Genomic DNA, 121,896 nt, shown 5'->3' with positions numbered 1-121,896 from the left:
ATCGTGATAAAAGTGAATTTTACGATACAACTTCACAAAAGCGATACGTCAAAATAAACAATAATGCGTTTTATTTTAAAGTTGAGGCGGATTTTTATCGAAAAATTTCTTCTCATTTTTCCTTAACAATTTCCTTATTTCTCCTTATTTTTGTGCTAAAACCTCCTTAATTCCTTAATAAGGAGTCCAAATTTAGAGTGAGAGGTCTGGTTACTCGATTATATACAAATTTATTAGATTGCTGAGTTACTTCCAACAGCTTCCGAGCTTCAGGTAATCCGAGTTTCAGGTAGTCCGAGCTTCAGGTTATCCTAGCTTCAGGTAATCAGAGTATCAGGTAGTCCTAGCTTCAGGTAATCCTAGATTCAGGTAATCCTAGATTCAGGTAATCTAAGCTTCAGGTAATACGATCTTCAGATTTCTGGTCGACGTGACCTTTTCCGATACTTCCGCTAAATAACGGGATAAATAAAACACGTTTGCATTGTATTCGTATGTACCAATTTGTGTAATTTGATAGTTTTTAATCTCAATTTAACTTCAATAATATTTTTATATAGATCAACATATAATCCCTCTTACGTAAATATTCATAAATATATTTTTTAAACGAAAACAAGACTAGAGACTGACAATTAATTTCAATTTTTCTATACCATAGTTGAAAGGTGCACACTGCATTATATAGTATACAGTTCTATAATGCACACGCACAGATCCGTAAAATTTTGTTCCATAGATTCCTTCTCTTCTCCTCCATCTCTGACTGCATGTTTCTCTGCATTCCCTTTTTATAAATCTGCAAAATTTTGGTTGTCTAAAATGTTTTTTTTTCTTCTTCTTCTTTCGTTAAGGCATCGTTATTCCAAGTATTAAATTAAAAACATAAAACCTAATCGCATTACGCTGTGTGATGGATTACGTAATTGAATCTTTACAAAAACGAAAAGAAATCAATATGTGGAGCAGGTCAGTTACAAGCTATTATCATAATAACTGCCATATTCTCGGTGACTTGAATGAAGTCATAGAAATAGCTGCCAGCTATTAGCAGTAATCCCTCTTAACGTTTCCATTGATAGAATTCAAAAATTTAATCGAAAATTTCGCTATTTGTGTGTGTGTTGTGTGTGTGTTTTGAATAAGTATGTATAGCAGTGTTGGTACATTACTCTCTATATCGAAGCAACTGACCTCAATATTCTAAAAAGTTTTTAATTCGTTTTTGCTATGTTCCCATTATAATTTGGACTTAGAAATTCCATTTTTTTGTTTCTGTTTCTAAATTATCTTTATCGATACCCTTTTTCTACACTCTACCGACTCTACCCTACAATCCACTTCAAACACTGTTCCTATCTTCATCCAATAAAATGGTCGTATCGTTCCAATTTTTCTGTCCACTCGATTCATAGTCCGGTTCTGAATCGGTTTCAGTGTCGTCGTCGTCGTCATCGTCATCATCATCGTCTTGATTCGGCAGAAAGTCAATGGTAGTCGATGCGGCCGGTGTACTGTAGCCGGCATCCATTGATTCCGCGGAAGTGGACACTGTGGTTGGAAGTTGGTAAGTTGCCTTCGTTAGCCGTGGATTCAGTGCATTGATCAGGACATGCTTAGCCGATTTCGGTTTGGTTTTCATTTCTTTAATTTCAATCATGGGATCGTCGAGTTTTTGTGTTTGGTACAATTTTAGGAAATTTTTGAAGAAATTTTCGGCCGTCACTTCGGTGGAATTGGCCAAACGAACGGCCATACTTTCGGGAATCACAATTTTGTTGTCTGGAAATAGAGAAAACATTCGATTAGTGTCTCGCAAAAACGTAAGTTGAGTGCTCAGAGTGCTCTGTCCACAACTGCTGGAAATAGCCTCCCACATTCCAAAAGATGAAACGCTGGAAGCTGGAATATTCAGCCAAAAAAAATGTATGACTCAAAGCAATTGAGTGTTTCTTTTGTGCTTGAGTCTGCGCTTCGAGCATTTTCGACAATTTCTAATCACTTTCACCGCAATGGCGCTATCTCTGATGATTTTAAATTTTTATCACATCGATCTTGAATTTTATTCGAACATGCCTTAGGTGCCTCCTCTTGAACCCTTGTGAATGTTGCGATTTTGCTATAACCTGTTCGCCTATTTGACACATTCCTGTTCTCTAAAAGTCAAGATTCGGAATTATTATAGCGAATCCACGGAGTGAGCAGATCATCTATATATTACGTCAATTAACAACTTCACTAACACACTCCTAAATCACGACATTTATGCTCACGATTTGAAAAGTATACCTTTTCAGATACACATTGACGCTTAGGCAAAAAGGCTAAAGTTTCATTTGGAAGTTAGTCAAAGGTATAGGTATAGCGGCAGTTCAGGCGCTAACAGTTACGTTTACGAGAGTCGACTTAAACATCAACTAGAATTTTAAAGAGTCCTGACTGTTTGGAGGATTACCTATGACTGACTATTTAAGAGGAATGGACCCTTTGTAAATTTGTAGCCTACATTAAGGCGGAAAAATATTCGTTTTTGATGATTTCTTTGAACCAATTTTTTTTTTTCGAAAATGTAAAGCCATTAAAGCACGCAAAAATGTGTTACGTTTTAAGGAAAAATTGGTTTGTGGGTGATAGCTTGACCCACTTGGAGAAACCTGTGCAGATTACATAAATTTACACAATCTGCAAAGGTTTCTCCAAGTAGGATAAGTTATCACCCACAAACCAAATTTTACTTTATAGGTAACACATTTTTGGGTGCTTCTATGGTTTTACATTTTCGAAAAAAGATTTTGGTTCAGAGAAATCATCAAGAAACGAATAATATTTTCCCGCCTAAATGTAGTCTACAAATTTGCAAAGTGATTTGCAAAGGGTGAGAGCTCTTAATATATTAATAAAAAGCAGAACTAACCGCAATTACTGGATGATCTTGATGGCACTGTTTTGGTTGTTGGGTCCCATATAAATACATAGTAGAACGACAGAGTTATAGCTGCCATAGAAACCTTAATTCGTTGTGAAAATAAATCCAATTAATTCACACAATTCAAGCGATGGAATTGAAATTAATTTTGTTTTTTCATTACAAATAAAATATAGGCAGCGACTGTTATGACTTTGAGAGCTTTCTGATTATGATTTCTTTCATACAATGCCGATGTGCTTGCCACTTGCTGTATTCTTGCCAACTGTATCGTCTCTTCGATGCTGGCCATTCGAGTCGGTTTCGGTTTATGAATTTTCAATTCGATTTTTTCCATTTTTCTCTATTATACTAACAATTGACATGAAAACCGATTTAGGAAAAGGATCACAAAATTCTTGTTTATTCGCGAAATGTAATATTGTTTGGCTTTAAGTATATAAAAAAAGAAAAACAATAATCGGGGAAAAATCAACAATTCAACCAATTTTGAAATTATGGAATTTTCGAACCAAATTAATCTCGAACAAAGCCAATGTGACGCTATACCACAATATATACTCGGTTACGATATCGATTTTTCTAGGTAAACAACCCAAAAAGAGGCCAAACTAACATTGTGTTTGTTTCGATGAGAAAAACTGAATCGGAATCGAAAATCTTTGCAGTTTTCAATGCTTTTTCGTTCGTCGAAACAACTACAGCATTTTTCTCTGTTTATTTTAACTAGTCCGTCCAATATTATAGTAAATTAAACATACTGATCAATTGAACTTCAAGAGAGATGTGTTGTGATTGGTAGTGTAAACAAATTCGAAAGAATAAACGAATTAAGCGAACCGATTTCCGAAACTTTCCCGTCTTTTATTTTCAGTTTTAGTGGCGAGAAGGAGGCTCAAATGTTTTCCAAATTATCGTGAACTTCGTTTTGTCAAGTTATTTCTTCTTGGATTGGCATTATATTGGGCAAAGCGATGAAATTTAATTGATTATTCTACACGATAAAATGTGATTACAATATTGTTGTTTGTAATTGGAAACCGAAAATCTTTATTAAAGCCAAACTACCATTTCGGATTCAAAGAAAAATAATTCGATTTTCCGCACACGTTTTTTACCCAAACAATTTACACGAGAGTACGAAAAACCGAAACGAAAGAAATTGGTTGTTGGTGTAGGTTTTTCTTTCACTTCATGTGAACATGGGAATTATTTCGACTAAAACACATCTAAATCCACTTCACATTTCAAAAATAAATTGAGAAAATAAACACATTTTCCAGCAATAAATAACAGCGAAGAAAATTAAAAAACAACACGGCTCTGAACTAAGTAGAAATTGCACAAAATATCACAAAACAGATTGACTTAAATTTTCCTGTTGTTTATTTTTATTGTATTTTTTAAACGTGAACAAATAAAAAAATTTCGTATTGCATGAAATGAATGATTTGAAGAGACTGGGCGAATTCGGCGCACAGTGAATGAAAGAGTTCATGATGGGGAAAATTCGGAGAGGTTTTTTTAAGTGTTTTTCTTCGTTTTCTTCATGTTTTTTTTCTCAATTGGAGCATGTGTTGGTATTGTGTCTTTTGTTTGATATCAGAGTTGAATGTGGTATTAATTGTACCGGAAAGTGTGAAAATACACAAAAATATGTATGCTTTTTGGCGGGATTGTTCATAAATGACGGGCAGACTGGTTGGGAAATTTATTTGTGTCCATGGTAATATTTGGACTTTCACAAACAATTTAACTTTAAGTTGAACGATTGAAAAAATTTGTTTTATCACTCAACAAAATTTAGAAACATATTCGTTTATCAAAACAGCAATAGTTGTATGTTAAGCATATGTAGCAATAATTCTTTTTCAATATGTCAACAGTGATAAAACATTACATTTTCACAATACGGGCGAGAAAATAGTTATTTTTTCCCCTTCACTGAAACTTCAGACCCTAGCCTTTGCTAACTAGGGAAAAAATTTGGAAATTACGTTTTCTCGGGTGAATGCATATCTATTTCTCCACTTGGTGATAGGGACTTGAGGTGTTTTACTTAGTTGTCGGAAAACGCATTCTCACATTTTAACAGAAAGCATTTTTGGTGATTTATACTTTTCCATATAACGGTGTCCTACGAAATGGTACGCCGCTTATAGCGAATCATGCCCGCACGTCAGTAAGCGGGCGTGACGCAAGTCCACTAACAAAAATATTTTTTTACAATTTTTTTTTGGGGACGGCGGAGCATATTTACAGCAACTTTTTTGACTTCTCCCCCTTAACTCCAACGACCCCAAGCTAGGATATCTGGAATCTAGGAATCCATACGAGTTCAACGAGCTGTTACACGTTACTGCAGCTTCAAAATTGGCCGAGATATTGAACTTCGAAATATTGATGTTTGTATGAAAATAAGCAAAATTTCGTTTTTTCAGATAACTGAAATCGCCTACGTTAGTTAGTTAGTTCCTATGGAAAAGGGGATCCAGCAACTCCTAAACGTTTCTATAGATTTTCCTGAAATTTTGGTTGTAGGCTAATAATGGCAAAAAAATAAGAATGGAATTTTCAAAAGTTGGAAAAAACCCATATCTTGGGAGCTGGAGCTCCCCAAAGTCTCCATACAAATTCCATATAAAAGCCAATTTGTATGTGTGTGTGTGAGCTGTATATTTTGTTGCATGATATGGATGGTAATGTGGTGAATGGTGGGTTTAGGATGTATTTCTTGTTGGGAATTGTTGGGATCATTAAGTATTAACTTCCACTAGGTCGGTTCCTAAATTTTGGGATGAGAGATGATTCCTGTGGCACTTCCTAACTTCCATCGGATTTTTCAATGGATTTGAGTTATTTTCGACATGAGTGAGATGTTCGAAGGTTGGTTCCTAAATTTTGGGATTACCAATGATTCCTCTGGCACTTCCTAACTTCCATCAGATTTTTCAGTGGATTTGGGTTATTTTCGACATTAGTGAGGTGTTCCAAAGTTGGTTCCTAAATTTTGGGATGACAGATGATTCCTCTGGCACTTCCTAACTTCCATCGGATTTTTCGATGGATTTCAGTTATTTTCGATATAAGTGAGGTGTTCCAAGGTTGGTTCCTAAATTTTGGGATGACAGATGATTCCTCTGGCACTTCCTAACTTCCGTCGGATTTTTCGATGGATTTGGATTATTTTCGACATGAGTGAGATGTTCCAAGGTTGGTTCCTAAATTTAGGGATGACAGATGATTCCTCTGGCACTTCCTAACTTCCATCGGATTTTTCGATGGATTTGGGTTATTTTCGATATAAGTGAGGTGTTCCAAGGTTGGTTCCTAAATTTTGGGATTCAGACTGATTTCTCTAGAATTTTTTAATTTCCATAAGGTTTTTTTATGTTGTCGAAACGACATACTTACAAAAGTGGTGATATCAGTCAAAAAACCCTTAAAGGGTAAATGTGACGCAAGTCCTTTATCTTACTTACAAAATAACTGATATCGCTGAGGGTGACGCATTGTGCGTCGTACGCGAAAGTTTTATCAACAAAAAATTGAGTCAAAAAATTTGTGAAAGAAAATTTTACAACAAGAAATTTGCGTCACAAGTGGCAGATGTTGTGGAACGTATTGTTAGGAAAATGGTTGAAAAATGTACTGAAAGAATTTAAACGAAAGAAAACCGAATCATCTGCCACTTGTGACGCAAATTTCTTGTGGTAAAATTTTCTTTAACAAATTTTTTTTTGTTGATAAAACTTTTGCGTACGACGCACAATGCGTCACCCTCAGCGATATCAGTTATTTTGCAAGTAAGATAAAGGATTTGCGTCACATCGTATTTGGGTTACATCATTCGAGTGTGTATGTACATTGTTGCAGCCACCATACACACTGCAACTACCCAAATTATGAAGCTTGAATGAACTTTGGGACGTTATCAATGCCATTCGATAGATAAATACCACGTGGAATTGTCTGACACGGGAATCGAACTATCATTGTGGTGGTAGGATAGTACGTAACCAGAAACCATCTCTTTGGTTTCTCTGATTTCTCCGATTTAGAACTTTTGCCAAAAGTGAGAGAAATCAGATACGAAAACAGTAGAAGCAGTAGAAGTGTGGTTTTTAAAATTTAGAATGTTTAACTAGGCACCTACGCAGTTGTTGTGCTTACTCTGAATAAGCCCTTGTTGAATTTAGGAGTTCATATTCCAATGTTGTTCATATGGACTGGACATATCGGTCTAGTCATATTGTTGTACATAGTCGTAATCATATGGGTCAATAAACACGGCAGAGTAAAATAAACCATGCACGAGCGGTTCATTTTCGAAACGTCAAATAAGGGACCAAATACACTGTATGAAAATGAACTCGAATGAACACTGAATTGACAAATTTCATTCGCAAAAAATATAGGGCTACTAGATTATTCAGGTCCCTAGTCAAATCAGCGCTGCTGCCTGGTTAACTTTACTCTGTCGTGGTCAATAAACCTTCTTCTTGTTTGTGATCTCACCAGAGTCGGTCGTCTTTTATTTGTCCGCTGTGTAGAAACTCATATTCTCAACAGGTTATGGAGCCCAGGAACGCGAAATTTTTTTTTTCTGGTTTTCTGTTTGTTCGTTTTGATTTATGATAGACGCTAGTCGGTTGCACCGACAAACAATATAGAAAGTTTCGCATTTATAAGAATCCACATTCTATTATACACACAATGTATGATAGCATGGATAGATAATTGATTAAAAATATTATCTACCCTTTACCTGAGTTACTCTACCTGAGTTATTAATCCCAGAGGTAGAGATCACATTTTAATTGAAAGAATTAAAGAATACAAACAACTCTACCATGTAACATCGAACAGAAATTGAAGGTTATGACATTATGTTATTCCTTCCCTCCCTTGACTATTTTGTCACGGTAATAGAAATTATTTCTATCGACACAGTAACGCTACATCTGACGAATGTCCTTGTTCTTCATTTTGACCGTTGACTTAGCCACATGCAGTGTTTGTCTGAACTCACTTGCATTGAGTTGTTGAATATGCTTTGAGGCACTTAAAACATTGATGGGCACTGAGAGGCGATCAAGTGATTAATTTTCCATAATACAAAATTATTAATTTTCATTATTCTTATATCAGTAACGCGGTCTCTTTCAATCAGGGACTATTTTTGGGAAAATTTTTTCCCATATTTTCTTGAATTTTCCCATATTTTCCTTAATTTTGATAATTTTGATAAAAACATTTTTTTTAGAAAATTTCGAGAAAATGTGGGCGAATTTAGGAAAATGTTGGAAAAACTTTTTCCAAAAATAGTCACTGCTTTCAATCTCAGTTTAAGCAGATGTGTGTCTACTTACCGCAAGATATATTTGTTCTACGAGAGTTTAATAACTTTTCAATAAAATGTCTGGTTTCCAGTCATTCGTAAACCGTAAATGCAAAATTGCAAATCTTGCGAATGAATCATGAGTCTCTTTTCTAATAATAAATTCTTTTGTGGCTAGTATCCTACTCGAAGTTTTCCGTTCCGTTTCCTTTCATTACCCGAACTCTCGAGAGAGAACACACAAGAGAATGCGTTTGAATTAAAACATTTTGTTGGAGAAATATCATTAAAATGGACATAAATTTTCATGTGAATAAAATGTTTGTTCCGGTCTTGTTATTTCGGCTGAAATTCAAAACCGCAAATTATCTTGACCCAGAAAACCGTATATATCTACCCGTAAAAAAATGTGATATTTGCGTAAACAGCTCACCCCCTCACGTACATTGAATAAGAGAAAAAATGATGTGTTAAAATACGATATTGTAAACAAATTAGGAAAGCTTCGTTTTTCGTTTGATATATATTTTTGTGTAATCAGGAAATTTGATATTGGGGATTTTTCTGTTCGATAACGAGCGGACCGAGTAAAATATTAAAGGTTTCCCTTACTTGGATTTGTGTGAACATTTTTCTTTGATTTTTCTCATGTCAAAAGAGTTTGACGAAAAGAGAAAAGCTTTCCCAGTTTAATATACAAATTTCCAAATTTATGCAGGTTATGACCCGAAATATCTCAAGGAAGATTATCTAGTTGTAGATAATTAATTCTGTCGGGAAGCCTTTACCCTGCAAAGGATTGTATGCGGAAACGTATACTTGAAAAACAGGTGGTTTCCACTCAGACCGCAAGACACTCATCAACTTTCGTTGCCTTTATTGAGAAAAACGTTGGATAAAACTCGCTCTTGAAGCTTTTTTTAAGCACAAGATGTGTTTTGTCAGCCTTGGTCTCCAGTGATAGTTGATGCATATAGTGCTTAAGAGGCATCGATGCTTTGCTGAGAAGCATACATTTGGGCGTTCTTTAAATACTGTATTTTCGTTTACTTTTGATGATGTCTTTCGATATACGACCGCAATAGCGACCACGAGTGTGTTCACTTTAAATAAGTTTTGTTTGAAGTCGTTTGACCAGCTCTGAGACAACTGTTCATGAACTGAACTGAACGAACTTTATTATTCTACAAAATACAAATAAGTCTATAATAATAACATTTCGACTATAGCAAGAGTTTAGCCTAAGAACGGCTTTTCAACTTAATTTAGTGTTAGCGTGTTAGTTATTTACATGGCGATGGGCGAGCGAGAAGGCGAAAGGAAAACTTAACAAAAACCTTTACTGATACTTGACTTAACTTAAAACTAAGACTATAACTGAAAAACTTAATTAAAACAACAGGAGGACTAACTGAGGGAAGGACGGGGGAGGAGGGTTTCATGGCAACATGAAATGAGCGACTAGCACGTTTACAACGAGATACAATAATAACAGACTAGAGACACTAGACTTAACTAAACAAGCTGGAGACCATTGGATTTTCAGAAAAGACAACTGTTCATTCAGTTTATGAAAATTTCGTTAAACTGTTAATTTTTCTCAGAGCTGGTCAAAGGACTTCAACCAAAACTAATTTTTATTTAAAGCTAACACATTCATAGTCAAACTTATTCCTTAAAAATGTTACATTTGTAGTCGTTTTTGCGGTCGTACATTAAAAACAAGGCATCAGAACAGTCGGAGCATTTGCTGCGACTTAGCCCCGTACAACCCGTAATCCTATTTCGTCCGCAACCATAATACGTCCGTAGCCCTAATAAGCCCGGAACCCTAATACGTCTACAACCATCTAATGCGTCTGTCACCAAAATGCAAGTCAAGTTGGGCATGGTCAAATTTACTGAAAGTGTTCATTTTTAAAATTGCGCATAGCGCAATTACGAAAGCCCGTACGAAGTACCTCTCAAATAAAACCAACAATTTACGACATTATTTTAGAAACCCAAAATTTTTTGACAACTTTCCATTGGGTATTCAATTACCTCCCAAATGAAACAAAAACTAGCAAAATCGGTTGAGATTTACTCGATTTATGTGCAAAAAGCACTTAGGGCCGAGTAGCGGCCTTAGTCCAAGGGCCCAAATTTGAAACTTTTTTCGACACGTTCTTTTCGGTATTCAATTACCTTCCATAAAAAACTAAAACTAGCAAAATCGGATGAGATTTACTCGATTTATGTGCAAAAAACACTTAGGGCCGAGTAACGACCTTTGAGCCCTTCCAACAAGCCCACGTTGCATCTTACCCAAAAACAATGTTCAGCAGCTTTGTTCTACTCGTCAATACCTTTCATTTGATATATCACAAGCAACTATTGCGTGCGTATTTCCGTAGATATCGTCGAAAGACTGAAAAACACCTATAAGGCCCTAGCTCTGGAGGGGCCGACCCTACCATGCCCATTTTCGAACTTGACCTTACTTTTGTCGATACCAATCGGGGAAAAAAAGAATTTTGAAAAAAGGTTGTGATTTACTCAAGCTAGAGGGGTCACGGACGGACGGACGGACGGACGGACGGACGGACGGACGGACGGACGGACATTTTTTTTATTGCGGATTCGTCATCTATGAACATAACCAAATGCTTTGCCCTTACTGTCTGCTTCCAATTCGACGTGTTACAAACGGCATATTAATCTTATAAGCCCCCAGTACTTCGTACGGGGCTAAAAAAGGATTTTTTGATGAAAAGATATAATCAAAAATGAAATACGCGGCACACAAATGTAGCCTACAATTTTAGCTAAGCATCAATGTTTCTTAAAAAACTTTTCCATTCCGTTGATAAATTAAGAGCTTTTCTTGTTCCTGATGTCACATCCGATTTCTTTTTAGCCCCGTACGAAGTACTGGGGGCTTATAAGATTAATATGCCGTTTGTAACACGTCGTATTGGAAGCAGACAGTAAGGGCAAAGCATTTGGTTATGTTCATAGATGACGAATCCGCAATACAAAAAATGTCCGTCCGTCCGTCCGTCCGTGATCCCTCTAGCTTGAGTAAATCACAACCTTTTTTCAAAATTCTTTTTTTCCCCGATTGGTATCGACAAAAGTAAGGTCAAGTTCGAAAATGGGCATGGTAGGGTCGGCCCTTCCAGAGCTAGGGCCCTATAGGTGTTTTTCAGTCTTTCGACGATATCTACCGAAATACGCACGCAATAGTTGCTTGTGATATATCAAATGAAAGGTATTGACAAGTAGAACAAAGTTGCTGAACATTGTTTTTGGGTAAGATGCAACGTGGGCTTGTTGGGAGGGCTCAAAGGTCGTTACTCGGCCCTAAGTGTTTTTTGCACATAAATCGAGTAAATCTCATCCGATTTTGCTAGATTTTGTTTCATTTGAGAGATAATTGAATGCCGAATAGAATGATGACAAAAAAAGTTTCAAATTTGGGCCCTTGGACTAAGGCCGCTACTCGGCCCTAAGTGCTTTTTGCACATAAATCGAGTAAATCTCAACCGATTTTGCTAGTTTTTGTTTCATTTGAGAGGTAATTGAATACCCAATGGAAAGTTGGCAAAAAATTTTGGGTTTCTAAAATATTGTCGTAAATTGTTGGTTTTATTTGAGAGGTACTTCGTACGGGCTTTCGTAATTGCGCTATGCGCAATTTTAAAAATGAACACTTTCATTAAATTTGACCATGCTCAACTTGACTTGCATTTTGGTAACAGACGCATTAGAGGGTTGTAGACGTATTAGGGTTCCGGGCTTATTAGGGCTACGGACGTATTATGGTTGCGGACGAAATAGGATTACGGGTTGTACGGGGCTAAGTCGCAGCAAACGCTCCGACTGTTCTGATGCCTTGTTTCGTAAGCTTTTAACATTTAAGAAATTCTATTGAATCTAAAATTTTATGCCTAAACTTTAGGCATACGAACTGAGACTATTTTTATAAGGAACCGAACGGCTACCTTTTATCCGTTTAAATTCGTTGCGTTGTCTCTGCGTCAATTCGGTATATCCTGCGAAACCTTTGAAACCCTCGACTTTTTCAACTAAATCACACCGAACAGAAAATTTTAATATTTCAGCATCATAAGTATTAATAGAAATGTTATTGCTAATTGGATAATAATACGACCTATATAACTCGCAATAATAATAATTAGTTTACGAAATTATTGAAATGGATGGAATACATTATTCATTCATACAAAATGTATTCGTTTTGATTAAACTTCTTTGTCCCGGCGGAGCTGCAATTTAAGAGATTACACTATTGTAATGACGAAGAAACTTGAATGGGAGTTTGATTAAATATTTACCATTATGGCAAATGCTAATATTTACGCACATATTCGCCAAAACCCTTTACAATGCGAAATTAAAAAAAAAAACTTTTAGGAGATGTTTCAGAAGATTGAGCGAATTTTTCTCAAATACTAGGGACTAGCCTTTAGTAATCCCAAAAACTAAAATATATTCTGAATCGGTTCAGTACTAACAAGGTACAAGTGTTAAATTTGAGCCGTATCTATCAATAACTCGATGTGACATAGACAAGACGAGCTACAAGCGAGAAACTTTTTTTTTTTTGTTTTTTGATGTTGCAAACATTACCGGACTGGCTCGAAAAGACCCTTCACGGGCTATATGCAACTCATTTGTAAAAGGCTCAAAATTTAAAATTTTCATACAAACATCCAAAGGACACTTCGAGAGTCGCCCGAAATCATAATATGGTCAGTCCGGGACCGAATCGTAAGACTTAGTGACTTCTTTTCGGTCAAAACATTTTTTGAAGTGGTTTTTCGCTGTGTAGCCACGATGGCACATTTTTGGCCAAATGAAGAAAAGTAGACAAAAATGGGTCACAGTGAAAAACCATTCGAAAGAATTTATTGGCCAAAAATAAGTCGCCGAGTCTTACGATTCGATAAATTCCAATAAAATTACTTGTTTTAAAATGATTAGCGCTGCAGCATTGTCACTGAGTCGAGCAAAATTTAATTCAATTTGTGCATTCTTCGCATCTAACATTTATTACAAAATGGGGTTCGTCCCTTTTTCGTAAACCATATTCATAAATTGTAAAGTGTAGAAGCTTTATACCGTATGATCTGAAAGCCCAGGGGGGAACAATTTGTGAAAATTGTGGGACAAGCTTCAGTTAATATTAAATTGATTTTACATGACAAGAGATGAACAGTTAAAAGTCTATTTTCCCCTCGATTTTCCCGTGAAGTTTGTTAATCAGAGGCGAAGCCGAGTTTTGGAATAAAGTTTTCACCACCCAGGTACAATAGGACAATAGTCATTTTCTCCCCTCCACTGAAACTTCGAAAACTTTGTTGTTAAAAATGTTGTGTTTACCTCGGGAAAAAAGTTGGAAATTGTATTTTCTTGGGTGACATGTGACCCTCGCTGCGCAGCAAACATCACAGCCGAAATGTAATTTCCAACTATTCTTCTCTCGTTGAACAAATGACTATTACATGGTTTTGAAGTTTAAACCATTCTCTTGTATTACCCTAGGTGTGTAATAAGCCACATTCGAGACGAAAGTTTCGACTCTTGGTACAACGAAAGCCTGTAAAAGTCTATAATGTATCATTGGTCTATCGTCTACAATGGGTGAATTACGAGAGAAATTCATGTTATATGGGACACGATTTTGTGGATCTGGACCAGATGACATTAAGCCGAGTGTAGTCAAATCATGTGCGACAGCAATGGCTTGGCCCATTTGGTTGCTATACCAAAAGACATTCGACGATGGTAAAATACCGGCAGCATCGAAGGCTTCTCGTATTGCTGCAATTTACAAACGGAAAGGAGACAGATCAGATGTGAAAAATTACAGGGTCGTAGCCATTCAAACGATTTTATTGAAAATACACGACATCGCAGTTAAACGAAAGATCAGTGAAAGAATCCAGCCTCAACTGACCAATGCTCAACATGGGTTCAGAGATAAAAGATCAGTCGTAACCAATCTGCTCTGCTTGTCAACTTTGGCTCACGCTGCTTTTGAACGATCGTGTCAGCTCGATTCTTTTTATGGCGACTATAAGACAGCATTCGACAAAGTAGTGATTCGATCAATGGTTGTCAAATTCGCAAGATTTGGAATTGGAAGGAAAACGGCGAAGTGGTTGTGGCAATTCTTAGTTGGAAGGACAAATTACGTTCAAGTTGGCAGTGACAAATCCAGGACGTTCGAATCAACCTCAGGAGTGCCTCCTGGAAGTTCACTTGGACCAGTGATGTTCACCGTATTTATCGACGACGTGGTTGAAGCCGTAACATTCGCTTGTGTTTTGCTATTTGCCGACGATATCAAACTTGCTGCCATCATCAATGATCATATGGATATACGAAGATTACAGAATGACATCGATAACGTTAACAGTTGGAACACGGCAAACTGTCTTCAATTCAACATTGAAAAATGTCACGTCTTCAGTATTTATCGACTTGATTCAGCATTCATCAAAGCCGATTACACTTTGGGTGGTCAAATTATCGAAAGAGTCGAGGAAATCAGCGATTTGGGTGTTTTGGTCGACAGATGGTTCCACTTTGGTCACCACATCGAAACAATGGCAATGAAATGTCGACAGACGATCGGCTGCATAAAACACTTTTCGAACGGTAATTTTACGAAAGAGACGCAGCGAATATTGTATGTGGCGTACGTTAGATCAAGACTAGAATTCGCATCGACCATTTGGAATCCGGCGGCACAAATTTACAAGGACGACATCGAATCTATTCAAAAGCAATTTGTCATTTACTTGCTTGAGAGCCGAAGAAATGCGTCATCATATCGGCTAGCACCATACGTCGATCGGTGTAAACAGTTGAATCTGCAAAGTTTGGAAACGAGACGTACGATCGCGGACGCTGTTCTTGCCTTCGACATATACAAAGGGAATATTGTGGACGATATGATATCACCGAAGTTTGTACGCAACACGAGCGCATACGGCCTGAGGGATTCTACGATGCAGTTGCTTATTGAACCGCGAATGTCCAGAGCGTATCTTTCGAACCAGCCAGTAGTCCGGTTAATCAGAACTGTAAATGAATATAAATCGCTAGTGAGACGGACTAATAGCAGAACGGTTTTCAAGAGTCTTTTGTTTGATGTTTTTAACCTTTGACGCGCGTATCCGTTAACATTGTACATTGTCAAATTCATTGTATTTTTTGTATTATATTTATATTCAGCCAGTTTTTGGCGGTGCAATAAAGTTGATTGATTGATTCCAACTATTCTTCTCTCGTTGAACAAATGACTATTACATGGTTTTGAAGTTTAAACCATTCTCTTGTATTACCCTAGGTGTGTAATAAGCCACATTCGAGACGAAAGTTTCGACTCTTGGTACAACGAAAGCCTGTAAAAGTCTATAATGTATCATTGGTCTATCGTCTACAATGGGTGAATTACGAGAGAAATTCATGTTATATGGGACACGATTTTATCTAAGTTGTTTCCCCTCCTCGACCTATACAGTGAAATTAAGATCCATTTGAAGTGACTATAAAAATGAAGGCATTCGGACAGGTGATAAAATATTTGGCATAAGGAAATTTACCTTTCAATGGTGCTTATTCAATATATCCGTTGACAGTACGTCAGCCTTCCATAGAAACAAATAATATGCCGACAATAGAATGGCAGCAAATGATACAGTAAACAGGTAAGCACACACGGTTAGAACTCGAATTATCTTCGGTGTTTGATTATCCTCAACCGCTTGCACCGCTTTCAGAGCTTCCTCATTGCACACATCGTTATTGGACGAGTCGGACATTTTATTTACACACAAAATCAAAAAAAAAAAATTAAATCGAAAAAAAATTATTTCATCAAAGTGGTTACACGTTATTGACGGTGATTTTTTACGATTTTTATTTTTGTTTATTTTTGTACAGGAACATCAAGTCAAAGAAATAAATGAAAAGCATCCGACTTGCTTGACGGTTGAATGAAAACTGTCGAGTGCTTTCATATTTTCTTCATTTCTATGTTTGCCTGGCCTGTTTTATTCGTTAATTTTTTTCTCTATTTCTTCTTTTTTTTCATATTAAAATAAACTTTTCTGGTTGATCGATTATTGAATTGGAATAACAGAAAATATGTGTGAAATGTTGATAAATATGTCAGTGGTTGGTTATCGTCACATGTTTTATTATTCACTAAAAAATTGAAAGTTTATAATTCATCAAAATGCCTCTAAATATTCGCAAATGTTCATTAAATCAAAAAGAAAAGAAAAGATTTTTCTCAAAACTATTTTTATTGGAAACGGAACTAGCTGTTAGACGAGAAAAATTTCTTTGAGTTTGTTTGATTTGAACGAGAAATCTATTAACAGAACTCTCGTGTTGGATGGATCTTAAAAGACTTCGGTCACTGCAGTCTTCTTGCATTATGTCCTCTCATTACATTGCACTAAGCGGAAAGATTATCGACGTAGATGTGAAACATAGGAAGCAGGATTGCAGTTTGAATTTTTGGAACACAAATTGAGTGCAGAGTAGTCATGAGGTAAATTCTAACATAGCAACCACTAAATGTTTCATTCTAATTGCCAAACCGCACCTGCACCTCTGCATGAGTAGTAGTAGATTACGTAACTGGTTTTGTGATTTTTATTTTGATATTTTGATATTGTGGCATTTGTCGCCTCGAGTCGAAGGCGAGAATGTAATCGCAAAAGTCAAAATAACCGTCTTCAAGCCAATACGTAGTATATTTAACTTGAGAAGAGCCACAGATTTTTAACGATACTGACACTCACGTAAAATGAGTTTCCGTGGATGCTGCGAGTATTTGTCCTACATGCTAAATCGTGTATAAATGTCTAATACCTTCCATAAGTTTGATTTTTTTTTTCATTTTTCGCAACGCATGGAGAAAATGACTATTTTCTTTCCTTGATTAAACTTTGGAAGCCTTTGTTGTGAAAAACGTTGTGTTTATCTCGGGTTAAAAGTTGGAAATTGCACCAACACCTTCGAAATGCAATTTTTAAATTTTCTTCCCTTGTTGAACATTTCTGTCTTCATAAAAACTCAACAGATGCGAAGGTTGTCATATTTTCATATAAATTCAGATTCTGACATATCCCTCAATATTAGTTAAAATAACTGGTCCGAATTATCTTCCATCTTTCATCATAAAAATCTACACCAGCCGACTTTGAAGCTCAACATTTTGTCGTTCTAATTCGTTCGCTCACATATTCGTATTTACGTGTTATCGATAACGACGACAATAGCATTTTACACTAGCACTGATTCCCGGCCTTCGGCCGGGCTGTACTGATGGTATTAATTTTAATTTTATTTAATAACGGACACAACTAACTTACACCTAACGGCACCTTGCAAGTTCAAACTTATATAAAAATTTCAGAGGCCTTAGATGAAAAATCTATCAAAATCTATCGATTTAAAAAATATTCTCAATCTAAATAAGGACTTTTGATATGTATTTTGTAGCTCTTACCAAAGAGATGATTTTATATAAGTTTGAACTCGCAAGGTGACGTTAGGTGTAAGATGTCTCGATATTGCATCCCTCTGATTGAAGAGGTATGAGTGACTTTAACTGTACAATTCAATTGATACAATATCAGAAAATCGCCTGGAATATCTGTTACTCCACTGTGAAATTTCAAATACGTAAGTTAAGCTTTGTTCTACTTAGATGAAGCAAGACTTATGAGTAAACAATTTTTTGTCTTTGGAGGGGACGGCTCCTTGCTGTTTGACGGCTGTCTCGTTTTTGAAAGACATCCTCGGAGGTATGGCCCTCTGACCAATCGGAGGCCGAGGTACCACTGTGTAAAGAGGTCTGCCACACCGTATCTTGGGGCGCATTCAAAGAACTTTTTCGCTGACCTGTCGTTTTAGAAAGACACCCTAGCGAGTTTGGTCCAATGACTCATCGGGTAGCCCATGGTGCACCGAGGTGAACTGTGGTGCACCGAGGTGAAGCGTGGTGCACCGAGGTGAACCGTGGTGCACCGAGGTGAAGCGTGGTGCACCGAGGTGAAGCGTGGTGCACCGAGGTGAGATGAGGTGCACCGTCTTTGTGTTTTATATTATAGATGACTAGGGACTAGGGATAAAAAGATGAAAAGTAGAGATTTCGTGTGAATTTTGTTGATCCGAGGCGTAGCCGAGGTCAATAAACACAGTAAAACGAGACTTTTCATTTTTATCCCGAGTTATGTAATGGATTTTACATGTTGAGGGCGTCGAAAGAAGTGCTTGAAACATGAAAAGTACGATTTTCGACGCATGTAGCATGTAAAAATAATGACAAACTCTGGGCAATATGGTCATTTATATAGTAAAATGAATGTTAAAAAAATTGAAGTACAAGATTTGAAATCAACCGATTAAAAATACTTTGATCGATGGAAGTAATAGACCCGATAATAATACTGGTCATATGCTTGACGTTTGTAATAGGTTAATAGGTGCATTATCTGCAACTCCACAATTGTGTCCAGTAATTCAATTATGCCAGAAGAACAGAAATTTAAATGAGCCAGCCCCAATAACATGTATAATTTCTTATATTTCTACAATTTGGTAGATCAATTAAAAAGGAGACCCAATCTCCGCTAGACGTTATTTTTTGAGATTTTCGAACTCCTTCTTGCAACACATCAGAGAAAAATATGGGTTTACTTTGCCGTGCTTGTAACAAAGTGATATGGATATAAGAATCTTCAAACTAAAATATAAATTGATTGTGAACGATAACCGCAAACGTACATAGTACGAGTAGCAGAACCCCAACTTTTCCAAATTATTCGACAAATTTCTTGTGATGAGTAAAGATATCATCGTCTAAAGAATTCTGTAATTTTGAAATTATTTCTTCGTCTCGACGACTATGCGCATTCAATGGCTACAAGACTCTGCTTTATCAAATCACCGGCTATCATAGTTCAGATTAGATTTACTAGACTACACCAATTCAGATAGCCGTTGCTACTTCATATAAAATGTATCTGACCTGGAAAGACCCACATTAGATTTGTCGATGGGATTTACTGCACGCTTTTGAACCAACAGTTAAACACCATTCAGGGAGTAATGTTACGTCTGACCATTTTATTTGCGACTGTAATTGGGCCGGCCATTTTGATGGCTTCGGCGGAAAAAATACCGATCGGCAAATTCAAGACACTTCTCTATCGCGAACCACCGATTTCATCAGAGGCCATCAGCCCACAAGCTCCCGTACTGGAATACATTGAACAGAATGTGGACAATTTCAATCCGAATAATGACGACACATATCAAATGGTTTGTGGAAATGTTGAGCCAATCCAAATTTGTCTAAAAAGTCCTTGTAATCCGCACATTTTGACTGATTGACAATGGGCAATGGGTCGTGTACTGCATGTAATATTTTAATTCCCAGAGATACTACCGGAATGACGAGTTTTTTGTCAGAGGAGGTCCGATATTCATATACGTCGGCGGTGAATGGTCAATATCGCCTGGAAGCCTTCTCGGTGGACACATGTTCGATATGGCACGAGAATTAGGTGCTCAAATGTTTTACACGGAACACAGATACTATGGACAGAGTTTTCCGACGCCGTACGCCTAACTGTTTTTTTTGGTAAAGTGCTTCCCTTGACCAAATCCATTTTCTTTCTTGCAGAGATGCTTCCATGGAAAATTTAGAGTTCTTGAATATTGAACAGGCGTTAGCCGATTTGGCTCACTTCATTGTCTATATCCGTGAAAGACATACTGAATTTGCTGACTCTGAAGTGATTTTGATTGGAGGATCATATTCGGCTACGATGGTTGCATGGTTCAGACAGAAATACCCACATTTGGCTGTCGGAGCATGTAAAATTTGCGCCGTTAGTTGTTGTGGAGAGAAGTGCGATAATTATCTTTCATTTTCAAGGGGCTTCATCTGCACCTGTACTCGCACAAGTTGATTTTGTTGAATATAAAGAAGTGGTTGGCGCATCGATACGTAGTGTCGGTGGCGAGGAATGCTATAGGCGACTAGAAAGAGCCATTGGGCAAGCAGAACGATTGATAGCGGATAGAAATTTTGCAGAGTTTTCCAATCGTTTCCGGACTTGTGAAGAAATTACGGATTATTCGTATGATGTTTGGTCGATGTTCGGTTTGTTTTCCAATTTGCTGGCAGGAGTTGTTCAATATCACAGGTGAGGCATGTGGAGAGATTGTGACTTTGACCCAAGCCGACTTTCTTAAGGAACTTCATACATCATCTTCATATCTATCTATCTATCTTCATACAAAATATGCGGAGAGTGAATCAGCTAAGGCTCGGAACGGGTCGGGTTCGGTCAGACCGGAACCCGAACTTGATTTAACCCGAACCTGAAAAATTATTTCGGGTTCAACCCGAACTTGACCCGAACTTGAATTTTCGATTTCGGGTTTAACCCGAACCTGATCTGAACCTGAAATTGTTCAACCCGAATTTGACCTGAACCTGAATTTTCAATTTCGAGTTCGACCCGAACCTGAACTGAACCCGAAATTTTAAATTTAATCAGGTCGGGTTCGGGTAACCCGAAATTTTTGACTTTTTTTAGTGTAATAAACGCTCAAAATTTCGCTTAAATTTAAAATTTCGGGTTCAGTTCAGGTTCGGGTCGAACTCGAAATTGAAAATTCAGGTTCAGGTCAAATTCGGGTTGAACCATTTCGGGTTCAGGTCAGGTTCGGGTTAAACCCGAAATCGAAAATTCAAGTTCGAGTCAAGTTCGGGTTGAACCCAAAATAATTTTTCAGGTTCGGGTCGTGAATCCGGTTCAGGTCAACCTGAACTAAAACAGGTCAACCCGAACCCGTTCCGAGCCTGATTCAGGGCCAGACTGCCTAAAAATAAATTAAAATAAAAGGCTCCAAAAGGCATTTGCCGGGTTGCCTTCTTATATGGCTATCCGGGCCTGGAGTCAACCGACTGATGTAGCGGTAACTGTAATTGTTTTTTTACAGACCAGGAGACATTGAAGGTGTTTGTGAAGAACTTCTCGATCCAAGCAATGCCACGGAGACCGACATTGATGCCTTCGGTCGTTGGTACACTCAGGTTATATTCGGAAACAATCCCGATGACGACGATTGTATTGACGCCACTTTCGCAAGTGATGTGGAGTTTTATCAGAACACTGGCTGGGATCACTACGCAACGTTGTCAGCCGGGCGACAATGGTTTTATCAGACTTGTGCCGAATATGGATGGTATCAGACAAGCGGTTCAAGATTTCAGCCGTTCGGTTCAAGCTTTCCGGTGGAATTGTACGTCAGGTGGTGCAGTGATGTCTACAGTTCCGTGTAAGAAAATCGGTTTTTTGTGGTGATTTTATTGAGTGTCTCTTCCATTGCATTCATTCGTCCATTCATCAGATTCAATCGAACTACAATGGAAGCGGCTGTTGCGCGCAAAAATGTGAAATATGGCGGTATGAATCCACAAGTTACCAATGTTTACTTCACTCAAGGTTCGATCGATCCGTGGCGCACGATGGGCATTCAGACTGACTTAAACGATCGGTCCCCGGCTGATGTTATTCCCGGTAAATGAATGATGCTATTAAAACAAGACCGATCAGACAATATGCTTCTCACATTTTTAGGTGCTTCGCATTGCGCAGATTTGTCTTCAAATTCACCGAACGATACTCCTAGAATGCGAGAAGTGCGTGCCAGAATTTTGAGTTTAATAAGATTATGGACTGGAATCGACGATTGAAGAAAACAGAATGTTGAATAAATTTGAATTGCTTTAGTCTCTCCATTTTTGGTGTTATTGGAAAGTTTAGGCTATGTAACAAACAGAACAGAACTTAAAGCCGAGCTATTAAAACTTTTCCATCAAATAGTTTTCTTAAGAAAAACTTCCTTTTAGCGTTCATCTTATGTGAGAAAGTCTGGCTGTGTGCGTGCACACATAAACAATTTCATCTCGACATATTTAACATGAGAATAAGAGAGAACAGCAGGTAAAATTTCGTACCGGTATAAATACCAGTCCATGTATAAATTAATGAAGGAGTACGAAATTGACAAAAAACAAAATTTACGTGAAACCATCCGAATATACCATCAACTCCTTTTATACCATAAACGCATGCTCAATTGTTTGAATTTCATTCCGACCGGTACATAATTGATGAGAAACAACAATTTTTGGTATAAAGTGTGTTATACAGCAACGAAATGAATACAATAAAGCTTTCCAAGCACTCATATTGTGGTGGGTAAAAATGTTATGGACAAAAATGAATATTTTGCCAGCTTATTTTTCTGCAGAAGAATATGTTTCCAGTTGAAAGCTGTGCGTTGAATGGGTCGGACGTGTGTCGTTAAAATTTATAATTTTCGCTACGGATAGTAATTTCATTTGTTGTGTTTTAAAATAGTTTGTCGTTCAATATTTAGTTTTGTTTATTGTTTGGGAACCAGAATTATTTTTCATTTTAAAGCTGATTTGTCTGGCTGGATTGTGTGTCAATTAATTAATTAGATTTTAAAACAAAAGGTTGTGATTTCGGCAATTCGTTTTATTGTTTTCTTGTCGCAATTGTGTTTTATGTACTAGAAAAAATCTTTTGAGATTTTTTGCTCACTTTATTTTGGATACTTGAATATTTGACATTATTAGGTAAGGAAAATTCATCAAATTGCTACCTTTGAAAATAAATTAATATTTTTATGTCCTAAATCAATTCGCTAACAATCGAGAGATTTATCCCGAAAATGTCCTCGAAACAAAAAACCATATCCACAATGCAATGACTGAATATCGTAGATATATTTTGGAGGGATCGAATATATAAAAAAATAATAATTCCGCATTGCAGTAGTAACCATATGTTGAATGTCTATTTTGTGGCGCGCCATCAAACTAGAGATGTGCGGGCCGACCTATTTTCAAAACCCGACCCAGCCCGGCCCAGACTAATTTTTAATGCCCGAGTCCGACCCGATCCGAGAATTTTGTAGTAAAACCCGGCCCGGCCCGACTCGGCCCGTATATTTTTTATTGAGCGAAAAAACCTAAAATTGGCTCGGCTAACAAGTGGAAATCGTTCGGTTACCTATCGTTATAATAATGTAGTCTCACAAATCTATCGAACACTTGAAAGGAAGCTTACTCTCGGACTGTATTGCAATTTTTCTTTAAATTTTTCTTTAAGTTTTCACATTTTTTTAAAAGATGAACAAAGTCGGGCCAGCCCGAATCTTTGTTTTTGAAACCCGAGCCCGCCCGAGCCCGACTAATTTTTGAAACCCGGACCCAAGCCCGGTCGGGCCGGGCTGGGCCGGGTCGGGTAGATGAATTTCGGGCGGCCCGCACATCTCTACATCAAACCGCCCGCGCTGCCAAAAAAAAGTTACATTTTCTCCTCCTACATACTCTCTTCGTACATTCTCTTTCACGTTGAGCATCCCTTAATGGAAGCAAATTTTAACATATATTCCCATTCTCGTTTATTGCCTACATAGCGCCGTCGTCGTACATGCCATGTTTGGGAAATATATTTTGTGTGAAAATTTCAATTTGATAGAGAAATGTCTGGATTCATAATACCATGCAGTCGAGGACTGTTGTAAGAATTTATATTTGAGGGAAGTGATTCGTGAGTTAGTGAAAATCTCACAGGAACAGTCAGAAATCTGCATGCAATAGGATAATGTAGGGTATGATGGATATAGTACATCGTATCGGAATTTAAAACGTAATCGCTTTCATAGACCTAATTTCGTAGACGTGAAAAACTGATCAGGAACGTCCAGAGATGTTTAATTTTGTGGATAAAATTAAAAGAAAACGAAAGGAGTTCGAGAACAAAAAAGACCGAACCGAACGGATCCCATTAATCCTTTTTCGATGGCACAATTCTTTTCGTTTTTTATTCAATGGGACCCTCAATTGCTAATTTAAAACCTAAACAAAAAGAGATCAATTTAATTATCTTCGCGTTCTATGTCCAAAGTTGTTAACATTATTTTCCATACATACTCGAACTTAATCCTCCAGCCACGAGCAAAACAAAAAATATTCAAAAAAAAAGGACTAAATCAAAATCCCGATCCGCCACTGACGAGACACTATAGAAACCCTTTTGAACTGTGTGCTAACTTTTTTGTGAATGGCAAACCAACTCATGAACGAAGTAATAGTAAAAGTTAAAATTGAAGAATGTGTTTTGGCAAAGTAAACAAGTAGATTTGCGCAACACCTTGTTTCGATCGACGATATTACAGTAGAATATATTGGTCACATATAATGTAATATAAATATGTATTTCTCTCCGGCATATTAGCCATATCAGGAAGGTATGCAATGAAACGCTGTTTTTTTTCTCTTTATTTCTTCTCTAACGATGTTGGTAAATTAATTAAATATTTAATGGAAAATGATGTATGATAACATAGAAGTGCAGTAGTCCGCATCGCAGAATTTGTGTAATAAAAAAACGTTTCTGTAATATTGAAATACAAATGCGAACCTAATGTTTCAGATGAAGAAAAAAAAATGTGTTTCAAGTCTAGCAATAATGGACAGGCAATACAAGAAATCAGTCGACGTAATAAAAGATGAAGTAAATCAAGTCTTCAAGAAGAATCGATATCGATTAAATTGTAGCTCTTAGTACGTACGGTGGCAATGCAAAAAAATTATGGCGAATAATTATCAAGTATCGGCCAGGCCAGATAACATCCTAAATTGGAATTACAACCAAGATAAAAAGAACCCACATGACGTGGCGCCATTTCGTCTCATGTAATTTTTCTTTCAATCGACACATTTTTTTCGCTCTGAATCGACCTTTAAACTCAATCTGAACCCATAACGCCTAACTATTCTTTTCCTTCGATGAATTCCGCACCGGAATTTTTCTTTCGTTCAGTTTCATTGTTACTCACTGCATTCGTCAAAAAGACGGTTTTTTTTTGCATTTCAACTAAAGAAAGAAGACGAAGACAATGAAGACGAAGGGAAATCTGAACCTTGAACCATGTCTTTTCTTTAATCTTTCAGAAACGGCAAGCATGTCGCTACTTAATCATAAATTCAATTCAGTTGTTTCTATTGTTTATAGTATCGTTTAACGGTTTAACATTTAAGAAAAAAATCTTCTACTTCATTAGTTAAACCGTGCGTTCTACATAAAAGAGAACACTTAACTGAGCTCATCGTTTAATTTTGGTGTCGTTGTCGAGAACCGATGAATAGTCGTTTTTGAAAGCATTCAAATCCGTCTGCTTTTAGGACTATAAACAACAACAACAAAAAAATTGCACGAGACGCGATATATGGCCATGAGATCTGCGATCAAATAGGACTGTTGTTTGTTGTGCGAATTTCGACCAGATCCTCAATTTATGCGAAAATATATTTTATTGTGTTATGAAGCTGAATGATTTATTGATCATTCAACGGTCACAAAATTCACTCACTGATTATACTGATGCCGATATAATATTGGTACCGGATTGATATAATTTTATTGCTCATCTTTTCAAAATTATTCGATTTTAAGCAGACAAAAAAGATGAATGGATTTGAATGGATTTTTATATGCTGTAAACTGAAACCTTTAGAGTCTGCCTAGTTTTACTTGTTTCGATTTATTATCAGAAATCAAAACGTGATAGCAGAGTCTATTTTCGTCATTTTTTTTTAATAAAGAAATTCACAAACATATCATAAAGATCTCCAATTTTTGCAGAATTTTTAATTTTTTTGGGTTTTTTGGAAACAAATACATCAATAAACAATTCAACGCTTAGGACATTGAGGACCGATATGTCTTACCTAAAAATTTAAATTCAAACTTTTTGTGTAAATTCTCTCTCGCCTTAGTACACTTTTGTGCGCTGAAAATATGATATGGAAAAGTCCACTGATCGGCTACAGATTAAGCTGCCATGAGTATCCTTAGTCTTGCTGCATCTAATGACAATAGTTCCCATTCTTAAAAAAAAAAGACTTGCGTCGAGTCTTTGTACTACAGTGCGACCATTATGAAATTCACGCTATGTAAAATTATGTAGCCAAGAACACAGGCCTAAGAACCATATAAACTAGAAATTTGCATAGACGGCTGTATTGTATACCATCAAAAAAAAAGACGTTCAAGCTTAATAAAGAAACGTGTTTCATAAAACGAATAGCAATAAAATATGAATAGATAAACGACCGAAACCGGATGGTGAGCTATCGTCAACAGAGAAATTCATTGACAATTTTGTAAAAGGAAATACAATGCTGCCTGTTCATGGACCAAAAGATATTATTATAATCATCCAAACGACCACGTTCTGGTTTGTTTGTCAACACTTTAGGGATGTACGTCATACGTGCCGAATTTTTGTTTATTTCTTCCAGAGAAATGTTAACAGATGGCACAAGGTTTCATTTTTTTTAAATGTTGTAATGTTGTCGTACGTATTCTATCTGGTGATGCGGCAACAACGACATCTGTTATCATTCCTTCGATTTCTTCAGATGTTACCATTTTTTGGAAGATTACACCAACAAATTTGTAAGTGGTGAAAACGTCCTGATTTAAATTTGTTAGTTGTGGTTTAGCTAATTTGGTAAAAAAGAAAAGAAAAGAAAAATGAATCATTTTTCACTCAAAATTTGACGAATTTTGCACAATACTTGATGGTTGGCCACAGTTTCGGGTTTGGGCTCTTACAGCATTGGGCTTTTTTAGGGCGATCATTTTAAATATTGATCGCAATTGAATGTCATGGACAAAACATAGTTCGGCCAGGGACTTTGGGCAAAGAAATCTAGTTATACTCATCTCTAGATTGGGCATACAATTTTTAGCGTAGATTAAAAGAAACGTTGGTTGCCTGTATAAGCATAAAGCTAACAAACCATTTTGTCAATTATTATTTTTTCCCATGTGTATGAACTTCAAATGTTATGAGCAAAACGAAGATCATAATAATTAACAATTCAAATCGTAAAGTAATATTTGAACATTAAATTACGAATCCATTTAAAGCCATCACCTTTTATCAATATTTTAATCAGTCATAATCAGTCATGGATAGTACAAGTGTAGTGATAATTCAAACAAAGATCATATTTTAGTAGTTTTTGTTTTATTTATGTTCAAATCAAAAATTCTTTACGAATTTATTAAAAAAAAAATATTTAAAAAAAATTAGGAAAACCAGTTCCAAGAATAAAGAGCATGATCTAAGGAATAAATTATAACTTGTTTAGACCACCGATCATCGTTATGGTGGCGGTAGTTTTATTATACCAATAATCCTAAATTTTTGATATTTCCTCAATGAAGTCAATGATGGCATATCCGGATAAGTATGATAATTCAGTACTTTAAACTACATTTCTGTTTTACGAGAATTTTATACAAATTCTGAATCAGCACTGACCTTAACTTAAGAAAATATAAAAATTAAGAAAACGATTGTCTTGAAAGAAGCCGTATTTCCTTTATTTACAGTCCCAGTTATATTATAAAGTGTAGCCATGACTGATTTTTCAGTATAAAATGAGAATAGGAAATGAACGTAAAAATATTGAAAAAAAAAATCAAATTCATTTCCTTTCCCATCACACAATTCTGCTATTCTGCGTTGGTAATAAATTATTTCTTTTGCATTTAATTTAACAATTTTTACATTGAAACACACTCGTTGCCAATAAAGTTAATTATGTTTGTTTTCGATTGTAATATATACACGAAATTCACCTGCATTCGTACCGTAATTAATGGCAATATAGTTTAGATAATTAAGAGTATCGAGACTGTTTATAGTCCAGAAGTTATAAAGCTTTGCAGAAAAGATTTCATTTTAATTTCAATCATTAAATATGCAATACGCATGACAACACACCACAATTTTTAATAAATTTTTTTTTCTACTCAAATTGGAATGTTATTGAAAGAGATTTTAGAGATCATTTTCTGAAAAAAGTTCACGTCTCTGATACATTCATTATACATATCCATTATTGCAACATCTACATACAGATCATACAGTTACCACTTACCGTCAGCAAGGGCAAATAATATTTTTTTTTATGTCTTTCTTAGCGTATGTGCTGATGAAGTGGTGATTGAAGGTCACTTCATTTGTGTAATTTCATTACGATGTACCTACATTTCCATGCAATTTCGATCAGTCCATTTTAAATATGTTCTTTCAGGATATATTAGACAGAGTCGGTTGAACTTTCTCGGAAAATTGTGATGTATCTACTAGTTATGTTGTGAATCGGAACTAAAAAAGAACGATAGATCTGCTGTGGCGATATAATTAAAAAGACGCTACAAACGCATATTTAGGGGCGTTATCTGTAATAGTTGTCGTATATAGTTCAGCAATTTGCTTACTTAATATTGACATAACTCAATTTCAATTATAAAATACTTAACGCAAAAGAAATGATATCGGCGGAAGTGTTTGTTCGAGTTAAATATAACTTTGCTTAATTGCAGTTGCTGATGCTATTTCTCGGTTCTCCTCTGTTTGGATTGAATTACGTCAGATTGTTGGCAGTTGTGATGAAAGATTTTAAAACTAACAAACCCAAAACTGATTGCGGTAGTAATTAGATGAACAACTCTAGTCTGGATGAACTTTTTTTTTAAATCATCAAGAACAACACGGTTCAGTATGTGCTACGTCCATATAGTCTTTATCTACATTTTCATTGATTACGCATCGGCATTGACATGGGCCATACCGAACACCTGTATTAAGTATCAGTAATTTAACAGGTTATGGACCGAAGAACAAGTAAAATTCTGAGGAAAGTCTATTCATTGTGTAATAATTGGAATGCGTGGTTTTAGATTTTTATTTTATTTATTTTTCCGAGCTTTCGACTACAATTTTTTTTTTGAAGAAAACATATTTATTTAAAATGCGACAAAAAAGACTGCTCACAATTATGGCGCAGCCGGTAAAACATCGATCTTTTCTCAAAAATTAAAAACTACAGTAAATAAATATCATCGATCTTCTTCTTCCCTAATGTTCCCAAAATACAAGCAGCGTTACCACGTTGAATTGCGATGGAAATTCTTTGCAGAAGGTATTCTTTTGATTTTACCTCACCCGTTGCCTTTTTCATTAAAGAGCCCAATTTATCAATAAATTTCTTCGTTTCCGGACCCATGCAACCTAAAGTCTCGAAAGCAAGTGGGGTTAGCAAATAGTTTTGTTTCAAAGAAACGTAATGGTTATGCTTATGTCTCTCTGCTTTTTCAGCAATGGACCGTGCTTTCTTTGATGAATCATTAATATATGATGCAGCCATGGTATCCCGGACGGTAACATCCCACAAGAGTGATCTCCCATGACTCCATGGTATCAAAGTCATACCGTCAGGTCTTTTACCATCATCTCTTGAAATACCTCGACTACAATCAGTAGACTTCGTCAGGGAACTAAAATATTGTATTTGGTTACTTAGTTTGTTAATGTGGCTGATTTATTGTACTCGTAACGTCGGACATTGCCTTTGTGATCTTCTATACTGTCTTATACTCTTTTTGATTCGCCGATGTATATTTCGTCACATGAATTGCAAGGAACATTATAAATTCCCGCAGGTTCTTTGTTTTCTTTATCTTTCACTCCATTCAACATATTTTGAACTTTTACGCCTGGTGCTCCTTAGGAAACCTCCTACGTTGTTAGAAATGTTTCCTATGGTAAAGGGACCCAAAAAACTTCTTGTTCTTCTGTTTTGGACTGATACATGATTGGTTGGTTTATGGTTTGATTCTGGTTGAATAAATTCAAATTGCTGTGAAGGTTATGTGATTGTGAGTTTGATGATTCTTGATTTGCGAATTTTGATCTCATTCTTGAAATCCTTTTGTTTATAAAGTCTATTGGATAGTTGTTCTACAAACAAAAGCTGCAAGAAATGTGTATAGTATCTCTAACGTTAATGTAACAAATGAACAACTTATGCGCCGAAAGCAAAGTCTATTAACCCACAATAGTCAAAACAGCAAGGACCAAACAATTGCATAGCTTATTTTTCTCACAAACACTGCGAATTGAAAATTATCGCAAGCCAATCAAGTAATGAATCATTTCCATGGTGTGCTGCGAGTAAAGTCCTTTGCACAGCTCCTGAATAAAAAGAAAGTCACGCTTTCGACTCAGATAAATAAAATTCACATGAAAACTGAGTGCAGGAGTGGATGAACCAATCCATTGAAAAATAAATGAAAATATCGAAAATGGGTGGGATTAGTGTCTGTTTAAGGATCATACATAAATTGGATATGGAGATGCAGGACGTGGTTGAAAACGTGATCGAAAGAAATAGTCCTCACGCATGACATACTTTATGAATGAGGTCTTACCCCTAGTCACTTCTCATTTTGAATGTTCAACAAACAAACGGAGTCATTTCTTTATCACCTTAATCGCCACAAACCTGACGAAATAGTCATGGTCGTTGGTCGTACAACACGACGGCACAAACTACCTATATTTTAACCTTGTTCGACCATTTATCAGCATAATGCTCCGAAATTAATGTCAATGATGCTTTTAATCGAAAAATTTGCAACTATGTGACATCGGTTTCGTCTTGAAATAACATTTTCTTTGGCCGCCTTGCGCGTATAAATATTTAATAAAGCAATTTGATCCATTCATTGTCGGTGGTTAAATGAATTCGTATAGAATGATATATTTAAGTCATATTTGCTTTGTGCGATGGGTGGCATTGCATTTAATATTTACAGAATATTATTGTTATTGCAAGACATGAATGATCATTTAAAGTCATCATCATCATGAGGTGTACTTAAAGAAAAAAAAAACAAGAAAAGAAGAAGAAGCCCGCTGCGGCAGATACACAAGTCTGATGTGATTGAGTGTGAGAATGATATTTCGTTACTCATCGTAATTAATGTGTGCCATTTTGCTACATTGCAACTAGGTTTACTCTATCATCATTTTTGTTATTATTGTGTGCTATGCGAATGACAAAAAAAAATATTTCAAATTGTGTCAATGGTAAACATTTATTTGCAAAACAAATTTGGTTCAATTCCGCGATTAAATATTTTGTTATGAAATATGCATAACTTTGCGTTACCTTTTAAATGCATGTATATATGTAACGTAAACATGATTTTGCTTTCGTTCCGAAATCTTGAACCGAATCAAATATTTTATGTTCGAATTTTATAATATTTTTCTGTCTTTTAAACATATTTAAGAGACAGAGACACACACAAAAAGTCTGCATAGTACTCTCGGCTCCCAAAGAAAAATATTGTTAGATGCCTTCTATGTCTACGTATATAGTAAATATATTGTACACAGTGTTCTGCTCTGTTTAGATAAGCCATGCAAGTTGAATTTTTTACTTTCCTCTTCAACGAAATATCGTTTACATTCAAAGTAATAGTTTAACAGAATTTTATGTTATGCATTTTTGTGACCGGTTAACTAACCGTTTTTTTCTCTTTTTTTTAATTGGCATAACAGTTGACTTATGCTTTAACCGATTAGGCACAATTCAATTAGCATTTTATGTTAAATCAGCAATTTTTCGGTTTTATGTTAGCCAGATTCCCGTCAATGTTGACAGACGATACATTTTTCTATTCGACAATAACTTGCAGATAAACTAGCCACGAATTGTCGTTACGCGGCTACAGTAAGTTGATCAAGATATAGGTCCAAATTAGGACGGTAGCCAGAGACTATTTTGCAAAGTCCATTTATCAAATTTCTGAAAGTTTTTTTAAATTCTCAAGAAATCCCTGATCACCGGACAATTTAATCTCCTTAAACGCAGAATGGTAGTAAGTCGTGTTAAGTCGCTAGGTCTGTGACTCTTATTCCCTGGCCAGTGTAGAAAACTGGATGAGAGCACAAGCATAAACCTAAATGGTTGCGAATTTATACCTCATTGAATCAGGGCTTACTTTAGAGAATTAAAATTCTGAAAATTCCGAAAATTCTGAAAAAGTTCCCAAAAATTCTGAAAAAATTCCTAACAATTCCGAAATATTTTTTAGGAATTTTTTCAGAATTTTTCGGAACTTTTTCAGAATTTTCGCAATTTTCAGAATTTTAATTCTCTAAAGTAAGCCCTGCATTGAATACAGCTACTTTTCTCGAAAAAGTTACTGAACCAAGTCACTCGAAAGCACACGAATTACTGAATTAACGAACTACTGTCGCAGGTCGCTCACTCTGGTTTTCACGTAAAATTCGCCGAAATATTCGTTGGCAATAAAATTTCGGAATTTTTCTCCTAATTTAGTTCCTTTGCATGACAAGTTGTGAACGTATCATGCCCGCACGTTCGTAAGGAAACTAACATTAGGAAAATGGTTAAAATAGGGAAAAATACGTCCTGAAAGAATGGAAGTAAAACGGTAGAAAGCCGAATCATCTGCCACTTAGTGACGCAATTTTTTTTTTGTAAAATTTTCTTTCTAAAATTTTTTGAGTCAAATTTTTGTTGAGACAACTTTTGCGTACAGGCGCATAAAGCGTCACCCTCGGCGATATCAGTTATTTTGTAAGTAGACACAAGGACTTGCGTCACATTTCCCCTTTAAGGGTTTTTTGGCTGATTTGTTGTAGACGGTAGATCTTAGAAACTTTCGCTTGTCGCCCTCACTTCGTTCTAGCTACAGCTCGTGAAATTTATTTTTTAGTTATTCGCGCCTCTTTCGATAAATCCTGTGCCTCTTGCCTTTTAGCGTCCTATGCACTTTTTGCTGACCAGGCCGGCCGTGCAGACAACGACGTGCTCATCTGCTATTGTATCACGCTTGCAAACCTAATTCGCTTCAGAATACAATGCACTGCCTAGATGTCGTTACGCTTCAATACTCAATAAAACAAAGTCATATCGATGGCAAGGGTACAAACCTTAATTGATTGCTAATAATGAAATCGTTTAAGATTTCATTATTCTGCCAATAATTATAATTGAGATGCCAGTCTTCTTTGGTCTTAAGTGCTAATTGAACAGTTCAAAAGAAATGTATTTACAATCTCCTCTTAAAAAAAAAACTTTTAACGAGAACCAATTAAAAAAAAAATTGAACTGAGCTTTCTACCTGCAATGAAATTAATAATCAATTTACGTCGACATTTTATTAATTCATTTCGTTCGCGAGTAATGAAATAACGTCTAAGAATTTATTGGCAATCAAGCAGATATTTAAATCTTTCCTTTGACGTCATTCCATTCAAAACCCATTGTGTTCGGTCAGCAAGAGTGGCATCGTGTTCATAAATTCAATATTTTAGTAGCATCATCATTATGTGAAGGGGACAGTTTTGTTAACTACAAAATATGTATGCAACACCACCGTAAAATGTAATACTTATTATGCCCGAAATATTGGAATGTATACCGTTGTTGATGTTACATTCATGGTCAGCTTTCGCTAATCGAACATTTATCGAAAATTACGGCCTAAATGTAAGGAGCTTACATTTCATTCGATGCGAAGCTTAAGTAACTTTGGTTTTCGTTTCGTTTTTTTTTCTTAATTGGAAATTCCGCAAAAATTAAATTTTGTAACAATTCAACGAGCCAACGTTATTCTTAATCACCACCCGAAATATGACGATAATTCACTGAACGAATGAGACTTGTGTGTCTCTTCTTATGGTAATTTTCTTCAAGGTAACGCAAATAAATAATCAAATTAATGCTGCGAAGAATCGGTTTAAAATGTTTCCTGCAAGAGCAATGTAAGACGAAAACGAGTCTCTTAGATAATTTTACAATAAAAAAGTTAATTAAATTATGAATATGAGCAAATAAGCCCAAAATTATTTTTTTCTCTTTCGAATTGTTTAGCTGATGCGTATCTTAATTACTTTCCGAATGCTCGAAAATACACAACACACATTTTAGTGAAACATTTATCGGATTGTGTAATCTTAATATATCTGTTTTCCCATCATAGTTTCCATGTTTAGATATTATGTACGCCTCGGTCTTCGTATATTAAACAAATGCGCGTTTACAGCGATTTTTTATACGAAAATTATTCTAAAATTTGGATTTGCGTTTTGTTTTGAAAAGTTTAACTTTGAGTAAGTTAATGTCTAGTGTCTACAGACCAATAATGTTCGTTTTGAAGTTCCAAGACTTTGTGCAGAAAATCCCCTTTTAAAGACCATACACTGAGAGATGTTGTATGTACATTTTCCACATTTTTTAAAATTTCCCAGAAATTTTTCCAGTTTTTCAATGTTTCAGAATTTTGTTTTGAAAAATATGGAAAGTTTTGAGGAAAAAGTAGAATTTTTTTTTGAAAAATGGCAAAAAATTGTGAAATAGGTGTCGCAAAATTAGGCCCTGCGTTTTTCCGAAGAAATCACATTTTACTACTCTTTAGAAAGAATTTTGCTAATTAACCCATTGAAGGATTTTGCGTACTATCACAACCATTTTAAAAAGTCAATTCATTGTAGCAAATTCTTTCTAACACTGGCTGTTACGTTGTTAGTATATAAAATATGTTAATACCCCCACAACCGAACACAGACAATAGTTATTTACGTGTCTGTTGTCGACGGTAGTATACAGTTTCTTACAAAGATTATTCTGACAAATGCCAATACTTAACTGGATCACAACTGACGAAAGTGAAAGAAAATCACCCGTGTGCGAAGTTTTATGTCCACTTTTAAGTGAGAAATCTCCTTAATCTCTTGTTAAAATTGCCTTCTTGACAAGAGTTGTAACAGTAATCCTCCAGTAGTTGTAATTTTACAAATCTACTTTTCAACTTACTTTACAGTTAAAGCCAACCTTTATTTACATCGAAATTTACTTTAACTGTTTTACCAACCGGTTCAAATTTCACTAGTATCACTGGTATAAACAAATATATGCGGTGTATGGACCAGCTTGGTAAAACAGTTGAAGCAAACTTCTATGTAAATTTGATTGACTTAACTGTTTACAAAGATAGAAGTGGGGATAACGAAAGCGAAAACAGTGATAGCGCACGGGGAACCGAGTAGGTGAAAGAATTAGTGAAATATGTGGAATGTGGATCACTTTATTTATTTTGAATTTTAATTTCGGCTGGGCACCACTTAATTCAAGTTAAATTAAGAAAGGCTTATTGAAATTGAAATTGCGAATATTGGCGAAGGAAAACCATCGCATCGAGATGGTATGGTGTATGGTATAGCATAATTAATTTAATTTAAACGCTACACCATACGGTGCTGATATGTGAAATCAACTTGATAAGAAAAACAAAATTCACTCAAAATGGTGCATCGGTATACACCATTTCGATTTTAGAGTGTTATTACCGTTACCACGTTACATTTTGTCGATTGGTATATAGAATTCGCCATCAAATGTGAAAACGTTTTGCCCTATTTTCGATTGATGAACTACTTTTCTCAGTGCGTGCGTGTATTCATTTCATTTTATTCATTTTCAGTCGTCTTAATACAAGCGGACTATTAGAGTGTAAAATATAAAATTGTAAAAAGTGTAACGTATCAAACATAGTTAGAGCGTTTAGAGTCAGGGTTAAGTTTAAGGAATCACAAATGATCGTCGATAGAGCACGTTTAGTTAACAAATAAATTAATTAAATTAATAGAATAGAGCAGAATAGAGTCGAATATCACAGATCGTCACATAAAAGTAATTACAAGTGTCAGTCAGCATATCACATTCGTAAGAAATTAGTCAGGTTGGAGTCTGGTAGTCGATACAAGGCATTGCGGAAGAGGTTGTGTGGCAATGTGGGATCGATAATGTTCGAAACGGCATTGAACATACGACAGGCGTTGTTGAATGGGGAGTTGAACGATCGACTCGTCCTACACGCTCGAATGAATATCATACCATTGTGTCTCGTTGATCTTGAGTTCAGTGTAATACGTGAACGAAGTGTCGGTGAGTTAATCTTTCCGGTGATCAGAGAATGGATGAAGAGTATGCACACATTCGTTCTGCGCCGGATCAACGTTTGTAGATCTAATCCAGCACATCTTTCAACATATGGACTCAGTACGTAGTCATTGTCAGATCTGTTAAGATGATCACCATTCAGGAACATAACGAATTGTTTCTGTGTGCTCTCTATCGTTCTCCGATGCGTTGCAAAGTGTGGTGACCAGATACAGGCAGCGAATTCTAAATTCGATCGTACTAAGGCTTTGTAAACTATTTTGGTGGCATCGTCGTCGAGAAATTGTCGTTGTCGTTTCACGAAGTTCAGCACAGATTTGGATTTATTGCTCACATATTCGTGATGGGAGTTGAAGTTCATTCTAGTGTTCGTCAAGACGCCAAGATCGAAAATGCTGTTCGTTCGTTGAATAATTTGACCATTCAACGTGTAGTCAAAAATTATCGGCTTGGTCTTCAATGTGTATGTGATAATTTTGGACTTGATTCGGTTGATTTCCATGCCATTGTCGCTGCACCATTTGAAAAACAAATTGATGGCAGCTTGGAGGTTGAGTGCATCCTTCTCCGACTTGATAATTGAAGCAATTTTCTTGTCATCGGCGAAATTGAGGCAGAAAATACCAGTCATACGCACGTCTGAGTCATTGAAGAACATCAGGAACAAGAAAACTCCCAAAATAGATCCTTGGCCAACGCCAGAGAGGACGATGAATGTTTTTGATCTGTCTTTCCCAATAAGCACATATTGAACTCTGGAGGTCAGGTACGAAATGAACCACAGCAAAAGCGAATTCGATATCGGAAACATAGCCATTTTGCGGATAAGCTTCATCGCAGCGACCTTGTCGAAAGCTTTGCTAATGTCGACGTTGAATGTATCGAGCTGTGCGTTTTGATCGAAGGCATCGTGGGCAACGACACTAAGTTCCATTAAATTTGATTCAATGTTTCGACCAGGAATGAATGCGTGTTGAGATAATTCGATGTCATGAGGAATTACTAGTTTCATCTGCATGAAAACTACTCGTTCGAACACTTTGGCAAGATTCGGCATCACGTTCACTCCTCTGTAGTTTGTAACGTCAGTTTTTCGACCTGATTTGTAGACGGGAGTCAGTTGACCAATTTTGAATGCGTCGGGGTAACGCTTTTCGGTTAATGATTGATTGAAGATAATGTTTAACGGACCAGCCAGATTGATTGCACATTTACGTAGGAAGAGCGATGAAACTCCATCGTGTCCGCTGCCTTTGTTCACATCCAGTCCACTAAGTACAAATTTCACAAGTTCTTGCGTTGACGCGATGTCGTGACAGTTGTTGTCATTTCGTGCATTGATGAAATCAAGTATCGATGGATCATTCGGGTGCTCAACGTAAACACTCTGGAAGTATTCGGCGAATATATGTGATTTTTCGGCATTCGTAGTTGCTTTTTTACCGTTCAGTTCAACGATAGCTGGTAGACTGTTCGATTTACGTTTGGAATTGATATGACGCCAGAACGATTTTGGGTCTGTTTTAATGCAGTGGGATTTTTCACGTATGAAATTACTGTGCAGTTCTGTTCTGAGCGCTTCGTAGTCATCCTTCGCTTGTAGGAATTCACGATCGTCTAGGACTGTTGAGATGCCACTCGATAGCTGATGTTTACGTTCTGCACTTAGTTTCTTGAATTGTTTATTACGAACATTTTTCAGATGTAGCAGCTGCTTGGTGTACCATTTCGGATTGCTGGATGAGCGGATCGTGGCACGGGGAACAAACTTATCGAAGGTGTCATAGATGTTCGCATACAAAGTGGTTACCGACTCGTTTACGTTCGGAGCACAGTCTTGGAGTATAACAGCATCTGATAAATGTGCGTTTATTGCATCATAGTCCGCTTTCTTGAAACAGAACACCGAATCTGACTCATCGGAGGCAGTTGGATCAACAATGGGACAGCATTCAATCATACACGAGAGGGGAATGTGATCAACGTCGCTCATCGAGGCAGGAAGCATTCTGAATTCGGCTTGGTTGATCACACACAATTCGGGAGCGTCGGTGTATATGAGGTCAAGAATGTTGCCGCTGACATTAGCGAATGATGACATTTGAAATAGTCCTTGGTCGGACATCGTTGACGAAACTTCTCGAGCGATAATTGATCTGGCACACATAGATTCACCAACGACTGGAATGTAGTCGAATCCATCGTCGTTTTCATGCCATTCAACATTATACAGATTGAAGTCACCCAAAACTTGGAACGTATCTGAGCTTGTTATGTGTCGCCTTACTGCATTTATGGCAGCAACATGCGATCTATAAATAGAGATGTCAGCAGTCGGTTGAATGTATAATGCGTATAGGAACAAGCTGCCTGTAGCCAAAGAGATTCGTACGCAAATCGCTTCCAAATCATTCATTTCCGGACATGAAACTTCCTCACATTGAATATTATTCCGAACAGCAATCAGTACTCCGCCACCTTGGATCGCATCAATGGTCGATGATGATCGATCTTTACGGAATACAATGTAACGGTAACTCATGTATTCCAGATCGTTGATGTAATATTTGAGCCATGTCTCTATGAAAACAATAATGTCGTAATCAGCTGTTGTTGAAGAAGCTATCAGGTGTGGGCATTTCCGGTCGGATATTCCATCAATGTTTTCGTAAAAGATTGATAGAAATCGGTTACCAAAAGGCGATCGAACAGGTTGATTGCTGATTGTTATATTGGCGTTTGATTGACTCCCTGGTGCAGGAGAAAATTTGGGTGTATGCGACTGCCGTGAGATAAGTCGATGACTGATTTGTGGATAAATGGCTTTATGATGCAGTTGTTCGGCCAAGTATGCATTCAGGAATTTATGCTTACAGCCTTTTTGAGCGCGTAAAATGTTCGCTGCAAGACATGTTTATGGTGTTGTCTTTTCGATGTTAATTTGTTAAAAACACATATGGCAATCAGCATCGAATACTATATTTATGTTATATTTCGGACCGTTTCATGAAAACGCAATCAAAACGGAAAAGAAAATGAATTCAATTTCACAAAACTAGATAGAACATAGAAAACTGGTTATAACATACACGTTCAACGAAATTACCTTCTCTGTGATTGTGTATATTATGCATACTACTATATTGGCTATCCGATGCATACAACATATCTACACTTGCTAACTAAACAATTTATTGAAGAAATGCAATTATCCGTATGCGACTTGTTATATGCGAAGCCATCCAGCATGGTTATTTAACTTTCTTCTATGATGGTTAAATTGTTACGAATAAACTTGGAATTCAATTTTATCTGATGTAATTCTCTCGTGGTGTAGATATGTTATACGAATGATGGTCTTTCATTACCTGTATAGTGTATAGTGTACACACATGGTTTAAGAGCAAATATTGGCAGATTAAAGGTATGAAACCGAGGCATAAACATAATTTACGTATATTTTTGCTGCGTTTATTTTGAATGAGTGCAAAGTACAGACATTTTGCTGTTGGTGTAAATTATTATTAATTAAATTATGCGTTATGTGCTGCATAATGCAACATTATATTGTCGCATCGAGTGATTTTTCTTTATTATCGAGTCAATTTAATTATTTTTTTTTTTGCTGGTAATCCATTCGTCTTGTTACTTCCAATATCATCTTATCACGTAACAAACCGGCGTATTTCCTAGAGTAAATTGACACATTAAACTGCTGATCAAATAAAACTCCAGCTACACATGGCAATGCGAAGGAGACCTAATTCCAATTTTGCTTTTGTTCTACCCGACAAATTCGACAGTATAACAAAAGAAAAGAAAAATTTTGAATTAGACCTCTTTCGCGTTGTGTACGCACAGTAAATTGTTGGTATTTCTCATTCTTTATCGTGATTTCTTCACATGATTTGTTACTTTTCAAACCCAATATCGTCGGCTTACATCATCTAAATTGCAATATATACGAATACCAATCAAATCGATCATGGTCCATCGAATGGATATATATATGTGGACTGACACGACGATTATGGTATAATTATCGAGTATGTCTTCCATTTCTATTTGATGGTCTAAAGATCTGTGAGTGGGAAACTGGACCGATGTAAGTAAGACAAATCGGCTATGAATGCATGAATGTGCTGAAATGGCCATAAGTATACTTCGAAAAGAAAGAAACGGTTTACGAGTGGTGAAAATACTGAAATTCAAACTACTTGGAAAACGTGTCTTTATATGATGAGCCAACCATTTTTTTTTCAATTGTAGTCAAATGTTTTAGTTTCGACAAACACGTTGACAAAAGTATTTTTACGAAAACCGTATAATCGGTTCGGTCTGTGATAAGTATTTCTTAGGCGCGATCACATGTTGATATTGAAAATGAATTTTCGCCGTAACTACGCCAAAAATTTAGACATATTGAAGTCATATCCGAACCTTACGCCTGTGTAGCTAAGCATTGTTGAAATCTAGTGTTTTTTAGAGGTTACTTGCATACCCAGTACGACACAACGTCTTGTTTTGTTTTGATATTGATATTACAGAGGTATGTCAAATGTCAACAAGGTATATGTCATGTCACTCATAATTCTTTGCATGGCTTAGTGAAGTGAATAGCTTACAGCTGAAGTTGCTCCATTACGATCGAACTGGACTTCCGAGAAGTCGGTGTTCGGTTTAGGAAAGGAGATTCTTGAGACCGTATTTGTAAAATTGCAAAATGTGAATTTAGTTAAAGCTTAAAGCTCGTTCGCAGAAAGCTCTGTAAATAGATGGCACAATGTTATAGTTTGGCTGAAATTGGCAGTTAGCCCTGAATGTCAATCATTGCCTTTTTTGGTCGTGGCACCCAACATAATATCCGGGCTTCCTTCCTGGGTAACCAAAAACTTATAACAGACTTTTCAATCAGGAAATAGATGCCTCGTGCTTTGTTTAACAATTTTTTTGTCCGAAAATATTTCCCGGTAACTAGGTTATTAGAATCACTCCATTGCCCGATAATATCACATAATTTTCGAATTGGTTTCCCTTCTTCTTTTATCAATTTTTTGATTTGAGTAGACATGTGCGCCGACGATCGACAATTTTCAGTGAACTTGACCTGAATCGTTTCCGGCTCAGTTTGGGAGAAACCAGACCTATCCCGAAAAAAAGCATTCGACGGCTAGTGACGATATTGGCTTTCATTAGAAGCAGTGTTTGGCTGAAAGACGACAGAGTAAAGTTAACCAGGCAGGAGCGCTGATTTGACTAGAGACCTGATATATCCAGTAGCATTATATTTTGCGAATAAAATTAATTCAATTTATGTCGGCGCGAGTGTCAGCGTTCATTTGAGTTCATTTCCATACAGTGTATTAGGTCCCTTATTTGACGTTTCGAAAATGAACCGCTCCTGCCTGGTTTATTTTACTTTGCCGTGGCTGAAATGATGTTTTCAGTCGACCCAACGCTTAAAACCTTGGGCCGCTCGTGTCTACATTGGGTCGACAATAGACAACTTAGTTCGTATGGTCTCTGTCGACTGTTTTTGATTTATATTGTGCAGCATGTCAAAGCGAATATAAATATTGTTCACAAATTTTCAGTGTACAACGAAAGTTTTCCAATTTATGGAATCTATGAACCATTCAGTTGTCTATTTCTATCTTTAATAATAAGAAATTTTTGTTTCGAGTAACACACAAAAATGTTTTTAAACAGTCTTTGCGGTGCGAAACAAAGATAAACACAGACAAGCATTTATATGGCGTATATGGGTAACTCCAGGTTTTGCGTTACAACTCCAGGATTTGCGTTACAAATCTCGTCATTTATGAGGCATAAAGTGAGCTGTGTTGGCTATGTTTTGCGGTAACAAATCAGTCTATAAATTTTCTAACACTCAGGAGACCCAGTGCTTTCATGCCAACAAGAATTGGAATTTTTAGCCTGCGAAGTGTGACTTAGGTGATCGAAGAAGTCAGCGGTTAGTTGCGTAACACGTTTGTGACTTTTCGAAATGTTTTCACTGATTTCTGTAAACTTTTTTTCCCTGAAAGCTTTGGCCAAGACGCACATTTTAAGCCCAATATGAGGGTGGTGAGCATTAAATTTGTGGGAGATATGTCTAAAAAAGTGATATTTTTCGGTGGTCATTAACAGCCAGAATTTTTTTTTCGACATTGGTGGTTGTTGCCCCACAGAAAAAAGTTGCTTTGGCTCAAAACCGTTTAAAGAAACAGTTACACAATTTTTCGAGATAACCTCGACGAGTCAAAATTCGAGGATGACACTTATCACCACTGGGAAGCTGATTTCACCTACTTCACTCACCGAACTAACCTGATCGAGCTAAAGTTATTTTTCTCGTGAAGTCATTTGCTGTAGCTTTCGAATGACACCGATCTTCAGTTTTTATATGAAAAAATGTAATTTCGGCAACGTTTGGGTCGAGGTGATTTCACCTTACTTAAGCAGAATGAACCAAAAATCTTCTAAAAATTTAATTTCGTGTCATTTGCTGCTATCTTGGAAAGTCGAATGCAAACAAACACTTTTCGGTCATATCTCCCCGAGACGTTATGCCAATGACCTCATATTGGTGTCAAACTACGCGTCTTTTCAATAGCTTTCAGCAAAAAAAGTTTAGTGAAATCGGTTCAGGTTTCGTGAAATAAACTAGAATTTTCAGAAATTTGCTAAAAACAACCATACAATTTTATGGTGGTATCTCCCCGAGATTTTCGGCCACTAATATGGGGCTTAAACTACGCGTCTGGTCAAGAGCTTTCAAGGAAAAAAAAGTTTGCCGAAATCGCATTTCAATTGGTTAAAATATTTCGAACAGTCTCAAATTAGCTGGAGTTACCCATATATACGTTCGTATTATATGCAACATAAAAGACAATGCCTAAACTTACTAAATCTACTGCCAGGGAAAACAAACGAATAATGAAAGCAATTTTCATCTCTAAATTTATGATAGTTTTGCAGTGCTAAAAACATTTATAAAACTCATTCAGTGAATATAATGTTTCTTCTTTATTTCAAACTGTTTTTTTTTTCTTCTCTTCTTTATTATTATTATCATTATTACATTTCATAAGTTTGATGCTTTAATTAGACTCTTGGGTTATGGGGCATTATGCAAGAAGATTTAATAACTCATTGAAAGAAATTGAAGCAATAGAGGCATAGGCTTGATGGTTTTGCGTATTTTGAAAATAAATAATAAAAAAAAACTATATTTTTGCGAACACACATATACAATACACCAACAATGTAACAACTCACAATATATGGCTTATATACGAGGGGAAATATCATAATATTTTCATTATGATTGCAACTATGCAACTTTTTGCATTAAATTGATGATTTTACGAAATTGTCTTAGTTTTTATTTAACGTAATAAATATTTGCATCCAATAAATAAAAAATAACAAATTTGCCGCATATTATAAAAGTAATGTCGACGGTACATAGTACCAGATACGTGTTCAAGGATGAATGCGAACAAAACAAAAAGTGATGCTAAGTGTTGAATGACTCACAAAACACTTTTCACAATGTGTGTTTTATGAATGGCAGTGTGTTAGCAGTGGAAGGTAGTTCATATAATTCATTGTGTATACGCACAAAGCACCTAGCATTATAATAGAATTTCAAAGGTGTCAAATGGTATTGTAAATAGGGCGAACATTAATATCAACAAATTACACAGATTTGTCAGTCACCGAGTCTCGTTAGAGGTTAGTGGGCATACCAAATAAAATGTCCAGCGTATTCCCAACGCTTCATTTCTTTTTAGAATTAAATGGGAACTACTGAGCTACTGTTAAAATTCAATGTAATCTCTAGTTAGTTGAAGTGTGCAGATGCATAATGTTACATATTAGCAGGGACTATTTTTTGGAAACGTTTTTCCAGCATTTTACCAAATTTTCCCGAATTTTCCTAAATTAAAAATATTTTTTGGAAAATTGAGGAAAATGAAGGAAAATTTCATGAAAATATTTTCACATAAACAGTCCCTGAGTGGGAGACGTGTCCGATGTGTAATCAGTTCAAAGTCACATTGGTTGCGTATCCGACATACAAAGCTCTTTCATCTTATACCTTCACGTACGGTAGACCTTTGCTATAAGAAGAGATCTTTGCGGAAATCAGTCTCAGATTACCAAAGTTTACCGGGGAATTCAGGTTAATCGGTTCTGGAATCAAGCATTCAGCTGTAGCTCTTGGAAACAATTGAACCAGTCATAAATAAACATTGTAAACAGTGTGTGCTACATGGCGATGCATGCATAGTATCAACATTGAACTTGAAAACCTAGCAAAATGATTTTCAATTAGATTATAAAGTTATGATGCACCGAAACACCTTCGGTAATAGAATTCAGTTTGCTATTATGTTAATTACACGGCTATGAGTATGAAAATTTAACATTAAAAAAACATTTTAATTCGAGCGTGAATAACGCAATGGCCATTGATCTGGCAAATCATTTATAAATGTTTAAGTAAACGACAATATTTTTCGCCTCAAACAGTCTATCCTCCGTCGGCATCGGGGAATCTGGCACACGATGCCAAAAGAACGCACTTTTAAACTACGTAAAAGGTGAACTCGCACACGCAAGCTGCAAATGCTTTTTAGTCATATCATCGACTTAATGACTAATGAGTCCTAATGTGGATCTACACAGCCATAGTAAGACCGATGCTGTCGTACGCGGCGTTCATATGGTGGCCCCGCTGCCACGTTGAAACTGCACAAAGACAGCTTGCAAAAATCCAAAGATTAGCGCTTATAAGTATTACAGGAGCCGTGAAAACGACACCTACTGCAGCACTAGAAGCGCTGCTAAATATAGAACCTCTACATATCCATATAGAAGCCGTCGCTAGATCCACCTGCTTCAGATTACAGCAATCATCACTGCTCCGTAACGCCACCTATGGTCATGCCAACCTATGGAACAGAATGAAATCAGAATCGCCACACTTTGAACTTCCACACGATGCTATCACTCCAGTACATTGCTTTGAAAACAAGTTCAAAATAATGGTTCCATCCCGTGAAAACTGGACCAACAACGAGGTCATTGACAACAACATAAATATCACCTGGTACTCTGACGGATCGAGATATAACAACCTAGCGGGCGCTGGAATCTACTGCCCACAACTTCAGATAGAAAAATCATTCCATCTTGGTTCCTTCGGATCCATTTCCCAAGCAGAAACTTTTGGTATTACCCAATGCTGCAAAGAACTGATAGGCCAGAACGTGTCAGACAAACGGATATTAATATGTTCCGACAGTCGGAGTTCCTTAAAATCAATTGGAGCTTACAAAGTGTACTCATCGTCTGTCCTTAACTGCAGAAGACTCACCCAAAAACTGGCATCTAACAATATTGTCACTCTGACCTGGGTACCAGGACATAGTAACATAGAAGGTAACGACATAGCGGACAGCCTCGCGAAGGCAGGAGTCAATAAACCACTCATAAGCCCAGAACCAATCATAAAAGCCCCACAATCATTTTTCATTGGTTTAATTGACAAATGGAAAAAGAAAACGTTCACTAAATACTGGTCATCCATCAACTTCGCCAGCCACTCAAAAAAATGTATCAAAATCTCTCCCAAAAATTCAAAATTCCTACTATCGCTAAGTAGAAGGAACATTAGAAGACTTACCGCCAGTCTAACTGGCCACTGCTACCTCAACAATCACCTTCACACAATGGGCATCACCAATGACCCCCGCTGTCCTAACTGTGGGGACATTGAATCGGCAGAACACTTCCTATGCACTTGCCCGGCATACGTATCAGCCAGATCAAAAGCTCTAGGAGCCTATATACTGCCGCACAACATCATCTGGAGCCTACCTCTCCGTAGCATATTGGACTACCTCAATCGTACATGTAGAATGTAGGTAGCTATTTGTGGGTATGCACAACAGGCCCATTGGAGGCTTAGGTGCCAGAGTTTTACTCTACCCACTCAAACTAACTAACTAACTAATGACTCCTTTTACAAAATTTTGGTATCGAAAAATCGTGTGCGAGTTCACCTTTTACGTAGTTGAAAAATGCGTTGTTTTAGCACCGTGTGCCAAATTACCCCACGCCCTCCGTCGCCGTAATTATCCTTCGTTCAATTAATAGTAGGCTACATGGGATGCTGCGAAAGTAATTCATTACATGAGGTAACAATGTTGTGATAACAGCAAAGTCCCAAGTTTGTTTGTTGCTCTCGAACCGAGAACAAGAACTTCACTCGTCGGAAAATAAATCGAAATTATTCTTAATGTAATGGATCATTTACGCAGGGGGCAAACGGTCATGTAATGGTCAACTTTCGCATAGGGTGGGCAATAAAACAGGGTTTTACAATATACTTAGCAGGATTCACCTGATGTTATAATCACGATTTAAATGATCATATTTCTGCCTGCGAAATTAATTCCCAAATTGTGCAACCGTCGATCCAATAAAGTCTTTACATTTTACTAATGAACCCGTTCTTTATTGCAGATGATTAGCGCAACCATGAACTCTTAATTTCATCCAACAACAACATCAACAATCAATAAAGAGTCAGAAAAATGTCTATTTACGAAAATCGATTTATGGATTATTACAATTATTTGTTCCGAGATCTAGCAGGTAAATACGAAACAAATGCATCCGTTCGGGATTACACTAATGGGCTAACATTTACAATCACTGAAACTATTAGCTTTTTGATTTAAACACACAGATATAACATTTAAGACTCAGACATTCCAGGTAAGTACGTGTGTAATTTGCTAGTGGCCTGTGTCAAATAAAATAAATTCTTGGAAAATTTTCAAAAACTAGAAAATCTTTTCATCAGAAAATTTTTACAATCGAATGCATCTTTCGAAATATCGTCAGAGAGCTTGAGCTACACTCACCTCAAAATTGTTAGCAAGAAATTCATGTCTTTAGTTGATTTCCTTAAATCCCAAACACCCCAGTAAACTTACTATACGCATGCGCTTGTAAGGAACAAAGTGTAACATGAATATTGCTGAGTATTTTGAGGTGAATGTAAGACGCAAATCCTTGAAATTGCCACATGCGTTCTTTCAACTTTATCATTTGGAATGTGGGTCTTAAAACTGTGGATTATTTCAAATAGCAGCTAAAGTTCGATGGATGTTAAATGAAGTCAGCGACGTCTACCCTCGCTAATTCTCGAATTCTAAACTAATTTTCGTTTCAGATTATCGAACAAATGATTGGCCTTTAATTAGTTCGCCCGTGCCGGGACTCACAATATTAGGAGCCTATTTGTATTTCGTCTTGTCATGGGGACCGAAATATATGTCAAATAGGAAACCCTACAAATTGGAACGGTTGTTAATTGTATATAATTTTCTTCAAGTATTAGTTAGTGTCTACATTTTCGTGGAGGTGAGTGCCGAATTACAGAAAAACAATGATCCTCCTGGGCACCGGTTCTCGCAGCATTCGTAACTTGACAGTTCTTATGAGATTTTATACACGCAATTGTCCAGTTACGAATATTTTGAGTTACGAAAACATGAGAATCGTCGCCCTGGGCGCTGATTCTCGTGAATTTAACAGTTCGTAACGTGACAGTTGTAACTTTTAAGGTGACAACTGTCAAGTTACAAATTTTTAATTTCACGAGAATCGGCGCCCTGGTATTTAGTCGTAAATTACAACTAATTCTGACTCCATAAAATTTTTTTCAATTCATGTTATAAGGGGATGGAAGCAGCATGGCTGACCCGATACAGTTGGCGATGTCAACCAGTCGATATTTCCGAATCTAAAGAAGCAATGCGGGTAATTATCTTCTTCAAATGTTCAATTTTGCTTCTTATTTCTTAACTCACTACCATCCCGTCATAGGAAGCGCGAGGTGTTTATCTCTACTTTCTGGCTAAAATATCCGAACTACTCGATACCGTCTTTTTCGTTCTGCGAAAAAAGGATCGGCAAATAACGTTTCTGCATCTGTATCATCACACTGTCATGCCGATGATATCTTGGGGTGCCACCAAATATTATCCTGGTGGCCATGGCACATTCATCGGGGTCGTCAATTCATTTGTACACATCATAATGTACAGCTACTATTTACTGGCTGCCTTGGGTCCGCAATATCAAAAATTCCTGTGGTGGAAGAAGTACATAACAAATATGCAGATGGTATGTCGAACGGTGGATGGGTGGAACAGATTTTTGATTTTCTAATATTTTGATGAATTTCTAGATTCAATTCTGTTTGGCGTTCATTCATTCCGCTCAACTGGTTTATACCGATTGCGGTTATCCGAGATGGTCGGTTTTCTTCACGCTGCCAAATGCAATTTTCTTCTACTTTTTATTCAACGATTTCTACCGCAAATCGTACAAAAGTAAAACAACCAAAGTCGAGTCACAAGTGGACGGAAATTGTGTTCAAACTGTAGAAACGAATTGTGTGAATAACAACAACGATACGAAAACTGATGGTGATAAAAAGGACAATTAAAAAAACAAAAACAAAAACAAAAAAATCATTCTGTCAGTCTTAAGGATGATCAACAAAAAAAATATTAAAATATTTTCATTTCATTTTTAGTTAGTTATTCATGTCAGACAGGACGCATAATTGTACTACACATACAGGATTAATGTCAATTAAAAAAACAAAATGTTAATGGAATCGATACACAATCTACCAATTCAATTAAGAGTGGTCAGTCATTTCTAGTTAAATGTTCTGTGATATAAAGTCCATGTGAAATTCCAATTTTGTACGTTTTTTAGTTTTAAAAGTTTTTTTTAGACAAATTTGTGTTGTCGCGGTCTACGTCTCATTGATTCAAGGGGACTCTCTTTTTCTGTACAACAATGTTAATTAGAGATATTCGGGTTGGACCGGATAAATTTTTCGTATACTGCCTTTGCCCACGTACAAGTGGGATTGCGCATCCAAGCTGTTACTGTTGTGCTATTTCTCTGTTTTGTCTCACTTCGTATGGAATTTCAGATGACAAATGTCAGAAATCATAGAAACCAAGAAGAACAGCTTAGATACAAAAGTGGGATTTTTTACGTGTGGTGAAAATTTTTTTGAATCGGACACACCATTTTTGTTTCCGGACGTTTATGGTGCTATCGATAGGTAATTTCAAGGTGATCATTTCGTAGAAGAAGAATTTTTTTAAAACGACCTCTCCGGCTCGGGACGACTCTAAGAAAATTTCAAAATTTCAAAATCATGACTTTTTCAGAAAATTTTTCCCCGAAATGAAACGACCCGGTCGGTTTTGATCTAATGGTAGTTTGTAGAGAATTGACAGACGATTCTAATAAAAGTATCGTCGGGTCGAAAGGTTGTAGTTGTGAGTCAGGGTGAGGCATCAAAGTCCAATTTTATGGTTTTGTCAATGAGCACCCCAACCGATTTTTCATTTTATTGGCTTAAAATGAAGGCTAGCATATCCCATTTAACATATCAAAAAATTGGGAGGGGGTTTTTCAATTTTTTCAACAAATCTTAAAAAACTTTCTTATGAGTGCCCACATTCCTGAGATTTTTTAATGGAAATGTATGGGAAGTTCTCCTAAAAATGAAATTAATTGCTATATACTGGTTGTCTCTAGTCTACCGAACAATTACATGCACTAACTAGAAATTTAACATTTTTACTTTGGGAATGTGGACAACTTTGACTGATTTTCTCACCATCGGGAAGAAGCTTTCTGGTCATGTCTAGCTCATCCACTGCTGGGTATAGCTTCATTTGCTACTATATCTCATAGCCTTTTAGACCGCACCTTTCCAAAAATACCAAACTTGCCCTATTCCCTATCTGGATTGTATTCTGTACGATGTCAAATATGTTGGTAAGTCGACCTACTCGAATGATTTTTGAGGAAGTTTGTTATTTCCAATTTTAACCGAAATAAAGTTACAAATTATGTCAAATAAGGTTGTTATGGACTCATTTAATGAAGTTCACATGCAAGGTGATATATTCTGATATTTCTTGACAAAGTTCAGGTCTATAGACATAAAGATCATTGAGTACTTCTGGTCACTGAATGACTGCTGAAAGTTTTAGGAGATATCAGAATGTATCACCTTGCATGTGAACTTCATTAAATGAGTCCATAACAACCTTATTTGACATAATTTGTAACTTTATTTCGGTTAAAATTGGAAATAACAAACTTCCTCAAAAATCATTCGAGTAGGTCGACTTACCAACATATTTGACATCGTACAGAATACAATCCAGATAGGGAATAGGGCAAGTTTGGTATTTTTGGAAAGGTGCGGTCTAAAAGGCTATGAGATATAGTAGCAAATGAAGCTATACCCAGCAGTGGATGAGCTAGACATGACCAGAAAGCTTCCCGATGGTGAGAAAATCAGTCAAAGTTGTCCACATTCCCAAAGTAAAAATGTTAAATTTCTAGTTAGTGCATATAATTCGGTAGACTAGAGACAACCAGTACATAGCAATTAATTTAATTTTTAGGAGAACTTCCCATACATTTCCATTAAAAAATCTCAGGACTGTGGGCACCCATAAGAAAGTTTTTTAAGATTTGTTGAAAAAATTGAAAAACCCCCTCCCAATTTTTTGATATGTTAAATGGGATATGCTAGCCTTCATTTTAAGCCAATAAAATGAAAAATCGGTTGGGGTGCTCATTGACAAAACCATAAAATTGGACTTTGATGCCTCACCCTGACTCACAACTACAACCTTTCGACCCGACGATACTTTTATTAGAATCGTCTGTCAATTCTCTACAAACTACCATTAGATCAAAACCGACCGGGTCGTTTCATTTCGGGGAAAAATTTTCTGAAAAAGTCATGATTTTGAAATTTTGAAATTTTTTTAGAGTCGTCCCGAGCCGGAGAGGTCGTTTTAAAAAAATTCTTCTTCTACGAAATGATCACCTTGAAATTACCTATCGATAGCACCATAAACGTCCGGAAACAAAAATGGTGTGTCCGATTCAAAAAAATTTTCACCGTGTGCACATCAGTATTGAACAATGTAAAAGACAGTTCAGCAAACCTGTGAGCTTTATATTGAAATCATTATCTTTAATCGACGCAGCATTTGCATTTCTTTAAAGGTACCAAAATAACACAAATTTGCTTAATTTTAACTATTCGCATTCACCCTTCGAAAACCCTTACCAGCTACAATTCACTGCTAATGCATAGTGAAGTGATAACGGTGGAAGTCGACAGAAGATTATTTGTCGACATTATGATGCAAATAGCAGAAATTGGCAGGAGCGGTGGACTCTGAGCGTTTTCTATGAAAAATATGAGATATTTCATGCTGTGTAGGGCAGAGCCAATTTTTGAGAATTTTCTTGATTTTCTTGAAATTTCTTGAAAACTTTCTCGAATTTCTTCAGAAGCATTTTCCAGAAAATCAGAGAAAATCAAGAAATTTATAGAAAAGATTTGGGCCTTGAATTTCTACATGAAATTAACAAACGTATTTGCATCGTAGCGCTCATTTTAATAATTTCGTATTACGAGCTTCCAGGAACTAACAAAAAGTCTTCCAACAAACAAACAAAACAATTCATTACAGGGAACAGAAGGGTTGTTCATTGCAAACAGAGAATTGCGTTCTATGTTCCTCGTTAGTCTCTAAATTTCACATGGCACTTTCTTTGACTTTGCAGTTTAATAAGATGTTTTTGACGATTTTTACCCAGACTGTAAATGCCTTCCTTTTAAAAAACATTCCCGTAATAACTCGTCAACGAAAGATGAACCGACACATAGCACAATATCACCGAGTCAGTTGACTGTGAGCACAATAAACAATTCACGCCGTTACTCGGCTACGGCAAGCTTATTAAACAGTGCAATTGAACTTTTGTTAGTTTTGACATTTAAAAGATTTCCTTGAACTCCATCAAAAAGTTGGAATTTTTCATTGGAGCCCGGTTGACCCTCAAAGCTCGCTAAAGCTCGTAGGCTCGAGGCTAATAACAAAACGATGTTTAGGCTGTGTAAAATTTTGAATTTATGTAAATGTGAGACGACAAAAGCTTACGGAATGTACATTATAAGAGCCTATTTGAATTACTTCTACGGGTGCGCCCAAAGCACTTTAATTTAATTTTACTTCAGTTCAGTACACGTTAAATGGTAAAATCAATCAATCATCAAGTTGCATGTAGTATAACAGAGCCTGTAGCTATAAAGAGCACCACCGTTTACCGATGGTTGTAAGGATTACCTAAATTATTATTCAAAACTACCTCAAAAGCTCAGAAAAGCTCGTGAATTAACCTAAAAAATCTGTTCGAGTAAGAAGACATCAGGGGCTGTTTTGTTAATATCAAGCGTAACTCTAAACCCAAATTATTAAAACGTCGATGAAGGAATTGGTAATCCCGTTTTAACCAAAATCGAAAAACAAACAAACTTTATGGAAATATTGTATTGCACAAAAAAGCACTCATCAAGACATTACATTGCATAATATTCATCTTGTCAAAGTTGTATTTATAGAATTTTTCAATAAATAGCAAAGACTGTTTGAAGTGTAAAATTTGGATGATTTGAATTAGTAGTGAAAAATGCTGACCAACGGCAGCTATAATTAAAACTAAATTATGGAACCAATCGCTGAAATGTAACTTTAGGTGGAAAATATCAAAAAGTCTTGGATTTATCGGGTGAGATTACTGCCAACTGATCATATTATTGAACCCCGATTTAAGCACTGTTCTGTCGACTATACAAAATGTCTCAGCGGCTTTCACGCCTCGTTTGAATACGTTTTGTTATGCGTTTGATTTATATGGATAATTTCGGCACTTTGAGCCACAAATGAGTTTTAAGTTCCCGAAACGACCTGCAAAACACAACTCACCACAAAACTTCGAAGCGTTTTCAACGAAATTCAACATGTATTGTGATGAAATAGGATAAGTGGGTCCAAGACGAGTCAAGCCGCAGTCGGCCTGTATTTGAGGGAGTGAGGTTGAAACACATTATCGAGCCAAATTCACCACTTTGCACCAATTCTGTTGAAATCGTAAGTACAATTTATTGAAGGAGAAGACACATTCAGTCCAAAAAGTAATTTTCCCGAACTTTTTCTGATCTGCTGCAAGTTCACTAATTCCATTTACACGTCGTTCGTTAAACACATCCAGTCATTAAAGTGTGACTTCTCATAAAAATGAGGGAAAAAAATGAGCTACAAAAGGAACGAAATCGACTTGAGTTTGAAAGACTTTTTCCGAGTGGTCGATAAACTGATAAAGTAGAAAGTCCATAGTGAAGCAAGAGATGAAAGCTATTTGAAAATTTTTGAAAAAAAGAAAATCTTTTCGTCAGAAAATTCAAAAAATCGAAGAAAATCCTCAGACAACAAAAAAAAATCTTTGGAAAGCCAAGAAAGTCCTCAAAGCTTCAACAAGAAAATCCTGAAAAATTGATGGAAATCCTTGAAAACCCAGCACAAACGGCAAAGAAAATCCTCTTAAATCATTAAAAGTCCTGAGAAAATCATTAAAAATTCTCTGAGGATTTTCTTTTTGAAGACCTTTTCTCAACGAAACCTAACCCTCGATTTTTGCTACGTTTTACCACAAGTTTGTATTACTGTTGAACCATATTGCAGACCTACTTAATGATGTATCCGTGAGAATCGTTTATTGCAGGTTTTCAGCAGAACCGTAATACTACTGAGGTGGTATCACTAATTTTGTCATTTGTCTAACAGTTGAGGAGTCCTTTTATACGATTGAATCACAACCACGCGCGCGTGCGTGTTTCTCAACCGTGTGAAGACGTGTAAACAGTTTTCATTGTATGTGTGGATCAGCTCAAAATCAGCTGAAGCAAATTTCTGCTGAAATTTCACTGCCTCCAACTGTAGCCTAATTTATTGTTCCGAATACATTCCTCCACTGTTAGAAAAACGCACGAAAAACTAGGAGGAAGAGGAAGTGAAATAATTGACACCTATAAATTGATGCGGATATTCGTTTCGTTTTAGTGCTCTCTGATTTTAAATATGAATGAAACCTATAGACGATAGCAGCGACATTTAAAAAAAATGTTCTTTCCATCGAGATTATTGTTTTTTTGTAGTGGTGAGTAAGACTGAATCTCAGTTACGATGACTTAACAATTGGCATAGAACAATCTGCAACTTGGCCTCTCAACCAACGAGAAGTGTTATTCAATTACGTTTCGAAACGTTTAAGCGAATTGGAACGTTTTTTTTTTTTCGTTCGACGCATAAATATTAGATCAATGTATTAAGTCTACTTTCCAAAATGATATTGAACCCGAACGAATATTTCCGCTCCAAAAGAATGTTTCGATTTTTAAAATCAGATTCACGATGTGAAATCTTGACATTGAGATTTTTTTTTCAAATATTCTTTGTTGTGCTCTTTGTTCTTCTCTCGTTCGTCTATCATTTCCAGATCACGGTATTTTCGGTAGGTCTTTTAACGATCGAATTCAAGTTCTTCAACAACAATACAGCAAGGACGCTTCTGTATCGAAATTTGTGATACTTCGGTTTCGTTTCCTCGAGACAACAACAAAACACTGAATGCGGGGTTTTTATTTAGCAAATTATTCGTTTAATCCAAAAATTGTTGTACTGTATCATTACAAAAATAAATATTTTGATTTCGATTTAAGTACATCTCATGTATTGGTTCTGCATACCATTTTCAATAACATTTTCAATCTCTTGAGAAAAAAAATTAAAATTAAAAATTTCTGCAAATTCATTCGAGATGTAGCTTCCGGTGCAATTTAATTGACCGTAATTCCAATCCAACGATCTTTAAGGTGAGTACACAGTTTGCGAAAAATAACTGAAAAATACTTGGCAAAATATGAACATCGGTTCCACAAGTTGAACAGTGATTGAAAAGGCTAAACTGGAAATATTACACGATTGCACCAAAATTATATGAATTCAGTATAGAATCGATGGAATGTGACGAATGAAATAGCATGAATATATTTGGTAAGTATTTCAAAGGCTAAATCATGCAGTTACATTTAATCACTCCGTTTAGGGCTCCGTTTAAAATTTACATTGACAGAAGCGATCATAGTGTGATATAATCAAATGGGAATCGCTCACGGATTGAAAAATTCAATTGTGATTAGATCTGGAAGTTCTGAAGCAAATATGCCAAGGTTGTATATGAGTAGGTTGAGTAGATCACCAATATTTCACTGCGGCCGTATTCCAATAAATGCCGTATCCGCAACTTAATTTCATAACAAAATTGTACGTGAAATTTATATAGAAATTACAATACAGTCCAGTGATCCAAAGCATACTTTCGAGAAAATATTTTCCTGAATTTTCGTGGGGTTTCTTGATTTTCTTGAATTTTGTTGCAAAATTTCACGAAAAATATTTTCAAGAAAATGTGAGAAAATCAAGAAAACTCACGAAAATTCAAGAAAATGTTTTCTCGTAAATAGGATGTGTACCCATCTGCGTAAACTTCTCATATAAAACCTTGGAAAATTCGCCATTTCATTTCAATTTCTCCGAAATTACAATTGCTAAAAGTTTCCTATGTGCAGAATGAGCACCAGCTGAATATCACCAGCTGGTATAGTAAGGGGCCATTCAAATAGTGCGCACGCACTTAAGGGGGAAGGGGGGGTCTGAAATTGGAACTTTTTATATGGAAAATCGCGTGCGAAACGGGAAGGAGGGGTCAAAAAATGACCGCACACTGCGCGCGCACTTTATGAATGGCCCCTAACAAAAACACGTTGTATTGTAAACAATTCAAAGACAACCTACACACACACACAGTGCATTTCTACGTAAACGTCATCTATGCGCACATAACACGTATGAATGAAGTAAACACATTGTTAAGAATGTGTTTTGATTGTTTATCATACAATATGTGTGTGTTAGTAGATCCAGCTGGTGATATTCAGCTGGTGCTCATTCTGCACATTGGAAACTTTTAACAATTGTATGATTCAGTTTACCTTATCTACTGTTTACATACGTTCCTATATTACATCACACCGGAGGCGCAACCGCCTAATAATTTACAATTAAACGTAGCGACTTTTCGATTTTGTTGAAAGCTCCTTAAAATTGGAACGAAGCGAGTCCATGTTTGTTGCATACAATACGAACGGCACAACGAATTCACAAACTTTTTAAACAAAATTTATTTAGCGTTGCAACTCTTCTCAGCATTTTTCCTCATATTTTTCATGAACTGTGTACTAGGCCTTAACATGCAATTGATTTAACGAACACTAACAAATTTTCAAATTTTCTTTGTTTTCGGATTGATACAGAGAGGATGCCTTAATTAATCAGTCTTGCTTTATGTTAATATTTCTGTCGATCATGTGGCCATTTTGATTCTGATCGAGCGCCTTTGCCGCCGATGCTTTTTTACTATTGTAGGCCTGCACGTAGAAACGACTAAACAAATACAAGAAAATGACCACATTGCCGACGAAGAAAAATGTAAGGGCTCGACTGAATTTACAGTCGAAGGCCACCAGCAATACCAAATACGTTAACATGATGGTGAATTGGATGAGTTGAATCCATGTCATATATTTCTTCCACCATAAGAATTTCCGATATTTGGGTCCCATTGCCGCGACCATATAGTAGAAGTACATGAATATGTGTACGAATGAATTGAGGAAACCCAACAGAATTCCTTGTTCACCTGGGAAACGGAAATGCGAGATAACCATTAATTAGTGCCATTCGTCAAGCCATTCAACCGTTCAAGATCGGTCGATGGTGTGTCATTTAAAAACCTGGTAAATATTTTAGATATCCCCATGAGAAGAAGCACGTTATCGAATGATGGTAGACGTGTAGAAATGATACTTGGTTTTGTTTTTTCCGAAGGACAAAGAACACTGTGTCCAATAAATCAACGATTTTTGAAAAGAAATACCACCAGGCTCCGCGCCATAACTACCGGTAGAAACAATAAAAATTTAATTAATGAAAATTGATTAAGATAAAAGAACAAAGTGAGTCGCTTACAGCAGAAGCGAATGCTTCATCGGAAGACGGTGGTCTGCAGCCAAAGTTAAAGATGTATTGAAAACAGTTGTTTACTTGAAAAACCTGAAATATGTAAATAATGTTTCGTTTTGATATTAAAAAAAAATTTCTATGAAATTTCGTAATCAAGATGATGATTATGGAGGCTTGACATAAGAAAAATGTTTTGTTGTTTTTTTTTTGCTCTGTGTATATACGTTTCTGTTGGTACATATTATGCTGGTCGCATTCAATGCTGCGTTTAATGTGCGTTCGTGTATTTCTTGAACCTGTTGTGATCTCAATTTCTTGGATGAGTAACAAACGAACGAAAAAATATGAAAGCATCATCTTGCAACGACATTTAAAAGTTTCGATTTAAATATTGCTGTTAGTTGAAATGCGTGCAACAATTGATTTGATGAAATTCACCAACGATTTACCAATATTTGTCGTGTTGGTTTTATCTGATGGTGTGTATCTTTACCAATATCAAGTATGCCACCCAATGCACCCATTAATTTTATGAACGTAATTGCAAAAAATAACTTTTTTAGAAACGTACAGTGATGAATTACGTACGTAATTGAGCATTTCGTATTTACGTAATTTCGTGATAACAGTGTCGGAAATTCACGAAATTACGTAAATACGAAATACCAATTTACGTACGTAATTCACCACTGAAGCAACTACATTTTTCTGACCGCATGTTTCGATATTTCGATTTTGACGGCTGTACTGTCTCAACTTAGCTTAGAGTAATTATACCTAGAGAGGAAATTTGTACGACGAAATGTGGTCCCAACATCAGTTTGTATAAGATACACATTTCGCATAATTTTACACCAATCCATGTATGCGTTGACGCTTTTTCGCTTTTGATGGTTCAATTTGTCCTCTTAATTAAGAGGGCAAACACACATACCAATAAACATTTCGTATTTCATGTTGGGACCACATATTTTACGTAGTTTTGTTTGAAATTTCCTCTCTAGGTATAATTACTCTTAGCAACTTAGGGCTAATTCAAATTTTTTAATTAAGTCCGTACAACTATCAATGCAATTTAGCGGCATACCGTAGAACAATATTTTGCTGGGAATGATCTTTAATGTCGATTAAAAAAAAAACTTGCAAAACATTTCTATTCCCATTGATCTTCTCAATCAAGAGCCAACATCCGACAAACATATAGATCCCCTCGCAACTGTTGCCATATGAATAGGCAACATCACTCATATTTTATGTAGCAAATCTTTAAGAGAGTGAAGTTGGTTATGTGTTGCTTTATCAACACCGCTTAGTAATCTCTTCTCAATAGACCCTGCGAATTTGAGAAATTTTTTTAGGGACATTTTTTAGGAAATTTACATCATTTAGGGAACTAAGCTCCAAACAGTTTTAGGCAATGCGATCATAATACAATATATTGCGTCATTCATTTCCGTTTGGCGACGTAATTAGCCTCCATTCACCGTAGTTTTAAATTCGGAGACACGAAAAAAACAATCCAGAAATGAAATTAAAGAATTTGGTGGAAGAGGTCATCACTTTTCCGCAATGGGTTGTGATTTTCGCCATTTTAAGAAGAAGAATAATGACGTTTCAGGTCTATGACGCTCAGTAAATACACAATTTGTGAAACTATTTATGTTTCAGGCATGTAGTATACGTTGAATAAATTGGTTTATTGAATCTATATCTCAATTTCAATAGATCATTGAAGTGAAAAATCAAAAAGAAAATGTTGACATTGGCGCTGGCGATCAGTTTCGACGGTCAAACCATGAACTTTCATCACAACCCATTCTTCTTCGACTCGTATGAACAAAGTTAGGACATTTTACAATCGTATTTACTTGTCGGCGAATAAAATTTGACCATCTAGAGTTGAAATCAATTTCTTTCTTGTGCTAATTTCGAAATATTTTTAACAAAATTGTATTGGTGCTCAACAGCGTACGTCAACAAATAAATCTTGTACTTCATTCGTTGTAGCACACATTTAATATGTATGTATATTGACATACAGACACTCCCATTTAAATGAGTTGACCAGCAGAAAAACAGCTAAAGCAAATTCGTGTCTAAATTTCACTAACATCGTCGCCACTATCAAAAACACTTTTAAGAAAATTCAAAAAGTTGTCCTTTTCTTATTGGACAGCTTTGTCTAAACCCCCTAAACTAATAACTAGTCATTCTATACAAACACTTGTAAAATGTTACAAAGGCGATATAAGTTTTCGATTGATGACAATTACCATTTACCTCATAGGTTGTGCAAAGAATCGTAGTTCCACTAAAGATGATAACACAGACAGTGCAACATTAAATTTCCACATAAAAAACTTTTCGTTTTACATAAATGGTACACACGAATGAGAGTGCAAATTAGAGAGATAAAAGAAGCGAAACCGATCGACCGCTTTTCGTACAAATTTTTCACAATTCTTCCGAATGTGTGTGGTCGTAAATCTTGAAACTACCACCTTCCATGTTTATATGAAAATTGGGGTGCTAACTAACAACTAAGACACAAGTGTTTTTCGATGTCCATTTTTACCACAAACGCACTTAAATACCTTAAATTCCATTAAATTTTCATAGATTGAATTAGCTGAATCGGTCGTTGTATTGCCTACACATAGACATCGTCCGAACTAAAAGAACAACAATTTTTTTAACATCCAGAACTTTCCGTCCTTCGTCACACTTTCAATTCTACTCATTACAATTGCCACAATAACTTAACGAGTCCAATTCCAAAAAGAAAAGTAACAGAACCACTGCATCCGATACAAATTTCTTACCTGTGCACACAACCATGTGGAAAACACCACCTGATATGCATTATACAGCACAAGAAGAAACTGCATATCGAATGGTTTTCGATTTTCCATTAGTTTAGGACCCAGTTTCAGCACGAAATACAAATAAAACGCTAAAATCGTTAGTATCGGCAACGGGGACTTCATGAAGAGCCATTCGTCTACGGTTGGATCTGGTTTGTAGGGACAATAGATCAGTCAATTATTTTCTTAAATCACTATTACACCATGCGTCACTTACTCAGTCCGACCAGTAAAGTTTCATATTGTGACTTGAGGTTTTCTATGAGCGACATCGTTTTGACTCTGTAGAACAGAAAAAAAAAATCAAATTTTCTTCACAAAACAAATATGTACAAAAAACAGAGATGAGACCGAGAGGAAACGATATATGTGAATTGAATTGTCTTCTATTCAAAATCATTAAATCCCAATCAAAAATCGGAAGAAAATTTATAATACGAGACTGCGAATTGCTGGTCTTACTTAGCCAATTACTCAAATAGCAGTGTTTTATGCGCACAATTGAATTTACAATAATTTGCTGCTGATTAAGCATATCATTGAGGTAAAATGCGATTTTAATATTTTTCTTTGTTGCAATTTACAAATTCACAAGTTTATCGTCGTTGGAATAAATTGACTGATTTTATGATCAGTGAGAATGTATGGTGGAAGTGAACTGTTAAATTGTAACTGCATTGACATCGATTTAATTCGGCGATTTTCTGAAATTTTCACTTCCGGTTATGAGAATTTTTTTAATTTGAACGAAAGATTTTCGATCTGAGAAGTGCATTGTTAAGAGTAATGACACGATGAAATTATAGCCTACATTTGTGCGTATTTTAATGTACTTTTGATGATATCGTTTGCCAATTTGTGGAAACTAATCACTTTAGATTGATTGCAACTTAAATTAAAAATATCAAAGGTACTCGGTGCTATGGGTATTGTTTATAAATCTCTCTATGAAGTGTCTGACTGCCTTCACTTTTGTGACGTGACAGTTCTGACGTAATAGCACTGACGTTACAGCTCTGACGTCACTGCTATGACAAAAAAAGTTAAATAGACTGATGGAGAAGGTGAATTTTGAACAAAAAAAAGGGAAAGTCAACAAGGTATATCAGCAAATGCAAACTTCTCTGGCTCTCCAGGTTGCTTACATAAAATTTGCGAGTTTTGATGGGATCAAAAAAATGTAGGCAACCTAGATAGCCAAAGGAGAGTCTGTCTATATTAGGCATGGGCGATAATGAAAATGATTATCGATAATTATCGATAATCGATAATCGATAATTATCGACTTTTTTTATCGAAAATTATCAAAAAAATATCGATAATCGATAATTATTGACATTTTGATAATTATCAAGATATCGATAATTCGATATATCGATATTTCGGTCCGAAAATCCGATATTTATCGATATATTCCGATATATCGGTATATTATCATGAATTTTCAGATAAATATCAAAATATCGATATTTTGATAATTATCGAATTTCGATATTTTGATAATTATCGATAAATATTAAATTATCGATAACGATATGATTAGTCGATTATCGATAATTTTGAACGCCTCCCATCCCTAGTCTATATATAGCACTTTGCAGAACTGTTGGTTTATTTCTAAGAATCCCTAGATCATAAAAAGATGAAAACTAGAGTTTCTGTGTGAATTTTGTTGATTCAAGACGTATCTGAGGTCAATAAACACACAAGAACGAGACTTTTCATTTTTATCCCGAGGTATGCAATGGATTTTACATGCTAAGTGCGTCGAAAGAATTGCTTGAAACATGAAAAGTGCGGTTTTCGACGCATGTTGTATATGAAGTTGAAGTATATGAAGTTTTGTTTCCCAAATATCAACCATATTCCATATTCATTCTGTAGAAATAGTTCTACACCAAAATTGTCCTGAAATTTCGACGACATGAGTATCGGTGACATCCTGAAGAAACGGTGACTTACTGAAAAAACAACGAGAAGAAATGGTGACTTCCTGAAGAAACGACGAGAAGAACCGGCCACTATAATCGCCGTTTCTTCTCGTCGTTTCTTCAGGAAGTTATCGTTTCTTCCGGTAGTCACCATTTCTATAGGATGTCACCGTTTCTTTAGGAAGTCACCGTTTCTTCTCACCGTTTCATCAGAAAATCTGAAGAGTCGTCATTACATGTCACCATTTTTTCAGAAAGTCACCGTTTCTTCGAAACCGTCGACTTCCTGAAGAAACGACGAGAAGAAACAACGACTTTCAGAAGCAACGCATCTCACCGTTCAATCTCTGATTGCAAGCAACTAAAACAAATAAAATAAAAAGCTTTGTATTTTATTTCAAATGAATAAAATCTACGTACAGTGGCTTATTCTTGATTTGAGATGAAATTTCGATTTCAAGAAATTCTTCAGTTGACAATCTCAACTCAAGATTACAAATTCAGCTGACATTGAGATCCCAAATCAACTCTAATTTTCGTCTCGCCGTAAAGGCGTTTTGTTGGTTCCTATGGAATTCATCCTTTTACGAAATGTAACGTAAAGGAGTTTAGTTCATCACTACAGAATTCATCTTTTTACAACATGAAAACCAATTTTCATTGCACATAAAAAGCGTTTTAATACGCCGAGCGATCCGGCCCATTGCCCCGGAGCGAAGCGGAGGGCCGCAATGCGAGCCGGGCGCCGGAACGGTGTCGGTAACTTAGGAGTTAATTTTTTTTCTCTCGCATCGTGTCATAAATAGTCTGTGTAATTCATTGCACATAAAAAGCGTTTTAACACGCCGAGCGATCCGGCCCATTGCCCCGGAGCGAAGCGGAGGGCCGCAATGCGAGCCGGGCGCCGGAACGGTGTCGGTAACTTAGGAGTTAATTTTTTTTCTCTCGCATCGTGTCATAAATAGTCTGTGTCATTTTTTATATATACACGCTTTGAATTTTGAAAACCGACACATTTTCTGTTTTGTGCTTTACTGCCTTTTTCTTAATTTTACATACATTTTTATATGGAGAAATCAAAAAACTCAAGTACAACACAGAAACATATCGCTCGGTGTCTTACAACACTTTTATGTGACTAATTATGACACGATGCGAGAGAAAAAAAATTAACTCCTAAGTTACCGACACCGTTCCGGCGCCCGGCTCGCATTGCGGCCTCCGCTTCGCTCCGGGGCAATGGGCCGGATCGCTCGGCGTGTTAAAACGCTGTTTATGTACAATGAAAATTCGTAAAGGGATTACTTCCTTGTGGTTGGTATTCAATACAGAAAGATTATTACAGCAAGACTATTCAACAACCAAAAAGTTACTGCCAAAAAGATACCGCCAACTCGCTTATTATCGACTTTCTGTATAGAGACGATAGAATTTCTACTTCATATATAGAGACGATAGAATTTGGTTTTTGGCCTTATGAAGAAACGTTGACTTCCCGAAGAAACGATGAGAAGAAATGGTGAGTTCCTGAAAAAACGATTAGAACCTTCCGTCGCCGTTTCTTCAGAAACTTGTTATTTCTTATGAATTCACCGTTTCTTCTCGTTGTTTCTTCAGGAAGTCATCGTTTTCACAGAAAGTCAGCGCTTTTTACATAAAACGGCGACATCCTGAAGAAACTGTGACTTTCTGAAGAAACGACGAGAAGAAACGGCGAGTTCCTGAAGAAACGGTGACTTCCTGAAGAAACATCGACTTCCTGAAGAAACGGCGACTACTCGCCGTTTCTTCAGGAAGTCGCCGATACTCATGTCGTCGAAATTTCAGGACAATTACACCAAACGAGATTTGACACGTTAATTCACCCGATTTTTAGGTTCCGTAATTTTCGTGATCCGCTGAAGTGTTACATTACCATCAGTAGTTACACATACTTTAGCGCCCGTAGCAATGCGAAGAAAATACAAAGTTGGGAACTTTGAAATCAAGAGTGTTCGCAAATAAAATGGACCATCTCTGGCACCGACATGAAATTAAAATATTTAAGGATTGAAGAGCTCAGACTTGTCTTTTTGCCTTTTTATAGCAACTTTGTGATATAGCCTCGGCTTTAGTGGAAAAATGGATTTTTCCAACACACTTCAAGCATGAGTGCTACCAGGGACTATTTTGAGAAATCGAATTTCTCAAAATTTCTCAATTATTTCTCAATTATTTCTCAAAGAATTTCTCAAAATTCTCAAATTTCTCAAAAATATAAAAAAATTCTCAAAAATTTCTCAAAGATTTCTCAAAGAATTTCTCAAGAATTTCTCAAATTTCTCAAAATTTCTCAAAGAATTTCTCAAAAATAGTCCCTGAGTGCTACTCTAAATAGAGTACTGAAACTGGACAGTGTATCAATCAAATTTTGACACTCGAGGTTACTTATGCTTGAAAAAGGTTGACAAATGTGCTAAGACAAATACTTTCGGTATTCCCGAAGTAAATTTAATCCAATGTTTACGATCTTATCAAAAAAAAAAGTCATTCATCCACGATATGCACGATAATCGATAAACAATATTTTCTGGTAAGTTTAGATATTTAAATTAAGTTCCGTTTATATGATCCTCTCGGAAGAACACTCTAAGGGCGACACAATCATTGGGCTAAACAAATTGAAGACGCAAAGGCACACTAAAATATTCACAATTCTACCGATTTCGATTGCAAATTTAAAATTTGTCCGACTGATATTTGTCACTCAATTATATTCGCTTTCACCGAAATGAATTAATTTTAACTCAACAAATTAATTAATTGGTCATTAGATTTCCATAATTACTAAGAATAAATCACAAACTTTTAATCGCTTCTAATGTGTTACTGCAGGGCATTTACGCGTTTGAAAAAATTTATTTTTAAAAATGTAAATTTACACAACAGAAAATGCAACAGAATCAAGTGTCTAACTACATACAATCAACTGTTTAACGCTCAAAGGTGTTTTACAGAAAAATCGAAACTTTCGGCGATGTGCGAACTCAAGGCATGATTTAAGATATATGTGGTACAGACATCAGTTTCGTTAGTAGTATGTCTAGGTCTACAATTTTGGCAATTTAAAAGTCTTCGTGATGGACAACTTTTTTTTTTCTCGTTTTGTTTCTAATTTCTTTAAAAAGATTAATCTCAGATAGACCTTTTATGAAGCAAACACACGGTCGACACTTTTTCTAATGTGGAAATTTCGCAATAATTTTTTTTTCTGTCTGTTGCTCTTTTCGATTCTTCTCAATATTTTGCAACACAATTTAATCAACTTACACGCACAGCAAATTATCGAATTAATGCGATGATTCGGAGACCGTCTTGTTTTGTCTTTTCAGAGGACTATCTTGGCCGAGAATAAAATAAGAACTGAAACTGATAACAACCTCCACCTTAACTTTGACCACCAATTCGTACCACTTCCACTCCAAAAATTATAAGAACGCTCTTTGATTTTCCATTCAAATTTAATATTTTTATATACAGAAAAGATGTTAACAATAGATTTTTCGAATTATATTTTTACTCTAATGCACAATCGCGAATGTGTATATAGAAAGAAGCACGCAGCATTGAGGAACATAGTATATACGTTTTTAAGTGGTCATAATTTACATGTGAATCATAGATCATAAATCATAGTTCCGAATGTGAACCTAACAAGTATAAATAAATTTTCAAATAAAAATGATTTTTTTTTTCTTCTTCTGCTTTTTGAAGAAACATTGAAAATTATTGTTGGTGTATTGGGTACTTTACCTAGATGACCATTAAATTATGAAAATAAAAATTTATTTTTAATTCATGTATTTTACTCCGAAGAAGGTTAAATTGTGTATCAAAAGTAAAATTATATTTTTGTTTAGAAAAACCACCGTCCATATTATATACAAACACACAGCGAGAGACTCAGTCGAAATTTTGGTGCAAGCATTTTACATAGACTTTGTACATTTGACGCGGACCAGAACTGTGCGCCGCGGCAACACTCAACAATTGTCATCTATCGAGTGTTACTATGTGGCACCAGAATAGAAAGCACGGAATAGATCATCACATTCTATAGCATGCATGCTCTGTTTACGGATTTCTATTTCTGAAAAGGTATTTTAACTAGTGGGTCACACGTCAAAATGACAGGAATGACATAACAATTTAAACTTGTCTTACTGCTCATGCACATAGCGACGTGAAAGAGGCCTAATCCAAATTTTTCTTTTGCATTCCAGTTGGTGTCGGGGAATCTCGCACACGCGAATCATAGTATGCGCCCTTTTACGACATGTATCGGAAAGTCATGATTATGCGAGATTCACCACTTAGAGGTGAGTCTCGCACACCTTGAATTTGTGTGGTGTGCGAGACTACCCTACCCCTTCCAGTTTCTCTCAGTGTTTTTCATTCAATCATGAACTTTGGGCAGCTGACCCATAGATCAGTAGACCGTTTAGCTGGTCAGAAATCTTTCTCCGTTAACACTGTTAAAAGGGAGTAGAAATTTTAACACTGTATAGTAGAAATGATAGTGCTTATTGAGTGAAACAAGCACATGACATCAATTGCATCATTTGTGCCGTGTAACCATTTTCGAAAAGCTGAGGCTTTTACATTGTAGGCTGAAGGTTTTGTAAAAGTAGTTAAAAATTGACTCTGAAGGCCTATTGCAAATTAGCAAGCAATTGACCAACGCACTTCAAGCAAAAATGCGTCTAGTGACAGCTGCCAAATAGAGTACTATTTTGTTTGAGAGATCTTTTACAGTTTCGAAATTTGTTTGATACACTCACCAGTTTCAATGCTCTATTTAGAGTACCAATCATGCTTTAAGTGCCTTGTTGAATTTATGCAGAATCGAAGTTTTCCTTTCTGATGCTTTTTAGCTGTCAAGGGCAGATTTGCCCATAAGCGAAAATAAGGAAATTTTACTCGCAGAATGTTTGCGTCCATGACTGCCTTGCTGGAAATTTTGGTTTTGTTTCGGCGTGTGGAACATAATCCTCGCATTCGCCTCGAACTACAAACTTCCCACACGTTAAAATATGCAATGAATTTCAATGAATCTCGGGTCATAATTCCTCTAGCTAGTCTACCTCTACGCGTTTTACCACCAAATTTCCCAGTAAGACAGTAACGCACTACTTTTTGAAATGATTGAACTTACAACTTGTTAGGCTGGTGATTCGGGGAGAATTGTATTCTACTTGTGGCATAACAAACATTTGTAGTCCTAAACAGTGTAACTTAATTACATACGTTTCAATCTGGGACGTTAATGATAAGTGGAAACGCCTGACTACGTGTCTCTTGACATCGGCTAGAAGCACGTTAAACAAAAGAAAAAATCCACTCACTCCTGAAAGAAAGAAAATCCTGAATCGAGTCCAAAAAACAAAATTTGCCACATTCAAGAATCGAACCAGTTCAACGGCGCGAGTAGATTACAAACAAGCCATACAAGACAAGAACGAAATCTTCAAACAGCACGAGCAGAAAGACATCCAGGAATTCTTTGATAATCTGGAGGGACATGACCCCCAAGTCCGCATAAGATTAACATTTAAATTTCTCAGGCGTTATCGTCAACAGAAAAGTGGCACAAACAAAGGAATTAAAATACCACTAAGCTCTTGGGAATCAGCACTCAGGGATACAAGCACTGAACCACGAATACATACTATTGAAGAAACAGACCACTGGCCGATAGGACCACCACCAACAGAGGAGCACATTCAGTCCTTCTTACGCCGAATGAGAAATGGTACTGCTGCCGGTGTCGATACAGTAAATGTGGAATTGCTCAAGGCCGCACCAGAACCGCTCATTAAAGAACTTACTGAACTAATAAGTGACATCTGGTTCCAAAACAAAGTTCCATCAGAATGGTTGACAACCATACAGATACCGATCCCGAAAAAAGGGCGACCAAAACGGATTGAGGATTTTAGAAGAATCACACTGTGTTCCGTTGCATACAAGGTCTATACGATGTTCTTGCTTGAAAGATTACTAGGACACGTACATATTCCATTATACCAAGCTGGATTTCAACGGAACAGATCGAATCATCAACGCTTGTCTCTACGAGGAAACAATATTACAAGATAATGGATGCAGGACAACAAAGTACCGCAAAACGACAGGCGTTAAACAGGGGTGTCCTCTTTCTCCCAATCTGTTCGTTATTATACTCCATGCGATCTTGGAAACAGTTACAGCAGTCTTGGGCAACTACGACCTTAGCGGAATTAATCTATCACTTCCTCTTCTCCTAGCATATGCCGATGATTTGATACTGCTGACAGACAACAAAAATGACCTCGACCGATTCGTAGAAGAATTTTCAGATGTAGCTCAGGAGGTAGGACTTCGTATCAACCCCGAGAAATGCGAGCTGTTAATCCGAGATCCACACAAAGTCGAATTGAACGATGTACCAACGCTTCAAGTGGGCAAACTAAACATCAAAGTAGTGGAGAAAATGAAATACTTGGGCACATACATAACCAGCAATCTAAACCGGCCTTTGGTAGTACGCGACAGAATCAAAATGGCATATAAAATTACGCATTCACTTCTGCCGTTCTTACGCTTGCACAAACTTCCAATGAACTTAATAACGAAAATATACAATACCGTTATCGCACCAGTAGCTATATATGGATTGAAAGCATCAACGATGACACGCCGAAACAGAATCTCGCTTACAAATATGGAACGTCAGATACTACGAATTATGTCCGATACGTCGAGTGACAAGCCATCCAGCACGCAACCAAAAATAATGCTACAAAATAAAACGATAGTCAAAAGGGTGATGGTTCAACGAATACGCTACCACCGGCACATTGAACGAAGACCACACGATCATATTCTTAAAGTCGCGAGACGCTTTCGAATCAATAGCAAGTACAAAGTGGGTCGGCCGTGTTTCATATGGGAAGACACATTACTTAAAGAAGCAGCAAAATCGGGAACCACCGATCTGTTACCAAATGTGGGAGACGACGAATTCGATATGAAAGCTGTAGAACAGGCCATATACGACGGCAATATATCCGAAGAAGAAGAAGAATAATACCACAAGTTTGTATCGTTATAATCTGTTATTAAATTCTTAACAGCTAAACCTGAGTATTCAAGAAAGGTGAATCTCACAAGGAGATCTTAAATAAAGACAATTAATATGAACCATTCTCAGAGCAAACGCACGATAGTCATCATAGATGAAAGGTGAATCTCTCAGAGAGACCGGAAACTCGTCACTAATGTGATAGATGGTGAATCTCCCACGGAGATCGGAATAGCAACAACAAACTAAACATAAATGTCGTAGTTAGTCGAACTGTACACCAGCTGAGGGTCAGTTCTTTGTGTGTTTGTCCATTTTCCACATACCTGGTTGGCCTAGCGTAATCTAGGAGGCATAGCGAATGGAATACATCGCTCGCTGGGTATAGTGAAGTCGGAGTCGGAGTCGGTTTCAATCTGGGACGATTTCAGAACCGGATAATTACATGTGTCAATGCCTCATCGACAACGACCTCAGGGAAGGTTGATAAACCCTAGCCAGTACTCTCTCATAATACGTTTGTCTCAACAAAGAAGTAATACATTTGATGATCATATCGCGACACGCTCGGCAGTCTCAAACTTTTTAATAAATTTAAAACCAAATAAATTGGCTGACGTTACCAGCTGGCGACACACCATTCTAACGCGAATGTGATTCATGTGGATCATGTGTGTATTTAGCTTAAATTAATTAAAGTTTTCCGTTGGATTTCTTAGATTAATTCGTTACGGATGGATTCTTTTAATTGAGGATTGTTAAGGTGTTTTTGATTATTAAGTTCAGACTTATTACGAAAACAAAACAAAAATTCATTTCTCGTTCGGTGCGACGGCATTATTGTATGTATATATAGTCCGTGCTATGTAGAAGGTACACCAATAATTTTTTGGTTTACATGAAACTAGAATTTGATTTTAATTTATTTTTTTTTCTCGTCAAATTTTAATCTGAAAGAATATTTGTTTCAAGGATTTTTTCTTGATTTTATTGATGAAGTGTTGGCTTTATTTTAATTTTATTTTTTGTGCTATGGGAAAGGAAATGTTCTGTTTTCAGGAAATAATATAAATAATGTTAGCTATCTGGACTAATTTATTTGTTTTATTTTGCATTGAACTTTTATAACACCGAGAGAGATACACTCAAAGATACATTCAGTTTTTCGGTAACTTTTCAATTTCTGTACGAAGAACGTAATGACTTTGACTACCAAATAGCATAACCGTACGATCTCGTTCATATTAAGAATAGTTCGTCGGTGCGTTGAATAAATTGTTATATTTAGAGTTTGAATTTGAAGTGTTACAGGGCTCATATTTCATTTTAGATCCTTTCAAGCCCAAGTACGTGAAATTACTTATCTAATGATACCCCACACGACCTTGTACGTTTCGTGTACCTGGAGAAATTTCAGTTCGTAAAGCGTGTGTTTTTTTGGTTCTTGATCACCTCCCATTAGCCACAGAAGCATCGAGAATTTTTTTTAAAAGAGGATTTGATTTGTCGGGTCGAATACCTTTCTAAGCACATATGAAAAGCACAATGGCAAATGTGTCAGATTTCGATTGGCGGGTTTTTGAAAGGTGTTCGATTCGACGAAATGTGCGGGACAATTTTTCTCTAATCGATCGTGTGTTTTCAGCTTAAGAGTGATATCGCCAAATCTTCCAAAGGAGTTTGGAAAACCGTTCGTTCCCACTTGATCGTTTTTCCAAACACCTATCACGTAGCAAATATTGGTCCGATTGAAAAACTAATTACTGTTCCGGAGTCCTAATGTCAGTTGCTATACGCTAACACTTTATTTGACTAAAATTTTTCTCTTGATATTACTAACACTAAAGAATTACTAAAGAATAGTTGACGATAAAAAATGACTGCCATAGTACCTTTCCTGATGCTGTTCCAGCTGTAGAGCCCCCGGAAAGAAGGAAAAAATCTGCATTTTGGCACCAACTTTTTTTCCAACACTTCTGTGGGCTTGCAGCACAAAAGTGGGTGAGGCCAGCTACAACACCCCATACTCCGCGGAACATCGAAGCTGCAGAGAAGGCGGACTCTCCGAACATTCACTACATTTTTAGTCATAACTCTCGTGGATCTACTCGCACCAAGCGGTGCGTATACTCTACCTGTAGGTCTTTCCAAGGCCGACATTCGTACAACATCACAACAATTTAAAATCATTTTTTCTTGAGTTATTGTCGAAAAACTGTTTTCGGTTCCCTCTGACATGTCTTCACTTTTGAGCGCTTTTCACAGAAAACAATTTTTTTTAGAAAAAGTGGAAGATACGTGTTTCCTAGAATTGAAAGACGAATCCAACGAGCTATCACTCATTAAAATCGGAGACCGCTTGTTCCCCAATCATCTGAAGATTTGGCGATATCACTATTAATGTCCAATAGAAATGTTACCTGATGTGGACAATTGTGCCCCCTTTCCTGTGGCGAAAATGGGATAACAATGGAACACGCAGCATAATTGTCGATTGTAGCCTTAAAGCCGAAAACACACAGGCAATTCAAATTGTCGATCCCAGGAATTGTCGGACAAGTTTATAGTATACTAAAAAGAAGATGTTAGCACGAATACTATATCACTATTTGGTGAGTTATTACTAAATTTCGATATGTGAACTATGCGAATTGCTAAATGAAACAATTACAATTACTAGTGTGTGTTCTGCCTAATTTTCCATCGACATTTCGACAACGAATAAATTGGGGTTGCAAGTCTTCACTGTCGATATTATAAACAAAAAGCATTGCAACCCCAAATATAAGGTCGTCGCATGTCGTCTTGACACAATCAACACATACGAATCAATATGCTTATTGATAATTGAATACCTTTAGCACCAGTGACATTGGCACAATTTATTGTTCACCAATATGTGACAAAGACGTTAAAACAAATTCAATGCAACCTTTTGGGTTCTGAAAGCAATTACCGTCTCCTATTTTTATTGCCAATGTGTTTTGTATGCTGCGGTAGAATCTTATCGTTACACGTTGTTAGGTTTAATGCGACAGTTATTAAAATGGTTATAAATTATCGGTTACAAGGTCGGCAAAATTGAAAAAGTACATAAGGAAGGTGAAAGATATGTTATTGCTAATAGAACACCGTTTTGCTGTAGAAAACACGTTTTTGTTGTAAATCTTAATTACTGTGACTCCTTCGGCCATTAAAGATGAATTTATTCTGCCTTTTGATTGGATAGTCGAATGTATCTAGCTATTACAGCGAGAAAAGTTCAATATCTATTGATTCAGATTATGTCATAAATTATGTCTGCCCATTATGCATGATTCTTTGGCTGTAATTATCAAGCAAATATTTTTTTAAATGTTTTCTTTCGATGAACGAGTGCGTGCAATTCTTATTATATATATTCACAATCAATTTTGAAGAACTGAACGTTTTTACGTATTCTATTTAATCAGAGTCACAATATTTTCCTTTTGTGAACGTCGACTTGCTTAACGTTGCTCAGACTATGAATCCAATGAAATAACAAACAAAAAATTGTTCTCAGACAATTAACGTTAAGTAAAATAGACACCTTAGGTTCACTAACTGCACTGAGCGAAATTCACAAGGTTCCAGTTAGTGACCTTCACATTGATCAAAATACAAATTTCTAATTTAACAAAAAAAAAACAGAACGTTAGCTCTTCCGTCTTGATTTACATTTATTTCAAATGAAACAGTCGGAAACAGATGACCATGTAGGAGATGATATTTTAATTCAGTTTCACGATTCCGAATTAACCAAATTCCGTACAACAATTTATTTATCATGCCCGCACGTTAGTAAGCGGGCGTGACGCAAGTCCCCTACCAAAAAAGTTTAATTTTTTTTGTGACGGCGGAGCATATTTACAGCAACTTTTTGACTTCTCCCTTTGGCTACAAGCTAGGATATCTGGAATCTAGGAATCCATACGAGTTCAACGAGCTATCACACGTTACTGCAGCTTCAAAATTGGCCGAGATATTGAACTTCGAAATATTGATGTTTGTATGAAAATAAGCAAAATTTCGTTTTTTCAGATAACTGAAATCGCCTACGTTAGTTAGTTAGTTCCTATGGAAAAGGGGATCCAGCAACTCCTAAACGTTTCTATAGATTTTCCTGAAATTTTGGTTGTAGGCTAATAATGGCCCAAAAATAAGAATGGAATTTTCAAAAGATGGAAAAATCCATATCTTGGGAGCTGGAGCTCTTCAAAGTCTTCATACAAACGCCATATATAAGCCAATTAGTATGTGTGTGGGTGTGTGTTGAAAATGTTGGTGCATGATATGGATGTGTATGAATGTGAAAGGTGTGAAATTCATTAAGTATAAACTTCCATTAGGTTGGTTCTTAAATTTTTTCGATGAATTTGGGTTATTTTCGACAAGAGTGAGGTTTTCCAAGGTTAGTTCCTAAATTTTGGGACAACTGATTCCTCTGGAACTTCCTCACTTCCATCGGATTTTTATATGAATTTGGGTTATTTTCGACATGAGTGAGTTGTTCCAAGGTTGGTTCCTAAATTTTGGGATGACAGATGATTCCTCTGGCACTTCGTAACTTCCATCGAATTTTTCGATGAATTTGGGTTATTTTCGATGTAAGTGAGGTGTTCCAAAATTGGTTTCTAGATTTTGGAATTCAGACTGATTTTTCATGAATTTTTTAATTTCCATAAGCTTTTGGATGTTGTCGAAATGACACACTTACAAAAGTGGTGATATCAGTCAAAAAACCCTCAAGAACTGAGGGTGACGCATTGTGTGCCGTACGCAAAGTTTTATCAACTAAAAATTGATCAAAAAAGTTTGTGGAATAATATTTTACAACAAGAAATTTGCGTCACAAGTGGCTGATGTTGAGGAACATATTGTTAGAAAATGTACTGAAAGAATTTAAACGGAATAAAACTGAATCAGTTATTTTGTAAGTAAGATGAAGAACTTGCGTCACATTTACCCTTTAAGGCTTTTTTTACTGATTTGTTATATAACAATGTATACATGCGCACGGGACTGGTCAGTATAGAAATGTTGTTGCCTTTAATAATATTGCTGTTAGCTTTTAGACTCATTTCATCGACCATACAATACGAAGTCATTGAAAAGGTGTCGACTATGATTTAATATGAACAAAGACAGCAAACTAGTAGCACTATTGTATCTCGTTGAATCAGAGCTGCATTCCTTTTCCCGTAGAGTTTTTTGACTGCCTTAATTTATCTTTCCTCGATTTTTCCAAGGTAAATATAGTGAGGAGGTAATGCCATATAAAGCCGATCGATAAAGTTCGATACAAACGCCATCTCATCCCTTTGTTCAAAGCAAAAAATGGAATAGAAAGTCGGGCATCTGTTGTGAGAGAGCGAAAATATTTTTGTGAAATACAAGTAAATCGTAGTCAACCATTTAAAAAAAAAGATGTCATTGGCATCGAACTTATGTGCTAGGCCGCGCGTCTGAATGGCATTACCTCCTCACTATATTTACCTTGGATTTTTCGATCTTTCGACTGTACTAATTTTATGCTTTTTCCTTGTCTGGGTCTGCTGATGCCCTTTACGAGGGTATAATTTCCATCACTCAAAAGATTTTGGAAAGTGTTGATCTTTTCTTCGTACGAGTGACCTTGAGCAGGCTACCAATTAATGGTGTTGGATATTGAACCGGTGTCGATCGTGAGTCTTATATAAGTAAACTTGATGGAAACGGAAATGAAGACACAAAAAACAAACGGGAAGGATAATCATAATGGAAGCATGATAGAGTGATATAAGTCGTTGTCGAAATATATAATTGAGAACAGCCCCAATAATCGGAGATTATTGTACCAGTTGGAAAAAAAACAGTTTTGGGACAAGGTGTCTAGTTAAAGTTCGTTCTACTACGTTTGAAGAAATTCATTTTTTTGGTCAGCGCAAAAGTGCTATTGATGACAGCTGCCAAATAGAGTACTTTTTGTATGAAATTTTATCCCCACTCTTTTTACAGTGTAAAATTTTGAATGAAGCACTGTCAAGTTTCAGTACACTATTTAGAGTACCACTTTTGCTTGAAGTACCTTGTTTGAATTAATGGTCCGCGAAAAGAGTGTCAAAATGGTTCTTCATTGATATTTATATTGATATTGTAATACACTTTGCCCGGGAGGTGGATAACTCAAAACTTTGCATCTGCACATGAGTCATCTGTAATATTTTTGGCAATTGGCGCCATCTGATAAAATTACAGTGAAATTGCAATTAAACAATAGGCTGTCGAAGTAGATATTTCAAATAGAAAGCACTGAAATCTGTTGATCGTGAAAATCTCCAGTTAATACGATGATTCTTGCCAAATTTTTGAAAGTGGTGTAGAACTAGACAAACTGTTGATTCATGAAGTATAAGCTTTTTTTTTTAGCTTAAGCTTTGGATTCAATTGGCGAATCGTCTATATTTTAATGAAATTTTTCGGATTTATAAAAAGATTATTTATTAATTAATTGTTAACTTTGTACAAAATTTAATTATTCATCGTTACAATTACAATTGAGATTATAATTATTTTGTTACATTAATTTATTGTCCGTACGCTAAACCTTACCTCTAGACTCATGCGTCATATCAAATTCATTTAAAAATTGGTTCTTCAGAAGATTATTCCGCACTCACATACACACTCGCCAAGACATTTTACTAAATAAATTAGTCGAGTTATGATTGCAGTGATTGGCACAAAGTCATACTAAAAGAACATCTGAATCCGAAACGTTACCATTTCGGCATACTTATACTAACGGTGAAAAAAAACTCAAAATTAATATGGCAACTTAACTAGAAGTCGATCAAATTATTCGAGAAGCACGTTTTCGTGGGCGAGACTGATAATCAGGGACTTGAATTTTTTGAATTTGCACAGATTTTCCCGAGTTTTCCCAATTTTTTTAACTTTTCCCATGGATTTTTTTAGATGAATAGATCATCTTCAGGTTACGGTACTTTCAGACGTAACCTCACTTTAGATTCGTCAAATGTTTCGTTCGTTCATTCATTTGTATGATTTTTTTAACGGGGATGGCATTTTAAACGTTTTTGAAAATGATCTATTTTGGCGAAAGACATTTCACATTTCACAGCTATGTACTGGTATGGTTAGATGTATTAGATCCCATACGTGTTCCCATACTGTGCCAGTTTGAAATAGAAAATGTGAAAATGTCACTGCAGTTGTCACTAGGTGAATTTACTTCCGACCGATTTCGAGAGGATGCCTTCTATCTCCGAAACGTCGGCATCGTGACCGGAATACGTAAATTATTTGGCTAGTCCATGTTCGTGGAGGCAGTCGTGGAATGGTATTTAAAAAGAGTTGAAAAACGTTTCTTTCCACAAAAATTGCAACAATTGTACGTTCCTCATAAAAAGTTAATTAAAAATGTGGTTAGTTCCACATACGACGTCCTTATTTGAAAACCAAACTAAGTCTCTATTGTCAGTATTGTAGCATCACACCTGTTATGGTTCTTCTGATGGCATTTTAACAGATTAGTGATCAAGTCAAGTTCGACTTAACGCACACTGTCGAACAGCTTTTTGTTTGTTCACAGTCAAAAGTTCCTCATTGTCCTAAGCTTACATATTGATATTTTCATTTAAAATCTTAATAATTTAGTATCTCCAACGTACTTATCCACCCCTCTATTCCGCCTATTTTCTCATTATTTTACCTATAAATTCAAATGTCATTTTAACTTAACAAAAGAACACCACAATCAATTGACCATAACATTTTTCGATCGATGGAAATGAGAATAATTTATAATAAATGGCCGAAAGAGAATGCGTATCATGAGAGACATTACGGGCATAGCGATCCCGTGACGAAACAAAATATGAAATGGTCAATCGATTGTCGGCTCTTTACATTTTGGAAGAGGGCCGTTCAGAAATTATGTTCGGCTCTAGCGAGGAGGAAGTGCCAGAAAATGCGAATCGAACGGGAAGATGGGAGAGGAGTTCAGTAAAACAATTTGCTTGATTCAGTACAGTGTTCATGGAGAGCGAAAACCAGTTCAATTTAAGTGATCTGCGGGTCAGCTGTCGAATGCTTATGACAAACATTGAGAGTAAGCCCAGTTAATTCGGTGTAATTTCTCTCATTTTGACTCGTGAACCACATATTAGTTCAAAGTAAATCTTAAAGCTCAATCTGCTCTTCATTCCGTTTATGCTGCAACAATGGAAAGAGAGAACCGTTTTTATTGTTATTTTGAAAACGGTGAGTAAACGGAGTATAGTGCGATCTACGCTTTAAGTTTCCGTTTCACTCAACAAAAAGTACTCCGTGAGAGAGCGAGCTGTCAAATAATAAAAGCAAAAATTGAAAAAAATCAATTTTGTCTCTCGCGCGGAGTACTTTTTGGTAAGAGGAAATTAAGCATTAACATGCGGATTAAAACTACTGGTCAGAAATCGCTCTCCGTGCACACTCTAAGAACTGAGCGAAGTGAACGAAAAAGTTATGATTTTCGTGTAGTTTTTGGTACGATAAAACGGATGCGCGGTTTGGAAAAATGCCGAAACATAATTCATGGACGGCCGCTTAGCTCAGTTGATATATGAAAAAAAATCGAATTTGAAAAGATAAACACAAATGAAATTAAATACTTAAATTACGGGTATGTTACAGATATAAAAGAGAAACTTAAAAATCTAGCAGCTACACAAACTTAAAATCAATCTTTTCGTCATTTTTGCTTTTATCGTCTAGAACTATTGTGATCAATTCGGTTATGATGTGTGTTGTCTGTTAAATTAAATATTATCAAACTGTTGTGACGTTGCTAAATGCCGTTGCAGCAGATTCGATGTGTCGGTCGATACGCCGTTGGCCCGCTTCGTTAACCCGTTTATCAACGATCCATTCGTGCCGCCATTAGTGCCATTAACCATAAATCCATTTTTGTGACCTCCATTCGTATGGCCATTTGTAACGCTGGTCGTACCGTTGGTGAGCTTTTTCGCACCATTTGCCTGTACCGGTTCGGTTTTGGGTCGTTTTTGAAGATAGGCTTTACGATAGAAGTCGCCGAATAGAGCCAACATGAAAAAGTTTTGTGGAATCATTATTGCAACGGGCCAGAGAGGATAGCCGCAACTGTCTTGGACGAGTAATGCTGCCCAGTGGGTGCCAATCATAAAGAATTGAATCTAAAAAAAAATGGTGAAATCAACGATTAACACACAGATTACTCATTTAGTTTTTATGTTGGAAACAAAATACAAAAAAGAAACTATTTGACGTTAAGTCAACGGGAACAGGTCGGGTTTTTACAATTTTTTATAAATTTTTTTTTGTTTCTCACGGTATCCGGTAGCCGTAAGACAAAATTCCAATAAAAACTACGCCTTACGTATAGCAAGCACCTAAGAATTTCTATATAACGAAAAGTGCAAAATTCATGCAGCAATGTGTTCTTATTGCAGTGATTTTGTCCCGTCTCACATTCAATTCACTTTCAATGTCAAGGTACAGACTATGAATATTATCTACATATTCCAGGCTCCCATAGGAAGACTATGTTAGAAACTTTGCTCTTTTTAGCCCCGTACGAAGTACTGGGGGCTTATAAGATTAATATGCCGTTTGTAACACGTCGAATTGGAAGCAGACAGTAAGGGCAAAGCTTTTGGTTATGTTCATAGATGACGAATCCGCAATAAAAAAAATGTCCGTCCGTCCGTCCGTCCGTCCGTGACCCCTCTAGCTTGAGCAAATCACAACCTTTTTTCAAAATTCTTTTTTTTCCCCGATTGGTATCGACAAAAGTAAGGTCAAGTTCGAAAATGGGCATGGTAGGGTCGGCCCTTCCAGAGCTAGGGCCCTATAGGTGTTTTTCAGTCTTTCGACGATATCTACCGAAATACGCACGTAATAGCTGCTTGTGATATATCAAATGAAAGGTATTGACGAGTAGAACAAAGTTGCTGAACATTGTTTTTGTGTAGGATGCAACGCGAGCTTGTTGGGAGGGCTCAAAGGTCGTTACTCGGCCCTAAGTGTTTTTTCCACATAAATCGAGTAAATCTCATCCGATTTTGCCAGATTTAGTTTTTTATGGAAGGTAATTGAATACCGAAAAGAACGTGGCGAAAAAAGTTTCAAATTTGGGCCCTTGGACTAAGGCCGCTACTCGGCCCTAAGTGTTTTTTGCACATAAATCGAGTAAATCTCATCCGATTTTGCTAGATTTTGTTTTATTTGAGAGATAATTGAATACCGAATAGAATGATGGCAAAAAATGTTTCAAATTTGGGCCCTTGGACTAAGGCCGCTACTCGGCCCTAAGTGTTTTTTGTACATAAATCGAGTAAATCTCATCCGATTTTGCTAGTTTTTGTTTCATTTGAGAGATAATTGAATGCCGAATAGAATGACGGCAAAAAAAGTTTTTAATTTGGGCCCTTGGACTAAGGCCGCTACTCGGCCCTAAGTGTTTTTTGCACATAAATCGAGTAAATCTCATCCGATTTTGCTAGTTTTTGTTTCATTTGAGAGATAATTGAATGCCGAATAGAATGACGGCAAAAAAAGTTTCAAATTTGCGCCCTTGGACTAAGGCCGCTACTCGGCCCTAAGTGCTTTTTGCACATAAATCGAGTAAATCTCAACCGATTTTGCTAGTTTTTGTTTTATTTGAGAGGTAATTGAATACCCAATGGAAAGTTGGCAAAAAATTTTGGGTTTCTAAAATAATATCGTAAATTGTTGGTTTTATTTGAAAGGTACTTCGTACGGGCTTTCGTAATTGCGTTATGCGCAATTTTAAAAATGAACACTTTCAGTAAATTTGACCATGCCCAACTTGACTTGCATTTTGGTAACAGACGCATTAGAGGGTTGTGGACGTATTAGGGTTCCGGGCGTATTACGGCTACGGACGTATTATGGTTACGGACGAAATAGGATTACGGATCGTACGGGGCTAAGTCGCAGCAAACGCTCCGACTGTTCTGATGCCTTGTTTTAAACTAAGTTACAAGTTTCATTAACATTTATTACCAGTCCTAGATCGCAGTACTAGACTTATTATTATTCCACAAAAAGCCCCAAACGCAAAATCGAATCGTCAATCCGAAACCTAAGAGTAATTATACCTAGAGAGGAAATTTCGAACAAAATTACGTAAAATACGTGGTCCCAACATGAAATACGAAATGTTTATTGGTATGTGTGTTTAAGAGGACAAATTGAACTATCAAAAGCGAAATAGCGTCAACGCATACATGTATTGGTGTAAAATTGTACGAAATGTGTATATTATACAAACTGATGTTGGGACCACATTTCGTCGTACAAATTTCCTCTCTAGGTATAATTACTCTAAGTCCGAAACCATTAGGATGATTAATGTAGGAAAGCGCTGTTTGGAAACTAAAGCTCAATTTTTTTTTAGAATTCTATTCATTTCTAGTACAATTAGTTATGTCAGCCGCTGCTATCTAAGATGTTAATTCAGATACCTTTTTGCTTCTGGTTACTGTATTATGAGGGGAACTGAATAAATGTACTAAGAGCTCAGTCTATCATTTCATTCATTCACTATATTTTCATAGAATACTGACAAAGAGGAAATGTGTGGACTTTGGTGAATGATATCCGAAAACTGGTTTCTCTCTATTTCTGTGCTAATTACTGTTAAAGTTCTCAAGTGTTTATGCTATGAGATTCTTCAATTTTTTCTTTAGAACAAAAAAAAAGCGACTTGAGTTCTGTTTAGACACATAAATGATCTGCTTACCATAACGCAGATTTTTTTCACATTTTTGTCCGTCTATTTACTCGACAAAGTGTTTCAATAGATCTGTAACTGGGCAAATATGAATGGTAGGTTCACAAAACATTTATTCATTAGTTCGCTCAATGCATTACCGGGCGTTGATTTTTAATTATAATTTTTTTGTCTTTTCCTTTTTGCTCAATTATTCCGAAAATTAGCATAGCGACATTGCTGTATGGAAAACAATGTGCTAAAGAGTTAAAGAGTCTCGGTTCTTATTTCCGGATAATGCTAATACAGACACTCATTACAAATTTAAAGCGATTGACGCTAAAAAGTAAAACAAACAAAAAACGAATTGTCATTTCGACTAAATAACCAAAATCACCGACAAGTTTATGTAGATTCCATTAGCGCGCAATGATTCTTTTCTTTTTAAATTAAATTAACAATTTTTTTTCGTAGTATAATGTGATGACCACCAAGGGAATGTACTTACAATTTGCATTTGGGTTATATATTTCTTCCACCAGACATTGTTCTTGTACTTTGGACTGAACGCCGTTACCAAGTAGTATGCGTACATCACAATATGAATGATCGAATTGATGAAACCGGTAAAGATGGAATGGCCGCCGGGCAGAAATTTGGTGGCTGTCCATGTCAATGCCACCATACCGGTATGATGGTACATATGAAGGAACGACACCTGATTGTCCTTTTTCCGCAGCACGAAAAATACGGTGTCCAGAAGATCGGCAATTTTCAGTAGGAAATATGCATGACATCCTTTGGCTACCTCTATCGAATCAGGATTCGGTGAGAAGTCTACCGGCTCACAGAATAAACTGTATCCCTTTGCATAGGCATGAGTCCAGGCCTAATGTAATTGGTAAAGAAATAAAAAAAATTAAATCAGAAATCGCAAAACGAAAGAAATTTCACTTTCGGCTGCAATTAATAATGCCACCCACCTGTTTCAGCAGCATACAACAAGCAATTATTTGAATTATGTTGTAGACGATCATAAGCGTATCCAAATTGAATGGTTTTCTGTCTCGCATGTAATTCGGTCCCCATTTTAAAATAAAGTATAAATACACGGTCAATATGGCTATTGTGGGGAACGGATTCGACATCAATAAAAAGTCTTTGACACGTGGATCTGTTGAATGAAATAGAAAGAAATTATGAATGGCGGTTATAGTCGGAGCGTGTTTTTCATATATTTTAAATTGATTTTGCAATGTCTTGTCGATCGATAAGAACGGCAAGCACCAGGCGGTAGATATGACAGAGAGTAGTCATTTGTATACCTGTTTTGGACGATTGATTTTAGGCAATTTCGCGGTCTACAAATCTTTAATCAACCGTCCCAAACATGCAAAAGGCAGAAAACCCGAAAAAATTTGATAAATTGCCCTCATTTTCGGCCGCGAAGCATGAAAAAGTTATTAGATAATTGATTATGAGTTTTAGTGAGACAACAGTGGCCCTACAGATAGCGACGTACGTATTTCTTTTGTTCTTCTGTCAGATTTGACGTTTCTAACAAAGGAAATTCCATACGTACGTCGCTATGTGTAAGGGCTAAGGACACTTTCTGTCAGATTTGAGTAGCGTTTGCATAGTACTGCTTCTTGGCTTAACATAAAAGTTTAAATTATCTTAAAAAATATTTGTATTTGTGACGACCCTTTTTGGAGTGAATTAAAGCATCACATGCAACTCATGTAGAGGGGGCAACCAGGGCTTATTTTTGCAAAATAAGTTTATTATTTGCTAAAATCTAAGCAAATTCAAAAAAATAATTTTCCAAAAATACGCCCTGGAGAGCAACATCACTAAGAGAGCAACTACCATAACAGATATGGCATATCTCTGGTACAACTCAACCGATTTTCGTAAACCCTTTTTTCTGAGAGCTAAAGTTACTTGTGATTCTTTGAGACCCATATAAAGTCAATCCGACCATTAATTGGTTCGGAAGATATGTTTGAAAAACCGAAAAAATTCAGCGAACTTTGAGGGCACCTCATGGTCGTAACTTGAGTAAAACCATTTTTTTTTCGTTACCAAAACAATCCATGATATTAGTCAACGCACTTCAAGCAAAAGTGGTACTTTAAATAGGGTACTGAAACTTGACTGTGCTCTATACCAAATTTTACACTGTAAAAGAGTGGGGATAAAATTTCATACAAAAAGTACTCTATTTGGCAGCTGTCATCAATAGCACTTTTGCTTGAAGTGCGTTGTATTAGTAGATCATTACTTAATGAAGATTATTTTTTGTCTGAAGCACTCTTGCGTGAAAAATCGTTAAGTAGATCATTGTGTCAGAACAAGCATTTTAATTCTAAAAGTGAGTCTCTACTATTTTGAACTCAGCAAACGTTTCAACGCATAAAAATTTGGAGATCTTTTGACTTCTGACATACGGGTGTCAGTGGAAGCAGTGGTGCGATGGCAAAGCAGGGCTTTTTTGACGGCATTTTATTCTTAAAAAATTCTGAAAAATTATTTCTGATTTTTTACCGAATTTTTCGGACTTTTTGAGATTAGGGCGAAGGCGCGAAGGGCTCATCAAAGACAGTGCATAGTGATCAAAACGATCACAAATACATAACAAAGAGCATCGAGTATTCACTTTACCAATGACTTTCCACATTTTAGTATTTTCAGTGAAATAATATGCAGTTGAAGCGGCTAATTTAACTGCTGACCAAATATTCAAGTTTCACATGTGATACGGAATTTTTATTGTTAACCAAACTCTTAAACTATTTTTTTTTATTCCGAAAAAGGATCACCCACACATTTAATTACATCTTCGAAAAAAAAACGAGTATAGATCCATGGTATCCACGGGGGCGTTAGCTTTGCATGTAATCACATCGGAAATAACATAACACACAGATTACATATAATTTAACAACATTTTCACAACAGAGCCATTTAATTAGCATTTTAGAGAGTTAGCATTACGGATATTTAATAATGGTTTTTAGATAAAATTGCCAAAAATTCTTCTCAATTTTTTTTAGTTAAATTTCTTATGACGATAAGTGGAATATCCCATCCGTGAAAATTACACATAAATTATGGGTCCATTAAAATTGACGAGACATCGGTCTTTTGTGGCGGACGTCTCGGTGCAATTTTTTGTTTGTTTGAATTGTTATTGCAATTGGGTATTCCACGCAAAGAGAAGAAAAAAAATTTAACATCTCACAAAACTTGTTATTGGTAAGCCAGTTCTTAAAAGAATTAGTTTTCGTTTTTCAATATCTGTTTACAATTATTTTAATTACAAATTATGTCTAGCTTGTCTAGTTTGTTTTGGTTGTCGGGTTTTTTTTTTAATTATTAATTGGAGTTTACATTCCACTACAACGTACGATGTCAGAACCCTTGTTATTAAACTATGTTAATTTACGTGGCAGACAGATTAATTCTGAACAATTAAACATGATATAAACAGATTGAGTCCGAAACAAGTGATTGGTTGACTGTGCTGTCTTATTTTCGTTGTCCAAATGATTGGTCTTGTATCAACTAAAAATAGATCAATATGACCTTACCATTTTTTCTTCATAAATGACGCAGTGACAATAATAATAATCCTAATCGGACGATAATAATTTTGTAATTTAGTTTTGATTACCGACGGAATACAGGGGACGTCACTGAAATATACATGAATTTACAACAGCTGTTTTTTAGCTGGTCCTCTCATACTAAGATAAGCGGTTTTGTTTGTCTGCTAGGGATGGGAGACGTTCAAAATTATCGATAATATCAATCGAAAGAAATTATCGATAATCGATTAATCATATCGTTATCGATAATTTAATAATTATCGATAATTATCAAAATATCGAAATTCGATAATTATCAAAATATCGATATTTTGATATTTATCTGAAAATTCATGATAATATACCGATATATCGGAATATATCGATAAATATCGGATTTTCGGACCGAAATATCGATATATCGAATTATCTATATCTTGATAATTATCAAAATATCAATAATTATCAATTATCGATATTTTTTTGATAATTTTCGATAAAAAAAGTCGATAATTATCGATTATCGATAATTGATAATTATCGATAATCATTTTCATTATCGCCCATGCCTATTGTCTGCGTGAAATAGTTACACGCTGTCGCTCGTGTGAGTGGTGTAAAGACATATTAAACAGCTTTGTTTAGTCCAGTGGACCAAAAACAGCTGAAGTAAATTCTTGTGTAAAGTTCTCTGACGTTCCCTGTAGAAATAATTTTCAAAGTTCCAATATTGTACCAATAGAACACCACTAAGAAAGCAATATAGGTATTTCATGTCAAAGAAGTTTTAGAAAAGAACCGAAGTAAATTGGAAACACTATAAAACGTTTGAACTGTTGGATTTCCAATTGAATAATCAAGTAGTCTATTTACTAAGTTAGTATGCCTTGAATAAAATTAGTTGCAAGCCTCTGTCTAATTGTAACATTCTTCTGGAAAAGTCGTTCTGCTAACAAAGCTCTGCATATTTTGTAACGTCTGATTTTATTACTGCTCCTGGAAATCTGGATAACCAAGAGGTTATGGGCCCAGAGAAGTTTTATAGATGGAATTAAAATACCAAATATGGAAAGTTTGATTGTCGTAATGAAGCTGGTACGGAATTTGGTGGACGGTCGCAAAATTCTAAACAAAATTGGCTGCGTGCAATAAAATTTGAATACGAACGGCAACGACATTAGCATTGGACATGGACAATGATATATGAGCTTGGGAATTCAGCTCGGGAAGGGAATGTGGAATTTACATCGGAAGTTGATGGAAGTTCGAGAAATGAAATCGACGATATTAGTGGTGTTGGGAGTGGCGCAAGCCATAGTCCAGCTGATATTCGTGTGGGACGAAATTGCAATTTTTGAAGCGGTAGAAGGAATTGACCGCATAGAATTGAAATTTGGAAGTGGTAGACGGAATTTACCACATTTATTGGAAAGTGGTAAAAGGAATTGACCACAGGAATTAGAAAGTGGTAGAAGGAATTGGCCATAGGAAATAGAACATGAAAATTATATTTTTGGAAGTATGGACACTTAATTGGAATTGGATTAAATAGAAGTAAATGGCATGGATTTCGACGTGGCAATTAAACAATGACATGGATTTCTAAATATGTTGATTCCGAAAATTCAAGGAGGTGCGAGGCTATTAGTTTTGAAGAGTGATGCTTGATGATTCAATTGAGGAGGTGTGTTGGATTTTCAATTGAAATTTCTGGAAAAGTCGTTCTGCTAACAAAGCTCTGCATATTTTGTAACGTCTGATTTTATTACTGCTCCTGGAAATCTGGGTAACCAAGATGAACCTCAATTGCATTCCAATACAAAAGCTCTACAGAGGTATCTTAAAGCTCGCACTATAATTTCTCAGAATTTGTATACTGTCATGCATAAAAGGCAACGGCGACACGTTGAACGTTAAAATCGTAAATAAATAAAGAAAACAAAAACTCAATACAATGTAGAACCTTAAATAGATCAAGGATCAAAGATAAATTTATTCTTTAGTCGGTAGAAAATGAACACAAATTGAACTAATTATCCGAATGTTTGAACAAACATGTCAACCATGTAAACTACTTATTTCATTATTATCACAACCGAAATGCTAATCACAATTTCAAACATTGCACAAAACGTTCAATTATACTGACTTGACCGATCGTAAAACAAACTGAATGAGTAGCATATTGTTATTACCATAAAATAGATGGAAGAACCGTAACTGTGGATTTACATAGCAACGTAAAAGTGACAGATGCAAAAATTTTCTCATACGGCAACTCGAAATTTCATTCATAATTTTAATTTTATGAATGAAATTTCGGGTTGCAGTATTTAAAAAACATTGCATCTGTCACTTTTACGTTGCTATGTAAATCCACGGTAACTAGCGAATCTCTTGGATTTAAATTTCATTGTTCATGATTTATGCAACTCAAAATATTGTGGGTCTGAGATGCTGATATACACTACAGTTCAAAAGTATTCGATCATTGTGTGTTTTCAGTGTAAATTGACAAACTTTGAGAGGGCGCCAAAAATCGAAATGGTACCGGATTTTCACGAAAGATGGCGCATTTGATCCTTAATCTTTAAAGGAATTTTTTTTTTCAATTTTTCCGGAGGTCTACATAGTCGAGGAACAACTTTGTTCCTCAACTATGCAGACCTTTGCAAAAATTAGTAATGTGTCGATGTTCCAGTTCTTGAAAACTCTAAGAGATCAATGGCATCTCGTTTATATATGGTTCGTTCCAGATGGATACAACTGGAGTTCGTTTAAAAGTGAAGATGAGACATAGGGGTAAGGGGTCACATACACTTACTCAAGAAGAGTGATACAACGAAGCGATTCAGTGATTTTATATTTAACCCACTGCCTGTAATTAATTGATGAATGAATGTAAAATTCTGAAAAGAAATAATTATCTCGTCCGTTCATAAGATCGGCACTTTTTTATTGTGTGTTCACATCTCCGATGACAATACGGAAATTTGCTTTTTCTTCTTCTTCTAATTTTATTGCGGTCGATAATGATTTTGTTGCCGTTAACGATTTTCATCGATTATGTTAATATGAAAGTGAATTTGTGAGACGAGAGAATGAACAGCCCACTCTCGTTGCTTCTTTAGGTATGTTGATCTAACTTCACGATGATTTTATGCAGAACAATGTTGAATAACAACAACACATTAAATCGAACCGATTTTGGAAATTGTGTACAGCCGGTCAATCTTAAATTGCTGCATTTTTTTCCCGAACACTACCACTGTCCCATTCGTCACTTAAGGTGCGTTTAAATATTATGCATCGAAATGTCATGCTTCGTAAGTCATATAAAACACAGCATGACGCAGAGGTTTTACTCCGCAAACCATCGATTGAATTTCAAATTGATGGCGATTTGAACGTTCAACTTGAAATGCGCGAGGTCATCACACTGTAGTAAGTGATAGTCTACGTCATTGCCCATGCCGCATCAGTTGAATCGATTGTATACCGACTAGGTTGTCAATCGTTCTCAAATTTTGCAAATTTTTAATTTTATTTTCTATTCTGAATTTCCCATAAAAAATCCAATAACAAAAGCTGAAATACTGACTGCAGACGAGTGGGTAGCCCATTTGTTTTCTTTTTTAGTTGGATTTGTTATGTTCGACAAAGAATGTTGCTATGTCACTGTGAAAGACGTATGATGACATGACAACAATTTTTGTTCTTTTCATAAACAAATCAAGACATGACGAGGGAATTAGGAGGCACCAATGTGTACTATATCTTATCATGCCATTCATACAGCTAAAACATTTGTATTAATTACTCTAAAACTTGCGAGACTCAGCGCACCTATAAAGGTCGAACTTTTTTTTTATCTTCTGATCTTGTCGAATGACATTTATAATATCTTCGACTATATTAATATCAATGTGTGTACAAACCTACTTATTGTTGGTCAAACATTTTTTTTCTCCTCTTTTTGGCAATCGAACCTAGGTGGTATAAACAAGTTTTATGAGTCTAATAATAATTGTGTAAAAATTCATATTACGAATTTCGAGATACATTATATGCGAGAGACCACCGCACCGTACGACACTATCATTCAACATTATGTATGACTTTTGCACAATAAATTATTGTGTTCTATTGAGATATGGCTAGACGAGGCGAGGTAAAATGTGGTAAACTTTCAAGAGAGTGAATACAAAAAAAAATTGTTGTGTTGCTGCTGTTCGAAATTTGAAAATTTTGTGATAAAAATTTACCAATCAACATGATGTATTGCGATGAAGAAAAAAAAAATTCTTCAGATGAAATATCGAATTTAACGATTAAAAAAAATGCTAAGCAGATCTTACGCAATTCGTTTTCTTTTATTTACATGAATCATTATTGTGTCATTGTGACCGTTATTAATAATTTTTTGACTTTACTCCAGCAGATATACATAGACAACCAACAAAATTTTTTTTTGTGGGTGGACCGACTGGACGGTTGAAATTTTCATTCAGCAACAACTCACTTTTTTTTTGGTGTGTAGTGTGTATGTACCAAAACGTGATCATAGAAACATTAAATAGCTTTACAGATGTAGGCATAGGTCAAACGTTTTTTTTTTGTTTTTTGTTTCTCGTCAATTTTTTTGTTTTCTTTCATTTGTTAATAAATTCTTGTCATGCACTTATTTGACATACTTTTTACAGGACACAATCAATCGTTAAAAAATTGTGCAATTTTTGCTGTATCTTGTGAAGAAATTGTTTTTTTTGGTTTGCGTTTTGTGGGACCATACCACTGTAAAAAATGTAGACAAATTGAAATGCAGTTTGTTAGGCGATGAAGCCAATTAATATTGTAGGTTAAACTGCGTGTCACACTTTCGTTATTATTTTTTTTTCTTCGGTCATTCAAGACCATTTTTTGTCTCTCCCTCTCTCTCTCTCTCTCTTTCGTATTTAAATACGCCCAATTTATGCAAATTTTTGGTAATTTATCAGCAGTCAGGTGATATTGAACTCATCTAACGATTTTTATACGAACTGAAACGTGCGCATAAAAGACAAATTGCATTATACGCTAATCGGTAAAAGTGAAATTAATTTGAAAATTAAGATTTTGCGTAACAAATAGGTTATACGTACATTGGTACCGTGGGTTTTATAGAATGGGGTAGACCGGTATCACAGGTCTTTTTACATACATTTTTGTATTATCTGTCTTTTGGTGGACCAGAGATTCACAGTCTATCGCTTGACCCTTAAGAGTAATTATACCTAGAGAGGATATTTCGAACAAAATTACGTAAAATATGTGGTCCCAACATGAAATGCGAAATGTTTATTGGTATGGGTTTGCCCACTTAATTAAGAGGACAAATTGTACTATCAAAAGCGTCAAAGCATACATGTGTTGGTGTAAAATTATACGAAATGTGTATCTTATACAAACTAATGTTGGGACCACATTTCGTCGTACGAATTTCCTCTCTAGGTATAATTACTCTTAGCTTGACCCTAGACTGACGCGTGGAATCTATTCTAAGCATAATATACTAACGGGATTAACGAGTCGCTGAGACACAAAAACTGTGAGCTTTTAATGTCAAATTCGTACAACGACAGAAAAGAGTTTACTGCGTGGGTGAATGAAAGACATTGTTCGTTCAGTTAATAAAGCTTGTTATAATCGGAAAAGTTTGACTTGAAGATATTTTTTTCGTCACTTTGAATTGACGTCATAAATGTGGGAACGGGCGTGATCGATTAAGTAAATTTGATTATTTCGTTCAGTCGATTTATAACAATTGCATTGTATCGAGTAACATGTGAAGAGAATTCATTCTGTGACGATACGTTGATGTGAAATCTGAATAAATTATTTTTATCTAAAGCGGGTTAATCAAACCCGAATAAATGCGTCAAAAATTTAAATATTGGCAGTTGGATAAAATACCGCTGACGTCGTATAATAAATGTAAAAACCTAACTGGTCATTTAGAGAGCGATGTTTGGGCGACGTAAAGTGTCAAAATTGACATTAGAACAAAAGAATTCTGCCGATTTTAATCTATTACAGACGGCTGTCATCTGTTATCGACAACGCCAGTAATAATAAACGACAAGCTCTGACTAAAGAGGTCTTGCATAGAAAAAAACATGTTCAAAACAAATGAAGTATAAGATTTGTGAAATCAATCTATGAAAATCTTCGATCAAATGGAGTAATAGATCAGGTTGTAAAACTGTTACTATGTTTGCGGTCTGTGACAGGTTAACACTATACGCCAATACGTCGCTCTCTAAATGACTAGTAAGCGTTAAAATGACAGGCTATGCAGTATGTCTTGAAGTAGAAGAAGCACTGACACGGCGTGAATAAGATGTCGATTGACCAATAATCTGTGCCAATAATAATGTGATTCCAAAATTAATCTAGTTGATTCAAGTATTTCGAAAACAAATTAGGCTGATCTTGTCTTACGCACAGGAAAAATGTGGATGTGCGCGAGGGGTGGCCAAAAATATGTGGAATACTCTTTCTAACGGAAATAAATTCCATTTACATGAGAATAATTCACGCTTCAATTATGACGAAAAGCTATCGGTCTTTTTATATCGTTCACATCTGTCCATAATATAGCACCAAATGTAACCTGCTAATTATTGAGAAGACTAACAATGTATTCCAATAGTGGAACAAACATTAAATTACATTTCGAACGAGTCATTGCACCTGAACGATATAATGTTTCGATTAAACGAATCCAGTCAGACTCTCAATGTCACACTTTTCAAATATTTTGTAAGTATAGACCTTTGCATAATCGATATGTGGATTATGTCAAGCCAATTAACATGGTAAAATTTTCGATTTTTTTTTTGTCATCTTATTTTCAGACCGAGAGGTTACTCACTGGTCAACAGTGTGTGACAAAAGCACATCATCGGTGAGTGAGTGAACCACATTTTCAGAAATATCAGTGACGTTTAAGCTATTCTTTGACTTGGTTGAGCTCTTCGGCAAATTGTTTAAAGTAAATAGATGTTGATATTGATTCGGTAGCCTGACCGATATCTACCTCTATGACCGATGCATTGTTTGTTTGAATATTCTTGTCATAATGAGCTTTTATGTTATGCTTTTATGTTGTTACACAAGGTTGCTCAAACTCAAACAATACAAATACGTTACGGGGTTGAGTGGATCTGCCTACCCTTACACGGTACCAATATAATGTCTTTACGAAATTCCTGCCGAACCTTTGTTTTGATAGCCATTTTTATTGGTAGGACAACAGTATTTATCAACAACATTATGAATTCTAGTCTAGCCTAGACTGTCCTAGGTATACTTACAGTCGACAAATTTATTATTTGTCTTCATAATTCATTCAAGATGTTTTGAAATAAATCAAATAAGAAAAAATATTTAAGCTTTCCAAGTCCATTAATTAGCTAAAGTACTTGAATCTCCGAATTTCATTACGAGACTCGTGACTCATGAGAGAATTTTTGTGGAGTAAACAACACCTCATGCACTTAGGAATTGATGTGTACGATTTCTAGGTAAGCTAGAGCTAATACGCATGCGCACGTATCGTTTACGATTTCATGATTTTGTTGTTCGAATGTTCCGACAACATTTCTTGGAATAATTTAAATTTTAGAATTTATCTTGACCCCCGCTCGAAAGTTCGAAGCCGAAACCATTTTTCAATTCTATTGGATGTCACGCTGAAGATGTGTCGTCTTCTTAATCCGAATGTTTATGAAATTTGGTAACGATACTGCACGTACGATTTTACAGCCGCCTACATTAGTCTTAGACGGAAGTCTTAGATAAGACATAAAGAGCGCTGATTTTGTCTACTGACGCGCGTATAGACATCATCACATTCGCCCACTTGCATTACAAATTACAATACCGCACGCAATATTACCATTTCACTTCCTGACACAAGCCGCATCGTACCTTGATTGAGTTTATCAACTCAGAAAAGAGATTCGATCGCTTTTATTTTCGAAAAAAAAACCGTTAACTGGTGAACTTGGTACACGTACTGGCTCGGGTGAAATGGAAACAAGAAGACATCTCAAAATCTAATTGGTTTTTTGTGTCTTCTCCGATTGAAAAAAAAAACGTAAATGTGCGTTTATGGAAATGGAATTAATGGATTCGGATTGAAAGAAAGGCTCGATATAATCGATTGATTGGCTGGTGTTTTATGTCTTACACAATTCGACTTTTTTTTGAAAAATAACCAATTTTGATTTCAACTTATGACATTTACACCGGGCACAAGAAGAAGATGACCATTTTTGCCAAAACGAAATGTTAATATTTCGTTGTTGTGTTCCTGGTTTACAATGCTCCACCGATTTGGTAACTTGAAAATTTATTGGTCTTCGGCCATTAACAATAAAAGAAAAATTAATCTCGAGACATGTGTATAATTGATATTCGATTATTAAAATTAAATTTTCGATTGATTATTACAACAAACGGAATAGTAGAGATTTTAATTGGAATTGATAACAAGTGGGTTTTTTCTCCTTCTCCTTCACTTGTGTGTACCAGTCAAGATCCATTTCGATTTTATAATGGATCATAGATCCATTTGTTTATGTTAATGTAAAATTGTAAATGGTTTTTTTTGGTGGTCGATTTTTAGGAAATCAAAGTTAACGTAAAAGATAATTTGTGAATTTTTGTTAATTAATTTTAAATATATTTTTGGGTCGAATTAATGACACACAAAAATACGCACACACACACGTCGTCGCATCGCTAAATGTATTCCAAAGTAATTAATTGGTAATTTACGTGACCGTAAACATTATTTTTATTTCTCGGAGCAAATAGAATTTTTTTTTCCGTAAATATAGAAACTGAGAAATTCGATTCGAAAATAGCTGAAAACTAGTCTTTATCATCAAGGGAATGACTATAATGTACATTGTAGTGTGCAACAGTATATCAATATAATTGATCATCAAGCCCCGAATGCTTAAAAACAAACATTTATTTACGACGCAAGGTAAACAAAATTTGTATTTTAATCTTGGATTTTTAATTCTACCGTATTGTCCACATGGGTAATTAGGAAAATCCATATAATTGATGTACATGTTGCACGTACGTACGTTTATTATTAATTGGATGAGACATTCAATGAATTTTTTACCGACAATCTTTTAGCCTATTAGTCAATGGGATGAATCGAAAAGGAATTTCCATCCATTCAGGTAGTAACTAGAATCAACGGAAATGAGAAAAATGTGTCACATGAAAACCTGTAAAAACGAAGGTATTTCAAATGCCATAATTTCTTCTCGTTTCAGACTTTTACAGGACAATTATGTGATCAGAAAGAATTACGACAACAAATTCTCAAAAGTCATTCACCTGTTACGGACGGCTATCATTTTTTATCGATAAGGAATGCAGGAATAAGCGACCAGGTCTGACGAAAGTGCATGTTAACGAAAAATGAAGTAAAAGATTTTGAAAACCATCTCTTGAAAATACCTAGATAAAATGGTATCGGGTAATCTGGCACTTTTAAACTACGTAAAAGGTGAACTCGCACACGCAGGTTTATTGCTGCGAATGCTGTTTAGCCATGTCATAGACTTAATGACTCCTTTTACAAAATTTTGGTATCGAAAAATCGTGTGCGAGTTCATCTTTTACGTAGTTGAAAAATGCGTTGTTTTAGCACCGTGTGCCCCACGCCGATAAAATGAAGTAATAGATCCGATTACTGATCATCTTAAAGCAAAACATGTGTAACGTTGGTATTTTGCTTACCACGTTATTTACTACACAAGGCCAATAGATGAAGATTCAGCCAACAATGAATGATAAGGGTACCGGTTTCACTAATAAACATTTACAGACCTTTTTCGTCGAACTTAAAATTGTGTTCTGCGAAGGCCATAAATAACGAACCGAATACAGAATGGTAATGAGTTCTCTCAGCATAAAATGGATGCAACACATACTTTAGTGGAATCGGAATTGTTGGTCGCGATGTCATATTGAAAATGTAACATTTTCTCGAGTAAGGACCTTTCACCATTTTAAATTTTATAAGAAAATCACAAATCACAAAAACGTGTCATCGTACTATCAAAAATTTCTTTCCTTTTTCACACACAAAAAATAATAAGAATCGGCGATGACTTAGCACTTTTCAATCAACTTATGTGCTTAATGTGTTCAATAGAATTTAAAAAAAATATATTTTAAATATTCGAAAATTTTGGTGAATAATAATGAATTGCGATAGCAGAATAACAGGTATACGGAAATTCAACAATGATATAGGTTGAAAGTGCAGCACAGATAATTATTTACTTAATTTATGTGTGAAAAACGTTTTTTTCTGTTGCCGAAATCACCGAAATGCAGCAACAGTTATTTGTATAAACTAGGGGTGAAAGTTGCGCTTCGAATATACGCTTAATTCACCCGAAGAGCACGCGGCCTTCAGTGTATTTTTGGTCACTGTTAAACCATGTTGTGTTTCATGAGTGAAAATTGCACATCTAGTGCAAGGATCAGGAATCCAGTCTCAGTAAGGATAAGGAATTCTAAGACCCTGAGGTTCCAACTTAACCAATCACAGACTGACTAGGAAATAAAATCTGTTATAGATAACGAATTCGAGAATGAGCCACAAGCTCGGACGAGTGCGGTCTTACACAGTAAACAAGTTTGTTTAAAAAATGCTGTGAAAGATTTGAAATCATTCACTTGATAACATTTAGATCATAATGAAGTAGTAGATCCGATAGTAAAATTTGTTAGCGAAAACTAATTAAAAATTATCGAGCGAAACGCTTACCAAGTCACCGCAAAATAATATTTATCGGATCATTATCGGATCATCCTACAGCAACACGTGCTCTACGCATATACTCGACAGATTAATGCTTAATTTGTTTTGACTTTTTTTGAAGCGACACTAAACAATCTAATCAGTTATAGTCATTGTCTTCTAAATATCCTGGTGTTCGCACGCGTCATTACTACTTCTTTCTCCACCGGAATTCTCTTAGCTCAGCCTATTCCATTATCAAATGGAATAAATTAATTCGAAACAGTGAAATATGCACCACTGACCGCTGATGATGTAGATATAAATTTTACACACGAAATTAAAATTGGACTAGAATTTAGTTCCATGCACACTTTCCATTTCGATGTGGAGCACCAAGTAATAACAAAAAAACAAAAATTAAATTGAAAATGTTTCAGACCTAAAAACCGTTTTCCATTTCGTATTTATCAAAAGTGTCGCAACGATGACTGCAATTCTTTTTTTGATTCTTTTAATAAACTCGATATTACAATTTCAAATTGAATATAACCATCAGCTTAAACAATTGACATGACCAATATTACCATTTTTATGTTATTGGTACGTCGTCGTATTAATTATTAAACCAAGAAAGACAAAAAAAAAATGGGCAAGAAAATATTATGTAAATAAATTTGTAATGTCCGTAAATAAAACGATTTATTTGGCTAGTCATCGAAATTTTTTTTTTATTCGTCGGTAAGTATCTGATTTTAATAGAATATCTTTTTCTACATACAGACATCATGTGAATTATAATATGGAAAATTAATTATAATTTCATCATTCCACCAATTTTTACCGTTTATAATTTGATAAGATTTAATAAATGGGAGGAGAAATGCTGAATTTAATTATGTTTCGGATTCGATTTGTAATTATTTTGCGCAAATTATTTAATTTTACACAACATTTTTTTCACTCACAAAAACTAACACCGGCTACAAATAGCCCCCTACGAAGTCGTAAAGAAATCAACGAAATGATTGGATAAAAGTGAATTTGAAAACCAGGTCTATATTTAGGAATTTAATTCTTAAAAATTCCTTAATATTTTCTTAGAAATTTGTAGATTTTTTAATAATTAAATTCTTAAAAATAATTCCGAATTTGGAAGCGTTATTCCTAATATATTGTTGCCAATTGTACGGGACGATAAAGGTGAAATTCGACAGGTTTTCTGATTTGGGAGTTGTTGTGGTTTGTGATTGATTCCACAAGAAATTCGTTCTACAGTTGAAAATTCAGATTTATATTTTCTGAATTTTCGTTAGGCGCGCGCTTGTAACAAGAATGAAATACTAAAATAAAAAATCTAGATTTTCATTTGTTAAACTAATTTTGCATGGAAAAAATTTGGACAGAAAAATTCCCCAAAAAACAAACATGTCGAATTTCAGTTTTCTCTCCTCGTAATGAAAATCTAGCGATGAGGGAAAACTTTTATCAAATATAATTCAGACAGAAACTCGATTAACTTCGCCTTATATCCACTCAATCTTCACACTCAGACACTTTTCCATGGCCATAGTAACGATACGATAGATGTCATTATCACATTACTATGGTCATCCCTGAGAATTAAGGTCAGCATAGCATGTTTTTTTGCATTCAAATATCGAACTGTCACTCAACAGGCTTCATCCTTTCTTTCTATAAAATTTTCCTTTCTAGTATCCCCTGAGGGAAAATTTCTGTAAAGTTAGCTGATTGAATGTAAATTCTTTCCTAATTTTTTCTTCAAGGATTTTCCGTCGATTCACTGTAGATGAGTTCAATCTTCTGTAAATGTTTACAGAAGGCATTCGTATTAAAAAGGCAACCAATGATACACCCTTCACCCTTCACCCATTTGACCAATTTTACTCTTATCACTATGTGGATCTACATATGTATCCCTCAAACGTGATGGCACATGGGTTGCCTGATACGCCAGAATCCGAATCCTAATATTACGACATAAGTAAGCCCACATAAAGTATCGGTCTAAAAACTAATCCTAGTGTCTTTCCCATGCCCAATTATATTTAACCGATTCTGTAGAGCGCTATATACCATCTTTGTTTGCGAATTTGATTACATTCAATTAACATTTAAATTATAATAATCATTTTGCGTTAATGTTCCATCGATAGATTTAAACGTTTTTTTTTCTTCAATTTGATGGAGGTGCTGTGATGGCTTTATAACAATGCTAATATGGATAACGATGTGATTTAAGTAATTTTTGTTTTGTTTTTCGTTAATTTAGACAGACATGTCCAATTCACACTAATTAACACAACATCATAAAAACGTATCAACTCACCACTAGCTTCGTCATTTAGATAGAAATATACGTCCACAATGTTTCGTAAAATCAGAGCCATTTTTTAACAATTTTTGTTTAATTTAAGTTTTTAATTTATCACTAATTTTTACTTTTTATTTTATTTTATTTTTAAATTTAATTTAGAACAACAATAAAATGCACTTTCCGCATGCACTTTTCAGCTAATAAAACTAAAAATTTTCAATCAACAGAAGAAGTAAAAAAATAATTTCTATTTAAGAAAAGGAAGATTTTTTAACTTCTATTTAACACAAAAATTAAAGACGATTATCTTGTCCATCAACCAGCAATCAGTGTTAACATGCTTACACTTCAAAACAACAAACCAAACTGAATTTCAAAAAAAAAGTTTTGAAAACTTTTGAAATACGTTCAACTGAAGAAAAGCTTTTAGCATTATCAATAAATGTATTGAACATTTGGATATACATGCATACAGCCATACATGCAGTCATAACTATATGTAGACAATATATATACATATTTGAATGGTGGATGTCCATTATATATTGATTCTCGTACAAACTTTTATGTGTGGTTTTGTTTTTATGAACAGAAGTAAGTGTTTGACTGAAAGTTAAACCATAAAAAAAGACGAAAAAAAAATATTAGCGAACCTGCGATACTTGATAGTAATGTTCGTAAAAATGTTCAAATTATAATGTTGTAAAGACTCTCTGTGAGTGACTTAACCAAAGAGGTACAAGGTGAAGTTTAATAATCGTATAATGTGATGATTGTTTTTTTTCTTCTGTTCGTACGTTTGGTTTATTGATTTTGGGTTATGAATCTGGTTTATATTTTGTAATAGATTTGTAAATGTCTATTTCTTTTATATATTTTTTTTACGATATCGGCTTTTCGGGTGTCGTATTACAAACAAAAATGAGTAAGGAAATAAATTTAACACGGGTAGAAATGTGACAGTTTTCTCTGGGTCACAACATAAAATATTGGTATCTCGTGCCTAAGTCTGTAGCTGAACTGTAGAGATGCTACATTTTCTCATCTACGTAGCTTATTAACTTGTGGCCCAACTCCACTTTCGTATTAAGATACAGAGTAAATGTCATTATGGTGAAGTTACTTCATAAGTAAATAAGTCCCATGACATGACGAAATGTAAACGATTTGCAAGAAAATCTATTACAATTTTCCCATAATAAAATAAAGAAACTGAGGAGTACAAATCACCCATAGAATGCAATGGCCTATTGATCAATGGACAGATCAGATCAACTCGCAAAGCCTTACGTTTGAGATGTGTTTCAGATGGCCGCTGCTTAGCCTGTTACAGTTATATGACCAGTATTATTATCGAGTCTATTACTTCGATCGATCAAAAATACTTGAATCCGTTGATTTCAAATCTTGTACTTCAATTTTTTTAACATGCATTTTACTATATATAAAACAATATTACAGAAAGCTTGTCATTGTTTTTGTCGTCGTTATCGATAACAGATGACTAGCCGTATGCGACAAGTTAAAGAAACCATCTTTTGTTGAGTATAGACCGTGTGCGACTTTGAAAAGTTTCAATTTTTTTATTTTTTTTTATTTTTTATGACATTTATTTACCAACAATGTGTTACATGGTAAGCTACATAAAAACTTTTAATTATCATCTAAAGTAATAGATTTCGTCAAACTTTGAGCTCGGAGGAATTGTTCCGAGTACACTAGCAGAATTCCCTCTCTGGATGGCAATACTCACACTCTGGCGGAAGAAAGAAAATGACCTAGGCTCACCCGTGCAAATCTTCATTCTCTTCCCCAATTCCGAACCGAAATTTTGCGCCTCCTCTGACCAACCACCGAAACAATCCACTGCAAAAGCCACGAAATGGTACGTGTTACAAACTGTCCTGTAATCGTTTCTCTTGCTCACAGCTGCTCTGTTTGCGGCAGAGCAAGGTTGAGTGGCGGAACCTCGCAAATATGTTGCACAGACTGGATCCAAGCTCCAAGGAACCATAGTTACACCGTCGACTCTCTTTAGATTGTTGTCCCTGGAAATGTCGACTGGTTCCAACCTTGACGGTACTTCGGCAGTAGCGAGTCCTCGTTTAATTGAATCGTTCAGTGCTGAGTGCCGGGAGAATCTGTCTGCGCTTTTCAAGCATTTGAGGCCGTGAAGTCCGTAAGCGTCCGCCAATTGACCACAACGACAAGTGTGGGCTCTGTAAACTTTCAAACCGAGACGCAGCGCAACAGCGATTCTTAAAGATTCCGGATCGAGGAGAGTGCCAAGATTTGGAGAAGGAACAGCATGTAACCAGTCTCCGGATTCTTTCACAGATACCGCCATTAAGCGAGCCTTAGTAATCAAGTCGTTACGTTCCAGCGAATTGAATTTGGCTGTGGCCAGTGGAATATCCCAGTTTTTCTGATGTGAAGGGTTCATTGGGGTTTCAAATTGAATAAAAAGAAGATTTCATGGTATTCATATTTAATGTTTTTATGGAAATTATTGAAAAATATTGTTGCCATCCCAATGCCATCCCGATGCCATCCCACTTATTAGAATCTTAGTAAGAATCCAATTAGAATGAAATAGAATCATTCGGATATCCTTTTAGTCTCATTCAAATTACAGCTTTTAAAGTGAGATATAAAAGCAATCAGACATTTTTCAGATATTCTGTACACACTTGTTCTACAGAATAATAATCTACATGAATTATAAATAAATTATTTATACTTCACACGATCTATTGCCTCTGCCTCTGATCTACGCAATCCACGCCATTAATCGTATAAATTTATTTGTCAGCGAGAGCTTTTTTCTCCTTTGTTATGATCTGTCAGTTTTTTTTGCGATTTAGTATGTAAATGAAAACTAAAGTTGAGATAACTTTGCTGTTTTAAGTGGTTTTTCATATTTTTTTGGACCAAAATGTTTTAAAATGGTTTGGAATCGATAGGCTGTCAATCGATTACAAACACACTTTAAAATATTTTGGTCCAAAAAATATGAAAAACCACTTAAAACAGCAAATTTATCTCAATTTCAGTTTTACTCCATACCAAATGAAATGACAAGTATAAAATAACAAAGGAGAAAAAAGCTCAATTTGACATAAGCGAATTCGCCACTAATGTCAGATTGAGCTTTTATAACTAATTTGTTGTGTCTGTGCGTTTTTTTCTTCTTGATTTTGTATGGAAATGAAGACAAAAGTTAATATAATTTTCGTTAGACAGAAGTTTTCTTCAATTTTTTTTGGAAAAGTGGGTACAGTCGAAGGCAGTCAATTTTCAGCATAAATTAGCTTCAGTGTTTTTCAGCTGATCCATACAAACAATCAGCACCGTTTATACGTCTTTATACGGTTTTACCACTATCATGCGCGTGCGTGTAGCAGCTTCAACTGTATAAACAAGTATAAACCGTTTTGATTGTATATGTGGATCAGCTGAAGCAAATTTATGCTGAAAATTGACTGCCTTTGACTGTAGAATTGAATGGCATACAAAATCAAGAAAAAAACGATCTGACACATAAGAACAAAAGAGATAAAAGCTCAAAGACATCGCCGCTTATTTCGTGGGTTTGCAAGTTTCGCCTTGCTTTAGATTAAGACTGACGAATCTTATTTGTGATTTGCAACAAAAGGTGCGACTCGTAGCGCGGAAAAATATCGTCACTAAGAAATTACTCATGGAAAATTATGCAGAAAAAAAACGGGTAGCGGAAACCATATCGTTACTATGAAGTATAAATCATTCATAGAAAGTTAGAAAGCAATAAAATCTGTTGATCGTGAAAATCGCCAACACATAGGCTTTCTAATGTAGAACTTTTGCCAGACTGTATTGCAACTTACAATCTCGAAAGTAAGCTTTGAACTTTTTTTTTAAACTGAGTGGTTGAACTCAGGGACTATTTTTGGGAAAACATTTTCTTATTTTTTCCGAAATTTAAAAAAAAATCCGGAATATGAAAATTTATGAAAATGTTGGAATATTCAAGAAACTATGAGAAAATGCTTTCCCAAATATAGTCCCCAATTAAAACTGATTTAGAGACTCAACCTGAAACCGGCATATGGTTTACGACTGGCCAGACCAGGCAACTTTTCTTTGACTATAATTTCTAACCTCAAGCTTTTCAATATGAACTCGCAAATTCGTCAGATTTAAGGTTGTTTAGATCAATTTAAAAAAAAACATCAGGTCTAACCTAAATATTTACGAACAGATCTGAAATTTCCCCCAATGACTTGACCTGACCTGCCCTCTCAGATGGAAACTCAAAAGAATATCAGAGTTGACAAAAGCTCAAAGTTTAAAAACAATCAGAAATGTACTTTTTGGGTTAATTGGGTTTTTTCAGAGGTTATTTTGGGATCTATCTTGTCTGTTTTCTTTTTAAACAAGATCAGAAACTTTCCTGCTAATGCGTAATTATTCAAACAAGAATAAATTCCGAAAATATAAAAAGTCGTTACCCTTTGGTGGTGGTATACCGTCTACCTGTCGAGTCAATTGGACGTTGAAGTGAAGTGTCATGTTTTTATTTTGTATTGTATTTTTGGGCCTTTGATTACTTGATAATTACAAGTCTACCCATCTATCCATCTCTTATGACTCTTCAATAAATTCAAGTTGCTAACAAATGCCTTAGTACAACACACCTGACCAATTATTAATTTGGCTTATAAGTATGGAGCCATTTAGTACGTCTTAGGACAATTTATTCGTCTTCGTTAAAAATGTTGACCTTAGTTGTTATGAAAAAGAATTATAATTGTATGAGGTGCAGCTCAGCAAAAAAAATATTTTCGCTTGTAATTGAGGATATAGGAAATGCTTTTAAAATACAAAGTAAACAAATTTAAAATATTCTATCCATACAACTTACAAACACATCACAATGACCCCAAAAATCGGGAATAATTCATTTCAATTGTAGAAATTCTTCGAACTGCATTCAGTCCCATCTTATTCAATGGGGGATCAAATGGGCAATTCAAGCTGAAAGTTGTAAATGTCAATCACGCCAATCGCAAAAATATGGATCCCACCAGTTTGCATATCTCGTTACTAATTTGTGCCCCAATTAAAATTGTGTTTTTTTGGCCTGTGTAAAGTCGTTTTTTCAGAACGATAGAACACAATTATTGCAATATCGGTGGTCTCAGCAACTGGTGACGATGAGACGTGATTGCCCAGATCTTAAGACGACACCGAACGCTTTATTTTCCGTTTAATTCCGAGTTCGCTTCAGTTACTTTTTATTTAAATTTTACTTTCTTTGTTTCTATTTTGTTTACTAGCTAGTTTACAATGTTGCACATGGTGGCAACATCACTATTTACAATTAAATATGACAAGCACTAAAAATTCGAATATTTTGCTTCCAATTGAAAACTCATGAGGTTAACAGATCCGATGACATTGCTAATTTTCTACTGAAGTTGTGTGTTACAACACAACACAGAACCATAGTTTGTTGTTGAGATTTTTCGGTTCTATGTAGGTAGTTTTAAGTATTTAGAGCAAGGTAGGCAGAAGCAACTGTTTTGCATTAAATTGAGTAGAATTATTAATTAGAACAAAAAAGTAAGAATTTTTTGAAACAGCTTTTCTGGTTGTTAATGCAGTTCAAGTTTGAATTTTGAATAAAGGTTAAGGGAATTTCCGTTCTTTCTTGACCTTTCAAACGATGCCTCGTTTTTTTAACAATAAGTTCCGTTCGTATACTAGTATAGTGTTATAAGCAGTATTACTGATATGTCATAATTTGCACAAGAAACAAGTGTATTTTATAGAAAAAAAAAATTCTGGTCATTTGTGGCAACTAGTTTTTTATGAAAATTCGGTACAAATCTCTGCTAACAAAAGCGATGGATAAAAACTAGGTCCACCATTTGAGCTGGTCACGTCCCTCGACTGGCTGAATTAATCGTTAGATGTTTGTAATTTTAATGATTCATCATATTGAGGGGAACATGACCAAAGGGCATTCTACAATTTTTTACACGACCATTGAAATTGTGAAGTCTAATCATGCAGCCACTCAACGCACTTCAAGCAAAAGTGTTATTGATGACAGCTGTCAAATAGAGTACTTTTTGTATGAAATTTTATCCCCACTCTTTTTACAGTGTAAAATTTTGTATGGAGCAATGTCAAGTTTCAGTACCCTATTTAGAGTACCACTTTTGCTTGAAGTGTGTTGAGCCACTTACAAATTCCATGAAGAACATCAACAAATACTTGTTTTGACAAAGGGAATGTCAATGTAGTTTTGTTTCGCACAGACTATACGTCTCAAAGATGTTACATTTACTCACGATGATGACAAAACTTATTTGAAAATCAACCGGGACCCGACTGCAAGCATCCAAGACAAAATGAATGATTTGTTCACACATTGGCAAGACGAGAACTATGTATATCTACTACAATTTTATCAACAGATTTTTGGTTCACCGTAGCGCTCTCCGGTTAGTTCTGTTTGCAGACTTGTCCTCGAAATTCTTCAAGAAACCGTCATCAAGAAATTAGGTTTCAAATTGATTGGTTTCATCAAGCTACATGGTCTGGCGATACTTGATTTCAAATCACATCTATCTATTCGGACTTTCAACTTTAAAGGCCAAATCTTTGGAACCATTAGTTGATGAGACGTAAAATATGGCTCAAAATCTCACAACAGCTTTCAGGGAAAAAAGTAAATCGAAATCTCACCAATGGTTCCAAACATAATGGTCGTTTAAAAAAGTGTAGGGCGCCCTTTAGTCATGTTCACCTCGATAAGAGCTTTGAAATTTTTTTTTTGATAGACAATAAAATTAGAGAAAAATGGTACAGAAACGGTCGTAATCTGACATTTCTTTCATTGTCACTTTTAAACTACTGATTCCACCTCGGTGTTTAATTTTCCAAATATACAGAAGGGAACTCTGGCTCGTCTACTACAAAGCTCTAAAAAATGATGTGTATCTTGATTACCTCTTGAACAAAAATGTAGTGAGAATTACGGCTCTCGCTTCGCTCGGGCCGCAAAGTACACACTCATTGAAATGCAACGGGAGAACGTTTTTAAAAATCTTAAAATCTGATCCCAGATTACTAGTCCTATAAGGCCACACTCAGCCACATGAATTCAATTACTGGTCACAAAACAGCGAATATCGAAGCAATGGTGACTGAAAATCCATGCTTAAATTTAACACTCGTTGGATTATTCTTTTATATTCAAAGAAACAACTAATAAGAAATTAGACAACCACTTAACCTCAGGAATTTCATTCTCGGTAAAATAAAAAGAAGAAAGTTACTCAAGTTACCGTGTCATCAAGCGACAAGACAAATATTATGTTGAGAATATCTGTGAGATGGCCAGTCCAGACCAGAAATTTTCAAATGTGTGATGGAACTATACTTACAGTAGACAAATTGTTTTGTTGTGTTATACAAAGCGCTTAACCAGTATATTGTAAACTACCGCTGCACTAGTGAAACCACCCAGACCTCTTTTTCACTGTATTTTTGAATCTTTAGAGTGTCAAGTTTTAAATTTGGCGCCATCTCTCCGGCGTGCCTGGTCACCTTAATTTTACGAGAGGAACACCGAGAACACTAAACGTCTGAAATGTCACTCAAAATAATTTTTTTAAGGCAACACATAACCTTTTTATAAAGAAAAATAACAGAGACTGTGCATCTAGTGTGAAATTAGTCGAAATGAATGCAATAAATGTAATCAAACGATCAATATCAACATCGAGTCAACTGAACGGTAAAAAGAACTTCCGCAAATTTTTGTTGTACAACAAACGGGGACCGCGAGTATTTAAAGAGCAACAACGAATTGAACCCCATCCTGCATGCCCAATTGATAAACGAGGTGTAAAAGACACTGGCCGGAAAATTAACGGTGTCTTCCAGGACATTCCCGAAATGATACCTCAGCTCATCGTTCCGAATTTGACTGGCTGCACATTGAAGCCGTATGTGTCGTACAAAACACCGGATGTGATACAGTCGGAATTCACCTGCGACGATTTGTTCAATGCAGTTTACGGTAAGAAGATCGTCGAAGATTTTAAGAACGGAAAGTTAAAGGAAGATGGGTCTCCGGCGGAACCATCGGAGGAGGAATTGTTGAATGCAGAAACGGCTTTTCTAAGAGCACGACAAACGGGGACAGATATTTTTTTCGGTAAGATCAATGACCCACTTGCTTCGAGTGAAGAATCCGCAAAATCAACTGGTTGACGCTAAAACTGGCTTCAATAGAGCACGACAAACGGGATCAGACGTTTTTTTTGAACCGACTAATGTGAATGAAATCGAATTATAGTTTGCTTTATTTATCGAAAATTGGTTGAAGTTTTATTTTGGTTGTCGTGAGCCCCAATTCCAATTGAATCCAGTAGACATAACATACAGTACATTCGATCCAGTCAAAATTTTTAATTTCCGGTAATCAGTTGAGAGTGATATCGCCAAATCTTCAGGTGATTGGGGAACAAGTGGTCTCCGATTTTAATGAGTGATAGCTCGTTGGATTCGTCTTTCAATTCTAAAAAACACGTATCTTCCACTTTTTCTAAAAAAAAATTGTTTTCTGTGAAAAGCGTTCAAAAGTGAAGACATGTCAGAGGTTACCGAAAACAGTTTTTCGACAATAACTCAAGAAAAAATGATTTTAAATTGTTGCAATGTTGTACGAATGTCGGCCTTGGAAAGACCTACAGGTAGAGTATACGCACCGCTTGGTGCGAATAGATCCACGAGACTTACGACTAAAAATGTAGTGAATGTTCGAAGAGTCCGCCTTCTCTGCAGCTTCGATGTTCCACGGAACTGAGTATGGGGTGTTTTAGGTGGCCTCACCCACTATCGTTCCACATATAAATTAACCCAGTACTTTTGTGCTACAAGCCCACAGAAGTGTTGGAAAAAAATTTGGTGTCAAAATGCAGATTTTTTCCTTCTTTCCGGGGGCTCTACAGCTGGAACTGTATCTGGAACGGTACTATGGCAGTCATTTTTTATCGTCAAAGTGTAAACGTATATCAAATGACCTTAGGACTCCGGAACAGTCATTAGTTTTTCAATCGGACCAATATTTGCTACGTGATAGGAGTTTGGAAAAACAATATGATCAAGTGGGAACGAACGGTTTTCCAAACTCCTATCACGTAGCAGATGTTGGTCCGGTTGAAAAACTAATTACTGTTAAGATATTCACCACAAGCCAAACAATGGAAAACGCAGCGTCGATTCCATCGACTAAAGATAAAGATAATTCTTGCGTTTTCGACCTGATGGAAATCTTCAGCGAATCACAAAAAATACAGAACCCAAGTTTCGGGTGTATTTGTCCGGCTCGACATTTCGTTTGATGTAGCGCTAACGATTTCTTTAGAATTGATGGAATGAGTTGAATATGATAGCATGATCGCTGGAAAGGTATTCCACCACTGCAAAAACTCTATTGAAATTGTAAGTGATTGAAGTGAACTTATGCTGCACTCGAAATCATACGAAAATTGTTATCCGTGAATTTTTACGTGTAATATTTTGGCGTCAACTGCGTGCGGTTTACACATTTTCACCTTAGTATGAAAGGAGGAGGTATCAGGGTCTATTTTTGGAAAATTGATTTGGTAAAACGATAAAATTTACCAAAATTTGCTACAGCCGAAAATACATGAGCAATTTTGCGTAGATTGGATCGGCAATTACGCTGCTTTTTCCCTCATATTCCGTTATTTACCACAGGCTAAACAATGGAAATTCTAACCTAGCATAATTATCACGTCAAATTACTTAAGAGCTTAAGAGCGATAGACTCTTTGAAATTTTATAGCCTACATTAGGGCGGGAAAAATTTCGTTTTCGAAATTATATATTTTCGATGATAACTTCATCCGCGTCCTTTCCGGAAAAAGTGGGACCATCGTTGTGTGGCAAGAAGTGTTGGCTTTGAGTAACAATGACAAATGTTTGTGGTGATGTAACTTACTATGAGAAAACGCCATAATCCACCGAAATTGGCACACATTTTGAGTTTTCTTATAGTAGGCTACATCACCACAAACATTTATAATTGTTACTCAAACCCAACACTTCTTGACTTGACATAAAACGATGGTCTCAATTTTTCCAGAATGGATACGCATACGGAGTTATTATCGAAAATATATATTTTTTTCGCAGAAATGTAGGCTACAATTTAGCGTTGTGTCGATTCGTCTTAACCAACATCTTTTTTTTGAAAAGGTAAAACCATTTTGAGCACTTCGAAATGTGTTACTTTTTTAAAAGGAAAATTGGTTAGTGCGTGGAAGCTTATCCGACTTGGAGAAACCTTTGCAGATTGTATAAATTTATGTAATCTGCACAGGTTTCTCCAAGTGGGTTTTTTCTTTAAAATTAACACATTTTTGCTTGCGAAAAAGATTTTGGTTCAAAGAAATCAACAAAAAACGAATATTTTTCCTTCTAAATGTAGGCTACAAATTTGCAAAGGCTCCATGGCTCTTAAGTGTTCCCAAAGTTTGCTTAAAGAGTACAAGTCTGATGAGTTTTTTTTACCATTTTCTCTAGTGGCGACATATATGCATTTTCATAGCTGAATTTAAGATTGAACCAGACTACAGTACTGCGATTGTTGCCAATGCAACATACGAGCAAATTCTTATGTTGCAGCGGTGTCAAAAAGGTGGTTAACCTTTTTTTTTAAAGAAATCTGAACTTAAATTTCTGAAACGGTGTCTCTAGGTACTTTAGGGATAACGCGACTGAGACAATTTGATTTTGATCGGTTTAACGTAATTTTGACTTAACGACGACAGAGATATGGCCTTTTTGCGTTGTTTTCTGATTTGTCGAAATACGTCAGACGAATGGTTCGCGATTAGTATAATAGCTTCGCGCTGTGGGATAGTGCTAATGTTAGAAATAGTCCGTTGCGCAATTGTAACGTTAAAAAGCACTTCGCATATGTCAGAGTCACGGATGTTTGCAAAATTTATGCAATCAACCTTAATATGGTGAATCTGTTCATGATGTGTCTGAAATATTCTTAAAAAATTATTTCGTTGAGACTATTTGTCAAACGTTAGACGCCCATTTAGATTTTGATTTTCAGTTATTGGAATCCACTTCCATGCTCCGAGAATAGAGAAACTAAGAACATATTCTTAGTTGGATGGACCTCTCTAATAGAACTCTGGCAAACTGCATTGGAATTCTTTTGAACGGGGACTCTGCCTGCGGCGAGCATTCATTCTCTCATCTACAGACCACCTTCTTCAGACGGACAAGCACTACTGACCATTTAATTCGAAAAGAAGAAAACACCGAGGAATTGCGCTGTGGGCCGTGCTAACACTTCTCCCAGTGTTAGTGGAGTGCTTAGGTGATCTTCTCTTTGATTTTTGTTTTTCGTTAGTTCTAATGTATCCTTTTTGTTTTTTCAGATTAGTGGCCATGGCTTTTGTTAGTGTTAGTGTCAGTGTTTTCCGTTTGTTTAGCTTTCGGTTTCAGTTTAAGTGAAAATGTTTGTGAAATTTACTGTTGTGAGTTTTTGTGCAAAAGTGAATGAATGGGTGAATGGATCTGTGCGTGAGCCGATGGGTTGAGGTTTGAATTTGTTATTTCATTAAAATGTTGATTTTTGTTCTTCTTTTTGGTTTCATTTGTTTGCTTGATTTTTTTCAAAATGTTTACCCTCAAAATGTCAGCTGGTCACCTTTCATCAAAATTGATTGAATCGGGGTAAGGTAGAAACGGATTCAGTTATTTTCAGTTAAGGTTGACCTGACCTGTTCCTAGACTTAGTTTCAACAAATGTCTTTCTATAAAAAGGAGTTATTTAATACAAGAAATTCCTCAACGAAAAAAATTTCTCTCGCTCCGCTCGTGTTGTATACTAGCTCAATTTTTTATCCTTTCCCGAGTAAAAAAAAGTTCTCACAAAGCCTAAATCGATCGAATTCAGACTTTTCATTGGCTTAGTGAGCAAAATTTTGTATGAAGCTGAGAACTGAGAAGTCTGGGAAGGGGGTTAATGCAAAAGTTAGGAATTTTTCAATACAGAAATTGTGTAACGTTTGCAGAGACACCCAAATTCTCGCAGGAAACATAAGAAAATTTAATAGGGAAAAGGAATAGTACTTGTTGGCGAACCCTTCTTTAGTTTACAACGTACGACCAAAACAAAAGTCGGCGCGTCTGGATTGAACAAAGAACTAGTCCTCTTTCTCTAGTGGCGCCTCCCATGTCGTAGGTGAATGCAAATCAACATAAAACTAACGGCATGCTCCATTGACCAAAATTTTCTTTCGAAAACTTTGGGAAATTTTATCAGATTTAGCAAATCAACTTTCCAAAAAAAAATGCACTGAGTGGTACAGTGGTACACACATATGCTAAAATAGAAAATTCAATTTTAAATCGCGTCAGGAACGTCCGCACTCAAATGAATTTTCTTTATTTTTTTTTGTTTTCTTTCAAGTGACTTTATTTTTCGCATTAAAAAAATGGAATTTCAAATAAAAACTAAGAAACAAAAATAATTTAACTCCCAAGCTATGTAATCACTTGGATTATAAATATACATTTCGTAAGGTTCTCGTGTTCGTTTCGCAAAAACAAAAATTAAGAAAAAAGAGTTTCTCGCGACCGAGTTTTTTTTAAGAATATTTTCTCGATTTCTCTTCTCTTCTGTTCGTTTTTCTCTTCTTTTAAATAAAAATCACAATAAGCTTTAGCCAAATAATAATTATTTTAGGTTCACAGTAAAATTAAGTTGATTTCCGGCATCCGTGTCCATTCCAATAATTATAGAAACCGACGCCCAAAAACCGTTGTTACGCAGCGGAAACTATTTAACATTTCTCTTCTATGGCTTTCTCAAAACGTCGTTGTCGTCGTTGTCACTGTTTAAATGATAACAAACTCATCCGTTTCGTCGTCATCGTCTGACCACGTTTCGGTGGCATCGTTCTGATTCATCATATTCCGAAGCTGCTGTTGCATCGGTTTGTATATAGATTCGGCCACCTCATCGACATGGTATTCACTGCTGCGAGATCGGGAAAATACAAATAGCGGATAGTTGGGTTCCGGCGATGAGTTTGAGCCTCCTGGTTGTGGGGATTGTCGAATGGGTAACAAATACTGGCCGAGATAAAGAGGAAGATACAGAATGGTTAAACGATTAGCATTGTCTAAGTAATTGTGTAAAGTATGGAACGTACGGGCTGAACACTAGCAACGAAATTGTCAAAGTCATTTTTCGTCTGACAATAAAACCCAATGCAACAACTCGGATCCAATTTTGACAATTTCAGTTTTCTCGGCGATTTACAGTGGAAGCTGTGTACGGAGAAATTATCCTGGTTAACGTCGACCATTTCCTGGCAATAATGTGGATCCAAGTGAATGAGTTTGTCTTCTGTAATTATAGAATGGAGGCGCGGGTTACTTCAATTCATGGACAAATTCGTGGAGTCTGTGTCAAAGAATCGTAATTCTGTTCAATTCATTTGAGTGTGATCTGAATTTTGATTGTCCATCCAAAACAGTCACAACACATACCTTGAAATCCAACAAAGTACAATGAATGTTTCGGTCTACCACCAATAATTCCAATGCAGTATTCGGTGCTGAGGAGTGTCTTCAAACTGTTTCCGTAAATTGGATTCAATTTTTCGGCACCCAATCGAAGTGGCACTAATAAAATTACAGACTTCCAATGCATGTTCGATGTGCCATGTTTGAAAGTTTCCACCGATTTTTTACGCCATGGTGTGACTGGGCCGGTCGGCGGTTCAGGTACCAAACATTCATCTAATATGTCTTGGATATAAACTGCGAAATGAAACGGTAAAAAATCGTTAGTTTTGCAGAGGTGGAAATTTGTTCGTTACAAGTGTGGACGTCCGTGAGCGGTAGAGCGTTTAGGACATTTTTTGTGAAAATATTTTGTTTAAATTTCTTAAAATTTTGAACATCCGTAAGATTTAGCGAGACATTTATAAATAAAAGAATCGCAAGACTCACTCCCTGACAGATCAGTAAGGCAAACACTTCGTTTTACCTGTCAGTAGAATCTTTTGTTCACAGAGGATCAGTTTGCCTGATCTCCCACCATCAAACCAGATCTTTCATTTTATTTCCTCATTAGGAAGTAAATGCTAGACCTTGATGACACATGCGATTAGGTTAATAAATCTTTATGACCAGAAGACTTATTTTTATTAAACACAGCAAATGCAATCGGAAAACGGACTGATTGGCCATGTAAAGGGAGTCCAGAACGCTCAGTTCTTTAGTGTCATAAGAACCTGAGCAGGCTAGATATCCATTAGACTTTGTAAGTTGACGGATTGACCAGGCGTCCCACTAAATTTTGCCTTGTCCGAAATTCGGACATTTCGGACAATTCATAAAAATTTCGGACATTTTCTACAAAAATTTCGGACATTTTTTTTTAATTTTCACTAAAGTTATGCATTCGAAAAAGTCTGTAAGTCATTTAAGTCCATTCCACCAACAAATTCTAAGGCTTTAAATGAGATGAGATTTTTTAAAAAAAAGTATACTTTGACATGACCTGTAGCTGTATAGATCATAAACCTGAATAGAGGGCTTGAAACCTTCACGAAAATATAGTGTTAAAGATGTAGGTTAACTAATGCATGTCGCGGAAGAATAATATCTGACATGTTTCTGAGGTAAAGGTTTGTAATAGATCCCATATAAATTTCGTCAAACAAACGAAAATCTAGATTTGGTATTTTAGTATAAAAATTCAGAAAACAGAAATCCAGATCTTCATTTGTCAAACGAAATTCTTGTGAATTCCATTACAAACCACAACTCCCGAATCAGAAACATGTCGTATTTCAACCTTGCGAGACTGTATGTTTAAATAAAACCAGGTTGAATACGGGTCAGGCTTCTTTCCGTTCCTCAAATTTTGGACAAATGCTGAGAAATACATTTTCCTCGCATAGAATAATTTCCTCAAATATGTGGTTTTTAGTCAATACACTTCCTTCGTCGACCTACATCATTTGCATGTATTTCATCGAAGGATGGAAGAAATAATGATCACAAGCAAGGTTAAAATTTCGATGCGCCACAGGCGAATCTTGTAATTAGTTTCCATTAAACCTGTTGGAATTTTTGTCTACTTTTCCTACTATTACTTCAAAAATTCGATCATATTCTCCCTTCTATTCGAAATTTTTTAATGTCGACTATACTGAAAAAATGCTTAAAAAAGACATTGGAGTCAGCCAAGATGTGACGCAGGAAACTCTTAACGTGGCTGTCTTTTAGAGCTACAGCTATTTTCTAACATATTCATTCGCTGCGCTCACTCGTTATATTATTATCTCAATATTGATCTATTGATTTTCACTCGAAGGAAGAATTGTAACATTATGCCCGAGTACCATAATCAGAAAAACAGGATTTTTTTTGAGGAAATGCTTTTTTGAATGAAAACCAGGTCTAGAAAATTATCTGAGTTAGTTATCGTGTTCCATAGGAAAATAAACAATGAGCATATCGGTTTTTCGAGAACTACTCCCAGACCATTGAGCTGATAACGCCCATTTAAAAACTTGACCTGAGGAATTCAGTTCTTCTTCGAACAAAACGTTTTTGAAAATCGATTTAGATTTACTCAAGTTAAAAATATATTACACATTTAACGTCATATTTCCACATAATTTTCAATTATAGTGATCGCGGTACCTATACACATTTTCCGGTATTTTCTGCCATAAAGACCCATATGACTTACAGTCAAGTGAATAAAAATTTAGGGACAAAGTATTGATAGACTGAAAGTTCAATTAAAAATTCTGTGAAGCGCGCCGCAGGCAATTTTTTTGAAAATGAGACTTTTATAAGTTTATATATTTAATTCTGGTCAGGTCTTGAAGAATATTTCGGACATTTCGGACAATTTCGGACAAATGTGTAAAATTTCGGACATTTCGGACAAGTGGGACGCCTGGGATTGACTCTATCGATATCACGCATTATTATTTCATTTGAGTAAAATATAATCTTGAGTATTTTTGCAATTTAAATTTGCCTATTTTCGATACTATGGTTAAGTTTCCATTCCACTCAACAAAAAGTACTCCGTGAGAGAGAGAAATGTCAAATAAACAAAGTAAAAATTTAAAAAATTCTATTTTGTCTCTCACACGGAGAATTATGTCCTGAGGTAAAACCGGTTATCAAAATTTTATTTACCGGGAAACGGTAATAGCCATTACCGGTTTTTAACCGGTTTTTGATTACCGGTTGCATTCCCGTTTTAAACGAAAAACTGAAGAAATTCTTCAAATTATCACAGAAAATGGGAACATTTATGGTCCACTCTGTTGCGGCGGGTACGAAATAAATCTGTGCCGACATAAGTCCTTATCTAACTCGTCGTCTTTGGGAGAATAAATGGCAAATATTAAAAAATGAAAATAAATAAATAAATACGAACCAGTACAATCTTGCGCAACATAAACATTGACATCATCGAAATCGGCATTCTCTTGCGAGGCCAATTTAACAGCTTGCCTGAAAATAGACGCCAATTAGCAAAAAGATAACGAACAAGAAAATTTTTATTTAGAAGAAATAAAAAAATAAAAAATTTGTTTGCATTGGATTAGAACCATTCGATTGTAATAAGGCGATAAACTATTTTATGTTTGAACTCAAACAGAGTGTGTGTGTGTGTGAGTGTGTTATCACTGATTATACAATGTACAATCGCCACATGAATTTGTTTAGTGAATTTAACGATAAATTTGTTCCAAATTCCACTCGGAACCAATTACGGTTTCGGGTTCAATTATTTTTGATTTTTCCATTCCACAATCACAATCGGATTCGATGTGCATCTAATGATGTAGAAAATGATTTTAGAATTTCTGAGCACCGATTCGAATGCGAAACTGGTCAAATTCATATTGTAACGGTTGTCCGTTTCGTTTTTAATGGTCAGAATGTTCCAGCGCTCATTTCAAACAACAGACTATTTTTGGGAAAACATTTTCCCAAATTTCTGTAAATTTTCCAGAATTTTATTTAAATTTTCCAGAATTTTCTTTAAATTTTCCAGAATTTTCCCAATTTTTTTTTTTTCAAAAAATGAGAAAAATCAAGGGAAATTCAAGAAAATATGAAAAAAATGCTTTCCCTATTTCCCATCCAATCCTAATTCCAATTCTGCAATCTAATTAAGTTTTGCCAAACACAAACCTCAATAGATGTGACACGGACGACGGTCCATACCAATCGCCCGCCCGTTTACCACTCTCTTCGCCCAAATTCACCAGCGTGTGTATGGAGAACGGACTGTTTTTGGAGGAACTGTCACCGAACCAGCGAATGATTTTCCGATGCATATTGTCGTCATGCGTTATGTGTATTTGCGATTCGGCATCCCAGCGCCAGCTTCGGCTGAGAAAGTGTCGAATCAGCGCTTCGGCCAGCATCATTTGACCGCTGCGGATCATACAGCCCCAGCCGCAGTCCGATGTGTAGTTCGATCCGTTCAGTATGGGAAATTCACGACGATACGTCATCCACAGCCGACTGCAAAAATCCCGTTTGAAACCTTCGATGCCTGCATGACAGAGGTCGAGAAAATTTTAATAAATTTTATTGTTCAGCGCAGTGAGAATCGTTTATTTAATGAAAACGTTTAATTGAATATGAATAACGAAACAACCTTCTTCCCATTGACATTCCGCTATTTCTCCTTCAATCGCATCGGTTCCGTATTCTTGAACGTCGTATAACTCCTGCACATCATAGTGCTGATGTATTTGATTATGATGCTGATCTGTTGATTTATTGTCGGCAGAATTTGTTAATTCGACGGAATTTTCCATCGATGAAACTGGCGAGAATTTTCGATGATAGCATCGACCCAACAGCCAAACGGGCTGTTCTTTGGAAAAATTCTGTCTCATTTTACCACCCCATCCTGAAACGGGAGATAAAACCGTATTTTTCGCATTCATATTTTCCGATCGTCGAGACGCCAGATGACGAATTCCGTGACACACTCACCGTATTTGACATTATGCCACATTGACATCAGTTTAGATTCGACCCGTCCCTTAATTTCGGGAAATGATTCATCGCCGGTTTTTTGTACTTGTTGTGCTCGAGTATTGCCAGGGCTGTCCACGTCCTCGACATCTTCATTACCGTAGAATTGTGAAAAGGCTGCCATAAAACGTGACGATGATATCTTTCGGGCTGGTGTGCCCGACTCCCGTTTGGGAGATATGTTTGTGTTTGGTTGTCCATCTTTTGGCTGTTGCTGGTGTTGCGCTTGGCTGCTGTCTTTTTGTACCGATGATGCGTTCGGATTGAATGTAAAACGACCAGGACCTGGCCGTGTGAGTAGCACATCATAGCTCATTTTTGCGATCGTGTGTCGTAACAGTACGTGTGCAACATAAAGAGATTGATTATTCACTCACGTTAAATCAATTATGTTTGATTGAAATCTCTCGATTATTTATTAATTTGCTCTGTATAGACGATTCACTTAATTAATTGTTTACACTACACATTCACTTGTAATTGTCAGCACAAACGTCCTTAGCAATGTCCTTGCTACGGTAATCGAAAGTGTTATTAGAAAATAAGTGATGTTTTGTTCGTAGGTATAAGAAACAAAACAGCGAAATGTTGTTGAAAGAGCAGATTTCTTTTTTACATAAAAAATTGACAGTTCAGACATTCCACAAGCGGCGCACACCCAAATCGATGAATACGATCGAGCTGCCGTTAAAATACATTTTCGGTTGTCAGTTTTAAATTTCTTTAAATTCTCCTAAAGAATTAAAAATTTCACCAGCGCACGACATGCTTTTACGGACCGAGTTACGCACACTAATATGAAATTTCGAAGTGAAATTTGGATTATGCTGAAGGCTTGATTTCCACTTACCAAAAAGTACTCTGTGTGAGAGAGACAATTGAATTTTTTCCAATTTTTGCATTGTTTACTTGACAGATTGCTCTCTCACGGAGTACTTTTTGTTGAGTGCAAACCATACTTATAGCCACTCCGTTTATTCACCGTTTACAACAAAAACGTTGGTCGTAGTAAAGTTCTGAAAGGACAGGTTAAGACAACCACGAAGGCGGGTGACACCAAATTTTATAAACAGATAGTGTGAGAAATCAACTTTTCGAAAATTCAGAATTTTGTTTTTGTTAAGTTCCATTTTGTTAAGTTCCACATATAAAGCCGTTAACGCAATTGAGTTACAAACAATTTTTTTTTTTTTTTTATCGATGGAGAACCTAATTATAAGACACTTTGTCTCGTATCATATGCCAAAAAAAGTTAAAACTTTTTTTATAAATCATTTTGAAAGTCACTAAAAACACGAAAATTCGAATAGAAATACAGTATGTCATCAAAAATTTTTGTATTTCGATTCGAATTTTCGTGTTTTCAGTGACTTTCAAAATGATTTATAAAAAAAGTTTTAACTTTTTTTGGCATATGATACGAGACAAAGTGTCTTATAATTAGGTTCTCCATCGATAAAAAATTTAAAAAAAAATTGTTTGTAACTCAATTGTGTGTCACCGCCTTCGTGATCAACTCAGAGTTTTCTTAACCTGTTCTTTCAGAACCTTGGGTCGTTGGAGGGCGCCGTGAATTGGTGAAAATCGTCTATCTCGTTTTTTAACCAATGAAAATCCATCACGAACTCGATCACGAAGCTCTCACGAAGAAACGATTGGTCGAAACTTCTTCATGAACTCACCTCTTCTTCAAGAAGTTCCTTATTTAACAAAAAATCAAGAAATGGCGAGAAAGCGATGACGTTCTGATGAAGAAGCGTCGACCACTCGATATTTCGTCAGGAACTCGTACTTCTCAAACAAAATTACGTAAAATGTGTCGTTCCAACATGAAATATGAAATTTTTGGTAGTATGTATTTGCCCTCTTAAGTGAACAAAGTCACTGGTATGGGACGTGACCACGACAGAGTAAAGTTAACCAGGCAGGAGCGCTGATTTGACTGGGGACCTGAATAATCTAGTAGCCCTATATTTTTTGCGAACAAAATTTTTCAATTTATGTCAGTGTTCATTTGAGTTCATTTTCATCCAGTGTATTAGGTCCCTTATTTGACGTTTCGAAAATGAACCGCTCCTGCCTGGTTTATTTTACTCTGCCGTGGACGTGACAGTTCGAGATACTTTAGCTCAGTCTTATTTGTCTATTTCGTCGACTAAGGCTGGAGCTGTCGCTGATCAAGCGGAGCGTAGGAAGCATAATCATTATATCGGTCTGAAAGAGAACCACTTGTTTAAACCAATAGCTAGAAAGTTTGGGTAGCTGTGGCCCCGAAACGGAAGCGTTTCTCGTAAGTTGAGGAGAGATGATGAAGAAGGCTTCCGGAGAGAAGAAATCTTTAGATTACTTGCTTCAGAAGATTTCTATATCGATACAGGGGCGAAATTGAATAAAGCGACAACACATTTATTACTTAATCGAACAAAATGTGTATCTTCAAGCACTTCAAGCAAAAATGCTTCAAATGACAGCAGCTGCCAAATAGAGTACTATTTTGTGTGAAATTTTTTACACATTTTTACAGTGTCAAAATTTGTTTTGTAATTTGTCCAGTTACAGTACCCTATACAGTGTTTAAGGAGAGCGAAAACCAGTTAAAACCAGTCTCGGGGTCAGCTGTCAAATATTCATCAATGAAAAAAGAAATCGAGAGTTGAGCCCAGTTTAAATTTGTATGTGATTTCTCTCATTTTGACGTGTGACCCGAGACCAGTTTAAACGAGCCATCAGAATAGTCGGAGCGTTTGCTGCGACTGAGCCCCGTACAAACCCGTACATCTATTGCGTACGTGACCCTAGTGCGTCTGTCACCCTACTTTGACCGTAAGCCTATGCGCCGGTTAAAGTAGTTAAAGTAAAATTATTATGTAATGTGTACATCTTAGAAATTGCGCATAGCGCAATTACGAAGCCCCGTACGACGTTCCTTTCAAATAAAACAAAAATTTCAAATAGCCCTAAAATTTTAATTTATTGAGTATAAATACACATAGGGCCTAGTATCAGCCTCAGTCCGAGGATCCAAATTTTTTTTTCAACTACATTCTATTCGGCCTTTGATTACCTTCCAAATGAAACAAAAAATACGAAAAACGGATGAAATTTGCTCGAGTTATATGTAAAATACACATAGGGCCCTAGTAGCGGCCTTAGTCCAAGGACCCAAATTTATTTTTATTTTTTCAACAACATTCTATTCGGTGTTCGATTATCTTTCAAATGAAACAAAAATTACGAAAAACGGATGAAATTTGCTCGAGTTATATGTAAAATACACATAGGGCCCTAGTAGCGGCCTTAGTCCGAGGACCCAAATTTAATTTTTTTTCAACAACATTCTATTCGGCCTTTGATTACCTTCCAAATGAAACAAAAATTACGAAAAACGGATGAAATTTGCTCGAGTTATATGTAAAATACACATAGGGCCCTAGTAGCGGCCTTAGTCCAAGGACCCAAATTTATTTTTTTTTTTTTCAACAACATTCTATTCGGTGTTCGATTATCTTTCAAATGAAACAAAAATTACGAAAAACGGATGAAATTTACTCGAGTTGTATGTAAAATACGCATAGGGCCCTAGTAGCGGCCTTAGTCCGAGGACCCAAATTTAATTTTTTTTCAACAACATTCTATTCGGCCTTTGATTACCTTCCAAATGAAACAAAAATTACGAAAAACGGATGAAATTTGCTCGAGTTATATGTAAAATACACATAGGGCCCTAGTAGCGGCCTTAGTCCGAGGACCCAAATTTAATTTTTTTTCAACAACATTCTATTCGGTGTTCGATTATCTTTCAAATGAAACAAAAATTACGAAAAACGGATGAAATTTACTTGAGTTCTATGTAAAATACACATAGGGCCCTAGTAGCTTTTCACTTCTAGGGCCCTAACTCACGGTCCACTCACCCGATTTTAAAAAACTTTTTTTTCCTGGATTGGTATTGACAATACCTATCATTTGCCGTGTCATTTACATTTCCATCGTTTATTTTGCCATAAATATCACCAAAAGACCTTAAATCACACGGCATCGTAATCCTATAAGCCCCTTCGTACTTCGTACGGGGCTAACAAAGTGGTCAAAAATCGCTCTCCTTAACCACTGTATATTTAGGTAAACTGATGTTGGGGACACATTTTATCGTACGAAATAGCAGTCTAGGTATAATTTGTTTAAGTCAAGCGGTTCCAATTTACCAACTTAAATGAAAAGAGTTTTGACTGTGGACAAAATAAAAGAGGGACATCATGACCCATCTTTCCCCAATAGGAGAATTGTTTGCACAGTAAAGTTCCCAAATAAAATAACGCAGTCAAACCCACGGACAAATTTCAAACATCAAACCACTGTACCGGCTCAAACAGAACCACTTAAAAAGAACAAAGAAAAAATTAAACAAAAGCAACCGTTATAGCTTACGTCGTGTCAAATTTTATATTCGAGAGAATTTTTGCAGATTTTTTTTTAGAAAAAGAAAAGATTTTTAAGCCCAAACGATTTTAATTTCATTTAAAAGATGAGTGGATATCGAAAACGTAAATCTTCCGATAGCCTTGAAGGCGATAGAAAAAGAATTCCATTAGAACGGTACGATTACAATCCGTTCAAACAAGAGTGTGATAACGCTCAAGTGAGTCAGCGACTATACTCGGCTGTTCCATACAACTATGTTACTTCATCGGTTGCACCCGTTGTTGCTTCTGGTGGCGTTCAAAATGCAGTAGTTTATAGCCGACCACAACGATACTATAACAGTCAATATGTGGAACCGAGTCGATCAGACGATAGGAATGTAATTTCATCCATGAGGAATTACAGTTCCGGCTTGAATGACGTTCTACCTTCAGCCTATTACGATAAAGGACGTCAAATGAACTTCAAACACGAAGTTTACATAAATTCCTTGCGACAATCGGAACCTAGGTATGATCGACAGCGTATAAGGCATGTCTGGTTGCATCCAGTTAAGTATTTTGACTTTCCACAGAGTTGTCAACTTCAATGACCTTCGACGACATCTGTCAGACATCGACATTCGATACGTTTACAATTGGAATTTTTCCACTGCCCTAGACCTGACTCTCGAATTGGAATCCAGTCTGAACTATTTTGTTGACACGAGAAACGAATTGGTCTTTCTGCGAAAAATTCAACGCACGCAGTGCATACCATTCTCGTACAATGAGATCAACATAACTAATCGAAATGGAATGTACAATCGAATGCGATTCCTTGAAGACGAGTCTTCTTATCGATCCAACCGCATGAATCAACTGTTCAACCAATTGCAGTCTGTGGTTATTCCGGCCATTATCGACGACATCAGATACATACATAGCGTCTCGTATGAAAAGGCATGGGTCAATCGGGCTCGCTATTGGTTCACTTTATTCAAGCGAATCAGATGGGAACATCGTGCGAGCGGTGACGGTTTTAAGAACCAACAGTCGAAGCACCGGCGACCGCATCGAAGACATGCTAACAAGAACGAAGCCGATTCTGTTGGCAAAGTGAATTTTAAGACTGAAAAGGGTGTTGTTCCGAAGGTGTTTTTATTTGACGCTAAAAGCGTTAAAGTTGAGAAACAATCCAAGGTCCCACAGGTCCAACCAACGATCACACCTTTGCCTAAGCAAGATCCGATCATTCCGTTCGAAAATAATATCCAACCGGTGTTGCACATTGTTGAACATAGGATTCCGTCAGGTGAGACCAACAATCCGCCAGTGTCCGACAACATTGTGCAGCCATCGCGTCAAGAGATCGAAGCGACGGAAAATGTTGAGATCAACGAAACTGTTGGAACAGAAATCAAAGAAAGTGACCGTTCCAATTCGTGTGTAATAGTAGAACAAGACGTTAGTTTGGTCGATGTTAAAGATGATGATAACAATGATGATTCGGGTATAAATGATAATCCTCCGGAAGGAGATTCTATGGTAAACGAATGCGATTAATTGGCGT

The 121,896-nt window shown here is 36.0% G+C and overlaps 10 protein-coding genes across 16 annotated transcripts in view; 5 read left to right on the top strand and 5 right to left on the bottom strand.

Annotated features, from left to right (window-relative positions):
* Positions 1 to 492: 492 nt before the first annotated feature.
* On the bottom strand, positions 493 to 4,390 carry LOC119069584. Of its 4 annotated transcripts, none has more exons than XM_037173672.1 (4): positions 4,045 to 4,390; positions 3,090 to 3,355; positions 2,915 to 3,008; positions 493 to 1,782 (listed from the first exon to the last, which is right to left on the bottom strand). In XM_037173672.1, the coding sequence occupies exons 2-4, from the start codon at positions 3,261 to 3,263 to the stop codon at positions 1,343 to 1,345; spliced, it is 708 nt and encodes a 235-aa protein (XP_037029567.1). In that variant the 5' UTR covers positions 3,264 to 3,355; positions 4,045 to 4,390; the 3' UTR covers positions 493 to 1,342. The 4 variants fall into 4 exon arrangements, with proteins under 4 accessions (XP_037029567.1, XP_037029568.1, XP_037029570.1 ...); XM_037173673.1 differs by having other exon boundaries at positions 3,090 to 3,277; XM_037173675.1 differs by having other exon boundaries at positions 3,090 to 3,269.
* Positions 4,391 to 19,334: 14,944 nt separating this feature from the next.
* Positions 19,335 to 22,114, top strand: LOC119069580 (thymus-specific serine protease-like). The gene is made up of 7 exons (XM_037173665.1): positions 19,335 to 19,622; positions 19,741 to 19,922; positions 19,987 to 20,180; positions 20,242 to 20,512; positions 21,315 to 21,653; positions 21,726 to 21,895; positions 21,956 to 22,114. Exons 1-7 carry the CDS (start codon positions 19,410 to 19,412, stop codon positions 22,069 to 22,071), a joined length of 1,485 nt encoding a protein of 494 aa, XP_037029560.1. The 5' UTR covers positions 19,335 to 19,409; the 3' UTR covers positions 22,072 to 22,114.
* Positions 22,115 to 22,645: 531 nt separating this feature from the next.
* LOC119069583 (elongation of very long chain fatty acids protein-like) lies at positions 22,646 to 48,870 on the top strand. Its single transcript, XM_037173671.1, has 6 exons — positions 22,646 to 22,983; positions 46,816 to 46,947; positions 47,531 to 47,721; positions 48,040 to 48,120; positions 48,187 to 48,486; positions 48,551 to 48,870. The coding sequence occupies exons 2-6, from the start codon at positions 46,887 to 46,889 to the stop codon at positions 48,809 to 48,811; spliced, it is 894 nt and encodes a 297-aa protein (XP_037029566.1). The 5' UTR covers positions 22,646 to 22,983; positions 46,816 to 46,886; the 3' UTR covers positions 48,812 to 48,870.
* LOC119069658 lies at positions 36,032 to 38,692 on the bottom strand. Its single transcript, XM_037173777.1, has one exon. The coding sequence runs from the start codon at positions 38,690 to 38,692 to the stop codon at positions 36,032 to 36,034; it is 2,661 nt and encodes an 886-aa protein (XP_037029672.1).
* A 7,731-nt stretch (positions 48,871 to 56,601) lies between the features above and the next one.
* Positions 56,602 to 65,622, bottom strand: LOC119069582 (elongation of very long chain fatty acids protein). Of its 4 annotated transcripts, none has more exons than XM_037173669.1 (7): positions 65,458 to 65,619; positions 60,429 to 60,493; positions 60,170 to 60,360; positions 59,942 to 60,019; positions 57,354 to 57,437; positions 57,119 to 57,281; positions 56,602 to 57,024 (listed from the first exon to the last, which is right to left on the bottom strand). In XM_037173669.1, exons 2-7 carry the CDS (start codon positions 60,481 to 60,483, stop codon positions 56,657 to 56,659), a joined length of 939 nt encoding a protein of 312 aa, XP_037029564.1. In that variant the 5' UTR covers positions 60,484 to 60,493; positions 65,458 to 65,619; the 3' UTR covers positions 56,602 to 56,656. The 4 variants fall into 4 exon arrangements, with proteins under 4 accessions (XP_037029564.1, XP_037029562.1, XP_037029565.1 ...); XM_037173667.1 differs by having other exon boundaries at positions 65,452 to 65,618; XM_037173670.1 differs by lacking the exon at positions 59,942 to 60,019 and having other exon boundaries at positions 65,452 to 65,622.
* Positions 65,623 to 66,457: 835 nt separating this feature from the next.
* Positions 66,458 to 69,250, top strand: LOC119069664. The gene is made up of 3 exons (XM_037173781.1): positions 66,458 to 66,500; positions 67,859 to 68,151; positions 68,213 to 69,250. Exons 1-3 carry the CDS (start codon positions 66,458 to 66,460, stop codon positions 69,248 to 69,250), a joined length of 1,374 nt encoding a protein of 457 aa, XP_037029676.1.
* An 8,175-nt stretch (positions 69,251 to 77,425) lies between these two features.
* LOC119069581 (elongation of very long chain fatty acids protein 7-like) lies at positions 77,426 to 98,122 on the bottom strand. The gene is made up of 4 exons (XM_037173666.1): positions 97,786 to 98,122; positions 82,007 to 82,197; positions 81,532 to 81,912; positions 77,426 to 78,462 (listed from the first exon to the last, which is right to left on the bottom strand). Exons 1-4 carry the CDS (start codon positions 97,844 to 97,846, stop codon positions 78,067 to 78,069), a joined length of 1,029 nt encoding a protein of 342 aa, XP_037029561.1. The 5' UTR covers positions 97,847 to 98,122; the 3' UTR covers positions 77,426 to 78,066.
* Positions 98,123 to 105,430: 7,308 nt separating this feature from the next.
* Positions 105,431 to 106,146, top strand: LOC119069578 (39S ribosomal protein L41, mitochondrial). The gene has a single exon (XM_037173662.1). The coding sequence runs from the start codon at positions 105,508 to 105,510 to the stop codon at positions 106,039 to 106,041; it is 534 nt and encodes a 177-aa protein (XP_037029557.1). The 5' UTR covers positions 105,431 to 105,507; the 3' UTR covers positions 106,042 to 106,146.
* A 4,519-nt stretch (positions 106,147 to 110,665) lies between these two features.
* LOC119069668 (cysteine protease ATG4D) lies at positions 110,666 to 116,540 on the bottom strand. The gene is made up of 7 exons (XM_037173787.1): positions 115,882 to 116,540; positions 115,538 to 115,795; positions 115,066 to 115,432; positions 114,302 to 114,378; positions 111,379 to 111,651; positions 111,039 to 111,235; positions 110,666 to 110,958 (listed from the first exon to the last, which is right to left on the bottom strand). Exons 1-7 carry the CDS (start codon positions 116,237 to 116,239, stop codon positions 110,722 to 110,724), a joined length of 1,767 nt encoding a protein of 588 aa, XP_037029682.1. The 5' UTR covers positions 116,240 to 116,540; the 3' UTR covers positions 110,666 to 110,721.
* Positions 116,541 to 120,299: 3,759 nt separating this feature from the next.
* The window catches only part of LOC119069577, a 1,751-nt gene continuing 154 nt past the window's right edge, over positions 120,300 to 121,896 (top strand). Inside the window, exons 1-2 of the mRNA XM_037173661.1 lie at positions 120,300 to 120,855; positions 120,920 to 121,896. The exon at positions 120,920 to 121,896 is cut by the window's right edge and continues 154 nt beyond it. Of these exons, the coding sequence (XP_037029556.1) occupies positions 120,449 to 120,855; positions 120,920 to 121,889 (1,377 nt within the window). The 5' untranslated portion in view covers positions 120,300 to 120,448 and the 3' untranslated portion in view covers positions 121,890 to 121,896. The remainder of the gene's footprint in view (positions 120,856 to 120,919) is intronic.

This window comes from Bradysia coprophila (assembly GCF_014529535.1).
Source record: "Bradysia coprophila strain Holo2 chromosome X unlocalized genomic scaffold, BU_Bcop_v1 contig_38, whole genome shotgun sequence".
NCBI classification, from domain to species: domain Eukaryota; kingdom Metazoa; phylum Arthropoda; class Insecta; order Diptera; family Sciaridae; genus Bradysia; species Bradysia coprophila.
Note: the sequence above shows the minus strand (reverse complement) of the source record. Positions and strands in the feature narration are given on the sequence as shown.

Bases quoted from the DNA above. Each gene is read 5' to 3' on its own strand.
- LOC119069582 (XM_037173669.1), bottom strand. From the start codon at position 60,483: ATGTCGCTCATAGAAAACCTCAAGTCACAATATGAAACTTTACTGGTC. The intron at 60,020-60,169 runs GTAAGAAATTTG...TTGTTCTTTTAG, and splicing joins CCACATGGTTGTGTGCACAG to TTCGGACGATGTCTATGTGT. The intron at 57,438-59,941 runs GTATTTAAGTGC...TACATATTTCAG, and splicing joins AAAATTTAATGGAATTTAAG to GTTTTTCAAGTAAACAACTG.
- LOC119069658 (XM_037173777.1), bottom strand. From the start codon at position 38,692: ATGAATGATTTGGAAGCGATTTGCGTACGAATCTCTTTGGCTACAGGC.
- LOC119069581 (XM_037173666.1), bottom strand. From the start codon at position 97,846: ATGGCTCTGATTTTACGAAACATTGTGGACGTATATTTCTATCTAAAT. The intron at 81,913-82,006 runs GTGGGTGGCATT...CAATTACATTAG, and splicing joins GTTGTATGCTGCTGAAACAG to GCCTGGACTCATGCCTATGC. The intron at 78,463-81,531 runs GTAAGTACATTC...ATTTTTTTTTAG, and splicing joins ATATAACCCAAATGCAAATT to ATTCAATTCTTTATGATTGG.
- LOC119069578 (XM_037173662.1), top strand. From the start codon at position 105,508: ATGAATGCAATAAATGTAATCAAACGATCAATATCAACATCGAGTCAA.
- LOC119069668 (XM_037173787.1), bottom strand. From the start codon at position 116,239: ATGAGCTATGATGTGCTACTCACACGGCCAGGTCCTGGTCGTTTTACA. The intron at 115,796-115,881 runs GTGAGTGTGTCA...CTCCCGTTTCAG, and splicing joins GTGGCATAATGTCAAATACG to GATGGGGTGGTAAAATGAGA. The intron at 115,433-115,537 runs GTTGTTTCGTTA...TCTGTCATGCAG, and splicing joins GGAATGTCAATGGGAAGAAG to GCATCGAAGGTTTCAAACGG.
- LOC119069584 (XM_037173672.1), bottom strand. From the start codon at position 3,263: ATGGAAAAAATCGAATTGAAAATTCATAAACCGAAACCGACTCGAATG. The intron at 3,009-3,089 runs GTAATGAAAAAA...CAACGAATTAAG, and splicing joins TCGCTGCCTATATTTTATTT to GTTTCTATGGCAGCTATAAC. The intron at 1,783-2,914 runs GTTAGTTCTGCT...CTCTATTTCCAG, and splicing joins AAGATCATCCAGTAATTGCG to ACAACAAAATTGTGATTCCC.
- LOC119069664 (XM_037173781.1), top strand. From the start codon at position 66,458: ATGTATCGGAAAGTCATGATTATGCGAGATTCACCACTTAGAG. The intron at 66,501-67,858 runs GTGAGTCTCGCA...ATACTATTGAAG, and splicing joins GCGAGATTCACCACTTAGAG to AAACAGACCACTGGCCGATA. The intron at 68,152-68,212 runs GTCTATACGATG...CATTATACCAAG, and splicing joins TGTGTTCCGTTGCATACAAG to CTGGATTTCAACGGAACAGA.
- LOC119069580 (XM_037173665.1), top strand. From the start codon at position 19,410: ATGTTACGTCTGACCATTTTATTTGCGACTGTAATTGGGCCGGCCATT. The intron at 19,623-19,740 runs GTTTGTGGAAAT...TTTAATTCCCAG, and splicing joins ATGACGACACATATCAAATG to AGATACTACCGGAATGACGA. The intron at 19,923-19,986 runs GTACGCCTAACT...TCTTTCTTGCAG, and splicing joins GGACAGAGTTTTCCGACGCC to AGATGCTTCCATGGAAAATT.
- LOC119069583 (XM_037173671.1), top strand. From the start codon at position 46,887: ATGTCTATTTACGAAAATCGATTTATGGATTATTACAATTATTTGTTC. The intron at 47,722-48,039 runs GTGAGTGCCGAA...TCATGTTATAAG, and splicing joins GTGTCTACATTTTCGTGGAG to GGGATGGAAGCAGCATGGCT. The intron at 48,487-48,550 runs GTATGTCGAACG...ATGAATTTCTAG, and splicing joins ACATAACAAATATGCAGATG to ATTCAATTCTGTTTGGCGTT.